At 46.0% G+C, this 144,179-nt stretch overlaps 2 protein-coding genes across 3 annotated transcripts in view; one reads left to right on the plus strand and one right to left on the minus strand.

Moving 5' to 3' along the window:
- The window catches only part of GADL1 (glutamate decarboxylase like 1), a 173,543-nt gene extending 163,885 nt beyond the window's left edge, over window positions 1-9,658 (plus strand). Inside the window, exon 15 of the mRNA XM_080934135.1 lies at window positions 7,931-9,658. Coding sequence (XP_080790261.1) covers window positions 7,931-8,104 — 174 coding nt within the window. The 3' untranslated portion in view covers window positions 8,105-9,658. The remainder of the gene's footprint in view (window positions 1-7,930) is intronic.
- Window positions 9,659-21,572: 11,914 nt separating this feature from the next.
- TGFBR2 (transforming growth factor beta receptor 2) lies at window positions 21,573-108,491 on the minus strand. 2 transcript variants are annotated; one of them, XM_080934074.1, is made up of 8 exons: window positions 108,155-108,491; window positions 91,349-91,423; window positions 66,944-67,112; window positions 65,010-65,200; window positions 44,865-45,664; window positions 39,695-39,836; window positions 26,808-26,935; window positions 21,573-24,367 (listed from the first exon to the last, which is right to left on the minus strand). In XM_080934074.1, exons 1-8 carry the CDS (start codon window positions 108,246-108,248, stop codon window positions 24,188-24,190), a joined length of 1,779 nt encoding a protein of 592 aa, XP_080790200.1. In that variant the 5' UTR covers window positions 108,249-108,491; the 3' UTR covers window positions 21,573-24,187. The 2 variants fall into 2 exon arrangements, with proteins under 2 accessions (XP_080790200.1, XP_080790201.1); XM_080934075.1 differs by lacking the exon at window positions 91,349-91,423.
- Window positions 108,492-144,179: the final 35,688 nt, after the last annotated feature.

Raw genomic sequence — 144,179 nt, forward strand, 5'->3', positions numbered from 1 at the left:
ATAGACAGATAAAAATAAAGAGGCAGTAGGTCTCTGAGTTCAAGGCCAACCTGGTCTACAGATCAAGTTCCAGGACAGCCAAGGCTGTACAGAGAAACTCTATCTTGAAAGACAAACAACAAGAACGCAGTACACCATTTTGCCCAAACAGCTTGACTTGCAAGTGTTCATGGTCTGGTCCGAGGCCTCTGGCTTCACTACACCATCAATACAGAACCTCACTGGGACTGTTCTCAGATGTCCCGTTGTTGACCTACATTCTGCCTCACAGTTGTTACCTGTGCTCAGGCACTAGTGGTCCTTCTCCTCCCCTCTTCTCTGCTAATCTCCTGCCCAGCTCTATCCTAGAATCCTTTCTTATTCCCGGATGTCTCATCTCTATTTCCTGTCTAACCCATATGCCTTTGGTGATGACATGGGCTACAGACCTCTGATGTTGCAGGGACATGGACCCAGACATGGCCTTTTGTGGCATTTGGACTGGGACTTCACCATGGCCTTAGGTGGCAGTGCAGGCTACTGTCCCTTACCACCTCATGTCTGCCCCTCCTGTGCTGGAAGATAGCACTTAAAGATAGAAACTGTATAACTTCTAGGCCAAAACCAAAAATATGAGCGTAATGTTCCAGGTAGAATTTATTTAACGTTACCAACTATACCCATTTTTTATATGATTTTTGTGTTTGAGTGTGTGTGTGTGTGTGTGTGTGTGTGTGTGTGTGTGTGTGTGTGTGTACAGTTGCCATAACACATGTATGGAAATCAACGAACAACTTGTTCTCTCCATCCTTGTTGGTTCCTGAGATTGATTTCATTTGGCTTGGTGGCAGTCATCTTTTCCTGGGGGCCATTTTACCTGTCCATAAACTTTACAGTTGGTTTTTTTTGCTCTATATAGTGTGGGTCGGCAATCTGGAAAGATGCAATTTAAGGAAGGCTTTATTTTGGCTCATGGTTTGAGGGTGTCATCCAAATGGAGCCATGTTTGTTCCTAAGTTGCCAGACAGAGGCATTGTATTTAATGCCCCAAAGAGCATCAACTCTTGTTAGAAGTTTGCCAGCACGTAATAAATCAGTCACCAAAAATCTCAGCACATTGATATCTCACTTCAGCTGATGGAGGAAGATGTCATTCTCAGGAAGTTGACTGAGCCTCTTCATTCTCCTTAGCACAGTCCTCAAATGGTTCTTCTCTCCTTGAGGTTTGCTTACCCTCCTGGGGCTGGACCCGAGGGCTCTGTACTCCATCCCCAGCTCCATGGGTGAGATGTGGACTCTGCCCTTATGTAATGCTCACCCACTGTGATGGTTTATAGATGCTGGAGGGGGGGGGAGCAGCACTGTTAGAAGGTGTGGCCCTGTTGGAGTGGGTGTGTCACTGTGGGTGTGGCTTTAAGACCCTCATCTTAGCTGCCTGGAAGCCAGTCTTCTGCTAGCAGCCTTCAGATAAGATGTAGAACTCTCAGCTCCTCCTGTCCATGCCTGCCTGGAAGCTGCCATGTTCCCATCTTGATGATAATAGACCGAACCTCTGAACCTGTAAGCCAGCCCCAGTTAAATGTTGTCCTTGTAAGAGCTGCCTTGGCCATGGTGTCTGTTCACAGCAGTTAAACTCTGATACCCACCTATTGTAATAGGCATCAGTTTTGGGGGGAAAAGTTTTATTGCCTGAGCTCAAATAGCCAGGGGAGCATAAAAAGATATCGGACCATTACCCCCAGGACACGGTGGAAGTGGAAGTTTGTATTGTTTTTTTACTCTCCAGAGGAGAGACCATTTCCAAGGGATGGTGTTAAGAAGCCTTGAGAAACATGAACATCCTTTTCAACTGTCAGCCTTCCTCTCCTGCTGACCCTTTAATTTTGATATTTACTGCAATTCACAGCAATGTTAGTCAGCCATGGGAAAGCCAGGAAGGACCCAGAGGCATCAGGTCTGTCACTTACTGAAAAGTGGTGCTGAGCAGGGACACTTGGACAGAATTCCTCCATGGGTTAGGTGATGTCTAGACCCACGGGTCATTTAATGTCCCTATCTTGGGAACATGAAACGCAAGTAGCACTCCACAGTCATTGAAGCCATCTTAAATGGTTTGGTGTGCTGTGTATGCAAGTGTAACAAAGCTTGTGCATGTATGCATAGCCAGAGGTCAACACTGGACATCTTCCCACACTTTAGTTTTGAAGCAGGATCTCTCTCTCACTAACTGCAGAGCTCAGCAAGTTGACAGTACCAGCCTGCTACCAAGCTGCAGAGATCCCCTTGCTTCTGCCTCCCACATTCTGAAATTGTGGGCACCATCCACCCCAGTTGTTTTTTCACCCGGATCCAATCACGGGTCCTTGTGTTGTTTGTGGTAAGCACCCCACCGTCTCCCCAGACCCCGGCATGCTTTCACAACCCCCGTACCACTCTGTGTACCTCTGCTGGAATTTACTGAGATATACTTCACCCCTCAGTGCACGAAGGACATCTCTGAACATGGATGAAATGTGAGTGTTTGGCCCTCAACAACTCTTTGGTTGCTATTAGCTGCTAGAGCACAAACGAGTATTAAGCTTTGCTTTATAGAGGGTATAAACTGCTTTATTGCGTCCGTTCTTCGGCTAAAGCGTTCGGTTCAGTTTGGTTTGTTTTTATGACTGTTCATTTTAGCTGGCCTCAAATATATGACTGACATTAGGTTTATTGGAACGTCTGCCAGAGCTGTCTCTGTGGTGTAAACACCACGTGAAGCCAACTGCCTCCTTCAGACACTATGACTCTAAAGTCCTACTATTGGGACTTGCTCACTTGTGCTAGAGAAAGCCTGAATGGGGGCGGGGCAGTTCTTTTAAACGGAGGCACACTTTATTCTGACTTTTCAGATGTACTCTGGGAAAAATCAGGCTAAAATAATTCCTAGTTGAAAGAGGCATGTCAAGAGGCAGTGTAACCTTTCCCTTCCTGTTCTGCCAAGCGGAATCTGTGTTCTGGATGCAATGATTTCCCGAACTGCAGATCACCCATTTTATACCATTGAAGCTTGAGACTTACAGGGATATATCTCAGCTCTAAATTACCAGTCAGGGTATCAGGACAAGCACAGCCACAGAGGAGCAGGATACGGAAAGAGTCAAGACGGGAGAGATGCTGAGATGTGGGCAGCAAACACACTGGAGAGAGAAAATTGGCTCATCAAGGAATCAAAATGAAACTGCTCACCGTTTATCCCGGGCACGTCTAAGTGTTTGCTATTGTTGTTGTAATCAAGTTTTATCCTTGACAAACAACCCGACTAACATCTCCACAAGTCGATGGCTTCAAAATTTTTATTTGTCACAAATTGATGTAAGCAATTTGAGGAAAATTTTTACCCCTACCCCTCCTTTCTTAAGATGGCATTTCTTACCCAGAATGTCCTCTGATCACCATCTATCCCACCTCTTGCCTCTGCTGATGTCCCATCAAGAATACTTTGTCATTCTATCTAGTGTCCCCCAAATTCGTATTAAGCACATCTGAGTTCCTTAGTGAACAAATATACAGACCAGTAGGCACATCCATCTAAATCTAAATTCAGTGCTCAGACAGGAATCTCGAAGCAGGTGACCTGCATCTTCAAATATCTGTAGAAAACATCAAACTTGCTTCTCAAGCTTCGTGTGATAGAAAGGTAAGTAGCAGCTCACAGGGGGAGCCCAGGGACCTGGAGATACTTCATGGTCATTTCTTTACTAACAAAAAAGGCCTGTATGCCAACAACTTAGGCAAACACGGACCTTTCTAGAAAACCACAGGAAGTCATTTCTATCCCCAATAAATCTCAGTGGTGCGGTGCCGTTGAGAAACACTGTCAAGATAACCAATGGTAACCCAACTTCCTAAAGGAACGGGTGAGCTCATGTCGTCCAGACAGGATGAAAGGATGGAGCCTGAGTCGGGGATTGTGCAGTCACTGCACACAAAGTGTGAGATGCCATGTCTGAACCTGTAAGGTGCACAGGCTTTTCCTGACAGTGAGGTGCAGTGGACACTCTGGGGAGAAGGAATCAATCAGAGGTTGTGGATTTCTGAGTACTTCTGAAGATTCAAGTCTCAGAGAAGATGCTCATAGAAGGGGGAAAAAAGGAGGGTTTGGGGGAAGAAGACCAGGTACAAATTAAAATTGGCTAAAAGCAAATTAATTTTAAGAAATGCATGACGCAGTTCCTAATGTGAGTCCTTAACTGTTTTGCAGCACAATGTCTGGTCTTTTATGAAGTCCACACTTTGACAAAATAGTGCCATCGGCCCACTGTAGGGAGGCTGCCATGGTAACGCTGCCTCATATCTCTGATGTCTGCCTTTTCTTATAGAAACGATATCTATATAGATACAGATATATGCAAAAGTTATGTAAAGTTCTAAAAGTTCCCCAGCAAATCATTGTGAGTGAAAAAAAAATCTTCCAAAATGACCTTTGAGTCTGTTTTCTGTTGGCACAGGAACTGTTTTTAAGAGCCTATATAGCTAGTGAGACTCCATTAGAGAAAACAACTTTTCCCTTGTGACAGGTTATCAATGGTCATTTATTTGTGTTTTAAATCTACATGCATGTGTCCTGTATGAATTAATGGGCAGGAGACCAGGGGGTCAGAATCCCCTGGAACTCTGAGAGTCACAGATGGTTGTGAGCTTCCATGTGGTGTTGGGGACCCAGCCTGCCTGGTCCTCTGTAAGAGCACTGAGTCCTCCTACTGAGCTACCTGTCGCAGCCGCTTGTTTTGATTTATTTGTTTGTTTGTTTGTTTGTTTGTTGAGACAGGATCTTAGGTAGCCTAGATGAGCCTTGAATTCTTGATCCTCCAGCTTCTATCTCCTGCACCCAGAGATACATATCCACATTAGCTTTAGGTATGGACATGTTTTTCAAAAGCGATTTTCTGGATATAACCATCTTTCTTCATCAAAGGCCGAGAAGCTACTAGGCCGGTTGTTATCAAATGGCTACACTTGGAGAGAGTCATCATTTTTTGTTGTTGGTTTTGGTTTTGTGCTTCCTTCCGCTTATGCACCTTTTCAATACCTCGCTGCCTTGTGTTGTAGCAGGATAACCACAGAATGCTGTTGAAATGACCCAGTCATTACCGGAACGTAATTTACAGGGTTATTTGGGGGGGGGACAGAAATCCTATGGAAACGGGGAGAGGAAGCCGTGCAATGAGATGGAAGTGTAAGGATCCTCCCCCACTTAAGATGCAGGGACCGAGCACACTGAGGCAGGAGGAAAGAATTTGATTTACAATTTGAAGGAAAAGCCGAGGGAGAATAATTGAGAGCTGGAAAGCAATCTCAGCCCTGCCAAATTGCTTTCTGACACGCGTGCTCCATTTAGGCGTGAGACTCCCGGACTTCTATTTCGACTGTGCATATTCCCCTTCCCCTGTGAATATTCCATCCTTCCCAGATCAGGATGCTTCTCTCTCAGCTGCGGACAGCAAACAGGGAGGACCCGAATCGCCCCGTGTCAGCGTGTGCTCTGCCACCTTGTAAAGGGAGAATGCTGGTGTGAGTAAGTGCGAAGGTGGTAATCTGGCTGCTAAGGAAAGCATTCCGGTCTCTACACCGCAAACACTCGGGCGATTTTCAAATACTTCAAGAAAGAACCAGCAAAATGTTCCCAGTATGACCGCTACCATTACGGTGAAGTTTTGTGCCAGCAGATTCCGTAGGGTGTTGGCTGGGATGGTCCTCCAGATTTTCTTACCCACTCCACATTTCTGGCTAGATGGGGCCATGGGCTTGGTAGTGCCTAGTGGTAGGAATTAATCTTAAGGTTCACTGACAGGTTAATAAATTCCCTGCGCACTGTCAAACCCTCACTCCGTTCCTTCTCTGGGACCTGGAGATATTTTATTACTTCTTCATAATCTCAGAAAACCAGAAACAAGCTTGAACTTAGGACATTCACTTCCCACTTCAAGAGCGTTGCCTGTGAAAGCCTATATATTTTTGTGCCGGATGCAAGAGCAGAAATTTAAACCTCCAGAATAATCTTCATATTAAAACATATCCTCTTATGTTTACATATTACTGCATTAGAAAATATTTCCCAGGCTGGACGGTGCCTCGGTAGGCAAAGATGCTTGCCACTCAGCCTGTCAACCTACGTTGGTAGGTGGATGGAGAAAACCAGACTCTTACAAATTCTCCTCTGACCTCCATCCATGTGGTAGTGGCCTGTGTCCTGCTTCCTTCCCCTAAATAAATGTAAAAGAAGTTAAAGCAATACACACACACACACACACACACACACACACACACACATATATATATATATATATATTTGCTTATAAACTGTAGCAGCCTGGCAGGCTTGCTTCGATGATGGCTTCACTGAGCCTTGGGAATGTCCTAAGGTGGCTCTGAGTCCTGAATGCTCTCCATGGGTGGAGCAGGAAATGCCCTTTCAGAGAGAAAAACCGGAGCACAGGAAGGTGAGCTGACACAAACAAACTAGGCTAACGCCATGAGTGTGGGGTCTTAGATCTACAGAGTCTGAGCAACTTTGTGTCTTGGAACTGCAAGGCTCCGAACATGCTGCTTTGGGGCTTTCCTTGACAGACACATGGCCCTCGTGATCAAAGCCTTCCTAATAGTGATCACTGCTGGCATCATGGGGGGATTTCCCTCACGGCCTCAGTTTGCATGCAGGTAGCCGGTGACTGCTTGTTTGAACAGGAAAAAAAAAAAATGTGGCTTTAGCATAAGCCTATGTAAGACTTGGCTCTACATTACCTGGACCGAATGGGGTTGTGAGCAGATGTTAAGAGCACATGGTGACATCTGAATGAGAAGAAGTTCGTGCTACATGTGTGAGCACCCACATACATACACATATGATGATGCACGCATATCCATGTATGTGCATATAAGCAGAGAAGCTTCCTACTCAAGTCCATGAGGGTTACTAAGCTAAAGCATAAGATCCTAAAAAAAAAATTAAAAAATTAAAAAAGAGCAGATGCATCATCATGCAACATTTTCACATGTAATTTTTATATTTTACATTAAATATTTTCCCATTATACTTGCACAGTTCTATGCATTTTATTTCCTCATCTTTGATGGGAAGGTCGTTTATTTTCTTGTCCACGGAGTGGGGCTTTTCAAATGCTTAAGTGAGGCTTCCCTTAATGGGGATGCATGGCCCATTACCATCCTATAAATGTACTCATTGAGAATCATTGGCAATGTTCAACTCAGGCATGGCCGTGTGCGCCTATTCGGAAACAGATTCTGAGAGCTCATTGGCCAGCCAGCATAGCTGAACTGGCCAACCTCGGTTCAGCAAGGGATCCCATATCCTCGATCGCTCTAACCATCACCTTGACATAGCCTAGAAGGGTGTCTCAACTGATAGACCATCCAGATCATATTGAATATATGTCAGAGAGAGCGTCCCGATTGTTAATAGGTATAGGAGGGCCCGGCACACTAGGGACAGACCATTTCCTGTCCAGGTTGTCCTAGGCTGTATAAGAAAGGCACCAGCACTGAAATGAGCCAGCAAGCAGTGTCCCTTCATGGTTTCTGTTTCAAGTTTCTGTCCGAGGTCCCGCCCTGACATCCCTCGATGATAGACTTTAATCTGCAAACTGAAACCAACTCCTTCCTACCCTGAGTTGCCTTTGAGCACAGTACTCAGTCTCAGAAAGGGATCTCGTGGCGTCTCCTGGACCCGACTCTCCTCCTCATCTGTCACCAGACACGCTGCCACTATCTCCCCGTGGTGTCCGGGGTGAACTAACACATCCCGTCCACCGACTTGGTGTGTACATGCTATAAGTTCTCCCTGAATTACTGTTACTTCAGCCTTGGGACAAGACTGAGAGACACACCGGCGGACGAAAGAGCAGGTGACGTGCTAAGCCACATGGTTTGATCCGTGTCCTCTCTCCCCTTGCAGGTGGCTCCAGCCATTAAGGAGAAAATGATGAGAAAGGGGAGTCTCATGCTGGGCTACCAGCCCCACCGGGGGAAGGTCAACTTCTTCCGCCAGGTGATCATCAGCCCTCAAGTGAGCCGGGAAGACATGGACTTCCTGTTGGACGAGATTGACAGCCTGGGCCAAGACATGTAGCTATGGCTTCCATCTCCCCAGAGGCACCACTCCTGTCCCGGGGAGGGTCACAGATCCAGTGCATTTGAAGACACACTAGGTAGATGACAGTCCTGGTATGATTCGGAAACATGCCCACTCCCCACACAGCAAACCAAGACGCTAAGCAAATAGTCCTAAGGGTTCTTTGGCTACCTGCTGCTACCGTTTGTAGAATGGACAAAGTAGACTTAATAAGGAATTCTTCTCTCAAACATTATCCTTGGAAACAACCCTGAGGAGACTTTAGGCAGTGCCATGTGGATGGATACTGGATTGTAAGCTCCCATTGTTCCTTTAAAAATGTAGAAACACACCTTGGAGCTTACAGCAGTGAAGCCCAGTGTGACCCCTGTGCCACTAGCATCAGCACCACCTGGGACTTCGAAAACTACAAAGTCTCCATCCTTACCCCACACCACCTGAATCAGAAACCCTGGTTCCAGCATACAGAATTTTAATAAGCCCAACAGATGAATTTAATGCACAACAAATTCTGAGAAACAACGGTCCAGTAAAATGCCCCTAAAGGATGTGATATTTCAGTAGCCCCTCAGCCAGTCTCTGAAAAAAAAATACAGCTGTGGCATTTGTACTGTAAATGTTCAGGGAGTCTGAAACACACACACACACACACACACACACACACACACACACAGTGAGACTGATGGAAAACACACTGGGGTCAAATAGTTTGCAGTTCCATTATATTTATTGGTTGAAATATTCAGATAGCAACACACACACACACACACACACACACACACACACACACACACATGCATGAGAGAGAGAGAGAAACTCTGTAAGATTCTTACTGCCTAAAGATGTATGTTTATTTGGGCTGAAGTTCTTTGGGTTTTGTTTTTGTTCCAGGAATTAAAATGAACCACGCTTCTAATTCATCTGTATTATAAATTAGGGAAAAAAAAAAAAAAACCAAAAGTTTTGATCAATGATTAAAAACCATTAAGCCATTTCTCCAAACATGCTATTGGGTGGAAACAAACACTGCACCTCTGTGTGGGTCTCAGTCCCACTTTTAGGTTTGGGAGTGAATGTCTTATTTTCACTCTTGTAAAGAACAGAATGAATTCCAGAAGGGAAGTCCAAGGCTGTTCAACACTGTCCTTAGCAAGCTCTGCAATGTTGGTTAGACTTTTCTATCTTGCTCAGAGACTCTAGATTCAGAGACCTTCCATGACAGTCCCCTGTTGTTCCTGGGAGGGATGATTGCAACTCTCGGGAGCCAACGCCTTAGACTTATATTGGGGGGGGGGGTCTTGACTAAGAACAAAGATGATCCAGGGTCAACGTGTAGAGGAAGACTGTATGTTGAGATTTGTCCAGATTGCGATCAGCAATTTAAATTTTGAGAAACAGATGTGTACTGTGTAGTGTGCACTGAACATCTTCATTGTAGACTTTCACCGTCTCCACTCATCAAGGGTGTTTTCACTTCATTTTGTGGGTTACTTCAAACTCCCTAGCGGTGGGAGCTATCTGTGCATGAGTTGATTTTTATTGCCTTCTGAAAATTATTCTACGTGAAATGCTCCTAAGACTAATGCTTGCAAGAAGTTGGATTTCACAAAATAAAAGGCTCTGTCAGTACCGTGCATGACTGGCGTTTCTTTACATGGCAGTTCTATTTCTAAAGATGATATCAGTAAATTCCTCAGAAGTGAACTGGATTCAACTGGAAATTTAGTTTTAGCAATCGAAGAGGGCAGGAATGCTCTGTCTTAGTCAATACCCACCCCCCCTCCCAAAATCGGAAAAGAATAAATAGCAAAGTATGGGTTTGTTGTTTAGCTATCTTTCCCATTAGGTAAACATGGGAAACTCATTAGTCCAGTGCAGGTCCAGCTATCTTTGATGAGACACAGCAGCTTCTCGACTGATGGGAAACACCACTCTGGTCAGATAGTTTACACTCTCATTATTTTTGTTCATTTCTTGAAATATTCAGAAAACACTCTTAATCAGGTATTTGGCTCAATGGTTAGAATAGTTGTTTGAGAGGATAGGGTGGGAGCTCACTCAGCAAAAATTGGCCTTCACAGCATTAAGACTTGAGTCAGATTCTACAGAACTCCTGAAGAGAAAAGGCTGTGTGTAGTGACCTGCCCTTGTAATCTAACTCTGGGTGGACAGGGATAGTCAGAGCCCTGAGCTGCCAGCCCCATCTACTTGAGACTCTGTCCCAAACAATGGCAACAAACACATAAATAGTCAATCAACCAACCAACCAATCAATCAAGCAATCAAACAAACAAAACCAAAACACAGGCAGTGGATAGAATGGATGAAGTTTTCTTTTAAAGTCTTCATTCTAAAACGGCCAAAGACACACACAAGGCAACTGGTGGCAGCCGGGACAAATGTAATTACCTAAAAGTCAAACTACTAAGAATGGAATGGGAGGTCTTGTTTTAAGCATTATTTTAACAATGGCTTTAAACAAGCTAAGTTGCTGTGAGCTTCAGAGGTTTGTCTCACTGAAAGTTGCCAGACCCTTCCTGTTGTCAGGCTGCTCTGTGACTGTCAATGGAGCAATCCCTCTTAGTGACAGGCTGGGCTGACATCATAGCAAGCTGGCTGCTTTCACCAGGCTGCATACACTGAAGAAACTTCCTCCCAGGTGCATGGGTCATTGTTCTTAAAGCTGCAGCACCTGCTCCAGAGACTGCTCCAGCTGCAACTGCTACAGGCAACCTGTATGGGCTTCTGTCTTCCAAAATCTTGGTGAGCTAAGATGTGATGGTTTGCATATGCTCCTCCCAGGAAGTGGCACAACTAGAAGGTGTGGCCTTGTTGGAGGAACTGTGTCACTGTGTGTGTGGGCTTAGAGATGCTCCTGCTAGCTGCCTAAGGATGCCCAGTCTGTTTCTGGCTTCCTTTGGATAAAGATGTAGAACTCTCAACTCCTACTGCATCATGCCTGCCTGGATGCTGCCATGATCCCGCCTTGATGACAATGGACTGAACCTCAGAATCTGTAAGTCAGCCCCAATTAAATGTTGTACTTATAAGACTTGTTTTGGTCATGGTGTCTGTTCACAGCAGTAAAACCCTAAGACAACAACCCTTGCTAACACAGCAGATTTCCAGCTTTCTAACTTCAGACCAGGAAGTAGCACATCCCCCAGTGACTCAACAGAAAGCTTGAGACTAATGTCATTTGAAGCCAGGGACTGGTCCTTGTGTGTAAGTTTTATGATTGATAGAACTGGAAGCAATTGTGATTGGTGTAAATTACAGACCTATATTTGCATGTCAAACCCTTCCTTGGCTATTTGGCTTATTTTTCCAGCCACCTTGAAAACATCTCTCCTATGCTCTCCCCTAGTCCCTACCCCCAGAGTGGTTTTACTTACTTACTTATAATCTTTATCATGGGTGGTATCTTAGGGTTTCCATTGCTGTGATGAAACACCATGACCAAAAGGAATATATATCACTGAATGAAGCCAAGGCAGAAGCTCAAATAGGGAAGAAGCCTGGAAGCAGGAACTGATGCAGAGACCGTGGAAGGGTGCTGCTTACTGGCTTGTTCATCATGGCTTGATTGGTTCATATTTTTATAGAGCCCAGGAACTTCCAGCTCACATATGGCATCATGGGCTGGATCTTGCCACATCAGTTATTAATTAAGAAAATGCCTTACAGCTGGAAGTTATGGATGCCTTTTTTCAATTGAGGTTCTTTGTTCATTAAGATAATCCAAGCGTGTGTCATTGACATGAAACTAGCTAGCATGTATAGTGTGGGCTGAGTGGTAATGCAAAGAGGAGAAAACCATAGGGCCAAACAGAGTGCCCACACCTGACACTGCAGAGTTAGTAGAAGGAGCCATAGCACTGGAGAGAAGGCAGCTGATGAGTTCCAAAGAGCAAACTGAGGACAGAGACAGTGAGGAAGAGAAATGGGGGATGCATAAGGATGGAGGGCAGACAGAGACACAGAAAGAAAACCCTCAGGAAGCACAAAGCTCAATGAGACAAAGATGGGAGACCATGGGCCCTGGCTGCTACAAGACTTCAGGCATGGACAAACCCTGAGGGCTACCTTTATTTCTAGCTCTCCAAGGCTTACAAGGTCTAACCTGAGTTGCTGTTGAGGATTCCCAATGCCCATGGTTTTGGGACTGTGCCACAAACTGGTACCAAGCACCACTGTCGTTGATTTATGGTAAGAGTTGAGGCTTCTACTAAATGCCAAGGGCCAGTGTAGGTGGTCCTACAACTGTTCATATTTTGATATTTAGCTCACTTCCCCAAGAAGGGCTGCCTAGTCACATACTTATGTAGGTGACTTTATCTGAACCTTCCCATTTTAATTAGTAAAATAAAGGTGAGAGCCAGTGATTGGGCAGGGAAGGGAGATGGAAGAAGAGGGTCAGAGGTCAGAGGAAAAGGAGGACAGAGAGAGGAGCCCCAAGATGAACCTTGGAAAGGATGAATTAGATCCAGGTGGGCTTAATTGGCAATAAGTAGCTATGAACATTTAAGGATTTTATAGATCTTATATATTATATAAGGGCAGTTTGTATCTTTGTCTATTTGATGTAATCTTATTGTAAAGAGGATTTGTGGATTGAGAATTGAATATTTGAACCTGTATGAAAAGCTATTGGGCCTTAGAGTTGTTTTTGTGTTGGAATTTGGGATAAAGAAACACCCCGGGACAGAGGCAGTAAACAGGCAAAGTAAACCACCAAAGAAAGGGAGTCATGTGGAAGGAGTGAGACCTTGGGGGCAGGTCTGACCAATCGACAGAGTCTGCATGTGGCTCTGAACTAGAAGTGGGCCTGTGGAGTGAGACTACAGGGCTGATAAAGAGATAAGTTATTTTTAAAAAATATTTACTGCAACAGGCCAGGCCAAGAGTTGGCATAGCCCAAAGAAAGAAGCCTCTGACATGAGCACCTAAAACATAAGTCCTTTGACCTTTACAGCTGACAGCCATAAACCTCTGTGTCTCTGGGTTTGGATCTATGAGCCACCAGGTCTGCTAGCTCATTCCAGAAATGTTTGATCTTGAGATTCCCAAAGTGCCAGCACTGGAAAAGCTACATACTCTCTTCTTTGTCTTCTTTTTCCTCTCCCTCTTCCTCCTCTTCCTCTTCCTCCTCCTCCTCCTCCTCCCCCTCTTCTTCTTCTCCCTCTTCTGCCTCCTCATCTTTTTTCTTCTTCTTTCTCCTTCTCTTCCTCTCCTTTTCTTCTTCCTTATCCTCCTCTCCTCATCCTTCTCTTCCTCTTCTTCCTCTTTTTCCTCTTTCTCCTCTTTTTCTTCTGATATCCATCTTTGTAGAACAAAATAACCCCAGTGAGTTGTCTTATTTAGTAAGTATTATGTAGAAAAACAGAATGAACAGTAGAATGTGGAAGAGAACAGGCAGGAAGTGGGGGGGGACTATCTATTGTAGAACAATGGACCAGGCAAGCCTGTGACAGTTGAGGGGAGTTTTTAAGCATGTTAGAGAAAGAATTTCTCAGGAACGAATGATGCACAGAGAAGGTCATAAGGGTAGAGTGTAAGGATGGCATCCACAGGATATCTAAGGAGCAGCGTGGAACTAGCTGATTGGGGACAAGTGAGTGTTGGATTGGTGGTATATGCCTAACTCAAAGAAGTTTGCAGATGTTGGTTGCAGAGCACTCCACCTGTACCTGAGCATTCCGAGTGTGCCTGAGCACTTTCCACGTGCTTAGCAATTTCACCTGGCTTGTTTTTTTTCTTTCTTCAGGAAAGCATTTCTCCATCAAAGCCACAGCATTGTCTATGTATCTGATTTCCAAACCCCTGATACAGTTAGGGTCATTCAAGTTCTCTTCTTAAGGAAGATAACCACTGAGCTACTTGATCATGCAATAAGCAAGTATTTCCAAATTGGCACATCATGATGGACTGTAACATTGTTGGGATTCTGGCAACAGCCGGGTAGACCCCACCCCACAGTTACCTGGCAACAGCCAGGTAGACCCCACCCCACAGTTACCTGGCAACAGCCAGGTATGCTCTGCCCCAGTTACCTGACACTATAAAACGGGACTGCTTGCCCCCTCCTCTCTCTTGGTCTCTTGGCCTCTTGCTTTCTCTTGCTCTCCCGACTACCCCTCATTTCCCCCCATTCCCTTCTCCCCCTCTCTCCATGTGCTCATGGCCAGCCTCTACTCCTCTTCTCCTCTACTCTCCTCTCTCTTTGCCTCTACTACCCTCTTAACTCCCCTCCCCATGCCCCGAATAAACTCTATTCTGTACTATACCATGTGTGGCTGTTCCCTCAGGGGGAAGGGATTCCTAACACTGGAACCCCAGAGGTATCCTTCTTGCCCCCAACCCTTGCCAATCCAGTGTGCCCATGTGGCATCTTTTGGGATCTTCTTTGCTCTCCTTTTGAACTTCATCTGACAGTTCTGATAAGGAAGTCCATAGTCAACCAAGTATACCTGGCCATGGTTCTTGTAGCTCGGAAAGTTGGAGGTGTCCTTGATGTCCCTGTGCACACACTCAGCATATTCCAGGATATCTGAAATCCTTAAGCTAAGATGCAAAAGTGGTCTTCCGAGAAAACCTTTTGGCATTTGCTTCATGTATTTCCTGACAGTTATGCCCGTTGTTTTCCTTGTTGTAAAGTGATTTTACTGAGCTCATTGAGACATTCTGTAGATCTTCACAAAACAGCTCAGGCAAGCAGGTGTGGACATTTATACTAGCATCATAATGGAAGAAATAGGGACCCAGGGAGTTGATTCCAGAAGTGTCTGTAAGTGGGTTGATAGGCATACTAATTATTTTTCTCACTGCTGTTGCAAAAATAGCTCATGGAAGGAAGAACCCTAGAAGGGTTCACGGTGGAGAAGGCAGCTCATCTCACAGAACTTTGGAAGAGGAACGAATGCAGAAAGGTCTGGAGCAAGATGTAGTTTCTAAGTATACAGTTGACAGGAGAGATGGCCCGGTGGTTAAGAACACTGATTGCTCGTCCAGGGGGCCTGATTGAATTCTTATACCCACATAGCAGCCGGCTCACAGCCATCCATAACAACTTTCTAGCCCCATAAACAACAAGCAAGGTCATGGTAGACACACACACACACACACACACACACACACACACACACACACACACACACCAACCATATAAAGAATAAAGATTAATAGATAGATAAACAGACCCTTTCATGAAGAATACACCCACAGTACCCTCCTTACTTCAGCTTGCTATCTTGTCTAATTTTCCTCTATTCTCTAGTAATCTTTCCATATTAGGAATCCATCAAGGGATTAATAGAGCAATTAGGCTAGACTCCGTATGTCTAATAAACTCCAAAGCCCATCAGCTGATAATCGACCCCTAGTACAGAAGCCTGTGAGGAGCAATTCTGATTCGGTGCTATACTAGAACTGGCAAATGCTGTTCGGAGAGCAAGGAGGGGTTCAGGAGGATTTCATACACTCTCGGTTGGGCAACTGTTAGGGAGGACTTGTGGCCTCCTGAAATGGGAGCAGTAGATTTATAATGTCACCGGATATAGCTGTGCAAGGTTTGAGCTGTGTATAAATCAGCCAACCCCAGATGATTTATTGATAATCATGAATCATGGCTTCAGGGAGGAAGCTGGGAACGAAAGCCTTAATCTTCGAATCCATCAGCATAGGGGTGGTACTTCAAGTCACAGGATTGGGTTAGATCACGCAGACTATGTTGGAAGATTAAGAAAGAAGAAGCAAATGGAAGGCCAAAGTTGGGGACCACAGCTCACAAGGAAAAAGATAACTCAAAAACTGCCAAGCCCCTATATAGGTGTGTCCTAATGATTCTCTGATTGCTGAGACAGACCATGCTGACAACAGCAGCTTAGGTGGAAAGAGTCTGTTACAATGTTGCATGACCACTGTTTAAACACAGCATCGTCACCTAGAAAAATCAGATTTAGTGTGGAATAGTGACAATGGAGGATGCCAGTGGTGGTTTAATTCCTTACAGCAGTGCTGATACTTGATTGTGAAACCACAGCACAGGGCAGAACTCAGATCAGCAGGTTTCCCTGGTGCAACTGTGTAAAATTCAGGCACATGTCAGTAGTGGCCATGGCTTAGCATAGTCCAATAAATACAGTCCTGTCTCCAAGCTAGGGTCTGTCCCCTAACCAAGAAGAGCCAGGGAACAGTCATTGCCTCTCTGAGTTTAGAAGACATTACTCAGTGACTCCATTCAGCCCAACCAGGTTCAGGTGTCGAGCGTGAGAAGCTAAGAACTTTCATCTAGAAACTACCACCTCTGTATTTCCAGTGTTTATCAATTTGGAGAGCTCCTGGGTGAAAATTGGGGGAAGGGTGAACCAAAAAAAAAAAAAAAAAAAGGAAAAGAAAAAGAAAAACATTCCTCATTGATAGCCTCAGAACATTAGTTATAGTTATTGTGATTCATAATTTATTTCCAAATACATCAGCATATTTATCTGGTATGTATAAGATAGCTTAATATATATTCCTAGTAGGGAGGATGCCCTAATTTCAAAATATATTCCAAAGATGATTAGCTACCATTTTGTCAACGGTCACCCTTGGGAGACCGCTGCTCTATGCCTGCCTCTATTTTTATTTATATTTTTATTTATTTATTCGTATGCGCACACATCTGTTTGAAGCCCAGAAGAAAGCCTAAATCTCCTGTGGCTAGAGTCAGAAGAAGTTTTCAGTGCCAAACCTGGGTGCCAGGAACCAAACTCTGGTTCTCTGAAAGAGCAGCAAGCACTTTTAATTTCGGAGATCTTATCTCCAGCCCCATCACCTACTTTTTTTTTTTTTTTTTTTTTTTTTGCTACAGAACTTTGTTCTTATTATATGTGCACAGCTGGGTGCTCATTCTCTCTGAGAGCCCTCACAGACTGCCTGAGGACATTTGGAAGTACACCATACAGAATTTCAAAGGACTTTTCTGGTTTTCTATTTAATGGCCCCACCCCAAAGTCATCCTGTCCTCCTATGTAGCCTGACGAGGTAAGGTGACCAGAATATTGCCCTAAAAAAATTACCGTGGAAGGCCAGAATAATGCCACACCAGATATATCTCCTCAGCATTTGGATAATGTTGAGATGATCGATCATTTTAGAGATGTAGGGCTGGGAGGGGAGGGAGGAAGATCAGGGTGGGAGAGAGCGAGGGGTGAAAATGATGTAGAGTTCTCATGCTTGAAATAAAGGAGTGATGTCTGCTTAATTAGAATAGGAAGATGATTAACAAGCTATTTTTAAGCACTGCAAGTATCAGAAGGTATGCTAGATTAGATTATGCCCCGTGCAATTGATTGGCAGACCCTGAAATGTGGGCAAGTTCACAATCTTGTCTTGATCAACAGTCTTTGCAAAGCAGGCCTGAAAGGCATGGCCCCCAACCCATAAAGCATGAAGCCATAATTATTCAAGTAAAAAAAAAGGAAAGTAATTAGAAACGTGATAAGCAACGATTAGGCAGTTAGTTCAGGGGAAAATGAACGAGATGAGCAGATGCCAACCCCGTGGCTGGAAAGGGATAGACAGGCTGGTTTAGATGAAAAGTTTTCTGTCTGTCACCTGGGGAAGCAAGTGCCTTCAAGATGAGACCATTAGCATGTCATTTGCACAGAGTTTAAAAGAAAAATAAAAGGTCACCACAAAACAGGAAGTCCTTGGAGCAGAACTAGCCTTGCATCTAAAAAGGCGGTGATTGGCATTGGCAGGAGGGATGAGGTCCCTCCTGAGGGTCCTAGGAGGGCTGTTGCCTACACCTAATATTCCTGACCTAGCAGTAGCCAGAATTCAAATGACCCAAGGCAGAACAGAGCCTGGAGGTGGGCCAGAAGACCTTGGCTCATTGGCTTCCGTTTTGGCTGAGGCTCTTGGGACTGAACCCAGACACCTTGTGCATTGGGTGTAGGGGCGGGGGCGGGGGGCGAGCGACTTTCTCTTCTGCTCTAGTCAGCTGCCCTCTCTAGCTCTCCAGTGCTAAGGGCATCTTCTGTACTCTAGTTCGAGCTGGTAATGTGGTTTGAGTGAGAATGGCCCCACAGGCTTGCACTTGGGCCCAGGCTGGTGGAGCTATTTGGGAAAGCTGTAGGACTTGAGGTGGGTGGAGCCTCGAGGAGGAAGTGGGTCCTCGAGGGCTCACTTCGGGTTCTGTAACAAGGTTCCACTTAAGATTTTTTTGCTTCCTGATTGTGGACGCTGTTGATCCTGCCAGACCGCTATCACAATTTTTGAGCCCAATCTGAAGCAAGCTTTAATTAACCACTGACCAGGATGACGCACTCTGGTCCATTCTGGGCTTCCCAGAAAATGGTGACAAGTCACATTTTGAAGAGGTTAACAGAGCTAAATCCATAAGGCTACTATGCACCCCACCGGGTCCCATCATTGGCAAGCATATGTCCTGACGTACTTCCTGTGTACCTCTCGCCTACATCCAGAGTCAAGCGCACACACTAACGAACTTTCTATCCACATACCTCCCATCTACATACCTCCCACCCACATACCTCCCACCTACATGTGACTGACCTAAACCTGTGCTCTGCCCCCCCCCCCCCAAAAAAGACTTGTTTAGGAGAACAAAACCACATCATCGGTAGCTTTCTATCTTAGACAAGCAACAGCTTCCGGCATTTCTGGAAGTATCTGTCCTTGGGCAAGATTAGAGACATTTTTCTGTTTTGTGGATCTCTTAGGCAAAGCTGCCTTCTGTCCCTGCTGCCAAGTCTTCCCAACCACAGTGAATTGCGTCACCTTTAACTGTAAACCCAAAGAAACCTCCCCACCCCATGCTTGTCAGGTATCTGGTCCCAGCAACCAGAAAAGTAACATAACCGATGAGTCAGACCACTGAGCTCTCCGACCTTGCTGGCACTCAGAGTAGGCAATGTGACTCTGGAGGCCAGCTGTTGTCATCAGAACCCTCCAGTAGCTGGTAGAATGGTGTAGGGACAGAATGGAAACATCGAGATGAACACACACACACACACACACACACGCACACACACACACACACACACACACACATGCACATTCACAAGCCAGCCTGCAGAGGAAGAATGGCAGCCCATCTTAACCTGAGCTTCATCCACAGAACAGAGCGTGCCCATGCATACAGGAGCAGGGAGTGGGGTAGGGGTGGGGAGGAGCCCCTCAAATACAAGCTGGAGAGGTAAGGGACTACGAAACTCCCACAAAGGGCCGTACACCAGATGGTCATATTTTTTTCTTTCCTTGGGCTCTTCCCTCAGTGGCTTGCTTATTAGACCCCTTCCAGTCCTGAGCTGAATAAGCTGACTCTATTTTTAGACAAGATTTGGCAGTGCCGTGAACTCATCTTCTGTGATCACCATAAGTAAGTGCTGTTCATCTCCCAAAGACTTAAAAAAGAAAAAAAAATTAGTGTTTATTCATCAGTCACTTAAGAAAATACATTTGTGAAAGTCCAGGCTTCGTGTTCTGCTGCCTTCCTAATACCTTTGGAGATAAGGGCATATCTGCTTCAAAAAAATGTTCTTGATGGCTGGCAAACTGTGAAACCATCTCAGGTACCCCGCACACATCTCACACCTGCAGAAATGCTACCCACACCCAAGGATGAGTGCCTCCTTTGGTTGTTCTTGCAGCTGAGCATTTCTTTAGACCTTGTCAGGGGAGTGCTGGGCAGATTAAGTGGCGACAAAAGAACATTCTGGCTCTCCTAAAGCAAACAGGGCTATGGGGACAGAGATACAAAGATGTGTCACACAGACTACCAGGTGTTTCCTCATGCTACATAGCCTCTTTGTCCCCCTGCGCTGGCCCGTTTTAATGAGGAGACAACAAGAAACACAGAAAAGCAAGCGCTTTGGTTGCTCAAAATTCTAGGTCCTGGATAACTGGGCTTTGCCCCTGAATGTCCCTCAGGAGCCTGTGTTCTGATAATCCAATGCTTCCCCCTGGGAATGCACACCTTCCCTCTCTCCCTCCCTGGCCTGTTTGTTTATCTTGTCAATACTCACATAGGCAGACACGTCCCTGCCATGTTCTATATACAGCTCTTCCCTTTCTTCTGTGTTTTTAATGCTATTTGAGATTTTCCTATAAATCTGCCTTTAAGCAAAGCAGCAACAGACTATTGGCCAAGATGCAGGCAAGGTTTTCTAAGTTCAACACACAAATGTAAAGCTATGTATGGGGCTATCCAAGGGTACACAGGGCAGTCATTGGCATGCTCATCAGAGGAAAGAAAACACGTGCAGACACACATTCTCTAAAGCAGCCATCATGGTGACAGTCCTGGAAGAAATAGCCACATGGGCTAAAACAGTTCCTGGGATAAAGAGTGGCCGTGCTGGCACACCAAGAGCCACCGTGCCAGGACTCAGGGATCAGGGACAGACCACAGAGATAAGGGACAGCAGGATGCCAAGAGCTACTGTTCCTCTTTTATTAGTGAGCTTCTGTTGTGGATTATCTTTTGGTTATGTGTGTGTGTGTGTGTGTGTGTGTGTGTGTGCATGCATGTGCGTGTGCGTGTGTTCATGTGTAGACATGCAAGTGCACCCATGCAGAGGTAAGTAGGGAGGTCAGAGGTTAAACTCTAGTGTTATTCCTTAGACCTGTACACTTGGATTTTGACACAGTTTCACCTGAGTTCAGTTAGGCTAAGCTGGTTGACCAGTTAGCCCGGAGGAACCTCTATCTCTGCCTCCCCAGCTAGGATTATAAGCACATTATATCACTTGTGGCTGAAATCTGAGGGCCAAGATCATTGCCTCATGCTTATAAAATTGCTTTGTCTCCTCTGGGCTGTTTTTAAAGGGACACAAGTCTGTTGTAGAATACCCCCACCACTACCACACACCCACTCCATCTTTATCAGAGTAGTTGTGACTACACCCACAAGAGACCTTCAAGACAGAGCCTGTTGCCATATCCCCTCCCAGAAGCAGGGGTAGGCAGACTCATCAGACCCCCTCCCTTAGATCTCGTCCATTCCATTCTATACCTTTCTCCCAGATGTATGCCATTCTGGCCACTTTGCAGTTGATTCTATGGTCTCAGGATGAACTATAGTGTGTGGAGGGAGGGAGGGCGGTTCCCCAAGTCAGGAGTCAGCATTCATGTGAGGATGAGATTCTGTGGGCGGTTCACACTCCTGGAACTTACCCTGTGCCATACTCGGTTAGTTAGCATGGCCACTGACTTGCTCGACAAGTGGGACTTTGATGGAATCCTTGTTTTGTCCCTGGTACCATAATCTGAGGGGATCAGACATGGTGCGGCCTGCCCAGGGAAATGCACTCATGGTCCTGTGCAGAGCCAGTCCACGTGGAAGAGTCCGAAAGGACATTTTCTGCCATGCCAGAGAGTAATCTGGTGTGTGAAGTGTTTTAGCTCCTGGGAAGAGCAACAAGAAACAAGGCCATCCTCTGACTTTGGATTTATTTGATCTACTGGACATTTTTATTTATATAAAAGACAAACGCCGCATAGATTGAACATAAGTGCTTTGGGTTTCGATATAAAAAGAATATTGTGCATTCACATTCCTATTTTAATACACGAGTATGGCTGAAGTGTTCAATAAAAGAATAAAGCCTTCCCTGTATGCAGAGTAGTGAACAAGAGTCAACGCTTTCAGGAATGACAGTAATGCTATTCCTTGGTCTTTTTCTTGAATAAAGGAAGAAATGACACAAATGAAACAAGCCACGGTAACATGACACCATATTCCAGTTGCTGATGATGACCCGGAAGTGAAGTCACTTTTGAACCCTAGAAATCCCACTAGTGGACCAGCATTCTGTAAATTCACCACTAGAGGGCGATGAACAACAGCTACTGGGTTAGCACTGGGGAGCCCAGAGTAGCAAGTGGGTTGGGGTTTTTCCACGGTGTTCACAGCCCACTGTTGTGGGAAAGAGTGCATAGATCTTTGTCTCACCCCAACTTGACCATGTACCCTACTGACAGACAAAAGACCCCTTGATGGTTCTCCAATCACGGTCCCATTTGGTTGAAAATGGGCCGCTTCAAAAAACACATTTTCTTAAAAAAAAAAAAAAAAAGACTGGTTTGCAACATCCACATTTGTTGGTAGATTAACAAGCTTCCTGTTAAAGCTCATACTCTGCTCCAGTCCAAGTGGACACAGGTTCCCGGTCTCCATGCAGAGACCAGTAGCCATAAAGAAAGATTTTTAAATCACAGAGGTTCCCTTGCAGAAGCAGATGAAACTTAATATGCACACAGAGAGAGAGAGACCTGACCTAATGAGGTCACATACAGGTCTGCCTGAGGTTCTATTTATGTCAGTTTCAAATAGTAACATCAGATAAGGTTTGTGCAATCCAATCTGTTCCCAGAGTAAGGGGAAAGTAATGCACATTTCTAGTGTGTGCACGTGGGCAAGGGTGTTCATAGGTGCATGTGTGATGGAGGTCAGAGGTCAATGTCAGATGTTGTTCCTTGGGGGGCTGCTCACCCTGCTTTGCAGACAGTCTCCTTTATAGCTGACCCAGGGCTTCCAGGGATGTTCGCTTCCCCAGTGTTGAGATGACAACGGTGTACCACTAAACGTGGCTTTTGCCATGGATTCTGGGGGACTGGACTCATATCTTCTTGCTTGTGAGGCAAGCATTTTTTACTTGCTTAGCTGTCTCTCTGTGCTCACGAATGCACTTTTCTTACGGTGGATCCTGATCTGACTAGAAGCAGACACCTGGGGGGATGTGGGTAATGAGAGGTCTGGAGACTTGGCCTTGAGAAGGGAGGCAGATGTGTAACAGAGGCCACACCTTCTTGCTGTAAATGATGCCATCTGGGGGCAGAGCCAGGAGCCACCGCCTCTCCTTTTTTAGGGATCTAGATATTTTCTGCCACATCCCAAGTAGTTCAAAAGAAGCTCAACTAACTTTTTCGACAGTGTGTTGACCGAGGAAAACACGGGTTCATTGTGTCCCTGTACACAGTTGTACAATATGGGCAATGTGGGCCATTCAAATCCTGTCTGCTATTTGGGAGGCTGGGAAAATGGAACCCACTGGTGTTGCCATGGTAAGCTGAAAGCTCCAGCAGCCGAGGGTCAAAAATTAAACACCGTGAGCCTCAGGGCCTGGGTGTAGGGTGTGCCATGTTTAAAAACTAAACAAAGGATAATGACTGGGAGCAAGTAATTGTAACTTATGCAAAGGAAAGAATCAAAGAACCCAATCTTATTAGTAGCTGGTAGGGCAATTTCAAGGGTGGGGAACGGTCTTCTTTGATTTTGGTAGTCTGTAAAAGCAGAAAGATGGGGCCAAGTTTCAAGGCTGAGCCAGAAGGTCCACAAGTCAGATGTGGGGTTTGAATGTCAAAGATACAATCAGGAGAAGCGAAGACACTTGGGAGACCCTGGGGCATAGTGCTGGGTTGGCACGTAGCTCCCTGCTCAGTAAAGCAGCCCACTGTAGAGAGTAATTATTGCAAAATAAGGAAGGTGTTTCGTGGCCAAAGCAGGCGGCAAGGCATGAATGCTCCTTGCACAGTTGCCCTCCCCGCCCCACCCCCACCCTGCAGTCAGGGGGCCATGGCTTGTCTGATCGATTGTCAAGTGCTAACACTATCCCGAGTCCTTTCTGCTCCATTCCAGAGCTCTCCAATAAAAACAAATCCCCCAGGAACACCTGATCATTTTCTTTGTCTCCTTGCAGAGTATGGCTATATAAAGAGATATAGACATATAGATATATATAGATATATAGATATAAAACATAGCTATTCATATTTACATACAGGCATTAATAAAGTGCAAACGTTACTGGCTGCTGTAAAAATCGATCTCATTTCCTGAGGAGGTGCTTGCATAGCTCATGCCATGACAATGTCCAAGGCATAGGATGCTCTCCGTCACCCAACACCCACTGCTGCTGCCACCACTGCTGCTGCTACTGAACACGGAGCAGCTACCGGGGAAAAAGGGGAGCAAGTTCTTGGTTTTCCAGAAGCATCAATCAGGAATGCATCTGGTCTTTGGTTAGAGGACGGCTTCCGGAGGCTTGGCCCAGCATGCCCAGCAAAAAGCTATTTGGTAGTGCTCAGCGAGCCGTCTTCTGGAATCTTCTCTTGGGAGCAGCTCCTCCCAGAGAGTCTATCCGGGTGCTCCAGCTCACTGAAGCGCTCTGCCACGCACTGGGCCGTGAGACGGGCTTCGGGGTCATGGTCCCAGCACTCGGTCAGCGTCTCACACACGATCTGGATGCCCTGCAGAGGAAAGAAGGGGGTCCCAAGGGCACCATCAGTGGGCGGTCTAACATGGAATTAGTATCAGTACACCATTATCAAAGTCCACAGTTCGGATTAAGGCTCACTCTTTCATGTGTATATGGGTCAAAAGTCAATGTCAGCTGTCTTCCTCTTTGCAACAGGGTTTCTCACTGAGCCTGGAGCTCACACTGATTTGGAATCCTGCCGTCACCTTTTCCTTCTGTGTTAGTCTTGCAGGCTTACATCATGGCCCCCAGCTTTTTACATGGGTACTGGCGATTCAAACTCAGGTCCTCACGCTAATTTGCCAATGACCTTTACTAAGAGTGCCATCTCTCCAGTGTCTAGGGTCTGCTTGTGGTGGCACACATTGTATACAATGTCTCCATTATGGGCTCTGAAGGACTCCCTCCCCACTTTAGACTGGCCTCTCTCCTTCCCTTGCCTCGTTCATGACCTCTGGAGAGTTCCTCTTTCAGACTGTAACTGGGCTGGCTCATAGATCTGTTTCAATAGAGCTGGACACCCAAACACAGAGTGGGACACACATTAACCTGGGTTCATTTAGTAAAGCCCATCTTTCATAGACTGACTTATAAGTTGCTTCCAGAATCGCCTAGGGTGACTCATGATAACCCCGTCATCTCCACTGTCATTAAGCTAGGCCCTCTGACGTGGCTGTCTTTGTATGCCAAATATGCTTGCCTACTGTAAGATATTTCAAAGGTAGTCCTTCCCAACACAGCCCCACTCCTGAACCTTACTCCCACGCACAAAAGGCTGTCTAGAACAGCAAAGCACTCTACCTTAGCTGGATTTCATTTTGTGTCAAGAATGTCTTTCTTAACGTTTTGAGTTCTTTCAGGAAATCAGAAGGTAAGTGAACAGTCTGAGAGGTGGAAATACGATTTGCTCCTTCCACGAACAGGTCAACATTGCCTCTGCTGATCTCCATACATCTGGCAAAGATGCATCTAACACTCTTTGGGGAGAGTTGGTGCTTGCCTCACAATACCAGCAACTTTGACGACTCCTGGGGAGCACCCCCCTCCCTGGCCCCAGTTGTTGATGAGGAATCAATTGCATAATTCCCCTAACTGAAGGTATTGATTGATGGCCCTGTTAAGAGTAGAGTGTTATTGTTGCTATACCAGAAACATTTATTTTGTTCTGACACAGTAATTACAGGCTGTAAATTAAATTAAATATTAAGCATTACCTTGAAATCAATAGGGCAACAAATCTCATTAAGAGAAAAAAAGTATTATGCAAATTCTTTTCAGAATTTTATCATAATGAATAACGGCTTCATTAAGAGAATTTATAAGAGAGACTTCAGGAGCCTGTGACAGAGTTTTAAGGGAGCATACCATTCCAGTGCCTTCCAAATCCTGAGTTTCTACAGAACAGCCTTGCATTTTTTTGAACCAAAGACAATTTGCCTGAGACTCCTGTGAATCTTCTGACTTTGGGAAGCCTGGTTCACCTTCTTTCTGATCACAGGGCTGGCTCTGGGCCAGGGCTGCTCTGAGCAGGCTTCCTGCCCCATTTGCCTTCCTGGTTGTGCCTGGCTTGCTGTTTCTGGCTCTGCTTTGAACTCCCCTCGCCTTTAGGCAGACCTACACAGCCATGGCCTGCAAGGATGAAGGACTTCATTTGAAAGAGCAACAGAGGGCTTTGCTGGATAGAAAAGAGAGACAGGAAAACGCCGTTTTAGCTGTTTCTATACTGAGGTTTTCTCGGTACGTCCCACCTGTGGTCAACTGTCTCTCACTCACAACCTACACTTTCTTCTCTTCTCCTCGACCTCTGCTGTAAGAGCCTTAACTTCTGGTTCCTGGGGCAGAATGCCAGAGAGCTGTGAGGATGTCACTCAACAGGCTGTCCCCGCCCCCTCCTTCACCAGCAGGCACCTCTGTATTGATTTCCTGTTCCCCATAGTGGTAAGCCAGCCTCCTCTTCCCGAAGCCTGCTCATACACAGCTCCCCGTTCATGTCCACGCAGAGCCAGCGCATACGAGCACAGCAGCTACCTGACAACCCTGTTTGCTTCCAACTGCTAAATATTTCTCTCTGAGGTCGAAAAGACCTCAGAGGAACAAAGTCGGAGCCCAGAGGGAATGGGGTGTTGGCTCCTCCTGTGAAGACGTGGGAGTTGACAGCCAACACAGCTAGCAACAGATCTTAACTCTGAGTCAAGAGAGCTTGGCAGAGGTGACCCTACGGTGGTTATCCGAGAGCTCTCTGAGAATGCTGCATAAGCCTGCTGAATGCAACCTGCGAGGCCAGGGTCATTCACTTATATTGGAATTTTCCTTACGAACACAAACCCAAGCGAGTTACGGAGAACCAAGGGCTCGGCACTCAGAGTGAAGCTCCTTTTCCCAGAATTCTCGGCGGCCCTGGAGCAGACGCCTCCGGACCTTCTGACTCTTACCTGGTGGTTGAGCCAGAAGCTGGGGATTTCAGGCCGTCCTCGGTCCCTCAGCACGTTGTCTTTCATGCTCTCCACACAGGGGTGCTCCCGCACCTTGGAACCAAACGGTGGCTCATAATCTTTCACTTCTGTGAGGAAAACAGGCAGACACAGGCCAGATGAGCATGGGGCACATATAAGGCTGAGGGAAGTGTGTTTGGTGAGAGCCTGGCTGGACAGTGTGAGCTATCCAGTGGCAGAATGGACCTGTCACTGCTAGACCACTTGTAATGGTGGTAGAGTCAAATAAGAAGGCAAGGGTGGTGTTGGAAGGATGCTGGGAAATATTCCACTGGTGACTGCTTGTTCAGTCCTAGACTCCGTGCTAATAGCTAATACCGAGGGAATTAAGCCGAGAGGAACCCTGCTTCCCCCTACTGCAGGCCTGCTCAGTTGGCGAGGAGGATACTTTTACTAAGGAGAAAAACCAGATTATCATACATTATCATGGTACACAGACACACTCATACAACAATCATACGTATCAAAACACAAAGCACTCGTACAAGCAAAATAATTTTTACAAAACAAAAGTTAAAATAAAATGTTTTTTTAAAAGCTGTATTACAAAACTTCTGGTCCTCCACAGGCCCACAGTAATAAAAACTGATTCAATAAATGGTATTGAATTTCATGGGGGCACTCGCTCTCTGGAGGAAGAAAATCCTGAAAGATGCTATAGCCTGGACGGTTCCTAAAGGCATGGCTGTAGATTTATGTTAAGACGATACATGATTTGACAAGAGAGAGATAGATGGAGAAAGGTACAGGAAGGCAGAAGAGGAAGAAGAAGAGAGGGAGGCCAGAGGAGATGGAGGCAGATGTGTGTTTCTCTAGGTGTATCTCTGCTTTGATAAGATTGTTATCATTATACCTAAGGGTTTCTATGGGTCAGACCCTAAAGGGGAATATTGTGTAGTTCTTTGTAACATCCTTACCAAAACTCACACTGGAGATTAGCCACTATCAAGAGGCACTGAGAGGGAGAGCCAGGGGGACCTTCGTTGTCCACTGAGGGGAACTCTTACTTAATTAAATTTTTTTAATGGGCTCACAGACTGATGTCTTTGAAAGTGGGGTTGTTATAGCCAGTTTAAAGTCGCCATGATAGTGCAAGGTCTAATCAACCAGTACTTGGGAAACTGAGGCATGCGGAACAGGCTCTGTCTCTAACAAGGCAGGAATGACAAGCCAGTCTGCTTCTCACACTGTTAGTGCACGGAGCACCAGGTCACACTGCTGGATTTCCTTGTCTCCAGAGCCATGAGCCAAAAGAAAGCTTTTCTTTTAGTGACCCAGCCTCCAGTATTGTATTGTGGCATTTGGAAGTGGCCAAACTCACAGTGATGAAGAGAGGGTGGTGTTTCTCTGGGGGTTAGGAGATGATTATCAGGGGAGAGGGGAAGGAAATGTGGCTTTGGTGTTTATAACTAGTGCAGAGTTTCAGATGGGGAGAATGAGAGAGTTCTGGGGCTGGGGATGTGGCTGAGTGGGAGATCACTCACCTACTATGCACAAGGCCCTGGGTTCAAGTTCAATCCCCAACACCATGAAGGACTGTGTGTGTGTGCGTATGTGTGTGACAGAGAGAGAGAGAGAGAGAGAGAGAGAGAGAGAGAGAGAGAGAGAGAAAGAGAGAGAGAGAAACAGACAGAGAGACAGAGTCACAGAGAGTCAGAGAGAGTCACAGAGAGACAGAAATGCAGATTGACAGACAGAGAGAGACAGAGCAACAGACATAAGCAGAGACAGAGTGACTGAGAGAAAACAGCCCAGCAATAAACATTAAGAGAGCTAAAGAGGAAGGCTGGGCTACATCCCACATTTCCCCCAAAAAATATGCAGGATCTTTGGCCTTTAGTTTCAAGACAATTTTCCTTAATGAGCAAAAATTTCAGTAATTGCCTTCTGTGCTAAGAATTGAAGAAGGATTTATGATAACCAAGTATTTTTAAAAGGGATAGCCTGCTTTCTTTTATTTTTCTCTTTCACTTTCTCAGAAGTGCATTCGTCTTTTCTAACCTCACCCCAGTAGAAAAGCTTTGGGGAATCCTATTTTATCATTTTTATCTGCTGGCCGATTTTAAAAACATCCTTATTTATTCCTTGATATTTTCATACATTTATATCTCTATTTTGATGATACCCGTGGATCCACCACCTCCCTCTACCTCTCCCTAGTGTCCCCACTGCCCCCTAATTTTATGTTCTCCTTTTTTGTTGTCAACAATCCCAGGTATTTTTGTAGCTAACTTTTCATAGATTTAATTTTTTTCTCTTACTATATTTTAGAATGCATTTGCATTTGTGACGTTGAGACAAACACATACCCTCTCTCTCCACTTTTTACTTTGAGCACTGGGATAATTTATCTATGCTGGTCCTAGGGTAAATTCTGAAATCTGACTTTTGGGTACATACACCGCTTCTTTCTTACTTCCCCTATCCTCCATCAGATGTTAATCCTGAGGCTCAAGACCATTGCAGCATTTTCTGTCATTCCTCTCTCTCCTCCATGCTTTCAGTTTTGCTTTACACATGGCAGACATCCAGGAAATCCAAATTGGTGATTTCAAGCAAAGGCTGAAGCCTGCTCCACACTTTCTCCAATGGTTCCTACAGAATGAAAGGAATGACCTGAGGGACCGCCATCTTCCCTTCCAAATTATCTCATGGCCCAATCCAACCAAAGAGCATACATACTTCCTTGTTGCCCTAACCCAAGAAAGGACAAGATAGCGCAGAGTTTGTGTGAGTTACGTTTTACTCATTAGATACTGTGTAGGACCACAGGCTCTCCATTTCTCTCTGGCAATTGTTACAGTTGTGTTTTGTGCCCAACTAGACACCCTGGCCTAAGGATTCTAGACCAGCTCAAGAGTTGCCCATAGACCTCACTCCTTCCCCCATCTCTGCAGAATTATAATGGGCTGTTGGAACTACCCCAGCCTGGAGACGCCAGGACATGACAGCTACCTGCCAGGGGCAGCCGTGTCACAAGGCAAACTAGTCCAAACCTCTTATGGCCTTTGCAAGCCTCTCTGAGAGCCTCAGTGGGCCAAAGCTGTGGCCAGGATTTGTGTGGATTATAAGTCATGGCTCAGCTTCTTCTTTCTCCCTGGTTGTTCCTGCTTCTCTTCCTTCCCATGAGATGTGCTCCTCAGTGAATAATGCCTCCCTACAATCTTCATGTCAGCTCCTCCTTCCGGCAACACTGGTTCTAGCCATCTGTTCTTTCTGTGTCTTTTGGCTTCTATCTGCTCAGCTTCACCACCTGAACATGACTGCCCCTCCATCACTGGGGGCTTGCAGATGCCCAGAACTACCCAGCATGGTGGTGGTCTGATGAAGTGCTTTCGCCTTTTTGGAGAGCTTTCTTGCTTTCTCTTTCCCAGGGAGCACTTCAGAGAGTTCTCCAGGAGCCACAATCCTCAGAAATGACAGGGCAAAACACTGTACCAGAGAAGAAGATATCAGGATGACACTCAAGCCCACTGTCCACCCCATGGCCGACAGGACAGAAGAACAAAGGCATTTGTATGCTTGAGTTATTAGCAATAATATTAACAGCCAGCTTATTCCACTCCAACTTCTAACCCTCAAAGTCATCTGTGATGGCACAACTTCATTTCCACCTTGACCGGACATAGAATCAATCACCTAGGAGACACAACTCTCAGTGTGAGATTCAGGGAGGACAGCGTTCCCCACTCTGAATGTGTGCAATACCGGTTCAACGGGAGAAATCCAGTTGAATACGTACACTCCCTCCCCACTTCATGACCACCTCACGTTCCTGTCTCCTGACTGACTGTACCCTAAATCTATGAATCTAAATGAACCTTTCCTTAAGTTGTCTGGTGTAGGTTGATGTCAAGGTGATACACGGTTGGACAGTAGAGAGTGGGGCGGGGACAAAATTTTTGTGGAAGAAGGAGAAGAAACATCGTGTAGACGGTGGAGGAGGATGGTTCAGATCAAGGTGAACTAGATCGGTTTTATCTTGTCTAGGTGGGCTCTTTATATCTTTGTTAATTGGCAGTGAATTTATTGTTTGGGTGTATTGTGGATTGAGAGTTTAACATAGAAATCTGTTTTAACATAGGTGCCTGTCCTTTGGAAATGACATGGCGGTCATCTCCATACGGCGAGGCTGAGGCAAGGGGGTGGTTTGGATCTGAAGCCAACTAGAATTATGCCGTACATAGAATATGTACATTAGGTGAACAGTCTACACTACAGAGAGGGCAGCCTGTGGACCGTGTGGCAGAGTAGAAGCCGGGCCCGCATGTGCCATGTGGCTCGAATAGTGATGGTACTAGCACAGGATGAAAGGTTATGTTTTAAAATAATTACCGAAATGGTTTGGTCATAGCTTTCAATCACAGCACTTATTTTAATGTTCCCATGCAGCGTGGGCCAAAGGAGGTTTCCAAAGGCATGGGAGAAGGGGCTGCAGAGAGCTTCAGCTCGAAGCTGAAGAAGCTAAAATAGTGGATGTTCCAGTGGAAGTGGGGAGGAGGCATATTTTTTTTTCTGCAAAGCAAGGGGATGATTAACTGAGTTTCCCTTCATTTTGCCTAAGACCTTGGGGACTGTGAGACGTCTGTGCTCTAAAACAATACAAAACCTGCCTTTTCTCTTTGGCTAAAATGGGGAAGGAGGAGGTCAAGGGTCATTCATCTGCAAGGCTCTGGCAGAGACTGGCTGGCTCTCTGTGCCACACGGGAGGATCTGAGAGCTTTGTTGCCTTTCAAATTTAAGACGGGAAAATGGGAGTGGGGCAAAGAGCATCATGGGACCTCAACCGGCAGGTGCCTGTCCCTTGGAAATGACATGGCGGTCATCTCCATACGACGAGGCTGAGGCAAGGGGGTGGTTTGGATCTGAAGCCAACTAGAATTATGCCGTACATAGAATATGTACATTAGGTGAACAGTCTACACTACAGAGTTAGACCTCCTGTTAAAGACAATTCAGCCAACCAAATTATTGCCTAGGTTAGAAGTTGGGGGAGATTTGAACCACACACACACACATTTGCAGTTGTTAATTAATTATTTAACTGCCAACCATGGTACACTTTTGGTGGTCAGAAGGCACCATTTGAGAGCTGTTCGTCCCTTCCTTCTACCACATGGGTCCCGGGACTTGGACTCAAGAGCCCAGGGCTGGCAGCTAGTGCCTCCACTTCCTGAGCCATCTTCGATCCTTGTGCATACATTGCAAACTGACTCCTTTCTGCTCCAACCCCCGAAAATGCTGCACTTGCCCAATATATCCATCCACAGCAGATAACAGTACATGCTTGATATTCCGTCTTACCATGGTTTCTGTTGATTCTTCTTTGTCCAGTCTTTTCCCTTATTTTGAATCCCGTGGCCCTGACCTTTCTTCTCTCCTGTCCTATGAGGTGTGCCTGGACGGCTTACACTTGGCTCTGTGTGCACCTGTCACTTAGCCAAGACACCAAGTGTCTGTTCTGGACACTAGAGCAGAGGTACTGGCTGTCACTTCCATGGCTATTTAGGGAATCCTATTGACTGTTCTCTGAGCCCCCAGGGAACATGGGAACTCAGGAACGAGAACACAGAGAGATTTTCTAACTGCTCCTTGGTTCTAAATTTTCCTCAAGTTTCGTCAGCTGTTCACCTTGACCCTGAAGGAGAGGGCAGACCCCTGAGTTAAAAATCTGGATTCTGAGAAACAAGGTCAGAGGTCAGACCTCCCCCATCCCCAGAGGGAGAAGGTTAATAGACAGGGAATCCTGAACTAGGCATACTCTGTATCGGAACTTTGTCCTGGGGGTGAAGCAGAGCGGGGGGCGGGGGGGATTGGCAGCACATTGGGTGGCCTGGGTCCTTTGGCTTCCGGGATCTCCTCACGGCCTACAGTTCAATCTCCCTCAGTAAAGGGATTCCATCTGAACTCATATGGACCCTGACTATCTACTTATCTCTCTCACAGTGCTGCTTAAGATAATTTAAAAAGTGCACGTGTTTAAACCCATGAAATTACTGAATGAAGGCTTCTAGGGGGAAAAAAATCAAATCTCTTCTCACTGCCATGCCCCTGGGGTCCTTCTGCAGAGGTGGCTTCGGTGAGATTAAACGTGATTTCATTACCTTCCTGGCTATTAGGGAGAACTTCTCGGTCTACGGGTTTTTTTTTTTTTTCTTTATAAAAGAGTAGGTGAATCTCCCTCAGTTCAACAGGGAGAGGCTTCTGCAAAATGTAGCAGAAATGAATTACAGGGAAAAAAAAGAATCCTGGCTGGGCAGGTCTGGCTATACTGCATTGCTATGAAAGTCACTCAGAGGGGTGGTAAGATGGCTCAGTGGGTAAAGCCATCTACCCCCAGACCTGAAGGCCTAAAATGCATCCTGAGAGCACTGAGGTGGATGGAGAGAACCAACAACGTGTCCTCTGACCATCACAGCAACCCATGGTTCATGTGCACTGCCCCCAAAAGTAATGTCATAAGTAATTTAAAGTCACTTAGACCCATTGCTAGTTCTTGCTTGTCATGCTTTCAGAGACCGCTCCCCCCCCATCCTGCCCAAAGTGAGTGCCTAGGGACTACCCTACCCACTGCCTACTGAGAATATGACAAATGTCTCTCTCCCTGCCGACCTCTTCACCACAGGCCCTGAAGAAGAGCTCAGGCCCTGAAGAAGAGCTGGCTCCTTTAGGGATCTGCTGGATGGAGACATTGGCAACTTCTAAACGAGCCATGGAAAAACTACTTCTTAAAAAGAAAACTTCCTGACTGATCTGATCTCCTTTCAGTGACATACACTTGTGTTCTGGCTTTGGGGAAGGTGGGGCTGCAGAGGTGCTGGAGGTAGAGAGAGGACAGGACGGTCTCAATCCTTAACCACAGGCACTGGGGGCCGTGGGGGTGGCATCGTGCCATAGCAACGTTAACTCAGGGTTCCTCTGTGGGATCCAGGGTGCTCAGACTAAAGCAGACACCTCCATATAGTCAAGCCAGCCCCTGTGCCATTCTGAGAATTCATGGACAGTGCCCCATGCTCCCTGCACCATTCAAAACACACCTCCTCTAAGAGACCTCTGTTTTACACAGAGCTCTCTCGTCCTTCCCTGCTCCCTGCAGCCAAGGCTGAGGACCAGCTGCTGCTCTTCCTTGCTTTCGGGAAGTCCAGCAGCCCCTCTGAAGGGAAACAGCCTGCTCTTCTCTGCATCACCACAGATCCGACCCCCCACACAGCTCTGGTATGGCTTTGACCATCGGCATCTGGCTCACAGCTGTTGTGGCTGTAATTGGCCAGTGTCCCCCAAAGGCAATGATACTCTGATTTTATATTTACTTTCCAAATGGCGCTGCCTTGGAGTCCATTCAACACAAATGGTTTCCATCCTGGTCTTCCCGAAGTCTTTCCAAACCTCCTTCCCTTTTGCCTTCTGCTTGGCCCATTGTCCTTTTGAACCTTCTTCAAGGAGACGGAGCTTTCTGTGCCAAGCCCTGGATCACCAGCCACCTTGTCCCAGCTTCTAGTCAGAGGTCCAGGTGGCCACATATGAGCCAGTTCTGGCCGGGGATGGATACAAGTTGTGCCTGCTCTGTTCCCCGAAGGGGGCCTTGGACACCTCCCTCATCCGCCTCCCACACACCACAGCGCAACCACTTGTCCAGACCCCAGGCAAACTGGCTGGCCTGGGACAGAGGCTCTTTGTAAAAGAGAGAGCCAAATCTCAGGTCTATCCTTGCCCAGTTGAAGTCTCCTGCCTTTCCTCCATCAGAAAACAGTGGCAGGCCAACCACACTTCACACTCCCCTCTTCAGACAACTCAACTTGTTCTCCTCATTTTCCTTCAGTGCTCTTTGAGATGCTCTAAGTGTTTGAAGTATTCACCATGGTGGTATCACTTGTCCCCTAAACCTGCTAGATTTTTTTGTTCTAAAATGATTATATCCACCCGTCCCTTGCTGGACATCACATCTGCTGCTGACAATTCCCAGCTCTGCTCCTTCCTGGACCTGGTCCCTTGGGGAGAGGGAGCTTTTGGGCTTCCGCTTTTGCCAGGTGTAGCACCACCTTCCTGATGGTCCTGTGCCTGGGAAGTCGAGCCTAGGAAATTGTGCATGGTAAGTGTGCTGCTTCTGGGAGCTTGCTAGCAAGACCTCAAAACTAAGAGTGAACCCTTGTTCCTCAACAGGGAGAACGGTGCCTGAACACAAGAAGGACTCTTTAGTTATCACCTGAGGGGGTGAATGAATGAATGAATGAATGGCTCCACCCTCAGAGAAATAAATCCTCAGGGTAAAGAAATCAGATTTTAAAGCATCCTTTGCACAGAAATTAAGAGCCTTCCTGTCTCTTAACAAGGATCTGGGAGCTGGGAAGATGACTGTCAGTAAAATGCTTTCCTGACAAACACAGGGACCTGAGTTTAATCAGAAGAAACTAAAATTTAAAAACCTAGTGTGTTTTTTGTTTTTAATGACAGCACATGCCTGTCATTCCAGAGGAGATGGAGGAGGCAAACACATTTTCTGAGAACAGTACCAGAGGTTGACGTCTGGCCTGCCCACCCACATGTGTACACATAAGCACACACACACCCCACACTCAGAGATTCATCAAGACAGGAAAATTCACAGATGCAGACTTTCAGAAGTGAGGTCCTGAGGAATCCTGCCTCATCCAATGCTTCTGAAGAGCCCTCTATTATGGGATGCACAGAGGGGTTATGACCCCCCCCCCCCACATCATCTTCCTGTTTCTCCACCAGTCAGGCTGCCTCTGTCCTAGGAAGGTGGCTACTGGGCTTCTGGCCCCTCTGTTGCTCCACCCTTGAAGACCACAGCATGCTCTAAGTGCCCTTCTGGTGGGTTCAGTGCACAGATGGATGAAACAACTGTTTTGGAGGTGTTGTCTGTGATTCCTTAACCTGGACCAAACCTTCTTTCTCTTTAGATCACTCTTAGCTTACCACGATGCTCCGTGGAATGCTCTGGTGAAATTTCTATCTTAAAGAAGCTTAGATCTGGCTTCAGAAGGGACTCCACATCAGCTGTTTACACTGACTGTGTGGTAATGCCCAGGTAATGTCCCCAGAGCTGTGCTGTGAGCTTGTCCCTCCCAGGGACTGCTCTGCACAGAGACCAGGCTGACTGAGACAGGTGCGTTGAAAGAGGACACCAGAGCCCTACTGCTCACTGTCCTCCCTTGGCATTTTTGAATTTAGACTGGCCTGGACCTCTAGCTCTCCATCTTCCTCTGATGTCCCCTTTGCAATTGCCGATATGACTGAACAGTCCCTGAGTGCAAGAACGTTCACGACAGTGCTGGTCCCAGGAAACTGCTTGAAATGGAGTCTAGAGACCAGGGCTGAAAGGAGTTTATGGAGAGATAGATCCCCAGAGTGGTATCCAGGAGGGTGTGGATTCAGCCTCAGTTTCTACAGCCAGAGTGGAGACAGGAGAACCAGGAGTGGGAAGTTCCCATCAGGATGAAGGGGAACCAGAATGGATTCCATCCAGTTCCTGCCTGTTTGTACCACGAAGGTCATAAAGGGTTTTTCTGAGATGAGCTGCATAAACCGATGGATCCTGGTTAAAGGAAACTTGTTTATCCTATAGCTTTATTTAGAGCCCATAAAAGTTGGTGAGCTTGGCTCTACCCCATGCGCCCCAGTTCTCCCTCCTTCAGCCACTGTCAACAGGAAGGGGATCTTGTCTGTGACTACAATGAAAGTGGAATGCACAGAGGACTGGAGGGCAGACAGCTTCGGGGGCGGGCTACAGAAGCACAGCTCCCAAAGTGGGGGGGGGGCAGGGGAGGTACTGCCAGCCAGAGAAACCAGTGGTGTCAGGATCAGCATGGTCTTGGACATGACTCCTGGCAGTCTGCACAACCGTCTTGGAGTTGTTGAAGCTTCCATGTAGAAAATCATTAATAATGGCAGATAGTTATTAAACAAGTTTAACTATGAGGAAAACAGCACACACACACACACACACACACACACACACACACACACACACAGCTACTATTAGAAGAATGGAGGGAGACCTCTCAGACAGGAAACTGATGGGAATCAGCATCTTCCCAGCGGCCAGAGAAATAGATGACAGTGGCTCAAGAACGGATGAGAAGAGACTAAGATTCTCCTTGGGGTTTGGGTAGCCAGCCATGTTCTGCAAGAGATAGAGACTCACAGCCAGCAATGGGTCCAGTTGGGATGGCCCTGTACAGTACACTGGGAAGTTTGGGTTAGTAACAAAAGAGGTAGCTATTTAAGCAACAAAATAAGCAATGACGTTATCGGACATCCATAAAATGAAAGGGCTGCCCATTGACTCCAGTTGACTCAAATGCACAAACAACGGAAGAATAAGAAGTAGTGAGGAGAAGGAAAGAGATTCCTTCTGAATGGAAAGCCTGCTAATTAACAAGGAGTAAGAAAAACAGAAACATTTGCAGGTGGCAAACATCACAGTCTTAACTGAGTGAGAATTCTCAGCAAATTAACAGGTGAGATTATGAACAAGTCAGAGTATCTTCCACTGTGTTTATCCCATACAAACTGAAAAAGGAGGTCTCTACAAAGAGGAAACTGGCAGCCAGACTTCCTAACTGACATTAGCAACCCTGCCCTTGGTGCCATGTGCTCAGAAGTTACCACAGTGTCTGTGATGATGTTATTCCAGACACGTCTCCTCCATCTAATGATGAGAAAACCCCACCAAAACCCAAGTGGCCTAAGGTGCCTGCTCCAGCCTCACAAGGATTAAGGTAAGGAAAAATCGAGTCAGATCCATGGGAATCCTAACCCAAGTCTTCCAGAAACGCACATCCCCCGTGACTTGGGAATAACTGAGGTCTAAGATCAACACACAACACTACACTATTGTTCCCTGGCTTTGGTTGTGTTACAGTGTTTCTTCTTCAGATACAGGCTAAATTTTAGACTGGATTAAAGGTAGATGGGTAGGTTAGAGTCTCTGTACTTTTGTTGTTCATGGGTTTGTGTGATTAGGAGAGGATCTTCCTCTATAGTCCAGACTGACCTGTAAGTTACTACATAGCCCAGACTGACCTGGAACTTTACTCAATCCTCTTTGCTTAGCACCCTGAGTGCTGGAATTACACATTACACTCTCTGTATTAATCTTGCTTTAAATTTAATTTTGTGTATATGTATGTGTGCATGTTTATGAGATGGTGAGTGTGTGTGTGTGTGTGTGTGTGTGTGTGTGTGTGTGTGTTTGTGTGTGTAGGGGGGGTTAGCAATGGGTCAACATCCTTCTGTTGTTCTCTATTTTATGTACTGAGACGGGCTCTCTCACTTACCCTGGTGAGTTGCACTAGGATTATAGGCGCCCCTCTACAAAACCCACTGTTACATGGGTGCTGAGGATATGAATTCATGTTCTCATGCTTGCCTGGTAAGGCTTTATTGATTAAGCCATCTCTTTAGTTCTCTATGATCTTCTTGCTATTTTCTAAGTGTAATAGTATAAACAGGAGTCAGAAAGAATGAAGTCAAGCATTAATTCAGGTGAATCAGACTTGGGTGTACGCTTTGTCCATGTGAGACCGTGAGGCGAAGCCCTGGAGCAGAAGAATGGGTAGTGGGAACAATGTAGCGAACTATCGATCTGGCTTCCTAGATGTCAGGAAACAATACCCCCAAGACAAAGTGGAACAGAACGTGCAAGGGATGTTAGCTCTCATCTATTTTCTCAAGTTCGGGCTATGGCAGCCGAGGTGCTGGCTAAAAGTTTTATGCCAACTTGACACAGGCTGGAGTCATGTTGGAAAAGGGAATCTCAGTGAGAAAATTCCCCCAGCACACTGACTCGTGGAGCATCTTTTTGATTGATGTTTGATGTGGGAGGGCTCAGCTCACTTGAGGCAGTGCCACCCCTGAGCGGATGGTCCTGGGAGTTCTAAGAAATCAGAATAAGAAAACAATGAAGAGTCCGGCCAGTAAACGGTGTTCCTCCAGGATCTTCTCATCAGCTTCCTCACCAAAGTCCTTCTTCCTTGTTTGAGTGCTTGCCCTGGCTTTCCTAAACAACAGACTATTCCTCTCTTGGGAGTGGAGGACAAAATAAACCTTTTTGGCCAGTATCTCAACACAGTGGGAACCCTCAAGCGGTCTCAAACAGTGGAAAGGATCTGATTACAGAATGCAGAGAAAAAAGCAAGGAGACCTGGGAGAGCAGTGGCATTCTGCTTGGGGAGAATGATCAAAGAGAAGGGGAGGAGAGAGCGAAATGTGGGGGAAAGGACCAGCAAGCTGGACAGCCCCCTCCCCGGGGCTCACAATGATAAGGCAGAAAAGTCTTAGAGGCTAGCCATTTTCTTCAGTAAGCTTCCAGAGTTTTAAGCCCCAAACAGACATATCAACCCATCCCGCTTAGTTTTGTGAATTCTCATAGAATTTATGTCTATGAGAATAAATATTTAGGCATTTCTTTTTTCAGTTCTTTCAGTCCAAAAAGAGAAGAAATAAAATGCAGGTGCTCATCTGACTGTTACCCTTTAGGTAAATAGAAGTAATTCCTGTCCCTGCGTCTGGTGAGCACCTCTCAAAAGATAGTAAAACATCTATGGGGAGAAAAGTAATTCTATACAGCCACATGAAAGGAGATGTAAAGCTTTTCACGTAGAAACCTTGGCTGTTCAGAATAATCCCCAGTAATCCTAGAATAGCATCGCGCTACACGATCTCAACTGTCTCCCGGTGTGGAGTGCCGTGGTCTGTGCAGAGCCTTCGAACCATGCCTGAGACAGACAGCATTAGATCATGGGGGAGGGGGGCAGCAGAATCACATCATCCCACCACTGACCGTGCCGTGACCAAGTACTCACCTCCCACGGCATTGCAGCGGGACGTCATCTCCCAGAGTACCAGAGCCATGGAGTAAACATCCGTTTGCTTGAAGGACTCCACGTTTTCCAAGTTCATCCTGGATTCTAGAACTTCCGGGGCCATGTATCTCGCCGTTCCCACCTAAGATCAAAAGGCACACAGAGAGGCGTTCATTCTTTGATTCTGAAGGCACTAAAGCTTGGGTTTCTCACGTGCCCATGACTGCCGGGATCCAGAGGCTTCTTACTTGGCTCTTAGATAACATTGTGTAAGATCACATTCGCCCTGTCTCCTCTTATTTCCTGTTCACTTCTTTGGGGCCCCTTCTTGCTAACAAATTCTCTGTCTATTCCCATACCTTTTTAAATGATCCACTGATTTGATTAGGATTGCTTAAGTATCACTGGGGGCCGAACTGGATCGTAGGTGACTATCAGTGCCTATTCCACTGGAGAAACACAACTCTTCTTCCTTCTCCACCAGCAGCCATTTACTTGGCAACAGCTCCTCAGCTAGAGGTGTGATGGTATTTTCTTTCTATTTAGCCCTTTCTTCTTCTTTCCTACCCTACCTCCTAGTCCCCCTTTTTTGCACAGGGATTTGTATAGCCCAATCTGGATTCATACTCTGTAGCTGATGCTAACTTTGAACCACTGATTTTTCCGTCTTCGTTTCCAGAGCCCTGAGAACACAGGCACGTGCTACCACACCCAGGTTTTTATGGATGCTAGCAATCAAATTGGGGGCTTCATGCACACTAGACAAAGCCCTCTGCTGACGGAGCAACATCCTTAGCCCTGTGCAGATGCACTTACAAAATCCAGCACAACACAGTGTTGTCTTAAGTGATGAGAATTACGCAGGTAGACATAACACATCTATTATCTTCTCTCCCTGAAAGCTCTTCAAAGACTCTAAACTAAGTGTGCTCAAACTAGTACCCCCGAGAGAGCCACTAATCTGCCTATATATTATTATATGCCTCCTATCATCCAATATTGTTATAGCAACCTGAAGGGCCACGTCTGTGATATTTTCGATGCTTTTTAAAATAAGGATTTATTTAGTTTTATTTTATGTGGTGGGTACTGTGCCTGGTGCCTGCAGAGGCCAGAAGAGGGCATCAGATCCCCTGGGGCTGGAGATACAGGGTTTTAAGCTGCCATGTGGGTGCTGGAAACTGAGCCTAGGTCCTCTGAGGAGAGTAAGAATCAGACAGATTCCTTAAAAGGCAGGCAGAGAGAGAGACAGAGAGAATGTGTGGGTATGTATTTAAGGTGGCAAACTTCCAAGATGGCTGGCTTCTTTTGCACCCTCTTGGCATGATACAAAGCCTGGTATCTAAAGACAAAGACCTTTTGGCTTTTCCTCCCACTGGTAGGCCACCAGATGGAGTGGCTCACTAAGTTCAAGGCTGGGTCAGGACACGTTACATAAGAATTGTGCCAATGAGCCATCCTATCTCTCTTTAGTTTCCTCCCCTAAATTAGGGGAAGAAAGCAGTTCAGAGCAGAGAAAACTGCCAGCCCTCAGGAAGAGACTGGACTGTGGCTTTTCACATCCCTCTCAGCCCTGTAGAGGGTCTTTTTGTCTGTGTGGCTGTAACATGGCGGTGTTTCCTCTCCACAAACAAACATCTGACTTTGCTGGCTGATGCTGCCTGTTCCTGTTGCTGAGATTCCCCCCCCCCCTTTGAATTCTCTAACTGGCAGAGAAAAGGAACCTGATCAAGACCCTTAAACTTGACATCTCTGCAAGAGCAGCAAGCGCTCTAAACTGCTAAACCATCTCTCTCTACGCTCTTACATATTCATTTTTGCTTCTGCAAATCAGATTTTTATTTTTCCCACTCTTGAATTTCTAAAACTCGTGATGAAAATAACTGCCACCCAGTTGGGTCACTTAAGGACCATTTCATTTTAATTTACCTCATGGCCCATATGACATAATTTCATAAATCTCTGCTAAATTGCAGTCATATGAAAAGACCAAGTCATACATACATACATATCCAGGAATGTGATGAGTCGTTCTATTCTGGTTATTTAGGTCTGTGATCAGTTTTATGATTGACATTAAACAAACAGGGGCCTGCAGGGAATGGGGAAATCTTATTTCCATGGGAAATGTTCCAATGAAAACTTCCAACACTGCAGCATGTATGAGCTCATCCGATGCCAATCACTGTCCTGTCATGCAGAGGTCAAGTCATTTGATGCCACTGTTCCAAAGAATAGTTCTTACCGGCATGCCTTTGAAGACATTTTTTTTTCTAACAGGGCGCTCTGTGAGGCATTGCCCTGGCATATTAATTTGTCCCTGTCTCAGTGGGATGGCCTCCACACTGCATTTGCTGCTGTGGACAGAGCGCTGACGAGGCAGAAACCTCACAAGTTTGGTTCCGTTCAAGGGTTTTAGAATGTGCCCCATTAGCCAGCTAGAGAATACAACCATGCTTCTGGACCTTCACTGGCATCTTAAAACAAAGACCTCGTGGCCTTCTTCTTCCACCAGGAGGTGACTCGATGGATTGGCTCACCAAGTTACAGGCCAGGACACGTTATATAACACTTTCGCCAATCTCACCATGGACCCACTGTAAGAGGCATCAGCTGTCACCTGGGAGGGAAATCTTCCTTCTCTCTGGTCATCCTCCGAGGGTGCCTTAGTCAAAGGGTTTCCATTTGGATCTGGGACGCTTCAAAAATAGAATCACTGGGCTGGGACGATGGCTCCGTCAGCAGAGTTGGCCACACGAGCAAGAGGACAACACTGCAGTACCCAGAATCTACACTGAAGGTGGTTCTGGTGCTACACCCCTGTAATCCCACTCCTGTGTGGAAGGGGCAGAAATGGGAGGATCCCTGGTGTTAGAGGTCCATCCAGCCCAGCCAAATTGGTGAGCTCCAGTTTCAGTTAGCAGCCTTGTCTCACTACAGAAGGTGAGTAGCCACTGAGGCATGTATCTCTGGCCTTCACACTACTATACATGTATGTACACACACACACACACACACACACACACACAGGAAGGGAGGGAGGGAGGGAGGGAGGGAGGAAGGGAGCGAGAGAGAGAAGAGAGGGGAGGGGAAGAAAAGAGAAGGGGAGGGGAGGGGAGGGAAGGGAAGGGGAGGAGAGGGAAGGGAAGGGAAATGGAAGGGAAAGGGAGGGAAATGGAAGGGAAGGGGAGGGGAGGGAAGGGGAGGGGAGGGGAGGGAAGAGAAGGGGAGTAGAGGGAAGGGAAGGGGAGGGGAGGAGAGGGAAGGGAAGGGGAGGGGAGGGGAGGAGAGGGAAGGGAAGGGGAGGGGAGGGGAGGAGAGGGAAGGGGAGGGGAGGGGAGAGAAGGGAAGAGAAATGGAAGGGAAGGGAAGGGAAATGGAAGGGAAGAGAAAAGAAATGGAAGGGAAATGGAAGAGAAATGGAAGGGAAATGGAAGGGAAGAGAAATAAAAGGGAAGAGAAATGGAAGGGAAGAAAAATGGAAGGGAAGGGAAAAGAAGAGAAATAGAAGGGAAGGGGAGGGAAATGGAAGGGAAGGGAAGGGAAGAGAAATGGAAGGGAAGGGAAGGGAAGAGAAATAGAAGGGAAGAGAAATGGAAGGGAAGGGAAGAGAAGGGAAGGGAAGGGAAGAGAAGGGAAAGGAAGGGAAGAGAAGGGAAGGGAAGAAAAATGGAAGGGAAGATAAATGGAACTATTCTGTCCCTCAAACAATACTTATTATTAACTTCCACTGTGCCGAGACATGCTGGGTGTCTTGAGTGTGGATGTGGACTTTAAGGTTTCCTTCTAGAATCTAGAAATCACTATAACCACTAAGAATAGGCAGCAGAAAGTATCTAGAACAGCCATATGAAAAAGTAGAGCTAAGATGTTAATAGTTCCCAAAAGAAAGAAAACCGTTTGCAAATGGAAGGGGAGAACAGGCAGCTGACTCAGTCCAGAAAAGATTTGAAGAAGCAAAACATCATTTATTAACAAAGGTGCCTAGTCAAGAGAGTGTGGTATGTCTGGGACTGATATCTTAATGTGTTGGATTCCTTAGGTAAATCTATAACATAGAACTTCATGAGACAAGAGCCTGGGGTGTGCACCAAGAGGGGAGGTGGAAATAGCCAAGTTATGTTGTCTGCCTGGGTTCTCCCCCAAAAGCTGTCTAGATAAAGAAGGTGTGACTTGGAGCTGGAGAGATGGCTCAGCGATCAAGGGCACTGATTGCTCTTCTAGAGGTCATGAGTTCAATCCCAGCAACCACATGATGGCTCACAACCATCTATAATGGGATCAAATGCCCTCTTCTGATGTGTCTGAAGACAACTGCAGTGTGCTTATTTATAATAAATAAATAAATCGTTTTTTAAAGGCATGGCTTACATTTACAGTAGAGTTTTGTTCACCTGTAAAGAAGAATTCAAAGATGGTATCTATGGGAAGAACAAATGGACCTGAATCATCCTGTTAAGTGAAACAAGCCAGGCTCAGAAGGTGCATTGTTTTCTGTCCTGTGTGGAATTCAAAGGATGGAAAAGAAAGGAAAGGAAAGAGAAGGGAAGGGAAGGGAAGGGAAGGGAAGGAAAGGGAAAGGAAGGGAAGGGAAGGAAAAGAAAGGAAAGGAAAGGAAAGGAAAGGAAAGGAAAAGGAAAGGAAAAGGAGGAGGGCTATTAGGGATGTGGAAGGGGAAAGGGGTCAGGGGAAGGGATAATAGAAAGATATTTATCTAAGGTATTGTTTACAGTTCCTTATATGCATAGATGGAAACGTCATTGTGAAACACATTGCTTTGTGTCATTCATAGTTAGTATACTAGTGAGTATGTTACATGGGGGGCAGGGAGACAGCTTGCTGCAGAACTGTGAGGGCCTGAGTTCAGAGCTCCAAAATCCATGTAAATCCATGTAAAAAGAGGTGCATTGGCATGCTGCTGTAATCCAGTGCTTCTGGGTTGTGGTGGGGTTGGGAGACCAGGACTCAGAATTCACTGGCCCACCGATCTAACAAGTCAGCATGTTCTGGGTTCAGTAAGAGACCCTGTCTCAGAAAATAAGGTGAAAAACGATGATGAAAGACAGCTGATGTCAACCTCTGTTCCACACATGCATGCTTGAGTAAGTATACCCACACACACCTATGAAACACACACAGACACACAGACACAGAACCAGCTTCCCCTTACCTGCCCGCTGTTGGCCAGGTCATCCACAGACAGAGTAGGGTCCAGGCGCAAGGACAGCCCGAAGTCACACAGGCAACAGGTCAAATCGTTCTTCACTAGGATGTTAGAGCTCTTGAGGTCCCTGTGAACAATGGGCATTTTGGGCCTCCCACAAGGAGTGTGGTCACTGTGGAGATGAGCAATGCCCCGGGCCAGGGAGCTGCCCAGCTTCCGCAGGTCCTCCCAGCTGATGACGTGCCTAGTGAGGTACTCCTGCAGGTTGCCCTTAGCGTGGAAGGCTGTGATCAGCCAGTACTGCTTGCCCAGCTCTGTCTTCCGCTCCTCGGCCGTCAGGAACTGCAGGATGTTCTCATGCTTCAGGTTGATGTCAGAGAAGATGTCCTTCTCCGTTTTCCACGACGAGTACTCCTCGTAGGGGAAGATCTTGACAGCCACGGTCTCGAACTGCTCGGAAGTGTTCTGCTTCAGCTTGGCCTTGTAGACCTCGGCAAAGCGGCCCTTCCCCACCAGCGTGTCCAGCTCGATGGGCAGCAGTTCTGTGTTGTGGTTGATGTTGTTGGCGCACGTGGAGCTGATGTCCGAACGGTCGTCCTCCAGGATGATGGCGCAGTTGTCGCTGAAATCCATGAGCTTCCGGGGCTTGCTGCTCTCCCAGGATGGGCTCAACTTCTGCTGCCGGTGGACACGGTAGCAGTAGAAGATGATAATGACAGCTATGGCAATCCCCAGCGGAGGCAGGAGGCTGACGCCTGTCACTTGAATGATGACCAACAATAGGTCAGGACTGCTGGTGGTGTATTCTGATGTGGAGATAAGGCAAAGGAGGGAATGCATTAGGCTCTGGAGGTGTGTGCCCCACCAGGAGGCATATGAATTGGGTCCACTGATACTAAATAGGGATTCTGGCCAATGATTCTATACACTAGCACACCAGCCATGCCCTTCCTAGTTTGAAACTGAATCAGAGATGACCAATGATACCATATAAACCAATGTTCGATGCCTAAGGCAGTGGGAGATACTAGTTCCAAGTCTCTTCCTCATAAGTAATCACGACATACAGGAAAGAAAGGAATGGGGAGAAGGCTCAGCTGGTACAGCACCTAGGGACGAAGACCTGTGTTAAACCTCCAAATGTAAACTTGCACACATTTGTGATTCCAGCTTGGGGGAAATGGAGGCGGGGGGAGGGGTCTCTAAGGCTTGCTTGTCAGTCAGTCCAGCCAAATCAGCAAGTCTCATTTAATCTGTTAAATGAGGGACCCTGTCCCAGAAATGTACAAACCATTCCCAAGGAATCCACTAGCATCTACATGTACACACTTGCATACCTGCAGATATAAACACACACATATATATGTGTACATGGGCACATATGGGCATGCATGCACGCACACACACATAGACACATACACACACACACACACACACACACACACACACTCACACACACACATACTCACACAGTAGACATAGGGTAACAAGGCTTCCAAGAGGCCTTTCCTTCTAGGCCTCTCCTTAACACTCAGGCACAGAGCTGATAGTTCAGGGCAGCACAGGAGCAAGAGGAGGAGCAGGAGAAGCAGGAGGAGCAGGAGGAGGACCAGGAGGAGGAGGAGGAGGACCAGGAGGAGGAGCAAGAGGAGCAGGAGGAGCAGGAGGAGGAGCAGGAGGAAGAGGAGGAGCAGGAGGAAGAGGAGGAGTAGGAGGAGGAGAAGGAGGAGCAGGAGAAGGAAGAGGAGCAGGAGGAGGAGCAGCAGGAGGAGGAGGAACAGGAGAAGGAGCAGGAGGAGGAGGAGCAGGAGGAGAAGGAGCAGGAGCAGGAGGAGCAGGAGGAGCAAGAGGAGGAGGAGGAGGAGGAGAAGGAGGAGGAGGAGGAGGAGGAGCAGGAGAAGAAGCAGGAGGAGGAGCAGGAGGAGGAGCAGGAGGAGGAGGAGCAGGAGGAGAAGGAGCAGGAGGAGGAGGAGAAGGAGGAGGAGCAGGAGGAGCAGCAGGAGGAGCAGGAGCAGGAGGAGCAGGAGGAGCAGAAGGAGCAGGAGGAGCAGGAGGAGGAGCAGGAGGAGCAAGAGGAGGAGCAGGAGTAGGAACAGGACAGGGGCAGAGACAGGGGCAGGTGGGAAAGTGGGAAAGAGCAAAGACAATCTACTCAAACATCTCCTACTCTGAACTTCAGCTTAAATGCCACTCTCTAAGAAATGCTGGGGGAAATTGGTACAATGTCTTTTGTGGTTTCTATACCTTTGCGTGTGTGCGTGTGTGTGTGTGTGTGTGTGTGTGTGTGTGTGTGTGTGTGTGTATGTGTGTGTGTGTGTGACCCCTCAGAGGCCAGAGGGTGTCATATCACTTGGAGCTGGAGTTATAGAGTAATTCTGAGCCAACCGATATGGGTGTGGGGACCTTCAGCTACAACAACAGTACATACTTAACTACTGACCCCTGAAACACACATTCACTTTGGATAACAAGACATAGAGTCTCTTTTTCTTAGAGCAGGACAAAGCCAGCGAGGCCCATATCCCTACGACCTGCTGACACATTTGTGTGAGAAGGCTTGCTTGTCCTCGCTCTCCTTGGCCGGATCTACACAAAACACCATGTCATAAACTGGCTTGGCTAAGTACCTGTGAACACTCCTCTCAGAACAATGGGAGCTCCATGGGGCAGTGGTCAGGTCATCTAGTACCACTGGGATATATTGGCAGTTGGCATAGGCTGGACCACTTCCAGGATTTTCTATGTTGTGCTGTCACATGAATAGAACCTTATGTTTTAAAGCCGGCTGATTTAGCCAGTTTTGTATGGTCTTATGATCAAGATAACCCCCCCACCCTGTGCCACAACTTTCAGCAGTTGTTAAACAGAGGGGTCGGGGAGGGAGAGAGAAGCCCTTTGTGGCTTCTCTTAATAGGGAGCTTCCTGCTATAAAGACCAGTTCTGCTCCATAAAGCCCAAAGTATTTACTATCTGGTACTATTATATATATATATATATATATATATATATATATATATATATATATATATATAAATCAGCAGCCCCCTGCCCTATAAATGTTAGGTTTAGTACCCTGTTATACACTAGAAGAATTTGGGGAGACTTCAGTTTGGTCCAATGTGAATATTTCTTTCCACATGTAAGAAAATACGACTCTGATTTTTTAAAACTCTTATCTGTATAACTTCTTAGCTGTGACTCCGGTGCATTAAATCACCTGCGATAAGTGTTCATTTGTTAACTGATCAGTCTATAATTCCTAGTTACTCACAAAAGAGCTCCTTCTTGCTCCTCTCTCTCTCTCTCTCTGTCTCTCTCTCTGTCTCTCTCTCTCTGTGTCTCTCTCTGTATCTCTCTCTCTCTCTCTCTCTCTCTCTCTCTCTCTCTCTCTCTCTCTCTCTCTCTCTCTCTCCTAGTCTGAGGTAAGCACCTAAACTAAAAGTAAAATGTGATGCTGATTACAGAAGGTTCTAGAAGTCCCCTAGTTCATGGTTAGAAACCAAAGCTTCACTTTCCCCTCCAGTTTCCTGTAAACTTAAAAAAAAAACCTACATGTAAAGTGTTCTCTCTCTCCCTCCCTCCCTCAATACATACACATGCACATATACATATACATCCCTCTTCCTCTCCCTGTGTGTGTGTGTGTGTATGTGCACATGCCCACATGTGCACGTGTTAACTGAATAACATTTGTCAATCTAGAAACTTCAAAGAGAAGATGAAGGGAGTCACAATAACAACTCAGGTCGGAAGGAAGTTTTGGGATGTGGCTGGACCTAAATAAGAGCCTCCCAGGCACGCCACGGAGTTGACCTCTGGGTTTCCACTAAACGAAGAGAACTGTAGATATGGGCCCACACTCAGGTCTGCTTGGCTCAGAAACTGACATTAAATGTTTCTTCCTGCTTATCCCCAAATTAGAGAGACTCCTGTCCCTGCGGAGTTCTCAGGACTTACACAATTCTTATATTTAATTGCCGGGAAAGGTCTACAGGGTAGAAAGTGTTATTATTAGAAGACCCACATCCCAGAGAGGAGCACTGACATTCAGGCTGTTGAATTTCCCAAGACTGACTCAGGCAGTAAATAAACAGGCCAATATGTGCAACAAGCTCTCTGTGAACAGAGCTCTTAGCCTTATGTCTTGGTGTCTCTAAATGTCACCTGGGTGAGACACTAGCGAGACCCAGTAATGAATGGCTTTAAGTAACCTCTCCATTTGTACAGGGCTTGTCTTCATTGGAGGCAAGACCAAGCATTTTGGTGGCTACGTTCTTGGTGATAACTACCAATGATTTTTCTGTCTGATATGTAAGGACGTTGGTCCGCATAAATGCATATGCCGCACTTGCGGGCCTGGTAACCATGGAACCCAGAAGAGAGTTGGGTCCCCTGAAACTGGAGTTACTGAGAGTTTGAACCCTCATACTGGCCCCTGAACTGGTCCTCCGTAAGAGCAGCCATATTGCCAGCTCTTGGTTGGGACATCTAAAGAGCAGCACCAGAGCTACAGAGCCTATTTCTTACTCTCAGTGATGAACCGAGGGTCTGACATAAAAGAGTACTCCGAAGACTGCTCCAGGGCTTCACACATAAAAGGACTCAAGGCATACTTCTGAAACTATTAGAATCTTCCATGAAAGGTTTCTTTTTATATAACATAAAATTAGAACAGCTCTGGGTAGAATTTCCTAAAGGTTCTTTTTAAAAAGGCTCTATTTACAATAGCAAATGTTCTTAGCCCGGGCTCCATGAGCAGAATTCAGTGGCTCTGTGAACTTAATGAGCAAAAAGGTCTCAGCTTCTCTGACCTTTAGCCAAAATGTATCATTTATTTTTTTAAAAAAGAATTCTTTATTATTTTATGTGTATGAGTGTGCACCTGCATGAATATATGTGCAGTGTGTGTGTGTGTGTGTGTGTGTGTGTGTGTGTGTGTGTGTGTGTGTGCACCTGCATGAATATATGTGCAGTGTGTGTGTGTGTGTGTGTATGTGTACTGTGTCCTATATGGTAAGAAGAAAGCATTGGATGCTCTGGAATTGGAGTTGCAGATGGTGCGGAGAGGCTTTGTGGAGGTTGGGAAATGAAAGGAGATCCCTGACCCTGAGCAATAAGTGCTCTTAACCCCTTAGCCCTCACTCCAGCACTGACGTATTCTGAATCATGTCCTAGCATTTGCTGTACCTCTGACTCTGTCACCGGTTGAAATCATAGACATGTTCATAGCCATTGATGTTTGAGAGAGATGCCTTGACAAATGAGGGATCTGCTCCTTCTTTAGGGATCTCGTCTGTCCTTTCTTTTCAGGTTTGCTGCTAGATCCTGCCTAAGCATTATTACAGAAATATATATTCATCTATAAAAATATGACATCATTGCATTTGAGCACCATAATGTTTCAGACACATTTACAAGTCCCTCTGAGCAATTCTACAGGCTTCATCTGACTTCAATTAGTCCACAGCACACACACACACAGAAACAAAGTGCCCTTGGAAGAAGAGAAGGTATCCAAGTGCTGGCCTCTCTGAAAAGTGCTTCCTATAGCAGACTGAAAATCGACCCATCTCCTAGGATGCCACAGGTAGATCTGTCTGGACTGGTGTATCGCTTCCCACCAAAGCACCTGGGGCTTCTGTTGCGAGCTTTGCTGAGTCTGGGAAGGAGCTCTGTGCTGCAGTGGTGAAGGCCACTCTGATGCCCTTCTCAGGGTAGACAAGTAGCATACATTGAGCTTCGTTAGGCAGGGCGCTAGGTGATGCCTAATGCATTAGCATTGCATTGCTCTACTGCCAACAGTCCTGAGGCCGGCTCTGTGTTTCCTCCCTGATGGAGGCAGGTGCTGCATTCAGGCTGCTCATGACATGCTTCATTGGTAAAGGTCCCTTTGTAACCCCTGATAGGTGCTGAGTGAATAATTAGATCAATTTTAAAGTCATAATTGAGGTAGGGGCCTGGGACAGGATGTTCTTCCTTCCCTCCGTGTATCTCAGTCTAGCTCAATTTCCTTCCTGAACAATTGCATACTTATCCGGTGGCTCCAGATGATCACGGTGACATGAGAATATTGTTACACTCTGAGAGTCAGTGAGGTCTCTCCAAGGATCTCTCTAGATGGCCTCTTGTATTCATAACTGTATACACCAGGTCCCTTTCTAGTGTACAGTTAGATTAATGACTTTTCCCTCCAAATGCCTTCACTATGGCTCACAGGCTTTAAATACTAACACAGGAGTTTATGTCTCGAATTCATCTCTGTTCATCAGGTTTTTATCAAAACATAAATAATAATCCATTTAGGATTTTTCCTGTTAGCTCTTATTTTTCGTTTTAGTGTTTGAGACTGTGTCTCATGTAGCTCAGGTTAGCTTCAAATTTAACTTGTAGCCAGGGATGACCTTGACAGCCTCACCTTCAGCGTGGCCGAGTTACAGGGCTGCTCCTTGTAAAATGGTGCTAGAGGCTGAACCAAGGCCTACCAACTGAATGCCACCCACAGGCCTCAACTTACTGTGTCTCTGAGGCCTTGTCGGCCTCATTATTTGGTTTCACCAGTGATTTTACTTTAAACCATTAGAGAGCCTCATTTTTAAGTTCTTTTCAGACATTAGTATCAGATGTGGGCAGGACAGAGCACACAAGAAGCCTGGAAGTAGCTTGTTTTCATCCTCCCTTCCTCTCTCTCTCTCTCTCTCTCTCTCTCTCTCTCTCTCTATCTGTGCATGGGTGTATGCATGGGTGTGTGAGTGTGTATAGTGAGTATGTGTGTGCATATGTGTATGCATGTGTGTGTGAGCATGTATGTGTGAGTGTATATATGTGAGCATATGTGTGTATGTGTGTGCATGTATGTATGTTTGTTCATGTGTGTGTGTGAGAGCATGTATGTGAGTGTATATATGTGAACATATGTGTGTGTCTGTGTATATGTGTATACATGGATGTGTGTATATGTGTGTGCATGGGTGTGTGTGAGAGCATGTATGTGTGGGTGTGTATATGTGAGCATATGTGTATATTCATGTGTGTATGTGTGTGTGTATTTGTGTGTGTATGTGTGTGTGTGTGTGTGTGTCTATGCAGTGCTAACAGGGCTTGATTTAGAAAACAAATTGTTTACTTTCCAATCATCATACAGAAGGATATAGCATGGCATTCTCTCCTGAGTTTTTCTATCAGTCTGTATACTTTTATGGCATATTCATCTTTATCTTCTAAGGCAAAATTAAAGAATATTAAAAAATTATATTTATCTTTGAAAAGTATTTACTTGTTCAGATGCTGAAATTGTCAAATTATTTCTTATCTTCAGTTAGATCTGGCCTTTCTTGTGGGACACACACAACAGGAAATTTCAGATGACCTCCTGGATCCCATGCTAGGGAGACTCTGTGATAAATGGGAGCAGATCAGCTAGACATCTAATATCTCATCCTTAAAATGAGGCAACTATGTGGCAAGAGGGCTTTCCACTTCTCAGCATAAGATAGGGACCAAAAAGAGAAGCAAACCAAGAATGTTCCATGTCAAGTTTAACTGTCAACTTGACCCAAACTATAATCAACTGGGAAGGGATGAGGGATTGTCTACAGAGCATTGGTCTTGCAAGCATGTCTTTAGGGGATTGTCTGTCTTAATTAATAGTTGTGGGAAGATGCATCCCACTGAGGGTAGCATCATTCCCTAGCCACGTGGTCCTGAACTGTATGAGTGTAGAGACATGGAGTTGAATGTAAGTAAGGAAGCAACGAGCTCACATACATTCTGTCTTCTGTGCTCTTGACTGTGGATATGGTGTGACCGGCTGTCTCAAACTCCTGAACCTCTCCTCAATGAGAGACTGCAACCTGAAATTATATTTCAAATAAAACTTTTCTCTCATAATATTTTTTTGGGGGGTGAGTGTCTGGTATTTTTCACAGCAACAGAAATGGAATTGGAACACAAAAGTATCTGAGACAGTACTTGGCCTCTGTAAATTATTACTCTGACTGTCCAATAAAACACAAATGCAGAAAAACACATAAAACAGGTGCCAAGCTCAATGAATTATTGTAAGGCAACATCTTAAAACCACCAGTCTGGTAAAATATAATACGTTTGCCAGACACCTCACAAGTCTCATCAAGATCCCTAACTAGGCTTCAGAGAGCTGCCTCCTCCCCTCCCCACTCCAAACACATGCTCAAAGTAATTCTTCTTCTTCATGCTTAGAGTTGAATGAATGTTAGCTTGCCTTTATAAATGCAGGATTTTTTTTGAAGAATGCTAATAAACCTTTGTGCAATTTTAATTAAAAAAAACAGTCAGAGCTTTACAAAACATCTGATTGTGATATAATTGTAAAGAAACTGTAAGACAATTTCTGAAAGCATCTTTATAAAAGAAATGCTCTGGTATTGTCCTGGTCAGTTTTTATTGTCAACACAATCTAGTATCAACTGCGGGGGGGGGGGGGGGTGAGAAGGGGACTCAACTGAAGAACTTCCCAGATGAGTTTGGCCTGTGGCCATGTCTATAAGCAATTGTCTTGCTTGATGGTTGATGTGGGAGGACCCAGCCCACTGTGGGTGGCACTATCCCCTAGGCAGGTGGGACTGGACTACATAAGAGGACTAGCTAAGCATGATCCAGAGAGCTAGCAAGTAAGCAACACTACTCTATGGTCTCTGCTCAGTTCCTGTCTGGGCTCCTGCCTCGACCTCCTTCAGTAATGGACTATGACCTAGAAATATAAGCCAAATAAATTATTTCCTCCACAATTCACTTTAGTTATACTATTTACTGCATTAGAAATCAAACCAGAACAACTCTGCTCAATCTATCCGAGTATTTTTGTCTAAGTATCTCCATGTATATAATCATATCCATGTGTGTATATGTAGGTATGTATATATATATACATATATACATAAATATCTATTCATAAATGTGTGTGTGTGTGTGTGTGTGTGAATAGTTAGGTAGCTAGATAAGAAGGTAGATAGGTAGATGATAAATAAGTGGGTAGATAGATAGACAGGGTAAAAGAGGGGGAGAGGGAGAGAGAGTGAATAGTCAACTATGTTACACACACACACACACACACACACACACACACACACACACTCACTCATGTATATATATATATTTGGCAATTCTAGAATTCACATATCTTGCTGCCATCACATGAATCTTTAAGCATCTTGTTGTCATGGTGCAGAGTATCTTGGTCCCTTCCCATTGGAAGTGAGTGCAGACCAGCAGCATGAGCACACATCAGCTACGTGCTCATGGGAAAGAAGAATCCTTGCCTCTATTCTAAATCATCGTGTCCAAGTGTGCATTTGAACATTCCCTGGATGGCTCCTTCACACCTTAAAGTTTCAAAAGTACCTTTCCCAGAGCTAGAGTAGGTTTCTTGCTATTGTGCCAGAGACGATGGATAAATTCCTAAAACCAGGTCTCTTAGTGGCATCATTGGCAGGCTACTGGCACGACTGTACTCAGGCTGCCCAACAAGAAAACAACCCCCAAGAATATTCCAGTCAATTAACCAGCAGAGCAGTGTGGAGTGAGATAGGCTTCCCCATTCATCCTCTCGGATGAAAAGCAAGCAAATTCAAGCAAACAATTAAACAGGATTTTAATTAAGCAACAGGAGAGTAAACTGGCTGGAGTCATAGGGCTGACTTTAATGGGCACCGTGGCGACAGTGCTGCTAAGCACTCTGGGTAGAGTTTGAGAATATTTCTTTCCCTGTAATGAGGGACAAGGCCTTCCCCCTGTGGCCTTTAATTCCTTCTGCAAATATGTCAAGCTGAATCATCTCTCGGCTCCCCTCCCTAGCAGACAGTCTCTCCTGCATGCGGCTCTTCTTGATTCTCCTTTAAATAAAGTTGAGTCCAGTGCAAAAGCCTCTTCTGGCTTACTCCTGGGAGGTGTGGACAAGACCTCAAGCGGAGAGCTACGATAGAGAGGCTCACCATTTTAGCCATTCTTGGCACAAAGTCCAAATACTGGGATATTTCAAAGTTACTCTTTATGGGGTCTGGGAGATGCCTCAGAAGGTAAAGTGCTTGCCTTGTTAGGTAGGAATACCTGTGCCCAACCCTCCAAACCCACATTAAAAAGCTGGGAACGGTAGCCTGTGTTTGCAATTCCAGTGATAGGGAGACAGCAAGAAGTGGACTCTTGGGCCTAACTGACTAACCAACCTAGCCTACTTGTCAAGTAACAGACCAGTGGGAGACCTCATTTCAAAAAGAAATGACTGACAGTGTATGAGGAATCTGATGCTGCCCTCAGGTCTCCATGTGTACACATACATACACACACATACACACACACACATATATACATATACATACATACACACACATATACATACACACATACATACACACATACACACGCACACACACATACATACACACACATATACACACATACACATGCATACACATGTACACACATATACATACACACAAGTACACATACAAATACACATATACACACAAACACACATACATACACATACACACAAACACACACATATATACACAAATACACACAAACACACACATACACACACATACACACATAAACACACATACACACATACATACACATACACACATACACACACACAATCACAGACATACACACACACACACACACACACACACACACATTTGGTACTGGAATTAGCAGTCAGGGAATTGGGGTTGATTCTCCATAGCACAGCTTAGAACTGAACTGTTAGCCTTTCAGCCAGAGGCCCTCACACAGCTTGCCACTGTTAGGTTAAAAACTGAGCAAGACCAACTCGACAGCCAGAACAGTAAGGTTCAAGCTGAAACAACGGAAGGGCAGCTGATCACTGAACTGCAGTGAAAAGGTAACCTGACATTTCCACCTACAGCACACACGCCCAAAGTTAGGAGTCAAACAGAAAAGACTAACCACAAAGTTAATGCCAGCAGCGATGGAGCCATGGAGCATGCTTAGTTCGTCACCTACTAGCCCAGGGTTTATGCCCAGAAACTGCATCATCCTGACTCAATGTAACTCCTTTTGATTGTTAACACTGTCAATTGGCAAGATCTACAACTTTCTACAGGACAAGTGTGTGTGTGTGTGTGTGTGTGTGTGTGTGTGAAGGTTTCCAGACTAGATTAACGGGCTGGAAGAGCCACCCTAAATATAGGCAGCATGCTACTGTGGGCTGGGATCCTGAGCACTTCTCCAGGATATGCTGTGGCCCAGCTGCCTCGGTCTGGTCTCTCTTTTTCCATCGTTGCCTGTCTCCTGCCTGTGCTCAGGAATCCAAAAGGCAGAGACTCACTGAAGTCGGGGTTTATCGTCTCTAGGGAGCTGGGCTGGTGTTGGAAGAGACCTTGCACCGTAAACATCATCAGAGTCTTTAGCAGTACCAGGTAATGCTCAATACTTCATGCCCTAAACTGTGACCCCGTTGCCTGGATACATCCTCGGTCCTTGTCATCACACTCTTCATTCACATTCTTAAGGTTTGTACTAAAGCCAGAGATGCCTGTTTTCTGCAGACCAAGGCCCTCCCTGAACTGACTTCTAATTAGCTGAAAACGTAACATCTTTGAACATCCTGTTCCTATCAAGATCAGCCAGCAGAGATATGAGGCTTGCTTGCTTTCTCCTTAAACGTAGACTGAATTTTGGCCCCCTCTGTGTGGATGGTCACTACCCACTAAGGTCTAGATGGCCACTACCCACTAAGGTCTCTCGAATCTGGAATACCCAATACAAAGAAAGACACAAGACTCTAGCCAGTGGTTCCTGATGTTGGCTGTATATTGGGATGTCCTGGAGGCTTAGAAAACGTTCCTGATACCAAGAGCAGTTAAGCCAGAACCTGCACAGTTAATGCAGAAGTTACAAAACCTGGGAGTTGAACATTGCAACCCAGGTAATTATGTCCACCTGGCTGGGAAAACAGAAGAAATGCAACCGCTAAGTTTAAGATCCATTGTGTATGAAATGATACTATGTTAGGCTTTTCTGCAGCTGGAGTTACAGGCAGGTGTGAGCCTTGGGTGCTAAGAACTGACCCTGGGTCCTCTCTATACCAGCAGCAAGTGCTCATAACCACTGAGTCTTTGTTCCAGGTCCATATATAGCTTTCCTTAAACCAGAAGGGCAAATGCAAACTGTTTTATTATTAAAAGCCAACACTTTTATGGTGTGTGTTATGTGTGTGGGCAGGACAGGAATGTTTGTGTGTGAGCTGGTGCATATCCACGAGACAAGAGTCCACCTAAGGTGTTCCTCAGGAGCAATCAACCTTGTTTTTGAATCAGTATCTCTTGTGGGCCTGAAGCTCAGGCAGTAAGCTGAGCTGCGTGAGTGAGCCCAAGGGATTTTCCTGTCCTGCCTCCCCATCCCTAGTGCTACATTTGCTCAGGTTTTTACTGTGGGTTCTCAGTCCCTACCAACTTCGCTGACTGAGCTATCCTCCTTGGCACTGCTTTTGTTATTTTTAATAGACACAATGAATAACCAGAAAGGTTTATATAAGAGTAGGCATGAGCTGCTTCCTATCAGAAAAGACTTTCAAAGCCCCGTGGCTGTAGGTAGAGAAGTTCAGATTGCTCACCGTCCGGAATTCAGCCTGGGTAGAAATAGAAACCAGCCCAGTTTGCCAGCTTCTTGGAGTCTATTTTTTTAACCAGTCATACAGTGGGACTCTCTGGAAGTAGCACACACAGTTTCACAGCAGCCATTTTGTCATGACCCACAGGTGTGGAGTCTGTGGGTCACCTAGGGACAAGCTGGGTGGGTCATATACTTATGGCCACCACAGTAGCAAGCCCTGGGGTCCTATCTGGTGAATGGATCCAGGACAGGCTGTGCACACAGTAGACACCATTCCCCACAATGACTCATGGAGAATGGGGTTCTATAAGTACATGCTCACCACCCCCACTACCACCACAGGAGCCTCAGAACACTTGCCTGGGGCGGGGGGAACAATTTTCAAAATGGAGGTGTTTGACCTTGAGTCACTTCATATATACATCCTATGCTGATCCTGACTGCCTTGTGGTACAGTTTGTATATTTCTCTGTCCAGACTCAGGTTGTACTGAAGGATTTGGCATAAGCTCTCCAGCCAAGGTTTATTCACGGTTAGATACTCTCTGAGCTCTGGGTCTGGACTCAAATGCTGGAGTTGTCTTCTGGGAGACAACTGCACTGATTTCAGTCCACAATTTTCTACATATTGGAACAATTGTTCTCAACTATATTTTCACATCTCTTCCTTCCTTCCTTCCTTCTTTTTTTCTTTTAAATTCTGCGTTTAGTCCAGAAAGCAAATCGGCCTTGCTTCCCCTCAAAACTAAGATGCACAACTGGAAGGCAGCTGTTCTGAGGACTGAGTGCCCAATCTGAAGGCAACATGTATCCAGAGGCCCTAAGCTTGCCACAGCTCTTCTCTTCTCATGGCTTGTTTGCAAGACCCAAGGGGACGGGGGTGTAGCTCAGTGGGTAGAGTGCTTCCTAGCCCTCATTCAGGAAGCCCTCAGTTGATTCCCCCAAACACCAGGCTTAGTGGAGCAACATGTAATCGCAGCACCTAAGAGAGGAGGCAGGGAACGCAGACAGGCCAAAGGCAGGGCTGGGGCAGTTGGACAGTTAGTTCTGTTGGCAGGGCACTGGCCTAGCATTCATGGGGTCGTGGGCTGGATCCTGAGCAGGTCATAAACTGAGCGTGGTGGTACAGGACTGCCATCTTGGAAGGAGAGGCAGAAGGATAAGAAGTTCAAGGTCGTCCTCAACTAAAAGACTCAAAACCAACCTGAGCTGTAGGAGAATCTGTCTCAAAACCAAGAACCAAGACAAAATGAAGACAACAACAACAGTCCCTCGTAGGCCAAACCCTCAGTCTCTTCTAAGAAGCTGATCAGCCAGTGCTGGGGCTAGACAGCCTCAACCTGAGTTTAGGGGCACAGGGGACAACACACAGTCAGAAGGCCCTGAAGTCAGCCAAGTGTGCAAGGCATCTGGTACCCACAGAATGGGCTTACTGGACGGCGTGAAGCCCCACCATTAAAGTTGCAACAGGCCCAGAGGGAACCAGCTGGCTGAGATGTACTGCGAGCAAAGTTAAACATAGACAGGAAACCACATGTCTGATACTGTTGGGGGAAGAAAAAAAGAAAAAGAAAAAAAAAATCATTTGTCTTCCTGCCAGAGAGGCTCACAAACCAAAAGGCTGTTTTAGTTTAAAAAGAAATTCTACAACAATCAGAGAGGAAAAAATGAAGCACCGTGGTTAGGAGTCCTTGCTCCCTTCCATCTCAGCACCTCAGGTGAACCCACATGATGTCTCCATGCTAACCGCTAAAGTCTGCACGCAGCGGAAGCATGCAGGCCAGCAAAGTAGGCAGCTACCGACACAGAGAGCTGCTTCCACAGAGAAGGGGAGAGGTTGTACTTGGGGTCAAAAGTGGTTTGGAAAGTCCTGGTTACTTTCTTTAAAAGAATTATTTATTTGGTGTGTGCATATGCCTCTCTCTCTCTCTCTCTCTCTCTCTCTCTCTCTCTGTGTGTGTGTGTGTGTGTGTGTGTATGTGCACTCAAGTTACAATTAAATTGAAAAGGAACCTGAAATCTGAGAGAGCGAGAGAGTGCACAGGAGAGTCTGGAGAGAGGAAAGGGAAACATGATGTAATTATAATATAATTTCGGAACGTAAATTATTATTTGAAAAGAGGAACAATGCTCCCTAGGCAGAGAACATGTGGAACTCACTTCCACCAGCAGAAGAATCCGCCCAGCAAGAGCTGGACAGAATCATGATAGCCAGGAAGAGTCATTATAAGCCACCCAAAACTAAATCACACACTAGCTTAAACCATATTTCTTTTGAGACAAAGTCTCATGTAGCCTAGGCCGGCCTTTAAAATGGATTCTGATCCTCCTGCCTCCACCTCCTGGGTATTGGGATTGCAGGCAAGGGCCAGCATTCTTGAGTTGTGTCACTCAGGGCCTCATGCATGGTAGAGAAACACTCTCCCAAGTGAGTTATGTCCCCAGCCATGATCACAACATTTTCTTTTCTTTTCTCTTCTTTTCTCTTTGAAATTTCCTTCTCTACATCCCCAGCCATGTTTTCAGTCATGAGCTCTATCCATGACAATGCCATACTCGATGTCAGAAACAAGTGACAGGCACAGAAGTTAGTGCACAGCATCCTCCACAGCCTTCTCTCCCACAATACCAAGCCACAGCGAGGACGGCCTGTGATAGTACTGCTTTTCACCGTAACACAGTTCAGATGGGGAAACATCAGGGCAGAGGCGAACTGGAGACCTATACGAACCAGTCACCTGCTGATAACGAAGAGCAATAAGGGAAGCCTTACACAGCTCCAGTTTCTTCTTGCTCCATTAGGCCCCATTCTCAAAGCCCAGAGACTTGTTGATCCCCCCAGCATCCTACCAAGCTCACTATTCTTGTCTCTATCTCTGTGTGTGCACGTGTGCACATGTATGGGGATGGGGCATGTGTGTGAGCGCCTGTGTCTGCGAAGGCCCAGGGTGGATGCTTGCACTGTGTGTAAAAAGATATGTGTGAGTGAGTGCTCCCATGAGCCATACACCCACGAGTGGGCATTGGAAGTCCCAAGGTGGATGCCAGGATTCCACCTCCATCACTCTTCGGCTGTATGCATGAAGCACGGTCTCTCAATTTAGCCCAGAGCTTGCCGATATGGCTAATCTTAGACGGCTGATTTGTTAAGAGAAATAAAGGATGAAGGATTATTTTTCCAGCACTCCAGAAGCTGGGGCAAGTGGATCTCTGTGATTCTCAAACTAGCTTGGTTTATGTAGTGGGTTCCAAACTAGCCAGGGATACATAAAGAGATCCTGTGTTCAAAAGAAGAGCCCTATGGGATAGTCCTAACAGGTTCTATGGAATAGCAGGCATGCTTAACTGCTGAGTCATAGTTTCAATGAAACTCTCCCCACACACACACATACACACACACACACACACACACACACACACACACAAACACACACACACACACACACACACACACACACACCCTCTTCAAGGGCTTTGATGATTCAGTGCCCCCAGGCCCTGTAATGAAGTAGATGCTGGAGACATTGAATGGGGCTGGTGTGACTCATTCTGATACGGTCCTGAGCTGACTGCCCCATTCAGAAGCCTATTTCTTACCAAGGAGGCACGAGTAAGGCAGAAATGCTCACTGGAGTTTTCTAGAAAAGCTACACCCCAGTTGCAGGTCAGAACAGTCACTGACTAGTGGATTGGAGCTTGCTGGTGGTTGGGTTAGAAAACTCCAAGTGCAGATCAAAGATTATCTTAGGATATGTTTGTTCCCCTGGTCACTTTTAACCTCAGAATCTGACTTGATATTCTTGGAGGATCAAGTGGGACCTCTGGAACGAGTTATGTGACTAACAGACCTCTTGCTTCTGGCATCTCAGAAACTAAGATGGCATCAACTAGGGCCTGAAACCTTGGGGAGAGAGTTCTCTGCTCTGCCCTAACCAGCCTACCTGCTGCCCGCCCCACCCTGACGATGTACATACTAAATATCTCAATATTTAGCTGCCTTTTGTTCTAGAACTATGAAAGGTTGGAGTATCCATTTCCACTGTGGAACAATTTTCCAGGCCAACCTGAATCGGTGCTTCCAAGCCATACCCACTTCTCCTTGTCTCAGAATAAACACTCTCGGATTCCTTTTGGAGCAAAAGATGTGTTGATTAGTTTGAGTTTTTGTTTTGTTTTGTTTGTTTATTTGGTGTCTGGTTTTTGTCGACTTAACACATGCTAAAGGCCTGTGAGAAAAAAGAACTTCAATTGAGGAACTGCCTCCCTTAGATTGGCCTACATGTGTGTTATGATGAATGATGCGGCGGGTCCAGCCCACCACGGTCAATGCTACCTCTTGTGGTCGTGAGTATTATTGAGCATACTGAGAAACAAGACAATCAGAAGCATCTCCTCATGGCTTCTGCTTCAGTTCCTGCCTTGGTGATCCAGCCTTGAGTTCCTGTTCTGACTTCTCTCAGTGATGAATTAATGATTGGAAATGTAAGCCGAATAAACCCTTTCCTCCTCAAGTTTCTTTTGGTCATGTCCTTTGTCACCGCAAGAGAAACCTAACTGGGACAGCTGAGTTTTTGCAAAGATGGCCTCTGTGACAGCTGCCTGACAATACACAGTCAACAGGACTAAGGCAGGAGCACAGCGTGGCCTGTGGCTGCCCTGTGCAAACTTTCTGTGGAAACAGAGAGCCGAGCGAAAGAGTCTAGCTTGGAGCAGGACTACTCCAGTCAGGGATCTGAAAGGCACGGCAAGCCCTCCCGCTCTTATTTAGCAGCTTCCTGCTGTGATCCTGAGTCAAAACAGGAACAAACGCGGCTAATTTGTAATATTATCCAGGCAATGTGAGGGCTGTGATTAGCTTTGATTAGAGATCCTAGACTCCGCATGTTCCCTTTGACTGGGGAAGGTACATGGGGCGAAAAGAGGCTCTGGAAGAGGCACAGATTAAAACAGAGCAAGCCTTACCAGTGCTCCTGTCACCACACAATACCCAGGTTATTAGACGCTCTCTCTTCAAAGGGCCTGGCTAGAACTCAGCTGTTGAGCCCAGATGCTAGAACAGACTCAAAGCCAGACAGCACTTACGTTAACATCAGGGAAGTGGAGCCTGAAGGATCCCTGGAGCTCAGTGTCCAGTATAACCTCCTTGCTGAGTTCTGAACCACCAAGAGACCCTGTGTCAGAGACAACATGTGGCTGGGGAGGTAGCTTAGTAAAGTGCTTGCCACATAAAGACCAGAGTTCAGGTCACTAAGACACCTGTAAAAGCTGGGAAGGCTTGCTACCTGGAATAATCCCAAGATTTGGACGGTGGAGCAAGGGGATCAGGAGTTCAAGATCATCCTTGGCTAGATAGTGAGTTCAAAACTAGCCTGGGATACATAAGACTTTATCTAGATAGGAGGGAAGGAAAGAATGAAGAGAGGGGTATGGTAAGGAAGGAACTAATGAACTCAACCGAGAGACAAGCAGACCAGTGAACCAGCACCTTTGAGTCCTATGCAGAGATCAGCAAGTGACTTGCAAGGGGTATGGAGAGATATCTCACCAGGTAAAGTGCTGGCTGCACTCAAAGCATGGGGGGGCATGGTTTGGATCCCCAGAACCCACATAAAGCCAGCTAGTGTGACAACCCTCTTGTAAACCCCGCTCTCTGGAAGTAAGAGACAGGAATCCCCAGGGTAAGGTGGCTAACCAGCTGACCCCAATGGTGAGTTCTGAGGCAGAGAGACTCTACCTCAACATACAATGTAGGACGTAATAGAGAAAGAGAACCAGTGTCGTCCTTGCACTCTCGTATGCAGATGTGCATGCACACTCGCACAGACACCACATGTATACATACAAAACAGAAAAAAAAAAAGAAACAAAAAACAAAACAAAACTGCAAAGTTGGCGCGCCATCTTGTGGTCACAAGACAGCCACTCCTGATGACATTCTCCCTTCCTACACCTTAGACTACACTTCTGTCCTGGCACACATCAAGTCTTGCCTGATGTCACCCCCTCTTCTAATTTGCATTCTGAATTTAGATGAGTATCGGGTAGGTTCTCAGGTCCTCCAGCTAAAGAGATCTTCAGAAAAGGGAAGGGGAATATGGTGGGGACAGCTATGAAGAGGGGACAGTTTGGGGCTAATGTTCCCTCTGCTTCTGCTGCTCTCTCATCTTCCTTCTCCTTGGCCAATGTAGGATGGGGTGAAGCCACCAGACATGGCACAAAGCCCGCCTCCATGGGATCTGGGGAGGAATGGTGGAGGAAGCAAAAGCCCAATTTTATTTTATTTTTAACATTTCCAGACATTCCCACCTTTTGACAGTATTAAACTACGAAGTTCATGCTGGAGAACAATACAATCACTCCCAACCAAAATAAAATAACAAGCAAATCACAAAACACATCTTACAAAGTTTTAAGTAAGTCTGTGATGTTGCTCTGGTCTCTAGCCAGAGCTATCCTGATGCGCACGTAGCCTGCAGGCTACAGGTTGTGGGGATGCCTGAGTGGCTTTCTGACTAGATAATAAGGTCTCTCTGTAATCTGTCCCTTCTTCTGAAGGGACTGGCGTGCAACAGGTTACATTTACAAAAAAAAATCTTCCTGCCTGTCTGTCCTACACACACACACACACACACACACACACACACACACCTAGAGGTTGGGGCATCTGGAGTAGTAACATTATGCCTCCAAACACCGAGGGCATCCAACACCCACACTTTAAAGGATTTGGGTCAAGGTCATGGCCATGATTTTAATTGGAAGTCACAAAACACAGGTGGGGATGGGGTGGGGGGGACAAACAGATTTTCAAAAGCAAGAATATGAGCCCCAGTAGGAACTCCATGCCAAAGGGCACGAGGGAAGCTACTAAGAGTCATAGAGAATTTCTAGAGCACAGAGCTCATTCGCTGTCTTCATTCCTGAGGCCCCAGCAACTGTGCTTCTCAGAGACCGTTTGACTTCAAGGAACTAGCAGGTGAAGGAAAGGACAATCATGCCTGCAATCCCTCCACTCAGGAGACTGAGGCAGGAGGATTCCAAATTTGAGACCAGCCTGGGTTGTACTTAGTGAACCCCAAGATAACTTGAGCAGCAGGTTTAACTTGTTTAACTTGACTGTCTCGAGATAAGCAAATAATTATACAGGTTGATTAACTGGCTAAAGGTACCTGGGTAACATGCTTGCATGCTTTAGTTACCCTTAGTTCTATATAGAAAGGTATGCAGCAGTAAGAGATCCTGCCTCAGAAAGCAAGGTACATGACCGCTAAGGACTGACATCCAAGGTTGGTTTCCGGCCATCATATGCATGAGTATGAACATGCACATACACTGTTCACACACCCACATACATCCATTGCTCCCGGGGAAAAACACTGACTTATCAAGGCCAGGAACTAAGATGGGCGCTGGGAAACCAAATCTGAGACGGGCCAGCACGGAGCCCATTGCTTCCTGAGCTCCTCTGTCCTCTCAACTCCCGTGCTCCACACAGCGGTGCTCCCCCGGAGGACCGTGACCCGGGATGATGGCTCACCTTCTGAAAAGATGATGTAATCATTACACTCTTCCATGTTACAGGCGCACATGAAGAAAGTCTCGCCTGCCCTTTTCTTTTCCTTCATGATGCACTTGGGCGAGGAGGCATCTTCTAGCATGAAGCCATGGTAGGTGAGCTTGGGGTCATGGCAAACGGTCTCCAGAGTAATGTTCTTGTCATTCTTCCTCCTGGGGCACAGAGAGGACAAGAGAGAGGGATGGAATGAAGGGAGAATGAATGACCGGTCTCTGGGTAGAAAAATCTATATATTCCCCAGGAAGTGGTTTCCAATAATGGAAGTAACTTCCGGTTCCTCAACATTCTTGAGCTGTCCCGAACTCTCCTGCACTGGCTTTACTACCTCCCTCTGCCTTTCGCTCACCTCAGACCTGCTTATGATTATAAACAAGACAGCTCTTCTTGGGGAGATCTTTCCATGAAACATCAGCACCATCCTTACTGGGGTCCTTATAAAGGGGAAAGTGTGGAAAAGAGAATTCCTGGGAACCTGGGTCATTTTAAATCTCCCACACCTAGGGCACAGCAGGTTCACATTGTGCCCCTAGCTCATGTGGCAGAGCCAGTGTCCTGATGAACCAGAGAGGCTTCCTAGGGACATGGCTGTAGATCTTTTTCTTTATATCTTTGGCATTATGTATGTGTGCAGGTATGTGTACCTGTGCACATGTGCATGTGAAGGCCAGAGGTCAATCTCCAGTGCTATTCTTCAGGAGATGTAGCCCTTGGTTATTGAGACAGGGTCTCTCACCAGCCTCAAACTTGCCAATTTAGGTAGGCTGGCCGGCCAGCAAGCCCCAGGCATCCTCCCATCTGCATCTAGAGCACTGGATGTTTCTAGGGATCAAACTTAGGCTCTCATGCTTATATGGCAAGCACTTATACCAACTACCAAGCCATTTCTGAAGCCCATGGTCTGCTTTTTCTGCCTGCTGGTCACAAGTCACTCTGTGTGTGTGCGGTGGGGGCAGGGACACATTTCATGCCACCAGCTGGTTCCAAAAACAAAATGGGAAGAAAGATCCTAAATAAAGAAATGCAAGTTCCTGAGTTTGAGAAAGGGGTGGGAGGGAAAACAAATAATTAAATTGGCAGGGAGGGTGGCGGGGTGTTCTTCCTTTCCAGAACAGAAAAATAGGAGTGGCTTATGCAGCGGGAAATGGGTTCTCTTTGACACGCATTATGTTTGAAGGCTAATTTAGCCTAGAGCTCAGAGGATAAACAACAGGGCATATATTTTGAGAAATGCCCAGGCAATTGGGTCTACATGTACATCATATTTATTTAAATGCTAATTTGGGTATTTTAATCTTAAGTGCGCCCGTGAGTGCCTGTCTGTGCACCATATGCATGATAAATGCCAGAGATGGCCAAAAGAGGGCACCACATCCCTTAGAAATGGAGATATGGGAGGTTATGGGCCACCATGTGGATGCTGAGAAATGAAACCAACCACCTGGGGGTGAGGTGTTCAAACGCATGAGCCTATGAGGTTGTGTTTTATATTCAAAACCACAAGAAGAGGCATTCTGGCGATCAGGTTTAATAATTAATGGAGGGAGGACAGGAATATTGGTATCTATATTTGGGGTTTGGGAGGAGCACATATAGTGACTCTTTCCACGAGCACACACAACTTAGAAAGGCAGAAAACAGAGTGTCAGGGCTTGAATGTGAAATGCAATGCACCCGGTAGGCTCGGGCGTGTGAATGCTTGATGTCCAGCTGGCTCAGCCTCTGCTCCCTGTGTGCTGATATCATGGGGTATCAGCCATGTCTTTTCCCTGCATGTTGGACTGTATCCCCCTAGAACCGGAGCCCAGAACAAGCCTTCTTCCTGAAGCTGCCTTGGAGAGGTGTTTGTCTATGATAGTACGAAAAGCAAGACCCCCTCTCTCCAAAGGCCCCCTTACCACACGGCCACGCAGACTTCTTGCGGCTTCTCACATATGGCCGTGATGCTGCAGTTGCTCATGCAGGACTTCTGGTTGTCACACGTGGACAGTCTCACATCACAGAACTTACACAGCTGTGAGAGCTTGACCGCACCACTGTTGTCTCTGGCCATCACATCGCTGTTAACTGAGGAGAGAGAGAGAGAAAGGGCAAAGGTTATCCCACTTTCTCACGGCCTGTGTTTAATCCCAAGGAGCTCATGCTAGAAACAGAGAAGCAACTCCTGACATATGTCCTCTGACCTCGGCAAACATGACATGGCACATGTGTGTGCCATCCGTGGTAAATAGATAAAGGGGAAATAGAAGTAAATAGAAGGCGGAGAAAGGTAATTTAAAAAAACAAAATCTCTTCAGAGTAGAATTCCTGGATGCATGCACAGAGCAACGCCCACTGTGTGGTAATGGTGACGCAGGCTTATGATAGATTCTGTGCTCTGTCCATGGCGGGCATAAAGCATGTCTTCCACAAAAGCCTTATCAATCAATAAGCAAACAGAACAGCCCACTGCCCTAGGTGTCCCAAGTTCTCTTGAAGAAATTCGGGTTCACTGGAGCTGGGTATGAAGTTCCATTCCCAAGTCATGAAACTGGGAGCTCCATCCTCAACACTGTGTAAGTTGGGCGTGGTGGTGAAACCTGTGATCCAAGCCCTTAGGAGGGAGAGGATGGAGAGTCAAGAGTTCAAGGTTATCCTCTGCTATATATGGACTTTAAAGCCAGTCCAGGGTACATGAGACCCTGTCTAAAAGAAATGGGTAAATAAATCAAACCAGGGCTAGGGGAACCAACGAGAGGTGTGCACATAAGATGGAGACACTAGAAAAGTCGTCGCCCAAGAGGGTAGAGAGGTTACGACCACAGTGAAATGTAGAGGTCATAGAAACAGACAATGACAGTTGAGCTGATGTGGTCCTAGGGAGACTACTATACCCTCCCATGTAAGGAATGAGGGATGCGGATGATGGAGGTGTGGTCAGAGATGTAGGAGGCCGCTAGCAGGTTCCTGAAGTGGAGTCAACTTTCCACCCCAAAGAGTGAAGAAGGGGCCAAGGGCAGTGGTGGAGCCATCCCCGTTCAAAGGCCCTGACAGTTTTCTCAGATGTGGGCTAGGAACAAGATAGCCAAGCTTATGTCTCCTCCGCCCACACTGTCTCCTGTTCTACCACTGCCTTCTGCCCCTGCTCTATTGGCTCTCCATGGAAATGATTGCACCTCGAGGCCTGCCACTTCTCAGACCACATCCCCCCACACCACAGTCACCCCCAGCTCCCTCACCCCTCATATTGGAGGTTATGACATCCTCCCTAGAAACTCATCAGCTTAATCCTCAGTATCTGTTTCTGCCACCTTTGGTCTCTGATTAAATGACACTCTTCATCCCCAAACGAGCAGCTAGTAACAAACTAATGGTTCTGTTTTATTGTTGGTCAAGCTACGTGGGTCATGCACGTCCATATAACATGACCACCAACATGTATGTTTCCAAGGGCCTCAGTCCACCTTTCTCAAACATGTATCTCCAGTGTGTCAAAGAGCATCCACCATATAAAACCATATGGAATCAGTGTCAGTTGCTTTTCTCACTGATGTGACCAAACTACCCAGGAAAGTAGCAACTTGAAGAAGGAGGGCTTTTGGCTCATAGTTTGAGGGTACAGTCCACCACGGTGAGGCAGGGCATGGCAGCAGCAGTGAGAGGCAGCTGGTCACATGGTATGGAGTCGGTGAGCAGAGAACTGAGTTTGTTAACAGAAGCTTGCACTCGATGGGGTAAGCCAAAGCTGCTGTGCACTCAGGCAAACCGAGAGGAGTGAACTCATAGTCTTTGCTGCACTAAGATTAGACACTCAGGCTGGATGTGGCTGTAGAGCAGATGCTGGCCCTGAGGCGGAGCGGAGGTACTTCTGCAAGAGTTCTCCTTCCAGAGGTCTGAGAAGGGTCCCATGCGCTCTCCCTGTGTTAGCCTTAGCTGACTCCTGCCCAGAGGGTGCCAACTCCGGTGTCTCCCACGGTTACTGTCCCTGCTGTAAATTTTAGATCTCTGTCCTCAACATTTCACCCTGCGACCTTTTTTGTTGTCTGAGCACAACACCTGCTTCCTGGGTCTCTAAAAATACAAGCTTATATATTTAAGACCCGCTTTCTTGTGGCGACAGTAAACACAGAAGAAGAAGGGGGGGAGGCAAGCCCGTTCATCCCTTTCGGGCCTCTAGTTCATTTCAGGAAGTGTATTTTTAGGTAAGAAACTATTTTGAAATCCTCAATGCCTTCCAGACTGTTCTCTGCTTAGCTAAAAATATAGGCATCAATGGGCTCTAAACCTTGTTTAAATTTGGTATCAACATAACAATAGATACATTTTTTTTTTTCCTGCAATGGTTATGTTTAGATACATTTGTGAAACAATTCATTCGATCCCCAAGATTTTCCTGCAAGATAATAAAGTAAAGAAATAGAGACTGTATTTCCTACAGTCAGAATTTTTTTTTCCCTCTTGGTATTGAGTGTGTTTGGAATAAACACTATTTGTTGGCTGGAGGGTGGGGCTCTGATGGTCTACTCAACAGATGATGAAGTCTTTGGGAGACAGAACCTAGCCATTTGGCCTTCTAATATTTTAAGATCTTAACCTAGAACAGTGGTTACCAGCTTTTACCACTGTGGACAAGACAGTATGATGCTTGAGCAGCCAGAAAAACAGCAAAACCTGAGTAGATTTCAGGTGTCCTGACTGGTTCTGAAGGTGGCCTGGGCCTTGGGTTTCTATGAGAATGGTCTCCACGGGCTCATATTCTCAAATACTTGGCCCCTAGTTGCTGAAACTCTTTGGGAAGGATGAGGAGTGTAAGTTTGGTCTTGGAGGAACTGGGTATGGTGAGATTTGAGGTTTAAAAAAACTACCACCGTTCTTATTGTGCTTCCTGCCTCCTGCTTGTGGATCCGGATGTGAGCTCTCAGCTGACCCTACCACCATGCCTTTGTTCCACCTTCATGGACTCTGGCCCTCTAAAACCATCTAAAGCCGGATTAAACACTTTCTCATACAAGTTGTTGTAGTTACGGCAATAAATGTCTCTATGCTCATATGGGTGTGGGTACTTTTGGAAGTCAGAAGAGAGACACAAAGCCCCCTCTGGAGGTGGAGTTACAAAGGCATGTGAGACTCCAGGTATGAGTTCTGGGACCTGAACTCCAGTGTCTGCAAGAATACTATGCACTCTTAACTCCTGGGCAATCTCTCCAGAATCCAGGCCTCTGGATATTTCGAGGCTACACAGATAATAGTGTGCAATGGGTCTAAGATTTCTGGGATAGAATTAACTGGGGCAGGAAGAGGGGGAGTCCATGACACACACAAATCAAGGGGCTGAGTGTGTGACCCAGTTGGCAGCAAGCTCAAGTTCTGGTTCGCCCCAGCACCACATAAATGCAACAAATCGGTTCATGTCTATCATCCCAGCATCCTTTAGGTAGAGGCAGGGAGATCAGAAGATCCAGATCATCCTTGGTTACACAGGGAGATCAAGGCTAGCAAGGTTACCTGAGAGCCTGCTTCAAAAGCTCAAACCAGAAGCAAAACCTACGAGCAATCAGAGATTCCGTGTGGTGCTGATGGAAAGCTTCTTAGCAACACTGGGAAGAGTTCCCTTGTGAAGAAAGCCTGCAAAGATGGGGTCCCCTCCTTGCATCTCCTTTCCCAGGGTGGCCATGTTCTTGTCTAGCAAAAGCTTAGAGAGCAGCAGTAACATAGGTCAGGAGTGACAAGGTAGCCACAGAAGCAGAGGGGGCTTAATGGCAGGCAGCTGCTACAGCAGCCACCAAACTGAGGTGTTGACAGGGGTAAGTGCCTAGGGCTGGTGACGAGGAAAACACGCCTAACAGGAGAGAAACAGAAGGAGCTATCAAATATAGAGGGAAGAAGAAAAGTAAGGGAAGGGGAAGGAAAACGGGAAGGAAAAGGAGGAAAGGAAAGGGGAGGAAGGGAGGGGGAGGGAAACTAGGAGAGCAACTCACAAAGGTCCTGATGATCTGTGCCAGTCTGTGCTGGCAAGAACAGCATGCCTGCTGTCCCCCAAGGAGGTCTGAGAAAGTTTTCCACTGACCCTTGAGAAACAGGTGAACAGCACCCCACACCTCGAATTTGGAAGCTTGGGCATTTGGAAGAGCAGTAGAGAAGGGGAATAAATTCCTCTCAGTGGCAGCCAGGGACACGCTTTGTCTTTGTATTTATGCTATTGTTTTTTCCAGCATTATAGCAAAGCCAAAGATACCATTATTAAGGTTTGGCTGGGATATCGCCCCCCTTCCTTCCTCCTTGGATTCCTTTATGAAAACCTTACACAAAGCATGATCGATTCAGTTCACCTTGACCCGGTAACCCCTGACTGAGGTTAGCTGGCAGAGATCACTGCCCACCAACAATTCCATCGGTTCCTGGAAGCCTATAAACCTTCAACCTTTCCTTCAGACCAATATTCTCTTCCCTGTATGTGACAGTGGCCTCTGGATTTTTTCGAAACTGTTTGGCAAGGCAGATACTTTCAGACTAGAACACTATTGGTGGTCTGCGCTGGCCTCATGTCGTTCAGATAAAAGCTTCATGAACTCTGGGAGAGGCAGCAGAGAAACACCAGCTTTTGTTCAGCTCATGCTTTCAGGGGGGTTCACAGATGCAACAGATGAAACCCCAAACCTCCCTCTGTGTCCTCAAGAATGCTGGAAGACCTCAGGAGGTCATGAGGACAGGTGAAGGGAGGTGGTCGAACTTTATATTTCCGTCCCTGTCCCTAGGAAGAACCCATTCCAGCCGTGCTCTTTAAGCATGGAGTAATGATTCTTAGGTTTAATCTGTGATACTCCAGAGGCCAAAGGAGCATAGAAACTGCAAAGAAATCCGTCTAGAACAACAGCTAGGGACAAAGATATTTTCTAGGGACAAAGGAGTTTCTAAACTCAAGAAACTACTCCGGGCCATAGGAGGGAGCGTCGTCTGCACATCGCTTGCCTTGCAAGGAGAAGATCCTGACTTTAGTCCCCAGGTTGGAGGCTTAAACCACAAGTTTCCACTTCACCAGACCCTATGTAAAGACACAAAACAAAGCAACAGCAACATTTGGGTATGGTGACATACAGCTGTCCTTCTATGGCTGGGCTGCTGTGACAGGTGGAGACCTGGGGCTCCCTGGCCAGCGAGCCTAGTTAGTGAGCTCCAGACAGATGAAAGACTTCACTTCAAAAATAAAGTAGAAGAGGGCTGTGGGGGGGGAGGGGTGCACATGCCCATGACTACTATACCTGCGTGTGCCAGGATCCTCCATGTACACACATTAAAAAACAAAACAAAACAACAACAACAACCAACCCCACCAAGACGGCTCTTCAACAACCTCTAATCAAAATTCCAAATGCTTCCCAATCCGATAGCCGAGTGTTTAGTTAAGCAGTCCGACATTAAGGCAGCACATTTTAATTGCTACAGACCCTCCGTTAGAAGTTGGTCACCCTTTGTACCCTTAGCAGGCAAATTAATTATTTGAAGAAGTTCCAAGAAAAAGAGGCTCTCTTACCTAGAAATTCTCACGCTGGCCTATGACCTGAGGCAGCTGTCAGAACAGGTGACAGAGTGGTGAGACACAAGACGTGTCACTTTTCCTCCTCAAGCCCTTGAATAATAATAGTAAAACCTTCACCATCACAAAGCTTTACCTCACACTCCCCCAAACCCACCGGAGGCTCTGAGTTCTCACTGTGAAGCGGGGTATGACTTTCTAGACAAACACCGTTGTCTAAGGATCTGTGGTGGTAAGAAGGGGTCCGATTTATAAATTGGGATTAGGACTTCTTGGTCCACGTCTTTGAAATGATGTCTACCAGTGTCTGGAAGGTTAGGGGAAAATTCATCAAGACTGCTTAACCTTCTGCCAGAAGTGTGTTCACAGAACAGTGAACTTTGTTCTCCTTCTTACTGATTATTCTTGGGTAGTGAGGCAGGGGCACAGCATACCCCAGCACGGACCCTTGGTAACTTTGTAGAGTTGGCTTTTTCTTCCAGCTTTACTTGGGTCTCAGGGATCCAACTCCGATCTTCAGGCTTGTGCGAAGAGGACTTATCTCTAATGAGCAATTCGCCAGCCCTCTTCATATAACTCTGGATTCATGCACACCTTTGTAACGGCCAGGTTTGGGGAAAGCCTGCTGCCCATTGACTCCACACATGCCAGTGATGTCTGGCTTGAGGCCGTATATTTCAGAGTTCCGTTGCTGTTGGTGCAGCTGAAGGCGGAGCATCAGCAAGTAGTGAACAGAACCCACTGTGCCTTGAGGCTGAGCTTGTCAAACGGGAATACACACTCAAATCCCTCAGGGGAAATACTGAAGCGACAGGTGTGGTGTGTTCACAAGCTCACAGAGATTCGGGGGCCGGTGTGTCAGACATTCCTAGGGTAGACTGGAAGTATGGGAACCAGACAGGAACTCATGCTGAAGTTCTTCCCCAGGAGACCCCGTGCTCACTCTTGCAGAGTACAGGGGAGTCAAGTGATCGATGGCAGCCTCCTTTAGTTAAAACCAATTAACTCAGCTGCGAAAGCACATATTCAGAATACCTTGGTGGCAGTGCCGAGACTTAGGTTTCATTAAAAAGTTGAATGGGGGATAGAGGGACTGTAGCTCAGACATGGATTTAATCCTCAGACCCCATGACTTGAAAGAAAGAAAGAAAGAAAGAAAGAAAGAAAGAAAGAAAGAAAGAAAGAAAGGAAAGAAGGGAGGGAGGGAGGGAGGGAGGAAGGAAAGAAGGAAGAAAGGAGGGAGGGAGGAAGGGAGTGAAGGAGGGAGGAAGGGAGTGAGGGAAAGAGGGAGGGAGGGAGGGAGCAAGGAGGAAGCTGGGCATGACAGTGCAATGGGAAGGTGGACACAGGCATATTCTTGGAGTCGGCAGGCCAGCCAGCCTAGCTGACTTATTTGGTAAGCTCCAACTAGTGAGGAACCCTGCCTCAAATAATACGGTTTTGTAAACTGAATGTTTGTCACTTGAGGAATGATACCTGATGCTGTCTTCTGGTTTACACACACACACACACACACACACACACACACACACACCTAGCAAGTCTGATGCTATTCACATCTGAGGTAGAGGTTCACTGCACCCACCCATGGGGAGACTTGCCACTTCCCCTTTCTCTGCAGATTTTAGAGCTGCCAAAATGGAAAGCTGATTCCCTTGCCTTTCCCAGTCTCCTCTTACAGCCCCTTCCACCTGCTTTCCCTTAGACTTGGCCCCTTAAGTGATCCCAGGCCCAGAGGCCGGCTTGCCATCTGGGCCCACACTGAAAGACCCGATCTCGGAATGGGTTTTAATTGCAGCTGGCATGTCAGAGTCAGACACCCAGGCCACCATCTGGCAGACAGTGATGTGGTTTGCCATGCCGGCGGCTAACACCCACAGCTCAGGAGACCAGGTGGGACCAGCCCACCAGCCTGTCACGTGGGTCTCCCATCCAGAACAAAGAAGCAAGCCAGTGGGAATCAAAAGTTCCCACTCCTACCCAATATGGTAGACAATTACCGTAACCCATCCAACAAATGCATAAAAGCTTCCTGAGTTCCAGGGATTTTTAAAAAAAAATATTTTGACTCCATTTTCCTGTGTGATTAAAGTATTTTGCCATGGGAGAGTGGAGTGAACGTCTCCAGGTGCAATGTCCTGTAGTCCCTGGGCACTGGTGCTAGAAGGCTGTTACTTGGCTCACTGTGACATCATGGAGACTAAAGGGAGGTGACAGTGGTCACAGTACTTTATTAAATGGGCTGTGGAGATACTAGTGTTTGGTCCGCAAAGTGTTTGCCTTATAAGACCCAAGGACCTGAGTTCAATCTCAAAACCCATGTAAAAAGCCAGAAGTGACACATATTTGTAATCCCAGTGCTAGAAAGCAGAGACAGGAGGATGCCTGGGACTTGCTGGCAGTACTTGGTTATCTCCAGGCCTGTGAGAGACACTGTCTAGAAAAAGGGGGGACATTCTCCTAGAATGTGATCTGGGGTCATCCTCCATCCCCAACATATACACACGATCGTGCATACATATTTCCTTCACTCAGAAAATCAGCCAGATGCAGATGGGGTTCAGAGTGGACACATGGGCAGGACAGCTTCCCAGACCCTCGACATGTGTTCCCCACTCCCACCCCCCACCTCTCTGCTGCTATTGCTCGTACTGTGCTCATTTGTTGGGTATCCACCTGCTTCTGAGAGATTTGGGCTTCGAGGAGATCCAGGAACTTCACCCAGAGGCAAAGGGAAGTTCTTTCAGAGCATCTTACCTAGCTGGGTCCTTGGGTGACAATCCCCAGCTGGCTGAGTCTTTCGCCCGGAGGTCATCCTGGTGCTTTGGGGTTGTCCGATAGTCATAGGATTGGCTTTGGGACAAATCAGTTACAAAGGACTAGAAGACTAAAGGGAACAGGAAAAGTTCCCAATAGAAGTGGAACAGCCAAGAAGACATGAACCCCAACCCAGATTGTAGCCATCTGAATAGCACAGTTCACTATTCTGTAAGATCTGTATAAACTCAGTGTCTGGTTAAAATGTCCGAGTTAAAGACTGATAAATAAGCCACTTGTAGACTGCCTTCCTGTAGCTCCAATAAGAACGGTCTACTATTATGATGGGGCGGGGCAGAGGAGCAGCTGCCTGTGCGTGAACACCAGGCTTGTAGAACTTGTTCTTAGAATTTGGCCGGTCGGGCTTCCCCAGCTTCCATTAATAGCTCGTGAGTTGTAAGACTCACTGCAGCTCTTTCAAGAGAAGCACAGAGACACAAATTTATATTCACCAAGCAAGCAAATTAAGGGATCAAATACTAATTATCTGTACTTCTTAAAGACCAATCCAATAGCTAATTCTGGGGGAAACTTGGCTGCCCCTGAAGAGAGTTTAAAAAATATATTTGGCAAGGACGTTTTTAAAAAGCCATTTATAGATAAAACAAACTAGGTGAATGGAAAGGTAATCTTTTTTTTTTTTTTTTTTTTTTTTTTTTAAGTTCCAAACATCAGATAACAAAACGAGTTTCGTCTTCCTCCTTCCTCACTTACAAGCCAAGCAATTCCAAAACCCTCCTGGGTGCAGGATCTCAGTCACTGGGAAATGAAGGGATTTAGTTTCTTTAGGTACTAAAGAGTCAGTCTCTCTCTCTCTCTCTCTCTCTCTCTCTCTCTCTCTCTCTCTCTCTCTCTCTCTCTCTCCCCCTCCCTCCCTCCCTCCCTCCCTCCCTCCCTCCCTCTCCCTCTCCCTCTCTCTCCCTTTTGGTCTTCTGTGTTCCCAAATCAGGATACCATAATGGGGAGGAAATACTAAACACTTAACACACACACACACACACACACACACACACACGAAAAATACAATGACTCTTGGGAGTCTAGCTTCGAACTCTTGTCCTGGTGTTGGCCAACTGCACTCTCCTCTACCAGACTACACCCTGAGCCTGACAGTGGTTTTTCTAGAAAAGAGATTGGGCCTTTGTCATCTCTTCCTTCACTCACTTTAGAGGGCATTTATCGCATGGTGTCACAGCGATCGAAACCCAAGCACTCGGAGGTCAAAGACGTGAGGGCTGCCCGAGTTCCCTTTAGGTAGCTATGACCAAACACTGACTAAAGCAGCTTCTGGAAGAAAGGGTTTGTTTCCTCTTATGTTTCCAGCTCCCAGTCCCTCACCGAGGAAAGTCGGGGATAGAACTCCAGGCAGGAGCTTGAGGGTGGGCCTGTTTGCTGTTTTTCCTAATAGAACTCACTCACATAAGAAACCATGGAAGAGGCTGCATGATATCTGAAGCAGGCTCATGCTTATCTGTGTAGCTTCATTACCCAGCCCAGGGCCACCTGCCTGGGGATAATGCCATCCACAGAGGGCTAGGCCCTCCAGGATCCATTAGTATCAAGACGGTCTCCTAGAAGCATGCCCACAGGTCAATATCTCTAGTCTGTGTCAGGTCAACAAAGTTAACTAGACCAAGTGCAATTCCAGGTTCAGCCTTGAACTTTCTCCGGGGCCGTGGACAGCATCCAGTCAGTATATTTCCTGAGCAATGTCAAATACCTTGGGGTTAAGATGGAGAAAAAGTATTCTAAGGCAGAAGGAAGCATGACTCCGCCCTCTCATTGTTCAGGTAATGCTCCGTCCAACAGTGGGACAGTGTACCAAGAGGACAATTATAGGAATAGAATGGGGAGAGGGAACTAGAGAGATGGCTCAGTGATGAAGAGCACTTGTCGTCTTTGCAGTGGTCCCAGGTTCCGGTCACAGCACCCACAAGGTGGTGCACGACCATTTCTAACAGTCCGAGAGGATCTGACTTTCTCTGACCTCCAACGGGCACAGGCATGCACATGCTATACTTACATACAAACAGGCAAGACACGCTACATGGTGCATTCTATGTACAGCATTCGACAGATGCAATAGAATCGGCTGTTATTACAATTGTTGTAAATTATAAAGATTTCTCCCAGGCTCAGCGGGGAGATGTGCTGGGATGGATTTCAGGGGAATCTTCTTTAGTGATGCCAGCCACTCACCACAGGAAAACCTGAGAAGAGGCCCAGCAGCGACCCAGAGAACCTTGCTATTATAGATGTTAGAAGGATAGGGCGTCTGATCTTGGAGAGCAGGGAGGGTCTCTGAACTTCAGGAGGGGGAGTCTCTGGGTTTAGAGTTCCCAGGTTAGCAGACTAGCAGAGGTTTTAGATAGAATATAAAGATAATTTAAGAAACTAATCTCGTGGTCCCACCCTGTCTGGCTGCTGTAACATGGTAGGACTTTGGTAACATATGGAAGGTTCTAGCTAGGAACCTTTTAGAGGAGCCAACCCCTTCTATAAGGGGCACCCTCTGTGTCCAATGGTAAGTGTGTTCAAGGATCTTAGAACCAACCTTCTAGAACCAAAGCAACTGTGCACGGGCTGGGGTGTAGCTTAGTGGTAGAACACTCACCTTACATGCATGAGGCCCTGACTCCAATCCCCAGGTCTTCTGTTCTTGTGTGTGTGTTGTTCATTACCAACTTAGAACTAGCCACTTAAGAGCAATGATCGACAGTGAGGCCCTTCTGCTGACTTCTTGCACACTTACCTGGTGAGAACCAACCTGCCAGGCAACATGCTAATTAGAGCGTTGCTAAGGTAACGAGGCAATTAAGGCACCTTAGAATTCTGAATTACTGGAGCAAAGTTGTTGCATTGTGTACAGCTTTCTTTCTCACAGACTGAACTGACACATTTAGGTTCATAGCCAAGGAGAAAGTGGAAAAGAATTTGGGTAGCATATCTTCAGGAATCCAGGTCAGAGGTGCTCCGTGCATCCAGACATCCAGAAAACGTCTTCCTGTATTCTCTCCTCGAAGCTAACTGCATAATTCTGCCTTCCCATCTGTTCTGGAGGAGAGTTTGGTGAGCAGGAAATACAAGCAAAGACCACATAGGAAAGGCTTCAGACCCAGCTTAGTGGGTGAGCAGTTAGCCACTCAACTCTCTGTGCCTTTTCACGGACCAAACAGATCAGTCCGTTATGAGAATCTTTAAATTCTATTCGTTTTGCAAAACATTCTCAACCCAACTAACTCTCAGGAGCTAGGAAATCTACGTGTGTCGGTCCCACCTAAGAAGAGTGTTGTGATTTAGCCTACAGGGGAAGAGGTTGGGGAGACAGCTTGTGAGTACCTGAGTTAAAACTCACATAAAAAAGGCAAGTGTGGTGGTGCATGCTGTAATCCCTGTGTGGGGAAGTGGAGACAGGTAGGTGCCCGAGGCTCACCGGCCAGCCAGCCTCTCAAATCAGTAAGCCTCGGGTTCACAAATCAAGGTGAAGAAGGCCACATGGCTCCACAGTAAAGACATCTTCTACCGGGCCCGACAGCTAGAGTTGGGTTGCTGAGACCCATGTGGTAAAAAGAGGGAATCAACTCCCAAAGCCACTCTCTGCCCTCTACACACCAGAGCACACACAGACACACACTAACTCATGCATGCACATAGAACAAAAAAAGGGCTTGGAGACCACGCAGAGCAAACAAACGGGTTGAGGTCCATTGTCCTATTTGCTTAGTTTGTTTTGTGAGACTCCCTCTCTCTGCAACTTTCACATCCCCACCCAAGGCTCACATACCAACCCTAATCACTGCAACTGAGCAGGCTGCACCATTTGGGTGTCACGAGTTCAGAGGAAGGGAAATTCTGCCACGTGACAAAGGACCACTTTCCGTACAGAGGCTGTAGGCATTTCCTCTGATTTCTCTCAGGGCAGAGGAGGAAGCTGCAGTTCAGAGCACAGCATTTACTGTAAGCTTTTCAAACCCTTGGCCTTAGAAGTCCCAGTGTTTACGTGACACCTCTGGCCTCGGCTTGAATGGTAAGTGGTGATAAAGCCCAGGCACCATTGCACACAAACGTCTAGTTCACAAGCAGTGAGTTGATTCTGTTTGGTGAGTGTCTAACACAACACCCAGGTCAGCTTTCTTGGTTCCAGAGGAGGGGTGTGGTTTCATGACTTGTTCAAGTTAGCTCAACCAGTTGGAAGTGTCACAAGGAAGGGACTGTCCGCTCCTAGGAAACGATCATTATTCTAGCCCTGGCTCTAGTATCTAATAAGAGTTCAGTATATTTTCAGTATTAAATTCCAGATTCTGGATTAAAAAACAACAAACATGTATTTATCATGCGTGTATATGGTTGGAGGTGCATGTCACAGTGCTAATGCAATTTGTGAAAATTGGTTTTCTTCTCCCAACACGTTGACTCCAGAAACAGGCTAGGCAGTAAGTACCTTTATTTACTCTCTGAGCCTTCTTAACTAGCCCATTTTTTGGTTTGTTTGTTTGGTTTGGTTTTGCTTTATTTCTGAAGGGGTCTCATGTAGTCCAGACCTTGAACACACTGTGTAGCAAGGATGATCTTGAACTTCTAATCTTTCTGCCTCTACCTACAGAGCGCTGGGTCACTGGCATGTATACCCCCCCTGCGGTTGCCTGTAGTTCTTGAGCTGACTGACTCTTGGAGCTCTGAAGTATGCATCTACCAAGTGAGCTACAGCCCTAGCCCATCCAACAGATATCAACAGAATTAAAAGTCCTTGTATATCACGGATTCAATCTGATTTCAAAGGCCAGAGATGCAGTCGGTTCTCAGGAAATGAAAGCAGGGTCAGCCCTCTGAGTGGCGTTGGCCTGCTATCTGAACAATGGTCATTCCTAGCAGCCAAACTCTGACAGGCTGGCCACAGAAAAGAGACTGTGAGGTGAGATCCACTTGGGTTTCTGAGATAACACACCAGACCCCAGGACCTTCCCCTGCGTGGTTTGCAAGCAGCGGAAGCACAAGGAGAAAGAACTGAGTTTCCTGCGTTGTTCAGACTTCAAGGAAAGACAGCCAAGGGCAGGACGTGGGAAATGAAATCCGAGAATCTGCCCTCAAAGTGAATGATTTCGCTTGTTTTCTCACAGAGAGCTTAGATGAAAAAGGGTGGAGTGGTTGGCTGCCTTTCGTGGGTCTTACAGTCCAGACCAAAATGTCTAGAAAAGTCAGCTTCCCCCCCCCCCAAAAAAAAGCCCACAATGATCCACTGAGGCTGGTAATTTGGCTCAGGAAAAGTACCTGGGCCGTGTCATTTATTAAAAATCGACACTGGCACTAGGGAGATGGTTCAGGGGGTAAAGGGCCTACTGTGCTGTACAAACCCAAGAACCTGAGTCCAGATCTTCAGAACACGCAATAAATAAATAAATAAATAAATAAATAAATAAATAAATTTTAAAAAGCCAGGTGCCAGGGCACTCACCTGTAACTTCATTGTTGGGGAGGAGGGAGGAGGTATATGCCAGTGGAGTCTTGGAACCCACTGGCAAGTCAGCCTAGCCAAGAGGCAAGCTCTGAGCTCAGTGAAAGACCCCACTGGGGGAAAAATAATAATAAAGTGGCAAGCAAGAGAGAAAGACACCCAGAGTCAGCTTCTGACCTCCGACACAAGCAAGCCCACCTGCACACACACACACACACACACACACACACACACACACACACACACACAGACAGACACACACACACACACAGGCACACACACAAATCATTTCTAAAAAATGTAAACAAATCAAAATAAGAAAATAAAATAAAAGACAATTTATTCCTCACAACCGTGAAGGTTGAAAACTCAAGACTAAGAGATCAGCAGGCTAAGTGTCCATTAAGAGCGCTCTACCCTACTTAAGCAATGGGGTCATGCTGTCCACCCTCTGGAAGGGACCTTTGCTGAGGACTTGTTTGTTGAACAGCAAAAGAGGCCAGCTGCTTAGCTTCAGTCCTTTTCCTCAGGACCCATCCCATCATGTTGTAACTAAGCTCACATGAGGCCGGGTCTCTGAACTACAGAAGGCCATAGTCAAGCCACAGCGGCTGGAAGCAGAAGCAAGCATGTGCCACACTGGCTGTCGGCACAGCCTAGAAGAGCCAATGTTGATTCCAGTAGTGATTTTAATAAGGAAAATGAAACATACAAGGTCTACAGGGATATTTTTCTAAAAAATTGTTCTCTCTGATGTGCAAGTGTATGTGTGTGTGTGTGTGTGTGTGTGTGTGTAAGGTCATATTTGTGCAGGTACGTGCGTGTTTGTAAATGTGTGTGCACACATGAACCCATATGTGTGAAGGACAGAGCACAGTCCTGGTGGCTGTCCCTCAAGTACCATCCCTGTTTATTTGAGACAGGGTCTCTCACGGGCCTAAAGTTCACCTATTTGGCTAGGCCAGCTGGACACTTGGCCTTACAGATTCACCTGTCAGTGCTAAATCCCACCACACCCTCTTTGTTTGTTTGTTTGCTTTTGATGGGTTCTGAGGATTACACTCAGAACCTCCTGCTTGCTTGACAAAGTCTTTATCAACTGACTGATCACCCCTGCTCTACTTCAGACCTCTGAAGAAGTCCCTTTATGGAAGCTCTAACTTGGATCTCTTCACTTGGACCTCCATTCGAATAACCTGCTCACTAAGCCTACCTCATGCTGGAGAGCTGGATTCCGGGCTGGAAATGACTCTGAGAGGATATTTGGATAAGAATCATCCTGCCAACGTTACCCTGATCTCTTCTTTCAGACCAAATCCCAATTCTTTCGGAGTCTATTGTCAAAACCAGGCATCCAGTGATGCACTGCAATGACTAAAGAAATCCTTAGGGGACTGGGCTGAAGGCAGGAGGTGGCGGGCAATCGGCCACCGCTCTGGGCACTTACCCTTTTTTTGTTCCAGTGAAGCGTTCTCACTCCCGAGACCCTCCCTGTTCCTGCTTTGATTCCAATCTCTGCTCAAATATAACCGCAACAAATAAACCGTTCTTCACTTCTTTAACTTCTCATTCCTGTGTGTGTGCTGTGTGTGTGTGCACGTATGCACATGCGTGAACATACATGCTGGGGGTCAACTTCTGTGGCCTTCCTCTCTCACCCTCCAGCTTTGTTTTCTTGGCAGGGTCTCTCCAGCCCTGATGCTTGCTGCTGATCTGGTGGTTAGATTCTCTGGCCAGCGAGTTCCAAGAATGTTCCTGTGTCTGTCTCCCCAGAGGTGGGGTTACCTGCTCTTACTACCGTGCCCAGTTTTACCTGTGTGCGTGCTAGAAAGCAGAACCCAGGCCCCCAAGCCTGAGCACTTCACAGGATGAGGCATTGCTCCAGGCTATTCCTGATAAACCCATAAATGACAGACAGCCACGGCCAGCCTCCAGCCCTCTCCATTAAACCTGCCTATGATTTATAACCTGAGTCTGTTTTCTAACTTAAACAGACTTCGTTTAGTTTCTGGCTGCACTCTGGGCATCTCTAACATTGGCTGTGCTGCTCTGGCTGGCTCTCAGTACACACTTGCTGATCGGTCCTCCCAGTCTTATGAAAGCTCCTTCCACATCCTTCTCTTCTGTCAGATTCATCTGATCTTAAAAAAAAAAAAAAAAAAAAAAAAAAAAAAAGCCTGAAAAGTTATTTACTGTGGCTGCCCAAGGAATCAGGACATGAAACAATAAAGGTGTGTGTGGGGGGGGGGGGGCATGATAAATCCAGAGATGAGTGTAAGTATTTGTAAAAGATAAATAACTCTAGGTTTAAGTAGCCAGAATTGGCAGTGGAAAGGACATTGGGTTAGAAGTCAGGGTGTGGTTTTTTTCCTTCAGGAGCTGGCCCTGAGGATGGGCTGGAGCCAGACTCCAGAGTCCCCAGAAAGGCCTCTGGCAAGAGGCACCTTCCTGAAATGTTGAGGTCAAGGGCAGGATCCCAAGCTGTAAGGCAGCCAGCATCAAAGTACACTTTTCATAACTGAGATTAAAATAAGTAAAAGCAGGCTGGGCAGAAGCCCCGTGGTGCACTCACCTGCTGCCCTGGGTTCAATTCCCAACACTGCCAAAGTTAAAAGAATAAAAATCACGTAGGTGGTTCTACATCACACTAGCCACTCAAAAGTCCCATGTGAAGAGAGACTGTTTCAGGATAAGACATTCAAGGGGCTGGGAAGACAGCTCACTGGGTCAAATGCTTGCTTCACAACAAGCATGCAAGCATGGACTCTGACATTTAATCCCCACTGTCCAAGGAAGAAAAAGAATAAGAAAGAGAAAGAAAAGGAGGAGGAAGAGGAGGGAGAGGAGGAGGAGGAAGAGAAGTTTAGTAGTGTTTGATGTTTATCTGTCAGAGAGATACAGAAACAAACAAAACAAAGAAACAAACTAACAAACAATCCCTGCACTCTCCACCACACACACACACACACACACACCCACACACACACACACACACACACACACACACACACCAAGCAGAAAACCCAATAGTAGCAAACTTCTCAAGAATCGAGACCATAGTTAATATAGTAGTCTAGGAATGGAATGAACTCGGGGAAGAGAGAAGAGAGCTGCTCCAGCCTTGGGTGTCATCTATTATGAAAGGGGGGGGTATCACCTATTATGAAGGGGGGGTATGGGGGCGGGGCTAGTACTAGGTACTTTATTGGCTCTGGCCTTGGTGTCCTCGGTGAAGCGAAAACAGTAAACGAATAACAACTAAGGACAGGGATTAGGGCTCCTGTGAAATCCTAAGCCCTGAGTGGCAGCACCAGGAGGTTCTGGTACTGAGAGAAATGGGCCAAACTCTGCAACAAGTTGCAACCTGCCAGGGCTGGAGTCAGCGGGCCTAGCCTCTGCAAATGCAAATCCCTGGCCCCAAGATAAAAGACTGTTTAAAACAGGGGAGGCTTGCCAAGGTATCAAGTGACTCTTGTTAAGCCCCATTTCAATGACAGACACATAACACAGAGCCGAGGAGCTGAGATTAAGTTTCCAGGCAAAGCCCGCAACAGCCTAGAGCAAGGAAATTAATATTTCAGAGAAAACATTGGAGTTTTTTTTTTATATAAGGCAAGGCTTTATGGAGGGTTTCAGCCACAGCCTGCCAAATGTTGCTGAGCTCACAGGACAAAACTGAGAGGTGACCAGCTCACAGAGGGAAACCCCCCAAGGCCCTGGGGAAGCCAGTTCTCTGCAGGACACGTAGATAAAAGCCAAGCCTGGTTCAAAGCAAGCATTCCTCAGCCTGAGACCTCTCGGCCTGCCCTAGGCTTCCTTTCCCCTCCTTTCCTGTGTCTCCAGGAGAGATATTTAAAGTTAATATGCAAAGCTGTAGGCTTCACTAGGGCTTTTCAACAGGAATGGGTCACCAGCTGTTCCAACCCCTCCCCTAGACTTTCCAGGGTTCCTCTCACCTCAGCACTGTCCCAACCTTCTGCCTTTTTGTCCAGGATGAGTCTGAGTTGTTGATAATCCCCGCACTTTACTCTGACAGAGCAATATAATGTTTTGAACTTGTATGTGCTTGTGTGTGTGTGTGCGTGCATGCACACACGCCTTCATGCATGTGCACATGTGCACTTATACCTGTGTGCTTGCAGAAAAACATGCATGCAGAGGTCAGGAGATAACTTTGGGTATCAGCCTTTGCCTTCTACCTTGAGGAAAGCCAGAGAGCTGCAGGGGAGTCTCCTGACTCTGGACCCTTCCATCTCATCAAGGTGCTGAAAAATACTATTCTTACAGCCCTCTGCAAAAAAGTGTGTGTGTGTGTGTGTGTGTGTGTGTTTGTGTAAGCATGTGTTTGCATATTCATGTATTTGTGCACATGCATGTGCCTGTGTGTGAACATGCATGTGTATGCATGTGTCTGTTTGTGTGCGTGTTTCTGTGTGCAAGTATGTGTGTGCATGTGTGTGTGCAGGTGTTGCACACGTGCATGTCTGTATGTGTGAATGTGTTGCCTACCAGCAAGCCCTGGTGACCCTCCATTCCCTGCTCTTCAGAGCAGTGGGGTTAAAAAACATGCAACCACCACCACCCAGACTAGAAATTTGAACTCAGGTCTTTATGTTTGCAAGCAAGCACTTTTACCCACAGCATCCTGAAGCCATCGCCCAGTCTGAAGGCTATTTTTATACCCTCCAATGATGACGATTAAAATCCTACATGATGAAAGCACCCTGGCTAGACATCCCTCCAACAAAACTGAATAATTAGAATACATTTCCAGCCATGTTACTAATCGCCTTAGATGACTAGACAGAAGCCGTGAACTATTCCAGAACACAGGAAGGGAGAAGAACAATGAATTTAATCTGTCCCTTTGCAATCAGTGCTAAGAAATGACCCCAGGGGCCCGGAGAGATGGTTCAGGTAGTGCTTGTGTGATGACCAAGTCCCACCCCCAGCACTTACACAAGAGCAGTGGTAGTTCATGCTGTGATCCCAGCCCTGGGAGGCAAAGACAGATGCTCTCAGGGATTAGCTGGCCTGCCAGCCTTGCTTGATGGAACCAGCAGGCTCCAGGTTCAGTGACAGCCTCTCCTCCACATTCCCACCTCCCCCAGATCTTCCAGATAGGCCTCAGGAGCAAGAACCCCCGGTTCCCAGTTCACTGTGTGGCTAAAGATCTCTCTCTGATCCTGACATTATCTTTCTCCAGACGGCGGGGGTTGGAAGCATGCATGTGCTATCCCTCCCATTTCATGCCTTCCTGGGGATGGAACCCGAGGCTTCACACACACATTAGACAAGTGAGCAACACCCCAGCCCCAAGGAAATCACTATTCTGTGGCTAAGTCTCTGAAGTACAAGAATCTCGCTCTGAAACCTTGCTCAGTTTTGTTAGCATGCCAATGAACTGCTGCTCTCTGTCTTAACACCGTACCATTCCTGGACACATGCTCATCTGTGGGTTTGGCTGAATCCGTGGCTTTTGTTTTTAAATCTTGGCTTCCACATCAGAAGCATCTAGGGATTTTTTTTTTTTTTAAGATTGTGATGAAGGGAGAGCCCTGCTCAAGCCAGTGAGCCAGAACGCCTACAGGGTTGACTCAGGCAGTGGGATTACTCTAACACTTCTCAGATGAGTTGGATGTACAGCCAGAGTTAGAAATTATGTACATTTCAGCAAAGGACATAGTCTCGGGGCTGGGGTGGTGGGATTGCTCTGTTGGTTTCCTAGTGCTGACGACAGTAAACAGAGGGTCCCTGGGCTTATGCCTTAGCCAGCCTACCTTACGCGGTGAGCTCCAGGCCAATGAAAGACCCTGTCCTAAAAACAAGCTAGAAGACATTTCTAAGGTCAACACAGGAGGTTGTTCCATAGCCTGCAATGAAAAGAACATACATGTGCAGGCACACGTACCTTTACATGTGTATATCCAAATGTACATCACATACGGGGGGGGGGGGGGAGACAGAGACAGACAGACAGTCTGGACACTTGGCTCAGCAGTTAAGAGTACTTGCTGCTCTTGCAGAGGACTCAAGTTCTAATCCTAACTCCCATAACTGTCTATAACCCCAGTTTCACCTGATCCAACACTTTCTTCTGACCTCCTTAGCACCAGGCATGCATATGGTACACATACATGCCTCAGGTACAACACTCATCCACATAAAATAAAATAAATAAATCTAAAAAAATTAAATTTAAAAAAAAACAAAAAAAACAGGTGGGAGGGAAGGAGAGACTCGGTCTAAACAGAGTGGTGAACTTGACAGAAAAGTCCATAGGCAGACGGTAAGAAGCCGCCTGTAGGCACCCTACTTCGATAAATGTCTGGAGCACAGCACACTGAATTGGGACAGAGCTCCAGAGCTGTACGCAGGTGTGGTCAGGCCCAACGCAAAGCGTCTTCCTACATGACTCAGCCTCTAATCCTGTTTGGGAGAAGAGGCAGGTAGTAAAAGACAGGACTCCAGGGCCCTTCATTTTCAATGTGTACTCTCTTCAGAAAAAAACCCTGGACAAATTCTTCAGAATGAATTCTGCTGGTTGCTCATTATGGTCTTTGGAAAGGGTGAACCTTCTCAGCTAGGCCTCATGGTGACAGCAGGGCACAAGAAAATTCAGTTGGGAGATTGGACTGGAGGATTCCTGACAAGGTTGGACTTTTCAGTTTTTTCATTCGTTTGTTTCCATGAATGTGTCTTGCTCAATCCAATCCTATCCTCATTCCCCATCTCCAGCTCTTCTTGGGTCCTTTCCTGTCTCCTTTTCTATGTCCTCTTTCAGATAGACAGACAGACAATGAGAATGGATGAATGAGTGCATGGATATACAGATGTCTAGTTATCGATGTTCAGTTGGTGTTGTTGTCTGAAAGCATTTGAATGTTGGACAGCACACTGTAGCCTGGGAAACCTACGAGGATCTCACCCTGGAAGAAAGTCAACTTCATTGCCCTCGGCAGTTACCAACTGTCTCTAGCTTCCCAATAGATGTGCAGCCCTGTGAGCACCCCCCCCAACTTCCCATCCATGAGAAAGATGAACTTCTAAAATGTCTCTTAGACTGGAAAGATGGTTCAGTGGGTCAAGATGGTTGTTTTGAAGCCTGACATCCTGATCAAGCACCAGGCAGAATCAACATGGTAGAAGAGAACTGATTTAGTTAGGTTTCCATTGCTGTAGACACCATGATCAAGGCAGCTCTTGTGAGGGACAACATTTAATTGGGGCTGGCTTTAGTGTTATGAGGGTCAGTCCATTATCATCATGGTAGGAAGCATAGCAGCATCCAGGCAGGCATAACACTTGAGCTGCTGAGAGTTCTACATCTTGTTTGGAATGCAACCAGAAGAATATTGACTTCCAGGCAGCTAGGATGAGGGCCTCAAAGCCTACCCCACCCAGTGACACACTTCCTCCAACAAGATCACACTTTCTAATAGTGCCACTCCCTGGACCAAGTATGTTCAAACCACCAGAAGAACAAAACTGACTTCCAAAAGTTTTCCATTTGTCCTCTGACTTCCACATGCATATGTGCACATCCATGTACTGGCCACACACATAAATATATAAATTCAATACAATTTTAAAAACTAAAATGTGTCTTGAGGTCTGAAGATATGATTCAACTGATAGAATACTTGCCTACCATGTATAAAGCTTTGTGTTTGATTTGCTGGGTCCAGTAAACAAGTCATGGAGACAAGATGATAATCCCTGCACTCAAGAGGCAGAGGCAGAAGAAATGTTCAAGGTCATTCTTGCCTACATAAATAGTTCAAGGCCTGCCTGGGCTACTTAGGACCCTGTGTGATACTTAGAACGAGAATGGTCCCCATAGGCACTGAATGCTTGGTCTACAGTTGGTAGAACTGTTTGGGAAGGATGAGAAGGTGTGGCCTTGTTAGAGACATTGTGTCAGGAGGTAGGCAATAAAATTTCAAAAGCTCATACTGTTCAGTTGTTTTGTGTTTTCTGTATGCTCATGTTTTTCCTCTCAGCCCCTGCACCCACAATAACAACTCTGAGACTGCAAAATATTTTCAAATACTTAGGCCAGAATCTTTGGTTCTTTCCCAAATGGCTTATGAATTATCATCTCATTATTCTTTACTAAGTTTTGTCACCTGGCTGGTTACCTGGTCCTTGGATTCTTTTTATTTTTCCTACTGTCTCCATCAGCATTCTGGGGCCAATACGTGTCTGTCTCTATCCCATCATCCCCCACCCCCTCTCTTTCTGCCGAATGTCCATTTTTTAATTTCCTGCTTAAGCTCATTGACCAATCAGCTTTTTATTGACAGGTGAATGCTTTTACAAAGTTCCTAAGAGATTCTTTCTACACCATTGCCAGTCAGTACCCTCTGGCTGTCTGTCTGTCTGTCTGTCTACCTGATGGCTGTTGTCTGATGACATAGGTTCTCAGCTCACTGCTGCAGAGTCATGCCTGCCTTCCTATTGCTATATTCCCATCATGATGGTCATGGAGTCTACCACTATGTTCCCACGATCTTACAGAAAATGATTCCTCAGGTCAGAACTTGTTGCTCAGAAAAATAACACAAGACTACACAGTCTTAATACAAACACGATACATTTTAAGTCACTACCTCCCTGTGATTTAACTTCCTGTCTTAGCCTGTGTATTGGCTTTGAATCCCTTAACATTGAAGAAGGGGCCCTTTCTGAAATGTTCAAATTCAGTGTTGTTGTATGTATAGTGGCTTTTCCCTCAATACAAAAATCAGTATGTAAAACTGACAATTTTTGATGATTATATAAAAAGGATTATCCCAGAAGACTTAAAAATATGCAATCTTTTTAAAGAAGGAAGGAAGTAACAGTGAGATACCTAAAAATTTGAGGAAACCTTTGCCAATTCTAACATAAGCTCTGCCATCAATCCAGCCGTTGCTTAACCAAGCCCGACCTTAATGGAAAATCTCCAGCAGGAAGGAAGATCCCGAGGCCCCTCCAGCTCACTCAAGCCACAGGAGGAAGCTCACCCTGCTGATGACTGGTGGAAACCGAGAGAATGAAGCCCTGTCACCAGAGCTTGGTTAACTCATGTTTTTGACCAAAAATAAATAAAATATCATGACTCAACTTCTCCTTTTTTCCCCAATAACACTTGTGCAAAGCAATCTGTAGAAAAGCAGGAATGTCAATCAGCTGGATCAAACTGGCCAAGATTACTTTTTTTTCAAAAAGAGATTTGTTTTATTAATTTTTATTTATTTATTTGTGTGTGTGTGTGTGTGTGTGTGTGTGCAAGCACTCAGGGAGACCAGAAGAGGCTATGAGATCACTTGGTGCTAGAGTTACTGCTGGTTGTGAAGCACTGGACATGGGTGCTGGGAACTGAACTCACGTCCTCAAGAGCAGCAAGCAAGCGCTCTTAACCACCAAGCCACCTCACAGCCCCTCAGGTCATTCTTTATCCCAAGTCCTTTGGAAATACCACAGCTGACAACAGGTTACATTACCCCTCCAATGCCATCTTGTTTTCTATCTAAGCAATCTGATGATATACTAGGTATCTCTCTTACTCTTGTTCTGCCTCTGAAATACCTTTATTCTTCTTCACATCTTTATTCAGAGATTCAAGTTGAAGCAGCTACGGGAAGGGCAGACTGAGTTAATAATTGCCTTCTAGGTACACAGGGTAAAGACCTGCCCTCATTATGAAGAGATGTTTATGTTCCCTGGTATGCTAGGCCCGTGAAGCTCTGTAAAAATGGGAGTCACAGAATGAAGGCAACTTGCAGATTGTTACATATTTCATTTTGCTATTTTTGAGGCAGGGCTCTTGTAACTCAGGCTGGCCAGAAATTTGAACTTCAACTCTCAAGCGCTGGGATTCTAGGATTGTCCCTACACCACTCAGTGTGGCACACACAGCCTTCTGTAAGCAGCAATGTGCATCTCCAGGCAATGACAATATAACCTCACATAGCAGACCGTGCTGTGAGGCCTGGAAGAGAGGCTGCCCCGCAAGCCAAAGGAAAGAAACAACTCTGCACAGTCTGAGCTCTACTAAGATGGGAGTGCAGGGGCAAAACCTTCAAAGAAGAGTGACCTAAAAGAAAGCAGTTTCTAGCATTCTAACTTTCAATGCAAAAGACAGTCTCACCGTATCCACCATTTAGATACAAGTGTGTGAAAATAGAATAATATCTGGGCATAAACATGTTTAAATTATGTGCACAAGTGTAGGTCTGAAAATGGGATCGTGCATACCAGTACAGTGCCCACAGAAGAGTGGGTTGGATTTTTTGGAACTGGAGTTACTGGTGATTATGATCTGCCCTATGTGGCTACTGGGAACTAATTGCAAGTCCTCTGTAAAAGCAGCAAGCACTCTGAAATACAGAGCCATCTGGTCAACCCTATGACCATATATATATATATTTTTTTGTTTTTTTATCTTAGACTTATTTTTAAATTGGGGTACAATGAAAGAACATCATAACTACAACCAAAAGAAATATGAAGAAGATAAAAATCAGAATACGTTACAATGCTTCAGTGGGTGGACGGTCCTATTACAGCTTAGGTGGATGGATACATCTTTCTGGGCTTCCATTTCCACATCTGTAAAATGGGATGGAGAATTATACCCTCTCAGAGGGCGGCTTCGAGATTTAAAACATTCATTTTCCAATGAACAAAGTGGTTCATTCGTGTAAATGATTAGATTACAGAATATCACAGCCAAGTATAGTCAACAGGTTGTCTTCAAACTTGTCAGAACACAGTCCCCAAGTCTGGCTGCTGGTCTTTGCCTAGCTCACTGAGAATAAAATAATCAAGCTGATTCGCTGCCCCACTTTTCTGGCGCTACTTTCCCATCTGCCTGGAGAAGTGGATAAATAATTATTCTGGAACTTCGTGTGCTGTTGGGAATTGAAGCTCGGGCCCTCCAGATGCTAGGCAGGCGTTCCACTACTGAGCCGTATTCCCAGTCCTCACGATGGCTTTGTTTTTTAAAACTCATCATCTTATTTTAATGTTCACTTTAAATATTCATTTCATTTTAACATTCATTTTGTTTTGACTCTAATGGTGAAAGGCGTTAAATGAGTGCCAAGATTACATGGAGCAGGGAAGGACAGAGCACCGAGATGATTCAACTTGATGTTCAGCCTTGGTTGGATTTAGAATTGTCAGGGAAACACAGCTCTGGGTGTGTCTGTGAGGGCTGTTTCCAGAGAGACTTCACTAGAGAGAAAAGACCTATCCTGGCTCTAAAAGGCAACGTCTCATGAGCTGAGGCCTCAAACTGAAGGAAAAGGTGAAGTGAGACATACCCCAGCATGTATTTTTCACTGCTTTCTGACTATGGGGGTCCCATATTTTCACTACCAGCCTTGACAGGAGCCCTAACTGTGAGCCAAAATAAACCCTCCTTTCTTAAGCTGCTTTCCTCAGTCTTTTTGTCCCCTCAGTAAGAAGAGTGACCAATAGAGATGTGAAGCTCACTAACGTGCCTCTGCCGAGGTCCTGGCTATTCCAACAGAGCATGGCCAGTCCTCAGAATGTGGTCTAAGCTCTGCTTGGAGCCAGTGCACCTGTGCCTTCTGACCAGTCCATCTCCTTTTAACTTCAGGACCTTCCATGCATCGAATATAAGTGCCAAGTAGTGACACCTTGGTGAAATCACAGCGAAAGATTTACTAGAAGTGACACCATCAATGACACTCGGCCAAGCTTCCCAGGGCTGCCTGCAAAGGCCACTCCACTGATGAGCCCTGGTACAGCGCTGATCATGATCTGCCAGCCTTGTATCTCATTTCCCATCCCAGAACTTGTAAAAGATGAGCAACTAAAGAAACAGAGAAGTCCTGGGCTGTTTGGATCGGCGTGTCATGACATCAGATACCTAGGCAATTGCTTTTTATATATAAGGAGTTTCCGAGGATGGGGGATGACTTAGTAAATTGTCTGTCATGTACTCAAGGAGGCGTGAGTTCAGATTCACAGCAGCCAAAGCAAAAGGCTGGACATGACAGTGCTTCCATACAACCCCGTCACTGCGTGGGTAGAGACAGGAGGATCCCGGGACATGCTGACCAGCACGTCTAACCTAGTTGATGAGCTCCAGGTTCAGTGAGAGGTTCTGTCGCTCAACAACAACAATAATAATAGAACAATAGAAAGAGATGCTCAACAGTAACCTCTGATGGACATGCTTACACACACAGGAACTATATACACATACATGCAATACACACACACACACACACACACACACACACACACACACACATATGCCAAGAGAAAAAGAAGAGGCAGAAGGGGGAAGCTGTTAAGCTGTTATTGCATACCAGCAGAGACCAAACCAATGGACTTAGTAGGTGGGAGTTCAAGTCATAGCTGTGGTTTAAGAAGATAACATTGCACTGTTAAGAAGCTGGAAGTGGATGCTGCCAACTCAACTGTTACACATGGGGCCGTGCTTATCTAAATGGGTCACAGACAAAAGTCACAGACTGCCGGGGTAGGGGAAGGTAAGAGAGACTGGGAAGAGGAAGCAGTCGGAAGACATGACATACATTCCAGAACTGTTAAATATCGAAATCAATCCTCATTAGAAAGAAACTGGGTGTTCTTCCGTGCCCTGGAGCCATCCTAGGCATTCCGTTGATATTCCGTTAATAAGTGGGTGAGAGGCAATCGATACTCTTAACAATATCTAACAATATCCTGAACAGTGTAACTGGTTGTGTGATGACCACAAAGCACCCTCACCAACAGCATCATTAAAGTCTTGTAGGAGAAATGGTTTTGGCAGGTTAGAAGGTGACCAATAGTGGGTGGGTCTATGGTTGCCCAATATGTACCATAGACACATCCAGTCCTCATTCCTATACATACCGTGAATAGACACACAGATGTATATCCTCACAGATATCATAAACATGCACCCAAAATAAGTCATTAATAATTAATAGATTAATTAATCAGGAGTCAGGGCATGAAGTATGCAATAGTAGAAAAAGAGACTAGAGACCCTGACTGATCTAGGCGTGTTCTCATGAAATGGATCTGTGAAGCACTGTCCAGTGTGTAGACCAGGCACACAGAGGACTCTGACCTCGACAGGGAAGGGAAGCCAGGTGGTCCCCAAGGACTCAGGAAGTGAACCCACAGAAGGCTGAGGCAAGGCAGGTTCAACTGCCCGAACTATGTGCAGACTTATTAGGGAAAGTCAACGGTGACCAGGGAGAAGCCTGGAGAGTCTTCGAGAGAAAGATGGTGCTGTGGTTGCTTAACTAGAGACTAAAACTAAAACCAAGTAGCTCTACACTTGCCCCAACAGGATGCTGCTGTAAGTAGCATCTCACTAAACGGTCCAAGGATCACCCGTCAGCCTGATGAAGCTGTTGAGATCTGACCCAACAGGAAGCAGACAGGGCAGGCAGTGGACATTTGTCATTCTTCTTTCTTTTGTCATGTACAGTTTACAGTTTGGCCATCATGGCCAAAGTTTAAAACAAAAAGTGAGGGAAAAAAATGATCGGAAAGGTCAGAAACTTAGTCCGGAGAACTATTCATGGTGACAATGTTACTTAGGGGTGTTTAGAATGGACAGGAAGTGAGGATTCTGGAACATGAAAACAGCCATGGTTTTAAAACTCTCTTGGGATTGAATAAAGTCCAGAGGCCGGTGAGCAACGGCCCACTTGGAGAAGGTTAAAGTCAAGGTCCAGAGAGCTGGGAGTCCTTCCTGAGCTTCAGAGAATTAAGTTCCTCAAATCAAAATAAGGAGACTGGGAAAAGATGGCGGCTGGGTCGGAGAGATGGCCCACCACCAAGCCTAAGGACACAATGGAAGCAGAGAACTCTCTGGAATGAGTTACATACTCCTACCCACACAAATGCTCTCCATGACACGTCTCCTCCTCCATATATAATCAAACAAATAAATGGATGTTTAAAGAAGAAAATAAAGTATATTTACTGTGTAACGTATGTAAGTAAACAGATCACTTTAAAAGCAACAGTATTGGGAAACTGAGGAGAACAAACTCCCCAAACAATTACCATGAATTTGTGGACTTGTTGGGCATGCACACATTTGGCACCGAGTGCAGTGGACGGTGTCACACATTTTAAGAGATGCCACGGTACAAAGAGCCCAGTGTGGATTAAAGCCTCTGTGGCCCCTTGCTCACCAGGAGAAGCAGCTGGTGATGAGAACAGGCATGTGGACGATGACCACAGACGTCTTCCTAACAACGGTCATGACAAATATGAGTGACCAGCACAGGTTGAGAGGGTTGTGTTCAATTCAGAAACACATAACCTGAGAGGTTCCAGATTGTCGTGGTTTGATTTTCCTTTTTACATGGTTTCTAAAGCAGATGCGATCAAATGACGGTTTCCTCTTAGTGTTGTGGTTTGAGAAAATAAAATGTGCACAGGACATAGGATCACAAGAGAGTCACTGAGAGCCAGACCTACACTTGGAGATTCACAGATGGCGGCGTGGACAAGGGGCTTGTCTACAAAGTGTGAGGACCTGAGCTGTATCCCGGCACCTCGTAAAAGGTTGAACATCTGGGGTGCGCTTGGGTGCATTTATTCTGTTTGTTTTTGTTTACTTTTAAAAATGCTTCTTTCCATTATCAAATCAATATTGTTATTAATTTAATGATAGTGTATTTAGATCTTATATTGCTAAATCCTCCTATGGGTGCCCCCTCCCTCCTCTTCATCCCCCAACTTCATGTTCTCTTTATAACAAATCTTTTTTCATATACTTTGGGATGTAGGACCTCCACTGGGGTGTGGCTCAGCTACCAAGGGCCACACACTTGAAGAAAATGAACCTTCTCTACCCCCAGTAGTCATTAGGTGCTACGAGTTTATAATACAAAGCCAGGGGGGAAGGTAGAGTCTGGTGGGCGCCTGGCCAATTAGAATAGTGAGAAACCCTGCCTCAAAAACATAAGGCAGATAGTGTCTGCAGAATGAAAACTGGGATGTCTCTACCTTTACACACATGTGCATGTACACACACACACACACACACACACACACACACAGAGAGAGAGAGAGAGAGAGAGAGAGAGAGAGTAAAATATTTCCACCCTTTACCTAACAAGAGTCTGTAAACTAAGCAGAAACGCAATTACAGGTCTCAGCCGCTCCTCCCCTGCCTAAAACAGAAGTCCAGAGGCTGCTGGGCCATCACCATGTCTGTCGCCTCTGAGAGTATTTTAAGGAGAGCAGTGGTGCAATCTCTGGAAGGCAGCCGAACACTAATTATACCCACAGGCATCCTTCCCTTCCCCAAGGCACACAGACAGCCCTTGAGTCTTCTTCAAGACAGACCAAAGTCCTTTTTGATTTTTCTACCTTGGGACAAAGCTTCCTGAAGATCGTACCCACTCAAGGGAGGATCAGAACCAAACACTGTCACTGACAGAAGAAAAAAAAAAATGGCATTACCACCAAACCAAGTGCGGCTGTCTGGAGACAGGCATGAGTTCCGGCTAAAGCAAACCTACGACGACCACAGTCGGTCACTCACACACCTGCAGCGGGGAATTCTTAAAATGACCATGGTGATGCATGCTTAAATTTTCTTTAGTAATAGTGAGGTAAAACCTCCAGGGAAACGGTGAGTCCAACCTATGAGGATTTGGGTTGTTTTCTATCCAGATTAGTTTGAGATTTAATAAATGTTTTCTGGGTCAACATTGGTAATTTTCTCTATTAGCATAAAGAATTACATGTGTCAGAGGGCCAGGGAAGTAGCTCAGTGGGGAAGGTACGTAAGCAGGAGGACCTGAGTTCGAATCACTGTTTTGTTGTTGTTGTTGTTGTTGTTTAATTTTTTATACAGAAACCCTGAGAGATGGAGATATGGCATAGTAATTAAGATTGTAAGTAGTCCTTACAGCTCCATGGGAACCTGATGTCGCTAGCCTCCCTGGGCACCTGCATCCATGAACACACACACACACACACACACACACACACACAGACACACACACACAACCACAAAACTAAAAAAAACAATACAGATAAACCTCTTTTTTTTTTAAGGCCAGACATAGTGAAGACTTGTAATCTTGGTGCTTGGAGGTAGAGAGAGGCTTCATGGACCAGCCAATCTAAGGCAAAAGGGCAATTTCCAGGTCAGTGAGAAATCCTGTCTCAGTAGGGCTCAGGAGGTGGCTCAGCAGGTGAAAGGGCTTAGCTACTGATCTGGAGGGCCTGAGTTCTTGGCACCTTTGCTATACAATAGCAAAAGCAAGAGAGACCTGGCCATAAAAGAAGGTGGAAAGAGAGGACTGACTTCCAAGCTGCCCACACACACACACACACACACACACCTGTGCACACACTTGTGCACACACAGACACAAACATGCACACACACAAACACACACATTTGCACACACACACACACCAACAAGTACACATGCACACACATGTGCACACACACACACACACACACACACACACACACAAAGAGGGGTAGAGAGAGAAAGAAGCAACAAAGCAAAGTGGAAAAACTCTTTTCTAGTCTAAGCCTCATCAAAAAACAAGCCCCACTGAAGCCAAGTTCAAGCCTATCCCCAGATGCCTTCTGGTGCCTGGTGCCCCAGTCCCCACCTGCTGTCTGTGCCTCTGATCTCAAAATAAGGGTCAGTTCTGGGTTACCTTTCATTTAGATCAAGGTCCTTTCTTGTTGGCACAGGGGGACTCCTGATGAAGGGTTTTAGCTGTACCTTAGGTAGGGGTCAGGAGTGAGGGGAGGTTTCTGTTTAGTGATGTCATAGCACAGACTCAGTCTCTGATTACAGCTGGGGGGAAGGAGGAGGAGGAGGAGGAGGAATTCTTAAATGTATCTTCTAAGCCAGTGAGTGAACCCTACCATTAGGCACAGCTTTGAGTCTTGGGGAAGGTGGTGTTTATACAGTTTAGAGGCACTCTGTTGAGAAACTAATGTATGATTAAGAATAGGGGCTTTGCTGTGAGAGTGGATGCTTACTCAGAATTATTAGCATGGTATTATACAAATTATAAATGCCACAAATAAAAACCCTTATAGAAAAACAAACCATTTTGTCCACTTGTGGCTTGACAAACTTCTCTGAATATTTTTCATCTATAACTGTGTTATATATTATATTCTATTATATATACTACACATCATCTATATCATATATCATATGTTATATATTATATATCATTATATACTATATACTATATATTACATGCTTTTAAATCATCTTTTCCCAATGATCTTGTAATACCTTTAAGACCAAAATTGGAATTTATCATATTTTTCAAATTTATTTTCACTTTTATTTATGTACATGTACGTATGTCTGCTTGGGTGTGTGTCTGTGGATGCAGAACCCATGGAGGCCAGAGAAGGGTGTGAGGTTTCCCTGGAGCTGGAGTCACAGTTGACTGTTAGCTCTTGGAACTGTGTACTAGGAACTGAGCTCAAGATTGAGCTCTGGATGAGCAATCTTGGAGCCATGTCTTCAACCCCATTTTTAAAACTGTCTTCATAATTTGTTCTAGGTGGTGCCATATAAGTATTTTGGTTTGCCCCCAGACTTAGGAAGACATTCAACAGGAGAGCAAAGGCTTTGCAAGGCTTCTTACACAGTGTTGGCTTTGATGATGCTCATTAGCCACAGGGCAAGACCAGGAGCTGCACTTCTACTAGGGAGGTCTTGGAGGTCAACTTCCAAATGCTTCGTGGCAAATCCTCCACAACCTACCATAGGTATCCTCAACCACAGGCTACAGCCTTGAACCTCCCCGGGTCTTCTCAATATGGCACCTGTCTTACAAAAGCTACCTAATGTCCCTGGGTGTAACTCCTCCTCCAGTCAGCTGAGAATGTATCATTTGCAGGACACTATGCATTTTCACCATGAGGCCATAGCCCATCAGGCACAATGAACACAGTACATGAATCAAGTCTTATTTTGGTTCACTAGGAAAAATTAAACAGGATAGTATATTTTTAGATACTGACTCAGCAGAAGCATATAGAATATACCATTATATCTCTTAACTCCTAGAGTTCCCCCCCATATTGACTAAGACGATCTAAGCTCAGCATACCAATAAGAACTCCATTAGATCCCCAAACCAAATCCTTTAAAAGACTTAACACATGTGCCATCTAGTTCTTATGTCCATTAGACACAAACTAGAGTCGTTTGAAAAGAGTGGCCTCGGTTGAGAAAATGCCCCCACCAGAGTTCCCTGTGGTAAGCCTATGGTTCATTTCCTTGACGTGGCGGGTTTGGCTCATTGTGAGCAGTGCCAACCCTGGGCTGGCAATTCTGGGTGCTATGAGAAAGCCGACTAAGAAAGCCATGAGGAGCAAGCCAGTAAGCAGCACTGCACCATGGCCTCTGCATCAGTTCCTGGGTCCAGGCTCCTAAAAGCCTTGAGTGCCTGCCCCAACTTCCTTCAGTGATGAGCTATGACCCATAGGTGTTTTCCTTCAGCATTTGCTTATGGTCACAGTGTTTATCACAGCCACAGAGGCCTAACTAAGACCCTAGAATTAGAAAACCCACTTTGAGAGAGGTGACCCTACTGTGTGTTAGAGTACTCCCTAACACACAGTAGGGGCTCAGCATGGGCCATCCCAGGCTATGGGATGATCTCAGCCATCCAGAGCTGAATAACTGTGTCCATAAAGACCCCAGATCCTTCCAAGACCAGGTGCCCAGAACAACAGCATCTCTCTGTGTGGAAGAGGCTTACAGAGCTTGGGGGCCGAAAGTGGTCATCCCTAGGCATTAGTGAGTGATCCTCCTCAAAGTAAATCCATCTTTTGAGACAGTGTAGTGATTTACCAGATGAAAAGCCACTGTGGTATAGGTTGGAAACATGCACCAGCCTTTATTGTCCTTCAGACATCTGTGTGTCTTCGGCCAAACCTTCAGTTGTCCAAAAATCATACTTTCACTAGTCCTGTACCTTAGAGCTGAGGAAAGGGTTTAATCTCCCCACACAGTCCTGAAAATCCCCATTTTTAAAGAACACTTGAGAAGCCATGGATTTCTCAAATGAAATATTCATGACACCAGAAAAAAAAATGCATTCATCCTGGGTTAATCATCGCTCCGTGCAGAGGAAATGAAACCCAAGGCTTTGGAAACTCTGGAAGCTGCTGCCACAGAACAAACCCAGCAGACTGGGCTCTCGTTCCCTCAACAAAACCGCCACTGTGGCAACCTGAGTTTTCCTCACCCTAGAGGACGGCCAGGGTCCTACTTTTCATTAATGGGCATGTTCTCTGCTCCAGGGAAAACAGGGTGCAGTCAGCAGATCCAGCTTTTGCCCAATTCTTCTGCAGAGTAATGTGGTTCATGCCTAGCCCACCCAAACACCGGAAGGCCCAGCAAGAGAATACCATGGACCAAAACAGGTAAAAACACAAACGAAGCCAACACAGTGCTGGGTCAAATGAGTCCTTGTGCCTTGGTTGACAAATACAAACCCCCAGTATTTGGAAGGCCTAGTTGAACTTCAGAAGTCCCTTCCATGCTCAAAAACCTTTGCTGGGAAATGAGAGCTCTGGTCGACATCTTGTCTTCCTCTCTGAGGCCTGTTCCATTATGAGGAGATAGAGATAGGGTTCAGTAGTTAGAGCTGTGCTCACAGAGGACCTTAGTATAGCTCCCAGCACCCACATCAGGCAGGTCACAACCACTTGTAACTCCAGCTCCAGGGCATCTGACACCCTCTTCCGGCTTCCACAGGCAACCACGTTGCACATCTGCCTACACACCTGCCTACACTGTCCTAAAAATCCCCATTTTTAAAGAACACTTGAGAAGCCATACATCTACGCATACTATGCAGGTGTACATATGTACACATGAATAAAAATAAGAATTTTAAAGCAAGACACTGAAATGGAGAATTACATCTTACAAAAAATTCTCTCTCCTCTTTTCAGACCCCTTCCTCCTTCCCCTCCCCCCCCACTCTGTTTACCTTCTATAGCAGTGGTTCTCAACCTTCCTAATGCTGAAACCTTTTAATATCAGATATGCGGGATATCTAAAAATCGATCCCCGAAGGGATCATAACAAACAGCTCGCAAGCAACTACTGTATAAGGTGTCCGACTAGAGGCCGGTAAGGCCTTTACAAGACAACCTAAGTATCCTTGCAGATTGAAGATGTGGGTTTAGGGCAGAAAGGTTTGGCAATCCAGATACCCAAAACCCGGCTGTCGAAGGGGCAGAACATGGAGCAGACATCTGAAGTGTCCCCACCCCACGGGCATGCCCGAGTTGGATGCTCTCGAAAGTCCAGGACATGCTCATAGACCAAGTTCATATTTTAGTCGCAATGCCGAAAGAATTTGAAAGAAAATATTTCATCAGATAAAGGGAGAGCCTAGATGCCTGCCCTTCCCAGATACTATCTCACCAATCACAGGCTCTTGCCTTGCAGCTAATTCCTTCTCATGGCTTACAACCCCAGCCCACAGATGCCAGGTCCCCCTTCCAAACCTAGGCAGGAAGCCAGAGACCAAGTCAACCGCAGCCAAGGGGGCAGTTGCTGTACAATGGGCATCTAGACGCTCAGTCAGTTGATAGAGTGTTTGCTCAGAGTACATGGAGCCCAGAACCATATAAACCAGGTGTAGTGTCACATGAGTGTAATCTCAGTGCTGGGAAGGAAGAGGCAGGATAGACAGAAGTTCAAGGCTAACCTCAGCTACATAGAGAGTTTGAGGACAGCCTGGGCTTCAAGGGATACCGACATAAGAGGAAAGGGGGGAAAAGGAGGACCCAGGCCAGAACGAGTCACAACCCATCAGACTTCAACGTAAAGCAAGAGCCCTCAGCAGCTATGGGATTTCAAATCAGCTGGACCTCAAAGATAATTTTGTCTTTTTAATCTTCGTTAAGTCAGATCAAATCTATTCTGCCTTTGACCATCAGCAGTTGTCTGAGCCCCAGAGCTATGTGATGGTGCTACGTGCTTGGAGCTGGAATTTTACAATAGACTTCACTGTGCTGTTCAGTACGTCGTGCAGATGTACAGTAAACACATATCGAATGCGTTGTATGGAGTGTGATGCAATATCAAAGCCTAGGCCACCCTGGTTCTCACTACCGTAGTACCACTATCAATCACCCATGGGCAAGACTTTCACTGTTCCTGTCTCGACTTTTCTGTGACACAAAGACCATCAAGAGGCACAATGCACATTGCCATGAAAAATGTCCTAGCACAGAGTATTGTATACAATGAATATGCATAAGGAGAAGTACTGAATGAATTCATAACAATAGCCCATCATAAAAGCGTATGACCCAACTAGGGGTGACCCACTGAGCGCATCTGAGGTGCAAAGGGTCCTCCACTCTCAAATATGACATCTATATGACACTTCAGCTTCTCTGCGAAGACCCACTTACACACACACACACACACACACACACACACACACACCCTCCATCTATTTATGAAATAGAAAATCATAAGAATTATCTTTTAGATTTTCTTCTATGATTAAATAAGTAATGTCACCCCTCTTCCTGATGGCACCTCAAGACAAGCCCAGGCATCCCTTCAGCTTCCTAAACACCTCAGCAAACCCCACCCAGAAATATCAATCACTCTCCTTCCCTGTCAGAGGTGACAGGCTCCTGTGGGAGGAAGGACAAAGGGCAGAACAAGCTCTGAACACCAGATCGCTACTGCTCATCCCTAGGCTGGTCCTGAAAAACACAGCTTCAACCATCCAGAGATCCACAGGGGCCGGAACACAAAACCTTGCGGAGAGATAGGGTTAAACCTTTATATAGCACTTGGCTGAAGATTCTGACCCACGGTTAGGAAGTACAGTTTTGTGTAGCCTGTTTTGAAACGCCTTAATGGCTTGCATCTGACCTAAATAAATCTCAGCATGCTCCACGATAGACAGCCAATTTTGGACGTACACACTTCCCTAAGATACACTGCTCAGAAACCAAAACATAAAGCCTAGGTGGGTAGGAAACAAACATTCAATTCAAGATGGGTGTAGTAGCTCATGTCTGGAGGACCAGTAAGTACTTGAGAGGCTGAGGCAGGAGGATTGCTACAAGTGGGAGGCCAGCCTAGTCTATATTCTAGGCCACAGAATAAAACCTTGTTTATTCTGTGTTCAAAAACAAAGCAGAAAGGCAAAAAAAGAAAAAAAGAAAGAAAAGAAAAGAAAAGAAAGAAAGAAAGAAAGAAAGAAAGAAAGAAGGAGGAGGAGGGAGGGGGAGGAATAAGTAGAAAAAAAAAAGAGAGATATCTAGCATTTGCAGGTTAATTTTATAGGTGAAAACTTCCTTAAGGTGTCAATGTCCATATGGTGGAAATAGCCAAAGCTGGGCCCTGAGGTAAGTAAGGGCTGGAGGCCTGGCTATTAAAGGCTAAAACAAAGGCAGTGCAGGCTGAGGGCAGCTTTGCCCCAGGGACTTAAGGCCAATGGGGCAGTTTAAGGAGAGCCTGCAACAAAAATAAAGAGAGGGGTGGAGATGTACCAAGCCCTGGGTCCAATTATAGGCGCTATAGGAGCAAACCAATAGCCAAGTTAAATTCAGATACTCTAGCCCCTCAGGACCAAATGCCCAACATGGCAGGGTGCTACAGCAGGGGGTTGGTTCAGCTCAGACCTTCCTGAAAGAGCACAGAGCTGTCTTCCTGGGGCAGCCCTGGAGACCAGCCTCTGAGCTACAAGGCTCAATGGGCTAGGGAATCACACAAAAATGACTGCTTGCTGTGTTTGGAGCTGTGTGAGAGAGGGTGTTTGGCTCACCTGGAACAGTCAAAGCAAGTTTCCTTATGAGGCCCAAGGAAGGTCTTCAAAGATGAAAAAAGCATCAGACAGGCATTCCAGAGAGGCAGCAGAAAGAGGGAGCTACCTAAACTGAGGCCGGGGTGGTCTAATGGTTCTCAGCCTCTTAACGCTGTGATTCTTTAATGTATTTCTTCATGTTGTGGTGACCCCACCACCACCACCATAAAAGTATTCCATTGTTACGTCATAATTGCAATTTTGCCATTGATATGAATCATGATGTAAATACCTAATATGCAAGATATATGATATGATATGTGTCTCCCTCCAGGGTGGGCCTCAACCCACAGGTAGAGGACTGCTGCCCTAGGCCTTCATGGGTTGCAAAGTCAGAAAGAATGGGGTAGGTGAGGCCTTTGTCGGGAATGACTGAGACTTAATAGTGACCAGAGCTGCCTGTGGCGTGTGAAGCATGGGGGCTAAGTGAAAGGATTATTTTATTCCATCTTCCCACATGTTATCCCAGTGAGTGCCAAGGATTCCTAGGCTGCACAGCCAGCAAGGGAGAGCTGGGATTGTAACCCAAGACAACCTGATCTTCAGTATGTGGCTCTGACTCTACTCCCAGCCCACGCAGCAGAAAGACAGGCTGGACGCGCTTGGTCCATCTTTCAGAAGAATGAGGGAGGGCTGCCGATCTTCGAGGGCGGAGATGGTAAAGAGCACAGCAAGGAGACGCTCGTGCAGAGGGACGGGAAAGGAAACATCCAACGGGCACCCTCCCACCCCTTGGTGTTTTCAGCAAAGTGTGGGGGAGTTTAGGGTAGGACGACTAGAGCAACCAAACAGGGCCTGACAGTGCTCTAAGCCCCAATGTGTCCCGTGCTCTTTCTCTGACACGATACAGGAGCTCAAAGAAACAGAACGAGAAAGAACAAGTCTGTTGCACTTATGTGGGGTAGCTCATCCTCTGAGTCTATACACCCCCTTAGACGGGGATATTTAGTAAGCACCCTTGAGAAGTCAGAATAATAAGGCAGTTTGGAAGATAGCATTAGTAAGTTTCCATTATTGATTGGAAAAATAGAATTTTTTTCCCCAGGGACAGAGGACCTGAATTCCGTTTCCAACATCTACACTGTGTTGCTTCCAGCCATCTGTAACCCCAGCAACACGGATCCAACGCCTTCCGGCCTCTACAGTCCCCTGCATTTACTACACCCTCCTACACAAACTCACGAATGCCACACGCAATGAAATAAATAAAACCACATTTTGAAATAGTTATTCATAAATGTAAGAAAAACCGTAAAGGAGGCCGGTTGAGGGCAGAAGAAACGGGTGAAACAGGAATATGGGTACCACCGAGGACCTAGGGAGGATGCGCATTTAATAGGGAGTCTTCAGTGTGGGGCGCTAAATCAAAACAGAGGCAGCAAATTATAGCCCTGGCTTGTATTTTCTGCATAATGCACTTGTTAATAACAACATATTATTAAAAGAAGTGCCCTGGGGCTGAAAATGCATGTATGGGAGGAGTGGGGAGGAGGCCAGAAGATTAAAGGACCAAAGACTTTTGGTCCAGGATTTGAACAGGTATGAGGACATCCTTAAAGAGCCTGTCCTCTGGAAGAACTCTAAAAACTCAAAAGTGTATTCTGAAGTCAGATGCATCCAGGGTACATTTTCCCCTAGGAGTCACTCCGGATTTTTGAGCACTTAGAAGCATGAACTTACTACATCGAAAACAAGTATTTTGATTTGTGAGGCCTGCTGGAGGTCTCAGCAGGTAAGCTCCAAGATCTGAGTTCTTGGGTCTTGCATGGCAGAGGAGGAGAACCAACTACCATATTCACATACATATACATGCACGCGCGCGCACACACAGACACACACACACATACACACACACACACACACACACACACACACATACACACACACACACACACAAGCACAAAACAAATAAATAAAATTTTAAATTAGAATTTGTCTATGTCTTGTCAGCTGGGGAGATGGCTCCGCACATAAAGCACTTGTCATGCAAATGTAGGGACCTGAAATCAGACCCCCCAGCACCCACATAAATAGCCAGAAGGATGTGTTGGTCACCTCTAGTGCCAGCACCCAAGAGGCAGACAGTGGGAGTGTGGAAGGCAAGCTGGCTCCCAGGACAAACCCGCACAGTGCACTCTGGGTCCAGCTAGAATCCCTTCCCCATCTCAGAGGCCTGCCTTGGTAAGTGAAGTGGAGCAGCTGAGGAAGACACCAGAGGTCATGTCTGACCCCCACACCCACGAGTACCTACAGCACCCTCAGGGAAACACGAGGAAAAGAAGTTGAACATATTGGGTTTTTTAATGTAAATTTCTCTTTTGCTGAAGTCGCTTGTTCACTTACCAGGCCGTAAGCATAAGATGTTTGTTTAGGACTGAGAGGACTTGCTAAAGAATCTAGCTCATTCCCAGTGTCTCTTGCATTAAGGTAAGGTGAGAAACATTCTCACGATTTACCACTGTGTCAGACAAATCCCGATGCCTCTCCCTTCTGTGGAAACTGAAAAGGCAAGAGAATTCCACACATCCTTTCCCTGGGAGCTGTCTTCCAACTTTAAACCATCTTAACAAACTTTGACCACCTGGGTACAACTCAAAATGAACTGTCCAAACATTCTGGGATGACAATTCCATAAAAAAAATATAATACATACATACACACACACACACACATATATACATATATATATATGTGTGTGTGTGTTTTATAAAACTATTTAAAGCCCAAATTAAAAAGACCCACCAAGCCTGTCAGCTAATGGTTTAAAACTTTGTATAAACGACTCACAAGCTACAGAGCCTGGAATTTGAAAATCACACATCTTCATCTTGTAAACAAAACTCAAACTGAGGCCTCTGGACTTTGGTTCTTCCCGATCTAAAGCAAATGTCTTGTGTACACAAAAAGAAGGGTGTTCTTTCCGATGGTCTCCGGCAAAATGCAGCGGGGTTTCTTTTTCAACCTTTTTTCTTTTCTTGTGTGTGTTTTCATGTGTTTGGGGTAGGGTCTGTGCGCGTGGACAGGGGCAGAGGAGGACACCGGGTGTTCTCGGTCAGCCTCCTCTGAGTCTCTGTCACTCTTACCGAGTCTCTCTCCCAACCTAGGGCTAACCTGGCATCCAGCAATTTCCAAAGGGTCTCCAGGTTTCTCTCAATACTGCGGGGCTGGCAAAGAACCACGCCAAACTTTGCATACGGACCCTGGGGGTTTGAACTCAGGTCCTTAAACTTGCCCAGAAGATGCCCCTACCCACTGAGACAGATCTCCTAAGCCAGTTTTAAGAGGCTGGGGTAACACCAGAGACAGTTGACCTTTCTGGAGCTGCACTTGAATGGAAACCAACGACAGGAAAGCAGAGTTTATGAAACGACACAACTAAAAACCTGGTAGGATTGTTGCTGTTTTTCTTTTCGTGGCTCTTCCCTTCTGAAATGGTCCACTCCTGCTTGCAACACGATCCAAAACTCTTAAATCACCTCAACGACTGCCGTCTGCAAAGAGCTCTCTCGCACCCCACCACTGCGCCCCCCAACACACACAGGGCCACCGCCTCCTCTGCACTTCACCCCAAGTAGACCCTGGCCATCCCTTAGTCACCAGGGAAGGTCATGGAAAGCCAGTGATGAAACGAGTGTAAACTTACACAAACTGAACCACTGAGTTGTACAGGAGGGGAAACTGAGGCCCAGAGTCATGCAACTTGACCAGATAGTGGCCCTATCCACAGATAGATACAACAATTGTAACTTTAGTGTTAAAATGTCAGATTTAAAAATTCCCAAGCAAGTCCTTAGGAAGGAGCCCTGGTTCCTACTTTTCTCCCTTAACTACTACCCCTGCGATGGGACCCGGAAGGCAGCCTGGATTAGGTGTTTCCACTCAATGGCAGCTGCTGAAATCTATAATTCCAGGCAGCACCCCTGCAGTCCAGCACGTAGTAGGCGCGCACGTAAGTTTTTTCTCAGTCATTAACCTGACCACCTTCACTGGGTTCCCATCCCAGCAGGCCAGGAAACAGTGAGGCTAGGGATTATGCAGTGAGTTGCGGCCCAGAATCCCTCTCGAGGTGGCAGAACCGAGGGCTGAGAGTCTGGTTCAGTCGCGGTGTCTAGAGCAGTAGGTGGCCCAGGTGTGCAGCAGCTGGGCGGCCAGTCCCCTGCCGATGTTCCTCCAAGTTCCAACTTCTTAAACTTCCATTTCCGGGGGTGCAGGCCCCTCGCGGCCACCCTCGCCTTTCGTAAGCGCACAAAGGGGTCAGGAGCGTCCCCTAAGTCCCCCGCAAGTGGACAGTCCTGCTCTTTCGAGAGAGATCTTCCCCGGGTCCCCGCGGGCCTGAGCCCCGACTCGGGCCGCTACAAACTTCCCGTTTCCGCCCTCGCGCCGGGTCCCGCGGCCGACTGTCAATCGCTGCCCTGGGGGCTGGAGAAGGAGCGGGGAGCCCTAGTGAACCCCCAGCGTCGCGCCTCGGCCACTCACTTACCCGACTTGGGAACGTGCGGCGGGATCGTGCTGGCGATGCGCGTCCACAGGACGATGTGCAGCGGCCACAGGCCCCGGAGCAGCCCCCGACCCATGGCAGCCCCCGTCGCTCGTCATAGACCGGCCCCTGGGGCGCCGCGAACCGAGCCTCGGGGACCCCGGGCTGCGCCTTTACTCCTCGCAGTCTCAGGATGCCCGCGCCGCTCGGAGCGCGCTGGGCAAAGGTGCGGGCCAGATGTGGCCGGCGATCCCGGGAGCTCGGAGGCCCGGAGGAGGCCCCCGGCGGCCGAGGAGAGCTGCGCAGGAGGCTGGGGCTCCGTCCCCCAGGCGAGCGTGTGCGCGCGCGGGGGGGTGTCGTCGGTCGGTGCGCGCGAGTGACTCACTCATCAACTTTACCCGGGCGCCGAGAGGGAAACAGGAAACTCCTCGCCAACAGCTGGGCAGAGCCTCTCGCCTCCGGAGAGCCTCCCAGCTCCGGCCCTCTCCTCCAGCCTTCCTCCGGCCGCCAATCAAGGCCGCTGGATTGGACCTTGCGGGGACTCTACAAACTTTGAGCCACCCACTCCCAGCGCTCCCATGCACCCCCCCACCCCGCCCCCCAACCAAGTCCGGGCTCCAAGTTCAAACTCAGAAGTGACTAAGCACACGTTTCGCAAAAACAAGCCCGAAAGTGGTGTGAAGCACTTTTCTTGATACCCCTCCAAGCACCCCCACCCCCACCTTCTAGGCATTGCTCTCCCGGGGGCTTCATAATTCCGTTGAGACCCAGGAGGGAGCTCTGAAATACAGCTCCAGAGTTCTGAACACATTGTTTCCCCTAATAAAATAACGGTAAGCACTTCATGAGAGTTTAGTTTCAGTTTTAAAGTACTTGCATGCAGTGATCACGTTGTAAAGGACTGTTTCTTACTATGGAACTGAAATTCAGGGGCTTGCCTCAGAGTTTAACGTGCGTGTTAATCACGTTGGGTTGTGAATTTAGCTAACCTGCAGGTTCTCCTTCAGTAGGTCTGGACCGAGAGCGGCTGCATTTCTAATGAGCACCTGGGTAGAGCCTCCCATTGGAGGGACCATTTCCTGGGCGTGGTCTGCTGGGTGAAGCCAAATAGTGAGCCCCGAGGTAGGGCTGGTATTTTCAGGGTGTTGCCTGTAAGAAGTGTGTTTGGGGCCAGGCGGTGATGGCGCACGTGGGCGGGCCTTTCTGAGTTCGGGGCCATCCTAGTCTACAGAGTGAGGTCCAGGGCAGCTAAAGCTGTACTGTACTGGGGGGGAGGTGTCTTTGGTGGTGGGGTCTGCCTTCTGTTTTCCAATGGTTTGATAATTCAGGTAAGGAGAGAAAATACTAGGAAGACCCATCAAAATTTCCATTCGTTCTGGGGTGACCAGGTTTTCCGGAAACAATCTCTATGGTGTGTGTGTGTGTGTGTGTGTGTGTGTGTGTGTGTGTGTGTGTGTGTGTGTGTGTGTGTGTGTGCGTGTGTGTGCCTGTCTGTGTGGGGCACATGGAGACCATAGATCCACGCGCAATGTGCACCTCAATCGCCTCGACTGATTTGCTTTTAAGGGCTTATTTTATGTGTGAGCACCTAGCCTGCATGTCCGTAGGTGTACCGTGTGCACGCCTGTTGCAGAAGAAGCTAGGAGAGGACATAAAATCTGAAACTAGGGTCACCAAAGGCAGCACAAGTCACAGGTCCAGGAGGTGACTATGTGAGTGCTGGGAACTGAATCTGGGTCTCTGTAGAAACAGCAAGTGCTCCGAATTGCTGAGCCAGCTCTTCAGCCCCTTGCCTGGTATGAATTTCCCACTGATCCTGGCGATGGAAGACCAGCTAGACCAGATGGTCAACAACCCAGTCATCCTTCCATCTCTGCTTCACCAGCACTGGGGTTTCAGATGCATCTGTGCCAGCTTTGTGGGAGAGGGTTATATGTTTGTGTACATGTGAGTGTGGATGTATACACGCATAGATGTACATGGACAAGGTCTCACAATGAACCTAAGACTAGGCTGGTGACCAGCAAGCTTCAATGATCCTCCTGTCTCCACTCCACAACACTGGGCTTATGGGCGCACGAAAGCCAATGGTGGACTTTTTATGTGGGTGGTGGGACCTGAACTTTTATTTCATTGTTTGTGCTCTAACATCTAGGGAAGTCAAGGCTTAAACTCAAGCAGGGCAGGAACCTGGAGGCAGGAACTGAAGCAGAAGCCATGGAGAAGAGCTACTTACTGACTTACTCAACCTGCTCTCTTATATAACCCAGGACCATCTGCCCAGAGGTGCTACCACCCACAGTGAGAAGGGCCCTCCCACGTCAATCACCAATAAGCCCACAGGCCAATCTGATGGAGGCATTTTTTTCTTAATTATGGTTCCCTCTTCTCAGATAATTATAGCTTGCATCAACAACAAAACACCATGATAGAAGGTTTAAGAGACACTGTCTGCTCGTACAGTTAATTGTGCCCAAGACAGGCTTTCTGCTAGATTCACCCAGAACAAAGGCAGAGGGCCCTTCCTCAAACCTAATGCCTACAGGTGACTTTGGTAGGCTAAGGGTGAATTGTTAAAGCTGGAACTCTGGGTCTTGTTTGGCACCCAAAACTGCCACTGGATGTACCTTCTAGGGAAGGGTCATCTTTTATCAATGAGTTTCTGTCTCTCATGCATCTGGTGAGGGAGTACATGAACAGACAGGAGGAGGGCGGGGGCTGGTCAGCACATGCAGCCTTGGGGTTACCCCATGTTAGTGAGGGAGACATGCTGAGTTCAAAGTCGGATTTCCTTCTTGGGCGGTCTTCACTGGCATCTCTTGAGCATTTGTCTTGAGGTCACTGACTCTCAGCAAGGCCACTGAAGGCCCTTCCATTCGTTGCCTGAGAGCTGAGCTGAAAACATCCTTCAAGCGCAAGTTCTGTTACCAACTCCTTGAATAGCATCACAGAGCTCAATGGGCTTGAGGAAGTATGAGGAAGCCCTTGCAGCTGCCCCAGAGTCCTCATTCTCCACACAGCCCTGTTCTGCTCAGAGCCTGTTCTGCATTTCCAGAGCCCTGCTCCTGCAGAGTCCTGACTTCCCACTGCGACCTCCTCTGTCCTTGTTGACTCAATGTCCAAGGTTAGTTCCTGTCCTCGTCTGTCTGAATATATCTGTGTAGAGTAGGGTTTGAGTCTCCCACTGATCATGGGGATCAGTGGACTGGTTGGCCAGCAAACCCTAAAGATCCTCCTGTCTCTGCCTCCTCAGCACTGGTTTCAGACACATCTATACCAGTTGTGTATGTGTGTGTGTGTGTTCTATGTGCACATGTGTGCATGGCTCCATATGCCTGTCCTTAGGCACTTATTTCATGTTATGCTTATATTTCATTTTGTCTGTCTGAGATGGAATCTCATGTATTTTGCTGACCTCCAACTGGCCAGGTAGCTGAGGCTAACTTTGAACTCTGGCTCCTCCTACCTACATCTCTCAACTGCTGAGTTTACAGGTGTTCATCCATGCCTATAGCTTTTACAACATTTATCATATATAGGTTCCATGATGTTTCTCACTAACTCTCAATCCCATTCCTTCAACTCCAAAGGCCAAGAGCAGGTGCGATGCACCTATCTGTCCTTACTTCTGAATCCGTGTACTAAACATGTCTCAGGTGTGTGGTCAAGCGTGTGTTGGCTAAGTGAGCACATGAGGTGACAAGGTGTCAGATGACAAGTGACCTCGGGTACCCAGTTATTTCATAATTCTGAGAAGAGCATTATGTAACCCGACAGTTAGAGATATGAATAGACGAGCTCTTTGCCAATGTTACTTCCCTCTCCTGAGAAAGGAGAAATGAGCCCGTTCTCTGCTGTCTTCTTAATTTTCCCAGTGTTTGCCCAAGTTCTCTACCCATGACAGATGTGCTATCTTCTCTGTGTGTGCTCAAACAAGCAAAGATCCCAACCATCCCCAGAACCCTGGAGAGACAGCACAATGGATAAAGGGTAATGAGGCTTCAAAAGAATTGGTTTATTGGAAAAAAAAAAAAACAGAAATATTATAAGAATATGCTTCTGTTTTAATCCCAAGTGTGGGGATTTGGGGATGCTTTGAACTCTCCACAGCAACTGACTATGATTTGCCTCGTGCTCTAGCAGAGGTATGTGGTTTTTTAGCTGTCCATAGTTCCTGAAACTGAGTGATGTTTGGAATTCAGGAACTTATCAGAGGATATATAAATGCTAGAGCCTGAAGAGGTGAGGGTTGTTGCTCATTCAGTGGGGTTGGCTGAGGTTCGTTAGTAGTTATGCTCAAGGAAGAAACAAAGAGAAATTAGATTCAGATCTTCCTCCCCCCCCCCACCTCTCTCTCTCCCTCTCCTTTTATCTTGCTCTCCTATCTAGTGACAGGGGTTGAAATGGAGGGAGAATAAAGGGTGGGAAAAAGGACCTACAATGTAGGAAAGACCATTTACAAGCAAAGGAGAAAAAAGGAAGAAATTAGACTCACAGATTCCTTCCCTTGCCCTCTGTCCCACTGATAGGGGGTAAAACTGGGGGTGGGGATGAAGGATAGGGAAAAGAAGAACCCACAAAGTAGCAAAGACCAGCTACAATAAAGCATTTGTCTTGCAAGCAGGAAAGCCTGCATGGAAGCCCAGAAGCTACATAAATGAAGCCAGGCCTAGTGGCACCAGGTTGTAATTCCAGCTCTTGGAGGAGATGGAAGCTAATGGACCTATGAGGCTTGCTGGCTCTCCAGGCTAGCCCACTTGGTAAGTCTTGGACCAGCTAGCCGGAGAACTTGTCTAAAACACACACACACACACACACACACACACACACACACACGAAGACCACAGCTGTGTTAGATGCATGCTATACCTGGATGCTGAGTCTGAGCATCTAGCTTCTTGCTGGAGCACTGGGTCTTGTATCACACTGCTAAATTGACAGCACCTGTGTTAACCTTTCACACTGTTGACCTAACCCAGTCAGCGCCGGAAGTGCAAACTCATCTTCTAAATATCAGGGTGAGATCCCAGCACCCTAACCCCATGTGCAAGGCAATTAGATTCTCTGAAACAATACTGAAAAGACTTAAACTTTCAAAGAGTCTGCCCTTTCTCTGGGATGCTTACAAAAGGCAAGTCTGATGGCCTCAGCGGGGATTTATGTGAGCTGGGTATAGTGGTTCTTGTTAGTAGTCCCACAACCGGAGAGACCAAGATGCTCTGATGGTAGCGCATTCGAGCCCAGCCTGATCTACTTAAGGTATTCCAGTCTAGACTGAGTTACAGAGAGAGACCATATCTCAAAATACCAAAAGGGGAAAAGAGTAGGTACTGTTTTCATACATCATTTTAAACTTGGATTATCATAATCTTCTGTGCCCAAAATATACAAGTGTAAATTATGGGGCTTGCAAAATGGCTCAGAGAGAGAGAGAGGCCTGAAGCTAAGCCTGACTATCTGAGTTCAATCCCTGGTACCCACCATAGTGCTGGGAGACAACTGATTCTGCAAGTTGTCCTTTGACATCCACAACATGTGTCATGAGATATGTTCATGCTCTCCCCATGGAAAAAGGAGAGAAACCTTGAGACACATGCATGCTCCTCCCTAAGGAGGAAGGACAGAAAGAATAAAAGTGTACATTACAGTTTTTTTAAAGAGTAATTTGTGGCTTTGTTTTCCTTTAAATAATTACTTAATTTAGTGTGTATATATAACTGTGTGCACATGTGTGCATATATGTACACATGTGTGTATGTGTCTTGTGTGAGTATGCACATGTGTGCCTGTCCATGTCCGTGTCAATGCCCATGCCCGTGTGTCTGTGTATGTGTGTGTGTCTGTGTATGTCTCTGTGTGTGTATCTGTATGTGTCTCTGTGTGTGTGTATCTGTGTGTGTGTCTGTATGTGTGTATGTGTGTGTGTTTGTGTATGTGTCTGGTGTGTGTTTATGTGTGTGTCAGTGTGTGTGTGTATGGTGTGGTGTGTGTGTGTGTGTGTGTGGTATGTGTGGTGTGTGGTGTGTGTGTGTGTGTGTGTGTGTGTGTGTGTGTGTGAGCTTAGTAGATTCAGGTCTCTCCCTCAACCCATTCTGCCAAGGAACTGAACTTGGGTCTTCAGCCTTGGCAGCAAGCTCTCCCCCAGCCTCACTGAGGCACATCGTCTGTATCTCACATATTTCGCACTTTGGTCCATCCTGACAGGGAGTACGTTAAGGTCTTCATTTACTTTTGAGAGCTCACAAAACATTCTTTTCCCCCTTAGATTTCTACTTTGTGTTCCCACAGCATATGTATTCAGTTTTTACTGGAGGCGGAAATGACTGTATCTATTTTCCCAATCCATCTTCTTGTTTGCCCTTCTTCCTGGCTCTTCATGGGCTGCAGTTATGCATGTTTACATAAAGTATTAGGATATTCTTTTTAGAAAAGTGTAACACTCTACAAATACAATGCATGCTAATCTTAGGGTACTAGAAACTGCAGATAAGCCTTCCAGAAAAAAACCAAGATGAACCTAGCCAGAACCTAACAGAGAATCGTGGCTAACATTTGTGAGCAAGTGCTAGCCTAGTCTTCCTGTTACAGATGAAGAATGTGGGGATTAGTGAGATTAAGCACTTGGCAAAGGTCCCACAGCCAGTGGCACAGAGTCCAGGCCCAAACCGAGCCTTCCAGGTGCAGAGTCTGGGCTCTAAAACTTCACTCAGAAGGTTCAGGGAACAGCACTCCAAAGTACATGGCTTTGGCTTACCCCTTGCTGAGTTTTGAAGATGCTCCAAAACACAAATGCAGGCAAGGCTTTCCTGGATCCCCCTTATCTGCCTTTAGACAGAGCCTGAGTAAGAAGTCTCCCTAGAGTCTCAACTATCCAGAAAGATTAACTGTATCTCAAGAAAAAAGACTAGAGGTTGACCCCACACCTGGGCACCCTGCACTGCACACTAAGGTGTGTCCTGAGACCTCACTGATCCCAATTCTGTGGACACCCCTCCGGGTACCACTCTGGGTGCCACTCCCTCCTCTTCCAGAGGGTACCAGGCTCCTGTCACATCCCATCTGGGCTCCATGTGCTCAGGTGCCTTTCCTCTGTTGCCCTGGTGCCCCTGGTAGGTTCAAACAGCTTCTCTGCCACTAACTTACGTGTTACTTAGAAGCTGTGGTCATTACATTGTCAGATTCCCTTCTTGACACAGAAATAAGTTGTATGATTTTAAGACAACTCCGGAGTGACCAAATCCCTCTTAGTGATACTTGTACAACTAGTTACAGTGGTTTGAATAAGAATGTCCTCGCTGGCATTTAAACACTAGGTCCCCAGTTGGTGGTTTAAGGGGGGTTAGGAAGTGCACCACCAAGGATAGGTTTTGAGGCTAAAAGCCTTGAGCTACTTCCAGTTTCCTCTCTCTTCTTCCTGTGCGTGGTTGAGACGAGAGTTCTGTTTCCTGCTCCTGCAACCATGTCCTCAGGTTACAGCATTGGTTCCCCACCATGGTGGAGACTCTTATCCCTTTGCAACCCTTGGTCGTAGTATTTTTATCTCGGCAACAGAGAAGCCCTCCTGTCCCCCAACAATCATATAATGGCATCACCCTCCACCGGGAGGTGTCTATGTTTAGCTCCAACCTCATGTTCAACAGATGAAGCCACTTGGATTCAGCTCACCTGGTGTTCTATCTCATCTCCTGAGCTTCCGGTGGCTAGTTGGATGGTTAATCTTCATCATCACCTTATTGGGAGTTGGAATGGCCTCTGGGCGCGTCTGGGAGGATGTTGCAGTGCATTTCAGTGAAGGGACCTTGACTCTACATGAGCTGGAGGCCCGGACTAAAGTAAAAGAGAAGCTGAGCAGAGCATCCACCTTCACCCCTCTCTGCTTCCTGACTGCGGATGCCAAGTGACCGGCAGCTTCACAACCCTTGGACCATGACTTCCCTCTAGTTTGACCAGGTGTCATGGCCTAGGGCTGTGATCCCAGCATTTGGGAAGCTCGGCGGGAAGATAGTGAGTTTGAAGCTAGCCCAAGATACACAGTGAGAGCACCTCAAAACAGAACAAGATGTGTCATTTGCTTCTTAGCCCTGCTGTACCGACCCTCTTGTCCATGCTCAAGAGGAGGGCAAGACAATTAGAGATGCTTGACCTCTCCCTGCAGCAATGAAACCCCAAAAGGTCACATTTGACAGCACTGTGTGTGTAGAACGTAATCTCTCACTGCAGATGTCACAGGAGCTTATCAACTCCTTCTGAAAGGGACACTAGCTCATCTTTCCTTAGTATCCTGAGATAGTGACTCTCACACAGGGATAGGTAGGAGGAAGTCTGGTTGTCCATTTTCTGTCTCCTTGACTCTGGGTTTGTTGACTTGATTCTAATGGCTGCGACAGACTACCTAAAGGAGAGATGATTTTAAAAAAGAACATATTTATTTTAAGATCATAGCCGTCAAAACTTCGATTTAAAATAGCAGGGAGGTGATCATGGGTCAACCCTTTTCAACTCAAGAGGACACATAGCAGTGGAAGAGGGGCCAGTGCTAGATCTGACCTATGACCTCATACCCCCTGTGACTCTGAACCTCCAATCAGGTTCCACCTTCCACAGTTCTACCCTCCCCACAATAGTTTCTTCAAAATCTTAATCTATTAAATTCTTCATTAGCACAGAACCCTTATAATTTAATCATTGTTGGAAAGACCCTCACAGATTCACTTCAAAGTACACTGTAGGAATTTCCAGGGTGCTTCTTGATCTTGTCATGTTGATGACCCTCCATTACTCTAGGTGGGCTAGTTTTTCACTTGTCGGTAAGAGATCTTCTCTATCAGAAACCAGTGACTAGGTATGAATTCTCCATATTCTGAGACCACCCAACTCAGACACAGTCCAAGCTGAGAATGTGAGAAGTAGCCAGGGGAAGGAGTATGAAGCTTTCCAGCAACCAGTTCATTTCCCCTGTGCTGTACCTCTTAGTGTTTGTCTATTTGACCTAAACTATAGTCTCTTTTGAAAGAGGGAACCTTATCTGCAGAATCGCTCCCATCTGATTGATATGTGGCCATGTCTGTGGGGAGAAACTCAAAACAAAACAAAATAAAATGAGGGGGGAAAAAGTGTGAACCAAGTGTAGGGCAAAGTTCTACTGTATGAATACAGAAAGGGCAGCAGACTTCTCAACTGAAATGGGCAGAAGTTAAGACAGCCAGTTTGGCAGAATATAGCATCCAGAGGAGATGTGGGGTGACCCAGAAGACAGCCTCCAACAAGTCCTGTGCTTGATGATAAGGGCTGTCACCAGTGATCTATGAATAATTACTATCTTAGTTACTGTTCTGTTGCTGAAAAGACTTGATGACCAAAGCAAGTTATGGAGGAAGTGTCTATTGGGACTTTTGGGTCCTGAGGCGGGGTAAGGGGGAGAGTCCCTCATGATGGAGGAGCATGGTAGCAGATGGGAAGCTGAGAGATTACGTCCTCAACTGCAAACACCGAGAAGATCCAGCCAACTGGAAGTGGAGCGTGTGGCCCTGGTGACATTTCCTTCAGTAGGTGGTACCTTTCCCAACACCCTCTCCCACCGCAAGTAGTGCCATCATCTGGCACTACACGTTCAGACATACAAGCCACTGACTGCATCAGGAAGGGAACTAACCCATAGGAAACTGGGTCAGGGCAGAGCCATCGTTGTCAAAAATAAAAACAAAACAAAACAAAAAAACAAAAACAAAAACAAAAAAGTCTCTTATTCTTAACTTTAAAAAAAACAATTACAAGACAAAAAAAATTAACTTTCTTTTTCTAACTCATAGAAAGGTTGGATTTTATTCTCCTTTGAACATCTGGAGCCTTTATCAACCAGACTATATCACACACCTCAGAGGTCAAATATTTAATCAGTCACCAGTTATCAATCAAATTACAGCACACTTTCGATTTTTGCAAAATACAAAGTCAGTCGTACAAGTTTGATGACTTAAAAGCCTTTATCAAGACAGATAACTTTAGCTAATATCAACGATAGTAACTGTATTAATTTCTGTTTCATTTGCTGTGACAAATTACCTGGTGATCAGCTTAAGGAAGGAAGGGGTTTTGTTGTCTAGCCGACTGAGGATATGGTTCATCACCACAGGAAAGCCGTGATAGCAGGAGCCTGAAGAGGTTGGTCACATGGCATCCACCATGAGGAGACGGACAATGAAGAACACTGGTGTTCTGATCACCGTCTATACACGGTCCAGGGCTCCAGCCCAAAGAATGGTGCCAGCCATATCTCTGTAAAACAGAGTCAAAACAGTCCTTAGAGACACATCCCAAGATTTGTCTCCAGGGTGATTTAAGTCTTGGCATAAGTGATGATCATAAGCATTTGAAGCACCACATTTAATGTGTACTTCAAGTAAACGTTGCTTCAACTTAAAAGCGTTTTGTGAATTGGCGTAATGGAGGTCAGAAACCTTCATTGGTGGAACGGTTAGTGCCTGAGATGTGGGGATTGGTTGAAGAGACCGCGTGGTAATAGCCTCTCTGTGGCATGAACAGGACATAAAAATCCAGATCCTCTGGGATGAAACCTGAACCTCAAGCTCTCAATCCAATGTTTGGCCAGTTTGGGAATCTAACATTCATTCCAAACTAACTGCTCTAGACGACTAGAGATTGCTATCCACAGCGTGTGCAATGGGCAAGGGTAAAACAGAGCATGCGTACTAGCAAGAGTATGTCAGAGCATGCGCACTGGGCAAAAGTGGGTTAGAGCATGAGCAATGAGGAAGAGTGGGTCTTCGTCTTTGTTTATAGCAGAGGCAGTTTCTGCGCTGGCTTGTCAATAAACACTCGCACAAGTGGCCAAGTTCCGTCTGAGACTTTGCTCCCTACGTGTTGCCTGGCAGTAGGATTTGGAGAGACCTCGAGTCCTTCATTTTTAGCATACCCAGTCCTACACTTCATGACAAGCTGGCCTTCGCTTTGCTTGGTGCAGAATAGCTCTCTATATGCTAAGAGCAACTGCAAGGACTATTTGGAAACACTTGGGCGTTGGTGTGGCAGGGGTGAAGAATGTACAGCGGGATTCCTGTTCTTGCATAAGGACTTGTACAAGTCTCAAGGGGATCCTAATGATTAACCTGCCGGCTTACTGGCAAGCATGTGCCAGTTGGGCCTTCGGGCATTTCAAAGGCTGCCTCTTTCTGAAATTGACAATGAACCCATTGCTTAGTGCTTAGATTTGCTACTGTAAACACGTATCTCCGCGTTATATAATAAAAGCCACCTAGCCTCTCCTAGTTAATCTTTCTGTACATAACGGGCTATCTGATCCTACCAGCCTTTGAGTATCCAGAGGAAGTTGCTTGGGAAAGTCACCTTTGACATCTCTCCTTATCACACTGCCCCCGCACATCAAACAATGTCCTGAAAGACATTACAACATTATGTTATTTGCACTTAATCGGTAATACTTTCTGTGATTTATTTCACGGATGCCCGTGCTATACCACTCCTTTTCATCTGCGCCGCCTGACCCCGGTGAAATGTATTCAGTTCTCTCGAGGGAAAAGCCATGTACTTCAAGGTATTTTCCTTGAAGCTGGGGATATGGCCGGGGGTGTGAGAGCATGTGCGTCGCATGCATGAGCACCTGAGCTTGAGCCTCAGCTCTGTGTAAGAGGATTGGTGTGGGTGCGGGACTTCCTGCAATGCAAGTGTATGTGAGTGGGTGGGCAGAGAGGCAAAAAGATCTCTAGAACTCGCAGACAGGCCAGCGCCGACATCCAGTGAGAGATCGTGCCTCAATGGAAATATGTGGAGAGTAATGATCGGGACACCTGAGGCATTTCTCTGGCCCTTGCACATGAATGGGTTTATGGTCCACATCCCTCACCTCTCTTAAGTACACCAAACATGCACACATACATGTATACTCACACACAGCCTTCAGGACACAGCATGGGACATAGGTATTTGTCTCCAATTCTGGAAATCACTCTAAGTATGATTCTGGTCAGTGGCGTCTTTATAAGAGTTTTCCTTTGGGAAGCCTGGGTGAGGGTGATGGTGTGAACCCACTGTCTCTTCTTCATGTGCTTGTACAATAGATCTGGGATCTGGGTGTGGCTAAGTGAGTAAGTGGCTGTAGATAGAAGACTTCATGGTTGCTTTTGATGGTCATATAAACATGACCTTAGAGGATACAGGAGATTTTATTTTTCTAAAAGGACCCCAGGAAAGCAACCAGGAAGACCCACACATAAAGAAGATAATCTCACTCTGCTATAAAGTCCCTCCTGGGTGGTTCTCATATTTGGCCCTTTACAGAACTATGTCACAAAACAGCCATGCACACATACCCTTCAACACCTCATAAACTATCTGTTTCAGATACTATTCCAGCTGAACAGGAGATTTGCCGAGGCTGTGGGGTGGGCAGGCAGACGAGACAACAGTAGTTTATGACAATCTCATTGTTCTTTGTAACACAAGTAGGTCTTCCTCTTGAGGGTTATGAGTGTGTCTGTGTATAGAGATGGATAGACATGGTGATGTTCTAGCTAGCAAACAGGAAGAGCTAGGTCATGAAGAAGTAGAAAAAGACACCAGTATCAGAAGAGTAGTTTTGGTTCTCAACAATGTCACGGGCCTTTACTGTCTGCTCTGATTTCTCTAACATGAGGTAAATGACTGTCTCATAGCTGGATTACTTCCAGTCTGGTTTTGTTTTATGTGTAGCTGAATTGCCCATGATTATGAAGTCCTTTTATATGCATCCACTGCCAGGGAACCGTGTCTAAGGCCTCACAACTGGTGCGTAGCAGAACTTGGATGCAAGCCCAGGTGCTTTCAAGCCCCACATTTCTGTTTTTCTCGATACTGATTTATCACACAATACCACTTTTATTGGTCACTTACTGAGCTCCAGTCCTAGACTGTAATTATCTTGTGGGTAAACTCATTCAACCCAACCTGTGAATTCTTCCCTTCCACAGTGTTCAGCGCTGTTAAGGTTTCATATAACTACCTGCACACGGCACCAGGGTGAGTGTGCAACACAACTCAAGTAGACTGCTCGCTCCTCTTGGCAGTGACATTCTGGTGGCCCTTGAGCATTTGTTTTACCCTTCCTTCTCTGGATATGAGCTGTAAGACTTAAACCAAAGTGAGCACACCTCAGTGGCTAGATGCAACAGCAGGCTCACGTTAATCGGGATATCCTGTCTTTCTTCTGTTTTAGAGGTGCTGATGTGATGTACACTAAGAATCATAAGTGTGTTCGCTGATATTTGGTATAAAAGTAATTCCCCCAGAAGTCCTGCCTACCTTCCTGGGGGAAGCCAGACTGGGGATGAGGACCAATCACAAGGGAGAGAAACTCAAAACGTTACAGCAAAATGAGACCTGAGGATGCCGGGGGCTCTGGGATCTGACCTAAAGACTGCCCAGCTCCTGAGCGTCTTGGCTGCATGAATCAACACATTCTAATGTTAACCGGGCTGGGCTGTTCACTGCATACAGTGGCTTGTCTACTTTAACCTCACGTTAAAGTCATTCCTTATGAAAGCACACACTGCTCTTCTACGTCAAGTTAACACTAGCCTACACTAAACAGATGTGGCAATGTTGTGTTCTCTCTTAAGTATCAATCAAAGCATCATGGGACATAATAAAAACATCTCTCAGATTGAGGACACATGAGACAAGCATCTCTTACAAGCTAAGGCTGAGATTCTAGCATCCTGACCCTCTAATCTATCTCAGGAAATTGACCCATACCACTCTTAAGATTCAGTTCCAATGAATACCCATCTACCTCTGCTTTCCATGTGCTGGGACTAAAAGCACAAGCCACCAAGCCACCGCACCTGGCTGGAAGGTTGAGCTCTTAAGATCTTGATATTGGGCTTCTGAAATGAATACATGGGTGAATAAATGAGTCAGGGGAGGATTTTTGGCAAGGTTCTGGAGAGATCTCAAGAATCAAAGAAACCTCAAATTCAGTCAAAGAGGTGGGGTGCTGGTCTGGGGAGTGTGAAGTATGCTCTGAAGAAGTAGAGATGTAGCTGCTATATTCTGGCCAGAAAAACTTGAATTTATATGCCATGTGGTGTCCATAGGTGGCATCTAGAGTGACAACAGTGAAAAGCACGCACCCTGTGATGTTGGAAGTGAGTCAACAGCCATGGGATTGCTCTAGAGAATTTGTGCTGTGCACTGATACCCACAGCCTCTCTAGCCCCATAAAACCTTGGCTGGGCTCTTCCTGTAGCTAAGCAGCCTTTTGTGATCAAAGCTTGGTCTTGCTCATGCAGCAGGTAAATAACTTTATTGCAACCAATATGCTTTGATCTGTGATTCCCCCACTTTACCTTGGCATGACCAGAAAGAATGGATGCCTGCAGAAGTCTCCAAAGAGAATGGCAGGTTTGTCGGCGCATGGTGGCACACCCTGTGAATCACAGCATTGAGCAGTCAGAAGCAGGAGGGATCTCTATGAGTTCAAGGCCAAAATGGTCTACACAGCAAATTCCAGGGCAGCTAAGTATATGGAGAGGAGGGGCAAGGGAGGGAGAGAGAGAGAGAGGGAGGGAGGAAGGGAGAGAAGGAGAGGGAGGGAGAAAGGAAGAGAGGGGGGAGAGAGAGAGAGGGAGGGAGGAAGAGAGAAAGAGAGGGAGGGAGAGAGGAAGAGAGGGGGTAGAGAGAGGGAGGGAGGAAGAGAGAGAGAGAGGGAGGGAGGGAGAAAGGGAGGGAGGGAGAAAGAGAGAGAGAGAGAGAGAGAGAGAGAGAGAGAGAGAGAGAGAGAGAGAGAGAGAGAGAACTGTTCTCAAAAACTCACAACCAAACAACCCAGTGCCCCACAGAGCAATGGCAGAACAAGGGAGAATGAGAGGAAACAAGAATGCTATCAGAGACCCGCTCGTAAACAATGTTTGTCTCCTTGAGTAATCTTTAGAATTCAGCTATTTACATCTTGAAGGCCATCCCAAGGTCATGTGGTATAAAGGGTTAATATACTGCTGTGATAAGCACACAACCAAAAGCTACCTGTGGAGGAAAAATAATTATTCTGTTTTCATATCCTGATCAAGGGGATCAGTGGGAGGTTTGGGGAAACCAGGGCAGGAACTCAAGGCAAGAACCTGGAGGTAGGGACCAAGGAGGGACTCTGTTTACCGGCTTGTTCCTTATGGCTGGCTTGCTCGGTTTGCTTTCTCACACAACCCAGGACCACGCTGCCCACAGTGAGCAGGACCCTGGAAGAAGTGAGGGAGGGCGTTGCGTGTGAGCCCCTGAAGGGGCTGTAGCCTCTTGTGTCTTTGCATTGTTTCCAGAAGATGATTAGTCTTGCTGGCCATCCTGATGTGTGCTGTTGCCTGAGGCAAAAACAAGGGAGCTTCACTGACCCTGAACTTTCAAAAGCATACAAATATTTCTTTTTATATAGATCATTATTGGTTGTTATAGGGATTTTAAAAATCAACGGCACCAATGAATACAGTACCACTGAAGAACCGCTGCGTGGAAGAGAGCGGCAGTTGTCAGCCTGGCTTATTCTTGGCAGAGCTTGTGACAGGTGCTGAAGAGATGGCCCCTCCCTGACTTCTCACTCACTCTCCTCTGGCCCTGTTCCCTTTGTTCATCTCTTGTCACCAATCATGGGACTCTCTCCCCTTGTCATAGACCCAGGATATTAAAGGGGTTGAGTTGTTTGCCTTTATTAAGGGAAGTTGAAGGTGAAAACATTTTCTCTTATGAAACAAACTTTCAAATGTCATCTGCCAGGGTCAGTCTAATGCCGTGGGCTCCTGTGATTCTGAGTCCTAGCTATCACACCTGGACCTAGGACAGAGGATAAAGGAAGAAGCCATTGAATGGGAACTGTCCCCTATAGGCCCTGTGCTCTAGATTCCAGGTGTTCAGCTGGGGAAGCTGTTATGACAGGCTGTGTGTGACTATTTTAGAGGATTATTTTATGTGCATGCTCATATATGTGTCATACATGTGCAGAGGCTGATGAAGACAGGATGGAAAATGGGTCAGACCCCAGAGAGCTATAGTAATGGTTGTGAGTTTCCCAGTGTGGGAGCTTGGAATCAAACTCAGGTCCTCCGCAAGAGCGGCAAGCATTCCTCACCAAGGCACTGCCTCTCCAGCTCATGAATTCGTTAAGTAGAGCCCACAGTCAGCCCTACTGTAGGAAGTGTGCAGAAGGTCACACCTGGAGGTCTTACAGCCCAGCTCACTTCCTGTCTTTTTTCTGTTTCCTGACTGCAGGTGTAACATCTGCAGCTGCCTAAGCAGTCCTTCCTGGCTGTCATAGACTGTCATCTTAAATGATGAGCCCAAACACATGCTTCTTTCCTTAAGTTGCTTTCTTTCGGTCAGGCAGTTGGTCACAAACGTATTAGAGAAGGATAAGGTCAGGAGGTCACCAGCATCTTATCTGCAATCTCTAATAGGCACGTTACAAGTGTTAAAGCAAGACTGATTTTAAGTATTATTAGCTCACTTAAAGTATTCAAGGGACACTTTAGTAAGCTTTCTTTGTAGTAAGTCTTTGACTTCTTGGATAAGTTTCGTGGTTTCAATTTTTTTCAATTTTATTTTCTGTGCATGTATGACTGTGGCGCACCATGATTGTGCAGGAGTCTGCAGAGGTCAGAAGAAGCATTGGATCCCATGGAAATGAAGTTCAAGATGATCATGACCATGTGGGCACTGGAAACTGAATGCAGGTTCTCTGCAAGAGCAGTAAATGCTCTTAACCAGTGAGTCATCTCTCTAGTCACCGTTGTTTGTTTTTTGAGACAGGGTCTTGCTGTGTAGCCCCAACTAGCTTGGAACTCAATTTGTACACTAGGCTGACCTTACACTCTCAGAGATCTGCCTGCCTGTCTCTGGGGTACTAGGATTTAAGGCATGAGCCACCAAACCCTGTAAGTCTTTGATTTTCATTGTACATTTCCATTTATTGTACGTCGTCACTGCAGAAGAGTCACGTCTCAAGGGCTCAATGGTAGCCCGTGATAAATGGCTATTATCTTGTTCGGCACAGGTTCAGATGTCCTCATACAGAGACATGCACCATAACTTCTTAAACCCAGTATCAAGTCCTCAAAATCTGTATCCCAGGACATTTGTGAGAAGATGAACTCGTTTTCTCATGGTCACGTGAGAGACTGGCAATGATGTGTGAGCATTTGACTTGAACTTTTCCATCCACCCACCCTGACTTCTATGTCCCTTAGTGGATGAGGATCTCACTGTCTGGGCAAATGTGCAAACAAAACCGAACCAAAACCAAAAGCCCAACCAACAAACCAGCCAAACAAAAATCGTCAAACACAGACTCAACAGATTCTCACTAGTAGCCATATGAGAGGCACACCTAGTCCTTCAGTACCCTTACTCTGTCTTCTACTAGCAGTCTACAGCTGTCCATTGTACGTAGGTCATGTGACAGAACTTTTCTCACACACCCTTCCCAGTGGCACCCACTGACTTCTAGAGGATTCCTTAAGAGGCTTCAGATTATAAACAATGAAGCAGATTCATTAGGACTTCCCTTGAGTACCCAGAATCGTTCTGGAGTTCACGGCTCAAAGAGCAGAGCTGGGGAGGCACCACTTGTGGCTCGCGATACTTTTGGGGATTTTCCCAGGTGGGGTCACCAAGGAGGATGTCCACGTGACGTATGGAGAAAGAATTCCCAGCAGAAAGGGACTTAGGGAAACAGTATGTGCAAAGGCAGAAAGCTCGACAGAGACCTGGAGCCAGCTGCCATGAGCTTCTGCCAAATCCCATGGGGCACTCTTCACCATCCACAGCCCTGTGGTGAGAAGAGGGTCTAGTGCACCACTGTGATAGAGCGAGCACAGGAGGGTACATCATTTTGGGTGGGCGGGAACAAGGTTGGGCTTCTTGTCAGTTGGCCGTGTTGGAACAAATACTCCAGCAGGGGGTGGGTTGCTGAGAACAGGGCAGGGCAGAGCGTTCTTGTCCCTATGGGTGAATTCATTTACCTACTTTTGTGAGACCTGAATGAAACCCCATGGTGAAGCTGATAGAGCACATGAAGTCAGTATCGCCGTTTTGGCCCATGTGCCAGATACACAGGAGAAGGATTCTGGGTAATTTTGGCTTTCTGCCACTCAGATGTCTAAGAGTTTTTAGCTGATATTCTGACACAGCAGAATTCAGGCAAGCTACAGCAGCTATGCTGCCTGAACCAACACACACACACACACACACACACACACACACATATATAAACACACATATACATATACACATATAAGCACAGATACATATATGCACAGATACACATACACACATATACACAGATATGCATACATACACACATACACACACATATACATACATACATACACATATACACACATACACATACACACATACACACATACACATACATACAAACACACAGTCACACATACACACATATACATACACACACATACACATTCATACACACACACACACACACACACACACACACACACACACACACACAAGCACCCACGCACACATGAACACTGTAACACAGGCAGGCTCTGCTCAATTCTAGAATGGTTTATTGTGTAATAATTAATAAACAGAATATGAGTCCTGCCTGCCTCAACAAAGTGTTACATAATCTTAATTTTCACAGATGAGTCAGAGAACTTGGGCAAGTTTCAGTGTTACCATTGCTGAGAGCAGAGCCAGAATGAGAAGTCAGATTTACCCAGGCAGGGTCTCCTCCTGCCCGTGACGGTGGCTGACCTCGGACAGAGGATGTGGTTGCCTGGGCTCCGGTGTGTGTTTCTGGACAGTGTCCACTGTACTGGTCATCAAGGAGCCTCTCCTAGCCATCATTCCATTATTCTCTTCCAACATAGGACTAAATGCTTTTGGGGCTTCCAGGCACAATCCAAACCCTACGAACCTACTTTCTTTCTGCGGGGAAAAATGTTTACTAAAACTCTTGTTAGCTTTTCAGATCCCAGAGATCGATTTCTGCTCCTGCTGCTGACCTACTTTCTCTCTGAACATACAAGCCTCCAACAACAACATAAACCCGAGTGGGTGCCTCCTGGGGGAAAGGAGCCCGGAACAGAACACCCTTTAAAGGAGCATGGTTAGCCATTTCATACAAGGGTTAAGAGGCCTTCGGCTAGAGCCTGTTTGAACTTGGAAACCCTCTCTTGAAATCCCAATGGAAAGGTGTTTTTATTTGCACGGTGAACTTCGCTCTACACATTCTCATTGTGAGAGTCAAAAGAGTTAAGAAACAGCTCAGGCTGTAAACTGAATGTGTGAAGCTACTTAAAAATACAAGATTAAACAGCTGGGCACGGATGTGCGTGTTTGTCATGTTCACTGTGGGAGGCACAGTCTGGATTCCTGAGGCTACCTGACTAGCCAGCCTAGACTATCCAGCAGGCCCCAGGGCCCCAGTGAGACTGTGTTTCAAAGTAAAAAGGTAGTGAGCGCTGTTGGATGAACAGAAGTCAAGGTTATCATCTGGCCTGCATACACATATTCGTGTACACACACACACACACACACACACACAGAGAGAGAGAGAGAGAGAGAGAGAGAGAGAGAGAGAGAGAGAGAGAGTGTTATGGGGAGGGGGAGATGTTGAAAGAGAGAACTGGAAAGAGAGGAGAAGAAACAAAGATATGGTTGGTAGCTTAAGCAGTGAGCCATTCAATCTATTAGTACTTTGAATGAAAAACAATTACCCCTCAATTGCACTAAATGCAGAGACCTGGGAGCTCAGAACGCTATTTCTTGGGTGCTAAGTAACTGATCCGTGCATCGAGACATCTACTCATTCACTACATTTTGCGCATTTGTTTTTACTTGCATGCAATTCATTGTGACATGTTTCTTTGAGACAAAGTGGGGACATTTTGTTGTGTGAATGGCCAAGAGTTTGTTAGAGATGCCAAGAGCTAGCGACGCAGTTTGCTGGTACAGCACTCGCCGTGATGTTAGCTTGCCGCAGCTCAGAATCACCTGGGAAACTGTCATAAGGAGGCATTGCCTGAATCAGGATGGTTGGTGGGCAGGTCTTTTGGGAGTATCTAGATCATTTAGGGAGATGGGAAGCCCTTCTCAGAACCTAGGTGCCACCGTTTCGTGGCCTGAGCCCTGCCCTGTGTATGAGTAAGGAAAGCCAGCTGAGCAGAGCGTTTCTCTGACCTTTACTATGTAGATGACATGTTCACACTGCTTCCAGCTCCTGCCACTGTGACTTCTCTGCAATGAAGAACTGTCACCTGAGATTGTTAGCTAAATCCTCCCCTGCCCGCCCCCATACATTGATTTTTTTTCCCCTGGGGTACTTTACAACTGTGACAGAATGAACTGAGACCACCAGCCCACAGGGTAAAATAAAATCCTATCTAAAAAAAGCAAGCAACCATCTACCCGACTACTGAACCATCCTCCTCCCAGGTAATCACACAGATAAAGGAGATGTAGAGAAGTATGCAGTGTGTGGTAAGGGTACCAGTGGGGCAGGAGACTCTTCTGTGCCGTTGGTTGGTTATTTTAGGATTTCCAAAGACTTTGTTCAGATTTCCCAATAGTCACACAGGTGAGGTTTGAATCTAAAGTAGCATCAATGGTGTTAGCATTGTCTATTTAAGGGAACAGTATGACTTGTTTCTTCTGTTTAAGAAGTGTTGTTAGATGAGAACAGCATCCTAATATTCAACTTTTTAGTCATTCATTTAATGAGACTTATGGAGTACCCAAGTATTGCAGAAATTAATCAGTAATGGTATATTCCCTGTGTTACAGGAACTTTCGTCTTCTGGGGAACATTGTCATCTAAACACTCACCCAAGGCATATGTATAAGTGCTAAGAGGCCAGGTGGGACTTGCTCTAGAGGCCAAGGAGTGGGGAACGCCAGGAAAACTTCACAATGCATTCTGTTCTGGAAACTTAGTAGGCACAACATTCACTCAGATGCAGGGTTGTTGAAGACCAATGACAGAGCCCTCCCTGGCCTAATACATGAGAAGTTCAGGGTTCAGCCCACAGCTCTGCAAATGAGAGAATGTGGAAAGAAATATAAACAGACATGAGAATACTATGGGATGTCTCAGCAGTTAAGAACACTGGTTGCTCTTCTAAAGGACCTGGGTTCAATTCCCAGCACCCATATATTGGTTCAAAACCCAACCATCTGTAACTGCAGTCTTAGGGGAGTCCAGTGCCCTCTTCTGGCCTCTGCAGACACTGCCTACATACCCACACATACATATGCATGTAGGCAAAACCCCCATATGCACAAACTAAAAATAAAACAAAACAACTATGGGGTGCCAGAATGAAGCCACTTGAGTACTGTATCCTGTCTTCAAAATCATGTGTTATCACCTAGGAGAGGACAGGGCAGCAGGATTTGAGGACAGAGATTTTCTGAATTCTCATGAGCCTCAGACTTCTTCTCAAAACGAGTTTGTGGAGCCGAGTTCAGATGTTTTAGGTCAGGCTTTCTGTCTGGAAACTTTCACAAAGACTACAACATCTAAGTAGGAAATGACTCTAGTTAGCTATGTATCTGTCTAGTGCTGTGGTCTGAATGTGGGCAGTTTCCGAACTCACACGTACTTGTGAGTGCAGTTGCAGGTGAGCTCACACGGTGCCTCTACAGATCTTGTAATTGCTTTTTGTTTGTTTGTTTGTTTGTTTGTTTTTTGGTTTTGTTTTATTTTGAGGACAGTTCAGGACTGGGGAGACCTCTCGGTAGACCTGAGTCCTATTCCCAGAACCTAAATTATAAAACCGGACATGATGTCACCCACTCTGTGCCAGCCCTGGTGTGGGGAAGAAGGGAGCATCTGAGAGGTTGTCCAGCTAGTCTAACCTTGGCGAGTTCCAGGCTGGTGGACTCCTGATCCTCGGGCCTCCGTCCCTGACTTCTGGTACCGCAGGTGTGGAGCATCAGGCCAGGCAAATGGTATGGTGTTCCAAGTGATTTGATCATTGTTTAAAAAAAAATGAAGAGGGAGGCTGACTTCCTGCTTCAAGCAGAGGATCCAGAAGTGTTGTCTTCCCTGAGGCCAAACCCAGGGCCTGGCCTTTCATAAACCATTGTTGGTTTGGCTCAAATCTGCTTAATCCACTGAACCTTCACCCAGCAGGCTGGGAGAAAGGGGGGATTATCTTTATCAACCGCCTCCACTCCCCAACATGACTTTGTGGCCCACTTAGGATTAGCTTGATTTTTTATTTTTTCTGTTAAGACATAAACAGGAATTAGAAGTGGAAATGAAACAAATGGAAATCCCCAAACCAGACAGAAGCCGGGTGACAAGAATAATACAGAATGTTGGCATGGCGAGGGGTCAATTCATTTTTATGGCCACCGAGGACTCGAGATGCAGAGAGCCATGGGTGTTAGCATTTTGGGGGTTGATTTTTGATGCTCAGACTTCCAGTTTCATTGGTTTGGTTACTTGGCAATATTTTGTTGTTTTTGCCTGGACGGCGATTACCTCTGAGCCCACTGTAGCTCCTCCTCTATTTACTGGCTTAGCATTCTGAGACACTTGAAATCAGATCTGCTAGGGACTCTGCAAAGGGATTTCAAATATTAGTAAGAAACGAGAAGTAATTTCATTACGAAGATCAAGTTGGAGACCAAGGGGTTGATGGCAAGAAGCTTGAGAGCCAGGAGGAAAGTCTTGTTCTTGTTTGGTCATTCAGACTGTTCCTCTTGAGCCAGTGATGTAGGCCACCGTAAAGGGGCTTGCTGAGTTGCATGCTGGACCCTCAGGAGGGAAAGAGAACAGTTTAGGCCAACTGTTCTCCGACATCTTCATGCATTCATGAGCACACTTGTGCTCATACACATAAATAGATGTAGTAGAAATGTTAATGCAACATCTCTCTTGATTATCACGTTGGGTCCTAGGGATTTCCCTCTGTGAAGGAACCCCAGGGTCTTTTGCTTTGGGTTCTTGATCACATCATAACAAAGAGAAAGTTTGTCACCAGTAACAAGGTCTCAGGAGGAATCACAAAAACCGGCTGAGGGTCCATGGCTTAGAGTTCTCTAGTTTTAGTCTGCCAAGCGTGACAAGACACATGTGCTTGGTTTGTTAAGAACAATTAAAGCTGGGGGTGAGTGGGGGACTACATGAAGTAATGAGTTAAACCTGTTCAGAAGAGGGTTTCAAACCAGCTCAGGAGCAGGCTCTTTCCTGGGAGAAGATGGGTTTGAGTTCTGAAATGAAATCAATACCACACAGAAGCAAATGCATACATGCTTAATTCATCTGCAGGTTATTTTTTTTCTCTTATTATTACTGTGATAAAGAAAAAGGAGCTATACGTTTTGTTTAGAACTTCCTGGTTTAATTTCTAGAAACAATCTCATCACCAGAGAGAGGGATATTATTACTATAAAAGAGTGTCCCTAGATGCTCTGCAGTCACAGAACCACGCTGAAAGTCCTCATGCTTGGAAGACAGTCCGCCCCATGGTGTCCCAGGCTAATCAAGGAAAACCTGGATTCCAACTGTTTGCCAAGCCCTGGCCATCTTTGTTTGCCTGCTTTTATTTAATTCCTCCTTGGATGGGAGCCTGCACCAGGTAGTTAGAACAATTATAAAATAGTGCCTCATGGATGGAAGGAAGGGAAGCTTCCTGGCAGGGACCATGAGGTAATTCATACACAACACTTTCAATGCCTAGCTGAACTTTTACTTCCGAACATGGACACGAGCCAAGAGAAACCAGGAATGCAGTTTCAGAGGCGGAAGGAAACTTTCGGACATAACTGTGAAGCTCAAGGGTTTAAGGGATGGAGAAAAGCACAACCCAGGAGAACCAAGAACTCGTCACCCTGTGTCTTCAGAATATTCTCTCTCGTTTTAGGGGCTGGAGAGATGACTCAGCGGTAGAGTACTTACCAAACTTCCAGAGCTGAGTTCAGTTCCCAGCACCCACATGGCGGCTCACGACTTCCTATGTTAACTTCAGGGCCTTCCCTGCCTATCCAAGCTCATAGGCACACAAATATAATTTAACACAATGAAAATATATTATTGAGTTTTTATTGAATTTATTTTATTTATGGTGGGTATGGGGAGGCACACGTGACCTGGTGCACATGTGTGGGGGGAAGAGGACAACTGGTTAGTCATGTTTCACCATGTGGGGACCAAGAATCAGACTCTGGTTATCAGGCCTGAGGTCATGTTCCTTTAACCACTGAGCATCTCCTGGCTCCTGGTCCTTCTACCTTGATCTTTGCTCATATCCCTAACTATTGAACCTGATAAACTTTTAGGGCAGAATATGTTATAAGAAAATGGTGGCCTAGCCATAGATCAGAGAGCTCGGGGAGACAAATGTGTAAGAAGTCTGTGTGGGAAAGAATTTTCTTCTGTGACAGAAGTGAGCTTTTGTCCTGTGAGCTGCTTGCCCCTCCTTTCTGCAGCTGATAGCAGCTCATAAGGGAGTGACAGTTCATCTTCGAGTCCACCCAGGCCAAGAACAGGAGTGTACGGAGCACCGCCCCAGCCGCAGCATGGTGGAGCTGAGGAGGGGTCTGTGGTTTCAATAGGTCTGGATTCTACTTGTTCACCTCAGAGAACACAAGTTAATGCTGTTTCTAAAAATGTTTGTCTTCGTTATCTGGTCCCACCTTTCTTAATGAGACATTTTCCTATTCTTTTGGTTTTTGAGGCAGGGTGACATGTAACATCAGCTGGCTTAGGGCTAAGTAACCTGGGATGACTTTCAACTCCTGGTCCCTTACTGTCCCCTCATCCTCAGTGCTGGGATTTGGGCGTGTGCAACACCTCCCAGCTATGAGTGTTTAAAAGTGCCATACAATTCTGAAATGTGACTTGTTTTCTAAGTGGGTATGATTTTGATGCGATTTATACACACACGCATACACATACACACATAATTTGAATACATGTGCATATATTCACAATTTGTATACATACACAGAAATTTAACACAATAATACCTAAAGATAAGCTATGTAGCTTGCACAAATACTCAAAGCTGTCTTTTATCTTCCTGTATCGTGGGGTCAGTCCCAGAACCTAGCACACAGTGCGGAGGTGCTCAACCACTGAGTCACATCCTCGGCCCGTGATATTTTTATTTTATGTTTTTGGATTTCTCTCCCTCTCTGCCACTCGGGTGGCTTTGGCTCTATGCTCCTCTGTCTCTCCCTCCCGACTGCTAGAATTATTTGCTGGTTTACGCCACCCTTCGAGAGTCTTTTCAGTCAGTGTGTTTTTATTTATTCCACTGCTGTGCAGAGCTTTGTGTGTGTGTGTGTGTGTGTGTGTGTGTGTGTGTGTATCTTTAGCAAGAGTTCTAGCACTGAAGTAAGTTCACAGGCCAGGCGCCGTTTCTTCTTCTTTTACTTTTTAAGATCTGTTATCTGTTTATTTACTCTCTCTCTCTCTCTCTCTCTCTCTCTCTCTCTCTCTCTGTGTGTGTGTGTGTGTGTGTGTGTGCTCATGCATGAACACACTTGCAAGAGCTCACCGAAGCATGTTGGATGGAAGTCACACATAGGGGACTCTTTCTCTCCTTCTACCATGTGGGTTCTAAGGGTCAGACTAAGGTCGTCAGGCTTGGCAGCAAGCCCAAACACCATTTTATTAACAGATTAGTATATACCTTGCTTGCCTCTGATGTATATTCAGAAAGAGTTACAGGACTTCACAAAGTAACAGACAAATTGCACTGAAATAAAATGAGAAGAAAATTGAACAAAAATGCAAAAATTGGAACGTGAAAGGGTTTGGGTAAAGAAAAACAGAGAGCACAGGCAGATGCTCGGGAGCACGGCTGAGTGTTGGTGCTTAAACAGAGGCTCCTAACACTCAGAGCAAAGAATTCAGAACGATTATAACTGATTCTGATCCTGATCTCGGGGGAAAAAGCCTTTTCTCCTTGTCCCCAAGGGTCCTTATAAAGAGACTGGTGTATGGTGTGATCTCCTCAGTCACCTGAAGGAGCTTCATAACAGGGCATTTGGTCCCCCAAGAATCTCATGAACATGTTCCCTGATGAAGAAGTAGACAGAGCAGATGTCAGCTATAACAGCCATCTGACTGGAACCCACTAGAGCTGCCTTTAAGACTGGAATGAATATAATCTGACTTGATTTCAGTTCTTTGAGACAGGATCTCATGTAGCCAAGGCTAACTTCAGATTCACCATGTAGACAAGGCTAACTTCAGATTCACCATGTAGCCAAGGCTAACTTCAGATTCACCATGTAGACAAGGCTAACTTCAGACTCACCATGTAGCCAAGGCTAACTTCAGATTCACCATGTAGCCAAGCCTAACTTCAGACTCACCATGTAGCCAAGGCTAACTTCAGACTCACCATGTAGACAAGGCTAACTTCAGATTCACCATGTAGACAAGGCTAACTTCAGATTCACCATGTAGACAAGGCTATCCTTAAACAGTGATCCTTCTGCACCCACCACCCAAGTGCTAGGGGTGTGAACATGTTCTACCAAACCAGACTTTGGGATTTGACTTTATAAATGGCTGTTGTGATTGTTACTGCAGATGTTGGGAGCACAGGCTATGGAGTCAGGGCTGGCTTTGGAGCCCAGCCCTGCTAACTCTTGAGTGGGTGAGCATAAAGAAAGACACAGCCCCACTGTGCCCTCCTCAGAGTCCGCTGCACTGGGAGCTTGTTTGCTGAGTTTTCTAAGAATCACAGCTATTGTTTCAGACGGAGCTCCCAGAAAGTGCCGCAAACCTATTTGTTCTCCTGAATAAAGCCACATCTAAGTACAAGTCATTGAGAGTTTAATACTGATTTGTTAATCGGAATGGACTGAGTGGTTTGGGGGCAGTATGGGTTCTTCTCTGCACAACTGTGTGGGTCAGAACAGGGCAGGTTGCAGGTGGATGAGTTCTGCCACACAGCACCGAAGGGGTATGGTCTGGCCCGAGGACACCAAGATAGCTTTCTTTATATGTCTGGTATTTGGATGGACATCTAGGCTCAGGAAAGACTAAAATTCGAAATGGCTATTGACTATTGACCCAGCCAGCACACAGCTTCTATGCCTCAAGGCTCTCACACAGAAACAGTTTTCCTAGGGCTTATTAGCCAAGAGGCATGGGTGAGAGCAGCAGGTCACCCAAACGTCTGGCTTTGGAAAATGTGCTTGTCTTTGCACTCTACTGGGGTCAACTGTAGTTTCGAGCTGAAGAACTTGACTCTCTCTCTCTCTCTCTCTCTCTCTCTCTCTCTCTCTCGCCATAGGAAGAGGATGAAGGGCTCCATCATTTCCAGTTCAGCCCTGACTCCCAGCCAGTACACCACTGGGAAGGCATCCTTTGCAGCTGCGTGGTGCTGCAGGGTAACGGTGTTCATCAAACGTGTGCAGGTAATGTCATCCGCCGATGCTCGGGCTGCTGTCATTATCCCATGGTCTGAACCACTGATTGTAAGCGCTCTGCTTGCCGCAGACTCATCATTAGCTCATAATTGCAGGGAGAGCCAATCTTCTATAACTTATTACAATATAATGAGATTGCCCTGATTACTCACCAATCAATCAACCCTATCAAGCTTGCCCTTGTTTTGATAGAACAAATGCACTTAATAAATGATGCTATTTTAAGATGCATTTGTACTTTCTACACACACACACACACACACACACACACACACACACACACACACACATGTTTCTCTATTAATAATCTCTAAATGTCCCTTCATTTAATTCTTCTCATTATAAGGTTCTGAGAATTTCATCTTAAACAATGTGATGGATGAGATGGCATGTTCCAGGGTCCCACCCTAAGCACACTGCTGGATTTAGTTCAGGGAACTGTGGGACTGGTCTGCAAATGACAACTGGCTCGCCCTTAAGAGGACATTCTGGTCCCCAGCACCATGTCCAAATAGCATACGGTTTGAGAGCCTCTGGGTTTTTCATTTTCCCCATCCATTTCTGCCTTTTCGTTCTCCAGAAGTTATTCTCACTAGAACAATAACAACAAAAACTCCTTGTTCTTTCATAGGTCTCTTGGGTGGTTTCAGTGGCATTGAACTCACACATAGATTTGCTATTTCTTGAGATCATAAAGCCCATATCTCATGGGGGCTTTTACAGCCTTGCAGCATGAGATAAACCACACTGTATAGTATTTATTTGAGATATTTCCAAAGAACTAGAGGAATATGTGTGGTAGAAGAAAGGATGGGGGTCGTTTGAATAGACTATTGCTTCAAGGATCATCCCTTTAAGTTAAAACAGTTCTTTGGGGCAGATATTGCTCCTTTCCTATCCCAAATCCATTTCCCTTCCTTTCTTCCTAGTAGCATCCTTATGTTGTTCCGAGTTTTAATGTATACAACACACATGCAGGGACACACACACACACACACACACACACACACACACACCCTGGAATTTTTCTGAGTAGAAGAACAATTTCAGCTCAAATTCTATGACTCCTGATGGGATCAAATAGCAGAAGACCTAGGCATGCAGATACAAACATCTGAGAGTAAATCCATGAGAAATCTGTTGAAATCAGAGATGTATTAGTAGTTAAAAGCACTTGCTGCTCTTGGGGAGGACCTGACTATGGCTGCCAGCACCCACCTAAAGGCCCACAACTGTCATTAACTTCAGTTCCAGGGGGATAGATACCTACTTATGGCTCTGTAGGCCTTAAGCATACACAAGGTGTACACACATTTATTCAGGAGAAACACACACACACACACATAAAATAAAAATAAATGAACTTCTGAGATCTTAGTGGTTCTGTTCAGCTAATTGTAATCCAGGGAAACCTGTCAATTTTACTAATTTCAGCAGTTAGCTAAGGTGCTGTCCTTGAAGGATATCACCTAAATACTAAGTGGGACTTTTGATATGATTGTTACAGCCTTTCAACTTTTTATAGTTCCCCATTATTAAGACAAACAGGAGTACAAGCAGTACAAACTCAGTGAGGCCATTTTGAGCACCATCTCATGGAGGGGCCGGAGGACGGTGAGTTCCTTTATCATATCTGAAAGGAGGAGGCAGCTATTGCGATTTTCCCATCTTTGCTCCTTCACCTTCATTTCTGTCTAGCACATATGCATGGGTTTGAGCTGGAGCCTGTAACTCCCACGTCTTTGGTACACATCTGTGGTACCTGTCTGTGGTACACGTCTGTTGTCGAAGGCAGAATGGGCAGCAAAGAAAATTAAGAGTAAGCTATGCTTTTTATCGCAATGTTCTAGCTCCACACACTGCCTTTGGGCCATGTGAAGCAGGCAATCCATTTACATGACTAAGGCCTTACCTTGAGGCTTAGAAATACTTGGTCGTTCATGGAATTACGCTTCAGCTGTTGATGTACTTTCATTTCCTCATTCTAGGGGCCATGCTCTAGAGAACACTTAGGATGCCCCTGTTCTTGTAAAACGACAGATGAGAAATCTCATTTTCTTTCATACTAGAGGGTTGGTCAGTAGAACCCAGGCATCCCGCACAGGATTGGGCCAGCCACCATTCAGGAGTGGATATATGCAGGGGGACTGGGTGGTCCCACCCACTCACTGCTGAATTGACTATTACTGATAGGCTTGGGGATCCAGCAGATAGTTTTATTCCAACCCAATGGTCAAACTGATGGCCCTGGTTCAAATAAATAGATCACAAAATAAGCACAAAGGTAGGGAATCTGGAAAGAAACTGGGAAGTGAAGTATTTAAGTGGATGAGAATGAGGGAGAAGAGGGTGGGGTGTGGGAAAGCCATCAGAATAAATATGAAATAGTCCAATGGCAAAAATAATCAATGAGAAAGAACTGAAAGCTCTCAATTTGTTTACTTCAAGGAAAATATTTAGGAAAGGAAGCGATGGAGTCCAGAGGCCAAGTCAGTAACCAAGAGGATTGCTAGAGTAATTTGAGACTTCAGATTCTCTCTCTGTGTCTCTCTCTGTCTCTCTCTCTGTCTCTCTCTCTGTCTCTCTCTCTGTCTCTCTCTGTCTCTCTCTCTCTCTCTGTCTCTCTCTCTCTGTCTCTCTCTCTGTCTCTCTCTCTCTCTCTCTCTCTCTCTCTCTCTCTCTCTGTGTGTGTGTGTGTGTGTGTTCTGTCTGTCTCCAGATAGATACTAGAAGGAGGGTGGTAGATTATCTCCTGGCAACCAGTTCTCCCATTTTCCCATGGAGACAGTGCTTACCCCACATCCCCAAGTTCCTTTCTGTGCCTCCTGGGTGAAAGGCAAAGATCTCCTGGAAGGTCTCACTGACTTTGAACTTGACTTTATGGCCATCGGAGTGTGAGTTTCTCAGAGCACTCAAGTCCCTCTCTTGTTAGCATGGAAGTTCCTCTCCCTGTGTGGAAAAGACCCCTAGTCTGGCTGTGGTGAATCTTCCACATAACATGATCAAGAACTAGACTTTTGTTGTTGAAAGCCAGTGAGTTTAGAAATGTTGTCACTACAACAAAACTGACTTCACAGAGAGAGACTTACTACCTACAGCCTTGAAGTAGTCCATGGAAGAAATTACAAAAGAATAAAACTCACCACCCAAGGAGAGAATTATGGGTAGAGGAGGGTAAATAGTGTCAGGTAGCAAAGGGTAGGGAGTTGAGTCTGTCTATCCTGACCAGTTTTTCCATTCTACCAATGGTTTTCCTTTATATGACACAGCAGAGTACATACAAGTCAGGGCTCTGAGCCCAGACCTTGGGGCCTCAGTTATAGCTACTAGCTATCTATCCTCTCTATCGTTCATCACAATTATACATCTACCTATCTATCTGCCTATCTCTACCATTTACCATTAGTCATTTATCACTATCATTTATCTACCATCTACCTACTTATCTACCTACCTACCTATCATCTATCATCTATTTGTCTATTTATCTACCATCTATTTATCATCTATCTATCTATCTATCTATCTATCTATCTATCTATCTATCTATCATCTATACATCTACCTATCTATCATCTATTTATCTACCTATCTATCCATATATCATTTATCTATATATCATCTATTTGTCTATTTATCTACCATCTATCTATCTATCTATCTATCTATCTATCTATCTATCTATCATCTATTTATCATCTATCTATCATTTATCTATATATCATCTATCATCTATTTGTCTATTTATCTACATCTATCTGTCTATCTATCTATCTATCTATATATCTATCATTTATCTATCTATCATTTATCTATATATCATCTATCATCTATTTGTCTATTTATCTACCATCTATCTGTCTATCTATCTATCTATCTATATATATATATATATCTATCATTTATCTATATATCATCTATCATCTATTTGTCTATTTATCTACCATCTATCTGTCTATCTATCTATCTATCTATCTATCTATCTATATCTATCATTTATCTATATATCATCTATCATCTATTTGTCTATTTATCTACCATCTATGTATCTATCTATCTATCTGTCTATCTATCTATCTATCTATCTATCTATCTATCTATCTATCTATCATCTATCTATCTATTTATATATCTATCTATATATCATCTATCATCTATTTGTCTATTTATCTACCATCTATCTATCTATCTATCTATCTATCTATCTATCTATCTATCTTTCTATCTATCATCTATCTTTTTTAGCTATTGTCTATCTTCTTTTTATCCCTTTATATATTTTCACCCTCTAAAGGAAACACTATGTTTACTGAGTGTAAAGGCAGAGTTTGAGCCAGTTATACTTTTTGTCTGAGTTGATGTTACTAGGTATTTTTTTTGGAAATCCTAGTTTCACCTGTGCTCTCTCTCTCCTCCCCACCTCCCCACAGGTTTATTAGAAAAAAAAATGCACACTGAATAGCATTTGGTTAAATAACTTAGAAAAATAGTTTGCAATTAATCTTTTTTTTTTCCCAATAAAGAACAAGGTGCTTGGAGTCTCAGAGTTTCTTGCTATGAGTTACATAGCATCAGAAAATTAGAGTATAATTATTAAGCAGTGGGTGGTATATCTGCTTGTTAAAATACAAAGTGTGGGCTAGGATTGTGGTCCTGAGCCAAGAGTCTGCCACACACGCCTCTCTCATGGCTTTAGGGCACTGCTTTCTTGGCATGTAGTCGTGTGAGTGATTTTTTTTTAAAGTGGCACCCCATAAAACCCTGAAAAAAAATCAGTTCCCAAAAGAAATCAATCTATTTTATTTTAATGTGTGTTTAAAGACCATCAAGAATGCAATCTATTTTATTGTTTGAGTAAAACAGGCAAGATGCCCTCATGACTTTCGAGAAGGAAGAAGACTCAAGTCTAGTAAGTTACACCCGAATCTGAAACCGCAGGGGATGAGTCCTTTCCTGTTTGGCGTGTGGGGAAGGGGGGAGAAAACAGCAGAATGCTTTGTACACTGAGCAAGCTTTTAGTTTAGTTTTCAGGCCAGACCTCAGGGTGCACAGCTGAAATTTCAGCACTCAGGTCCCTGAGGCAGGAGGGTTGAGAGTTCAAAGCCAGTCTGAGCTACGAACAAATAAAAACCGTCCCTTCCCCTGGGTCTCTACCTCTCCTTCTCTTGGACCCTTTTCTAGACTCAAGCCTTCCCAAAAGAGCCTTTAATGAATAGCATTTTGGACAAGCAGTCTAGAATTGGGTTGGGGAGGTTATCAGAACAATTAGAGGGTTTCCACAGATAAGCATGGCTCACAGAAGATTAAGTGGTGTTTGAGATCCTGATACTGGAGCCACCTTTGCATCCATGTATCCAATTGGCATTCTCTATGTTATTTCTTGTGTGTCTGGAGGTGAGGGTGGGGGCAGGTAAAGAGAGCTCCTGCCTTGCTTAATGTCAGCTTGGCGCAGTCTAAAACACCAGGGAAGTGGTTCTCAGACGAAAGAAATACCCCCATAGGGTTTGTCTGTAGGAGAGTCTGTGAGGCATTTTTTTCATTGACGATTAATGTGGGAGAACCCAGCCCACTGTGGGTGGCGCTAACCCTGGAAAGGTAGACCTGGGAGCTATATGAAAGCAGGCTGAGAAAGCAGAAGCAAGGCAGTAAGCAGCCCTCCTTCATGGTCTCTGCATCAGTTCCTGCCTCCAGCTCCTTCCCAACGTCCCTCAGGGGTGGAGTGTGACCTGAGGATGAAGTAAACCCTTTCCTACCGAGAGCTGCTATTGCTTATGTTGTCTTATCACGGCAAAAGAAACCCAACTGACAGTTGACAGGATGTTAGGTCACACACAGAAGTAGGCAAGGGATGAGTTTTGGGAAGAATTAAGATCCACCAAGATAATTTTAGCTCTCAATTTGCAACGTTCCTGGTCTCTACAACCACGATGGTCCCGTCACACAATCTGCCCTCTTGAATCTTCAAGAACAGAGATGTGTGTCTCCCTTTCCCAGCTGGGTACTTCACTCTATAGTGCTTTCTTGTTTGCTTGTTTTTGTTTTTCCACCTTGAGCAGGATGATAAATTGATATCAAGTCACCAGGAAAAAAAAATGCTCTCATCCTTTCGCTAAAATTAGAGAGTACCCATTGTTCCCTTGTGCTATCAGTTTGCACCGAGCTGGCCATGTAGGAGAGGGGACGGAGTACGTGAGAACTACTTGGGGTTGGATGATAAAGTTCAGATGAGGTAGAAACAAGAAGCAGGGGAAAAGTCATTGCACACTACTTGGAGGACGTTGTGTTGTGAAAGGACACAACCTGTAGGAGCGGTTGGTACGAACTCAGTGGGTAAAATCTTTTCTTATGCAGGCCCGATGTTTGACACAGCAGTGAGCTTCTCTAATCCTGTGGTAAGCAGGAGGCAGGCAGGAGAACCACTTGGGGTCTCTACCCAGGAGTGCACAGCACTGCAGCCCCAGCAAGAAAGACCCTGGCTCCAGGAGATTGGAGGACAGCAGCTATAGAAATCCTTCTTTGAGCGTCACACCAGTGCTGTGCTCTCTGTCTGTGTCTGTCTGTCTGTCTGTCTCTGTTTCTCTCTCTCTCTCTCTCTCTCTCTCTCTCTCTCTCTCTCTCACACACACACACACACACACACACACACACACCATAAATAAAAATTAAAAGATAAGATAATGCATGTGTGCACACCTGAGCTTCTGAATGCATCTGTGTGTGTGTGTGTGTGTGTGTGTGTGTGTATGTGTATGTGTGTGTGCGCATTTTGTGCTGTCTCTATCCACAGCCCACTTTCCACTGTTCACAAGTCTCTCCAAAAGTCCAAATTGAGGGGACAAATGCCTGGCTATTGTTTATACATCCCATGTGTTTCAGGAAGAAAGCCACCCTTCCCACAGCCCCCAGGGCCCCCCAACTCTATAGTCCAGCAAGTGTCACACAATAGGGAGCTCTTGTGGTGTTTAGTCCTTTCACAAAAGCCTGTGCAGGAGACAGGATATCAGAATAAATGGGTCATTGTTCTGTTGCATTAGGGGCCATTCTGCTGTTCCTGTCCCGGGAAAAAGACACAGATGCCAGGAGGTGTTGGTGGCTGCTTCTTTCTAAAGCCTTCCTCCTTGGGCTCTCTGCAGAGTGGCTCTTCTCGTGGGCACCAGCTGAGAAGAAGGGTTCAGAACATGCCAGGAGGATACAGTTCTAGGTTCATTTTATGCCTGCCCCTCACTTAATCTTATTAATCATCGGTTCTACACATTCAGCATTTTTTAAACAAAAATTGTATTTTTTGTTTAGTTTTTGAAAATTTTCTAAATGCATACTAGGCATCTCTTTCATAGTCATCCCCTACTCTTACCTCCAAATCTTGCCTGCAGCCCCTTCTGTCACGTCTCCCTCTCAACTTCATGTCCTCCATTTATAATTAGTTAATAAATAATTAGCTAGTTAACCTACTGAGTCCAGTTAGTGTTGCCCATGTGTGAGTGGATCGGAGAGAATCCACTTGGGCATGAGCCACCCACCAGTGGCCACCAAAGCATAGCGACTCCCTGCCCCCACCTTCAGCCTCAGAAGCCCTCCCTCCTTGCTGAAATTTTTGACTGGTTTGACCTTGGGTGCTGTAGGACCTAGTGTGCCCCCACAAGTAGAATTTCCCAGCACTGCCCCCCTCCCGCCCCTGCTCTTACATTCCTCTGGTTCCAGCTTCCTCAGAAAGGATGGAGGACTGGAGAGACCACTCTGCTCTTGCAGAGGTCCTGGGTGAGACTCAGCTTACAGCTGTTTCTAATTCCCACTCCAGGGAATCTGTCACTCTCTTCTGGCCTCCTTGAGCATTGCATACGTGTGAAACACAGACATGTGTACAGAAAAACACACACACATAGGGGAGTGGAGTAGAGGTCTCTTTCATGCGTCACTGAGAAGAGATGTTCTGCTTGTAGTTGAAGATACTGCCATGTAACTTGCTGTGCTTTGGGCGTTGGAAGCATTGGTCTCTTCTTCTCCTTCCTAGGTAACTAACTCTCTTTCATGTCTTCTGTTGCTACCTGGGAAAGAGTTGTGCCTCTGTAAACGGTCTGAGAGTCGCTGAAGGAAGACACCAGACTCTAATAGCATGCAAAGACAAAGTGACTTTCTTCTGCAGAAACAGCTAGCACAAGGAAAGTCAACCATCTAAACAAGATGGAGACTTCAAGGGAAGCTCACAGGCCTCTCTTAAAGCCAATTAGGGGTTCTTCAGGTGTGGTTGAGTCACCTCCATCAGGATTAGTTGAGCTTATGGCCAGGATATTGTACACTTTTGATTGGCTCATACCTCCAGGGAAAGAGGGTTACTCTATAGGGACTCTTTTGGTGACTGTTGTAAGCCCTTGACCAGATTTTGGGGCAGTTGCTGATTGGCTGCCCTTTATCTGCATTTTTTTTTTTTTTGAGAAGCTTAGCCTGTCCTTGTGGGAAATTGAAGCCTAAGGCTTCTAACATGGCTGTTCTAAAATGGAGAGAGTTAGGTGCTCTCCTTTCTTTTCTTGTGTCAACTCAAAGAGTTTATGAGCACGTGAATCATCATGAAAGTCTCAACTTTTACCAAATTACATTCTCTGTTATA

This window comes from Micromys minutus, assembly GCF_963924665.1.
Source record: "Micromys minutus genome assembly, chromosome: 21".
In the NCBI taxonomy this organism is placed as follows: Eukaryota; Metazoa; Chordata; class Mammalia; order Rodentia; family Muridae; genus Micromys; species Micromys minutus.

Coding starts and splice junctions, on each gene's coding strand:
- TGFBR2 (XM_080934074.1), bottom strand. CDS start 108,248: ATGGGTCGGGGGCTGCTCCGGGGCCTGTGGCCGCTGCACATCGTCCTG. Junction 45,665..65,009: donor TTACATCATCTTTTCAGAAG/GTGAGCCATCAT, acceptor TCTCCACATCAG/AATACACCACCAGCAGTCCT. Junction 39,837..44,864: donor ACCTGGCCAACAGCGGGCAG/GTAAGGGGAAGC, acceptor TTTTGATCTTAG/GTGGGAACGGCGAGATACAT.